Source organism: Rissa tridactyla, chromosome 2 (genome assembly GCF_028500815.1).
Source record: "Rissa tridactyla isolate bRisTri1 chromosome 2, bRisTri1.patW.cur.20221130, whole genome shotgun sequence".
In the NCBI taxonomy this organism is placed as follows: Eukaryota; Metazoa; Chordata; class Aves; order Charadriiformes; family Laridae; genus Rissa; species Rissa tridactyla.
Window position 1 is genome coordinate 164236123 of NC_071467.1, and position 144179 is coordinate 164380301.

Genomic DNA, 144179 nt, shown 5'->3' on the forward strand with positions numbered 1-144179 from the left:
ATGGAAATACATTTCACAGTTTGTTTAGGGAACGTGGTGCTATTACTTTATTTAAATAAAGTCACAAACTGGAAAACAGAACAGATGCACTGTATTGGGTTTGGAGAGAAAGCTAAAAGGGGAACATAACCCCAAGGGCACAGAGGAGTAAATCCAGCCTTCAGCGAACTGCCACATGAATCAGCTTTTAAATTTTGTCCTTCCAGACACTACTGTTAATAGTCTTTGTATTTTCAATTGCCAGGGGCAGAGAAGCAAAAAATACGGGACAGGAAACACCCCAGTTGCTTTTATTTACTGCTACTATTAGTCTTCACCAAAATTTTGTATATTCATATATTATCCCAAGCAATGTCCAGAAAAATAAGCCATTTTATGATGGGTGCCTCAGCTCAGATGTTAATTATCTTTAAGAAGAGGGTTAAATAATGGAAATGAGATAAGGCAGCCACAGACAAGGTGCACGAGCCCAAGACAGTGATGACTGAAATAACTCTGCTGCTACTGATGTGAAGAGGAATTAGATCTTGAATAGTTTGTTGAATTGTGCATGACTCAGATGAGAAAAAAAAAAAAGCCTCCTAATCTGCTACATCAATCTATTAGTGAAGAGCCTGTTCAGCACCAAGCAGCCACTAGCCTCCCAACCTCACAGCTCAGTCCTGAAGAGTCATAAAATCTGTCGCAGAGGTATGTCAAATGGAAACACAGCGGGGCGAGTGCCAACCTCCCAGCAGCACATCAAAATGGCAGCTGAACTTCAGCGTAGTTTAGTGGAAAGTGAAGCTAATGAGCAAAATCTCCCACAACATATCCCACAGATTTATACAGAGATAGGCTCAAAACAGAACCATCCTTTGGGGGAAATACATCTTGGCATTGTAATACATCAGTAAGTCAACTTAATACTTAGAAATGCTCCAGTCCCCACCCACCTAAGGTAAAAAATAAACGTTTAAACTATGACCATCATTTTCCGTGGTTTAAACCGTGACCATCGCAATTTTTTTCACCCTGTAAAACCACAGTGCACCAACATTTTGAATCCTTCTGGCTTCCATCTTTGTCTCAGATAGGAGACAGAGGGTCAAGAACAGGTACAGAAGAGGGCAAAAAGGATGCCAAAGGTATGGCCCAGGCTCCAGGCAAGAGAGCGTGGGCTCTGCAAAAGGGGGATGGATCCAGTATCTTAAGCCACATGGAGAAGGAGAATGCGCTGTCACTGGCAGTGTGAAATTTGGAGGCATGGGATGAAATGAGCAGGAGGTGGGTTCAAATCAAACAAAAAGGCTGCTCCCAGCACCGTGGAGTTCACTTGATCCCTACAGGACATTGGGCTACCTGGACCTCCACCCAATACAGTCTGTGGGTCAAAATGTACCGTTCAAAAGTGGTTAAGGCTTTTTCTGTAGAATCACTGCCACAAGACACAAAACCTTCAGATTCGCTCTCTGTAAAGAAACTAAAGTGCAACATCTGCCAATACCTTCGCCTCTTCCTGCCCTCCCCCCCACCCCCCCGGGAAATCTGTCCTTAACAGGCTACTTGAAAGCATTCAGGCTGCATGAATAAATGAAATAAGCAAACATAAAGTGACTATTATTAGCTGTGAGAGGCAGTGACCGGCTAATCGGCCATTCCCCTGTCATTTACGATCCAAACTGAGCTTTATATAGCTTTGTTGCGTGTTCAAATCGTTCTACAACTAATTGATGTAATTAACATCTTGTCCCTCTTTTTTCACTGGCAATTAGAAGCCACCATTAGGCCTACAATGAGAAACAAGAGATAGGACTGTGATTTTTCGTGTCAAATGCAAAAGGGGGGGAAAAAAGTCCTTCATATACGCACAAAAGCACAGGTCTTTCCATAAAGGGAGAAAAAAGATACTAAACTGTTTTTTCTTATCCTTTGCACATTATCTTTAAAAAGTGAATGTTTCAGCAATTTGTTAAAGAGAGCTAGAGACTGGATATAACTTTAGGATTTTAACCTCTTAAGCTCTTTCCTAAAAATGCCAGGTTTACTGGTCGTGTCAGTAAATTGAACAACCTGGAATTAGGGAGGTGTCCAAAGGGCCTCCCAAACACGAGGATTTTCTTTCTCTTCTTGGCAGGTGGTTTAAAAGACAACAAATCTGTCCATCTTTTTAAGCCTGGAAATCTAGTAGGATTGGGGAGAAAAGAACAGCAAGGAGGATATTATTTTTCTTATTGTTAGCTTTATTTATGGGACTTGGTTGGGTTTTTGCACTAAAGCAAGCCTGTGGTTTCTCTTGAGTTGAAAAGAGCATTGCCCTTAATATGAAGTGAAATGCTTCACATCATGCTGGAGAGGGGAGGGATTGCCACATTTGCATCAAAAATGCAGGTCAAGCTGGTCTTGAGTTGTTCTTCCAAAATGAGAAATCCCAAAATGTCACATCGTTGACCTGCACCTTGGAACTTTTCTGTCTTTTTCTGGGGAGAAGGACAGGGAGAGGACATACAGATTCACTGGATCGGGTTGTGATTTGCAAACTTTGGTCCACCTAACCTCTTCCAATCAAGCAGCCCCTTCAGAGGAAGGCTAATGCCCCAACCAACAGTTCCTCCCCTTTCCCAGCATCACCGGGTCTCTTTCCCAGCATTTCTCAACCCACTTGTAGAGCTCAGGGCAATATTGGGACATCTCCTGTGCCTCTAACTACTACCCCTACTAACAAGACCACTTCCTATCACCCTCCTCAGTGTCTCTCAGGGCTGAACACAGCAGAAAGCCCCAGGCTCTGCAAAAAGATGAGATGCTTTTGCGTCTCTGCGGCTCTGCAAAATTCTCACTCTGGAGCTGGAGGAATCCCATAGTGACTGCATGGGTTTGTGGGTGAAAATGGAAAATCAAGCTTTGCTCCTTTCCTCACCCTTGGCTTCTTTCCAGCCCATTGCAATGATTTAAAGAAATTAAATACAAGGAAAAAAAAAAAAAGAGAGAAAAAAAAGAAAAGGAAGGTGAAAAAGAGACAAATTAACAAAGGACGTAACAAGGAAAGGAAAGGAAAGAAAAGAAAAAGGGAGAATAAAAAGGGGGAGGGGGAAGCAGAAAAGGAAGTGGAAGGGTGAAAAGGGGAAAATGGTGAAAATGTGAGGAAAAAAGGAGACGGGAGAAAAAATAAAAAGTGGAGGAAGGAATAGAAAGGAAGAAGAAAAAAGAAAGGTGGAAAAAGAGAAACAAAGAAAAAAGGGAAGAGAGGAGAAAAGAGGGAAACAGTGAAAAGGAAAAAAATAGAAAATAGAGAAAGGTAGAAGAAAGGGGAAGAGAGGGAAAAGAGGAAAATCAAAAGAAAGAAAAGGAAAGAATAGGAAAAAAGGCAGGAAAAATGAAAAGGGGAAAAAAGGCAGGGAGGGAAAAGGGAAAGAGGGAATAAAGGAAAAAGGAAAGGGGAAAGAGGGGAAAAAGGAGAAAGAAAAGGCGAAAGAAGGAAAAACAGGAGAAAAAGAGAGGAGAAAAAAGGAGGAAGTGGCAAAAGAAGGGCAAGGAAATAAAAGGGAAAAGAAGAAGGGAGAAAAGAAAGGGGAGGGAGAAAACGCGGAAGGAGGGGAGAGAGAGAACGGGGGGCCGGCGATGGAAGGAGGGGAGGCCCCGGGACGCGCAGGCTCCCCGCGGGCCCGGCGGCACCTGGGGCGGGGGGCGGGCGGGGGGCGGTGCCGGGCCCGCCTCGCGCAGGGAGGCGGCCGGGGGCAGTGGCACGGCCGGCTCCGGCGGAGCGGAGCGGAGAGGCGCGGAGCGGGGGGCGGTGGTGTCCCTGCCCTTCCTCCCTCCCTCCTCCCTCCCTCTCTCCCTTTTCGGATGTGCTCAAGCCGGCGCCGGGAGCGGAGCTCCGCGCTGCCCGCAGCCGCGCCGGGAGTTTGGGGTACGGGGTGTCCTCTGCTCCGGTGCGGGCAGCATGGAGTACGCGGTCCTGGCTGTCGTGGTGCCTTTGCTCGGCTGCCTCCTCTCCGCGGTGAGTGCTCCCGGCGGGACGTTGCGCGGCTGAGCCCCGCACCCGCCGTGCCGGCTCGCCCCCGGCGCCCGCTCCTTCGGTTTATCGCTTCAGCCTCGGGCAAACTTTGGGCAACTTTCATAGTGCTGTTGGTTTAAGGCAGGTGTATCTCTGTTGGCTTTCCTTTCCCTCGATAATATGCAAAATAGCAGTGGCTTAAATGTCTTTTTGTTCAAGGTATGGTTCCTCTTCAAGAGCGAGAGGATCTCTTGAGCTAGATGAATTCATTTTAGGGTTTTAGCGCTTTATTTCAAGACTGGCGCTTGGTTTCGTTGTCATTTCAGGTTTGCAGCCTGGCTTTCGGTTTGCTTTGGTTTCTGTTCAGGAGCTTGATTGTTTCCTGCAAAGCTCCCCACTCTCCCCAAAACTGGGGATAACGGGATGACATTTCCCGGCGACGATTCATTGGTAGGGTAGGGGGCTCTCAGACGCGACCTTGCTCTGGTTGAAGAACAGCCACCCGTGAGAAGTTCAGCAAAGTGCTGCTCTCTGACACTGAGACCTCACGTGGATGCGCTGTTTGGGGGAAGAGCAGAAGCTGGGAGCAAAGCATGTGTTTTCTGGCTGTTGTGTCCCTTCTGCTTATGATTTCCATGCTTGCAGGTCCCTGATTGGGGCAGTGCTGTTTCCTCCCCCCGCCGCAGATGGCTCGTAGTACAGTGTAGAATTAGCAAACGGGATTGTTTCTCCTGGCGATGTGTCTGTGCGCACACACACACTTGTGCACGCAAAAGCTAATTCTCTGTGCAAACAGTGCGGACACGGTGCTTCTGCACATTTCACTGAAGCTTTGTTCTTGCAGTTTGTTTCCTTACACCGTATGATTTCTGCTGAGACCTCTCATTTTTATTTATCAGGCTGGGGTGGGGAGGAGATTGGGTGCTGGCTGGGGCTGAGTTTCTCTCTTCTAATCTTCTCCCACAGTGGTTTTCTCTCTTTGGAAGGTGAGATAGCCCCACCAGCATCCTCTTGGGTTGGTTGAGGTTGCCCACAAGAACTGGCCCATCAGTACTTGGTTGCAGGTGGCTTCTGATGCTCTGCTTGGCTGGTGACAGTGGTTCAATCAATGCCACTCCAGCCCCCAGCAAGCAGAATCAGATTAACTGAGCTGAGCTTCAGAGAGTGGAAGCTAACCCAGATCTGGCACTGCATCACTTATCTCTCCTTTCCTCTCCCCTTGTCCCTTAAGAAATGAGACAAATAGCCTTATTTCAATTTTTTGTCTATCTATCTCCTTGAGCTAGCCAGCCATCTGCATCACCAGAGACTTTCTTTGAGGAAGAACAGGCTGGGAAAATGGTTTAAAGTATTAAAAAAATGACCAGGCAATTAGTTCCTGGAATTCTACAGGCTTTGCTTTAGGGAAGATCCAAAATAGCTTGTGTCCGGGGCTGGAGCTGGGGAAATGAGAAGGGGGCAGCACTCCCATCCGCTGCTGGAGCTGCTCCAACTCTCACTTCCACTGAAGTCCATGGCAAAAATCCCATTTCTTTAAACATTGTTGGCATGAAGAGGTCCTCTGGGGCCAGATCCTGCAGAGAGTTGAGTCATGTAGTCTACTGAAGTTCAACGTGTAAGTGGTGGCAGGATCGGGCCCTTATGCTCGTGCTCTTGGGTTCAGCATTCCTCTCAGTAAACACAAATCCCTAAAGCTTTGGGACAACCACAAGGCACAGCCTAGGTGCAATCCTCTACTGGTTCCTTTTCAACCCTTTTATTATCTTGTTGTTTTATACTTTGTCTCACTTCCTTGCCCTTGGTTTCATGGAACCCTTGGTTGTTTTCTCATTCTTTCCCTGTGTTGATGTTCCCAGGACCTGGTTCATACCAGTGGGTTAATAGATTCACATGCTCCTTATCAGTGCGGATCTGCAAGTGACTAATACTGAAGTGCCTCAACGCTAGAGAAAATCCCTGCTGGTTTTGTTGCTCGGTTTAAACCTAGAATTTGGTGCTCATTTTTAAAGTAAAAGTAACTCTGGGATTGTAACAACCTGGGTCTGGGACCTACAATGGCTCAGCAGAGTTTGGTGGTTTTTTTCTTATAACTTACTGTGATAATTTTTATTGGTATGTCCTTGGAAAAACTTTGAACAAGAACGATTGGCTGATTGAGAAGTTCAGCGCTGTAAAACTGTTGCAGCCATGTGGTATCTAATTGCTGTTATAAACTTTCACCTCAGCCTCTCGTGATCTACAAATGTGGGGAAAAAAGGGAACTGAGGAAATCTCATTTGCTGTCATTCATCGGCCCATGCTCACCCGAGACCTGCCTCCTGCCGCCGTCAGCTTTTAACATTTTGAAGAAAAGTGCTGAAGCTGTTGGTGGTGGGGACATAGTGTAAAACCGGAATAATCCCTTTTAGGCAGTAGTGGGTCAATTCACCTTTTCAAGGGTGTAACTAAGATAATCTGGCCTGGAGAGGTAGAAGTTGGACTATTTCTTTTCAGTGTGTGTCTCGTAAATGAGATGTGGATAAGTCGACGCAGTTGGTGGATTCCTTCAGACTGCAAGCCCGTTGAATTATCCAAATCTGTCCAACTGGTGTAATTTGTGCTTTTCTTCAGAGTTTTATTTTGCCCCAGCTATGAAGTAGACACATGATGAAAAGGAATAAAAAAACTCAGATCAGATCCTTTAGCAATCCAAGTACAAATGCTGAAAACGGGATCATTGAGAAAAACCAGTTAAATTTAAGCTTATGGAACAACCACTTCAGCCGTATCTGCATCTCTTTCACCCTGTCATTGACTGAGAATTTGAGAAGTGAGATAAATACATTTAAAACAAAATAATCGATGTTTTTTGGCAAAGAGGCAAGGTACTCACTAGAATCCCTTAGCCGAATTCTTGTATCCAACACAAAGCTCTTCTAGCAATGACAACTTGTGTTTAACAAAGGCTTTGCCACAAAACCTCATTGTATTACCAGGTGTACAATTTATTAAATTTATACATGTATAAATGCATGACTGACTTTATTTAAAGCCATCTAGGAGAACCAGTTGCCCAACCCCATATCTGGGTAGCTCTGAAAGTCTCATTACCTCTCTATAATGCTGAAAGTTTCCAGAGTGTGTGTTTTTTAGCAGTACACACATTTTAGAAACACTTATTCAGGGCATAACAAGGTAAAAGAGCAAAACAGGCAAAAAGACAGTTATCTGAGGAAAAAAATCCTATGTGGAATATTTAAGGCCGCTTCCAACAGCGTGTTGCTCCAGCCCACCAGTATGTATGTCAGCAGGGGGATTCACACCGTAATTATCACACCCTCCCCGCAGAATGAGAGGTCTGCCTCCTGTAGGAAAAACTCCAGAGGACCAGACAGGAAGGGGAATCGTGATGTATCGTAAAAGGACCTGAGCCCACCAGGGTGTTTTTTTTAAAAAAAGAGGGCTAGTTGCCAAAAATTCAGCATCGGGAGGCAGATGGGACCATGGACAGGGAAAGCTGCCTGCTTTGTGAATTTGGATGTATGTATTCATTATTTCTTTTTCCTCCTTTGTACACTGATTTAAATGTATTCTGCTTCAAATTCCTTCCTGTTGTAACATCAGCAGTGGTGTGACAGCCAGAGGGCTGTACCGGATAAAAATGCGAAGTAGGGTGTGCTGGGTTTTGTGCTAAGTCCTACCAGTGCTGACTTGTGAGGCTGCTGGTACGCTTTGTTCTGGTTTTCATTGTTTCCTAGTGGCATGGCTTTTCTGAGTGGTATTTGTCTCTTCTCACTTGAATATCCAAGGAGGGGTCGCGGTAGTTGGTGGATGCAAAGTAGGGAGGTGCTCTGCATGTTTTGCAAATGGGCAACTGGGGCGTGAGTAAGTGATGGGACGGGTGTCATGAAGAGGTGTTTTAGCTCTCCCAAGGCACCAACTGCAAGGTTGCCTTGGAAATGGCAAACATACAGAGTTTCTGTTATTTTTCTGTGGGGAAAACCCAAAAAGGATAGCTTTTTCCCTTTACCAGATGGTCTCCAGCAGAAACAACTGGGAGGACTGGTATCTTGTTGAAATCAGCCTTCCACTTGCCTCATCATATGCTGGCTTAGAGTCTGGTAGGACTGGGAAGTCACCTGTTGTTTGGGCTAGCTTGTAGATACAAATCTTTGTTGGAGATAGAGAAGAGAGGGAAGAGAGACAGGAAGAATATCTCCCTGTTCAGCATCAAGTGTCCCATTTATTGGCAGTCTGAGGAAGGGCACCAGACACTCTGTAGATCAATGAGACCCAAGATGAGATGATTTATATTTTTTTTTTAAGTCAGACCTTAGCAGACTCGGAGGAGATTTGTCACACTCTGCATGGCATCTGTGGCTCAAATTCAGGAAAGGAATCAAATTATCTGTGAGGAATAAAAAAATGTTACTCAGGTTTTGATGAGAAGCAGGACTTTGCTTGGTTCCATGAACATGGTAGGTCACGTCCTGCACTCAGACCAAGTCAGCACAAGTGTGGTAGTGTCATTTCCCTGCTGCGAATGGGATTGTTGCTGCATCATGCTGGCTCAGTGGAAATGGATATGTGGTTTTCCAATACCTGGGAAAGCTTGTGTGATTAAATATAACTGCATTCTCTGGTCTCATCAACTTTCTCTTTTCCGCATTGGAAAGAATAGGAAAGTCCTTGTAAAAAACAAAATGTAAGAAATGTAGCCAAGAAAAAAATCCTCAGCCCTGGGCCAAAAACAGATAAAATGGGTTAGAGATGTCTGGAGACCCCAGAGCAGGTGGGGCTGGAGTTCTGGCCCAGCAGTTGGGATGGAGAGCAAGGATGGACAGACAGACAAGCAGGTTAGAAGTTCCTGCTCCCTCCATGATGCTTGCTGAGCCTGCCTGTGCCGTGGCACTGTTTCATCCGCCAGCCCCATGCAGCCAGGCAGGGTTTCCCTCAGTGAGTGCTGAGCACTTGCCATTTCACTGCTCCCTCCCTTCCACGCTCCCAGATGTTTTCCAGAAGTCACAGCTTCGTTTGGGTGGGAACCGAGCCAAGAGGGTCTTTGCTTCTGAAAGTGAGATCCCAGAGGATTGCAGTGGAAGAAAAATCAGACCTCAAAACAGGTACAAGAGGTGCAGGGAAGTGTTGCCAACCATCAGACTGGCCTCCATGCAGAGCTAACACAGCTAACACCACGGCAGGGAGGTCCTGTGCATGTCTGGGGAAGGCTGTTCACCAGCTGAGCAGTTTTCTTGTCACCATTCCCTTTTGGAGCAACTTGCAGCTTGCTTTGGCTTCATGCCTGACCACCAGGGATTTCTCTGGGATGATTCATGTCTCCAGGCATGAGCTTCACCTTTCACATTACAAGACCAGTAACGCAGGGAGAGTTCATTCATTAGTACTCAAAGGGCCTTGGTGAAGGTTTAAGAAAAAGATGGGCTCCACTGCTTGCTGGATGCTCCTTGCATCGTTATACAGCCCTTTTATTTGTTGAATGGAGTGATACAAGACTTCTTCAGCACTGGGTTTTTAGAAAACATAAAGGTTTCTGGAGATGTAAATAAAGGTGTAAAGTTTCTTTCTGATATGGTTGTTGTTAATAAAGTACCAAGATGTTATACCCCTTCCATGGAAATGTTCAAGATCAGACTGGATGGGGCTTTGAGACCAGACTGGATGAGGCTTAAGCAACTGGTCTAGTGGGAGGTATCCCTGCCCATGGCAGGGGGGCTGGAACTAGATGATCTTTAAGGTCCCTTCCAACCCAAACCATTCCATGATTTTCTGTCCTGAAATTTCAGCTTTATTAGAAGCATCTACTGGCTGTTAGCTTTGCTACAAATCACTTCTAAACTGCTTAGCCTCATGCATAAACCCTTATGAGGGAAGAGCTATAATAGCAAAAGCACCTATGTTTAATAATTGCCAATCTGCACCAATATAAATAGCCGTTGTGAACACGGCTTGACCTGCTGGAAGGAAGCAGGTAAGGTTAACAGGCGGAAGCAGGTGTGATATTTCTTTGCTGTTACAGTCCTTGCCTCTGATATTCTTTCCCCCGCTCATCCATCAGTCTAGCGGATGCAAGGCAGACGCGGTGCCCTGGAGTCAGTGCAGCCCTGGTATGAAGTTAGCGTAGGTGACATCAGAACTCAGTCCGGTAATTTTTAAATGGTTGGTTTATAAAGTGAATTTAGGGACATTTTTGTGAGAAAGGAATATGTGTTGTGGGTTGCTTAAGGCTGGAAGACACACATTAGTGCTGCTTTAGTGGCGGTTTATCGTGTCAGATTTTATATACAGCACTAACTTATGTATATATAGTAATTCCGGGACTTAAGGACCTATTTTAGCTTCTGAGCTGTCCATGAATTTTAAAGACCTTGATGTACTTTACATTAACAAAGTCGCTTTTCCAGTCAACTGAAACAGTGTTTGCTAACAGCCTTAAACTCCTCCATTAGTCACGTTAGGTAGGTTTCTCACCCCCAGGGCAGTCACTAACCATCCGTTTCACTGTTTGCACTGCTGGGAGATGGAGACTTACACTTCTGTCATTTGCATTTAAATTCAAGTGTTAGAAATGAATTGTGATTATTTTCTACTTCAGAACCAAATCGGGATTATTTTCTAATGCATTTCACTAGTGGGCTGGACAACACACTTGGTGATGTTGTTTGGATAAACTCTTATGGATGTCATGCCTTGGCTTCATTGATTTGCATTGATTTTTAAAGTTGAGAAGAGACCAAAGGAATGGAATATGGAGACCCCATCTCTGTTTGCTGAGCCACCATCCCTATGATCCCCTTCTTGCTTTTGCAGCAGGCTCAGGGATGTTCCTGCTCCTGACAGTTGGGAAGCTGAGTATGAGCTCCATGGTTTTTTTTAATCTCCATCCCTGGGAAATTGCATCTCATCAAGAGGGAAAAGGGGAAAAAAAAAATCTATTTAAATACAATTCTTGTCAGGAGGGAAAAATATCAATACTTTGTGTCTCCTTTGTAAAGCTGAAATCTATTGTGTGTCTTTTAAAAAAATGTTTCTTCGAGGCTTCAACCTTGATTCTGTGTTTAACAGATGTTTCAATTAATACCGGGTGATCTGTAACATCACAACCAACATCTGAGCAGCGAGTATCTCCAGGGCCCTTATAAATGTCATTGTCTATCACAGCTAATCAGTCTGTGAGCTTCCCTGCAGGTGACCTTGGTGTGGGATTCACCGTACAGATTAGGACACCTACGTTTCGGTGTTTCTGTGTAGGTGTCTACGTGTGACCCAGCTGGTCTGAACTCCTGCTGTGGCCAGCAGTGTTGTCAGGCTCATGTCAGCTGCCTGCTCTCAGGCCATGTGAGATGCAGGAAAAGATCCCGTTGTCCCACATCATCCCTTCTTGGAGAGCAAAGCCCCCGTAGGTGCTGTGTTACCTGCCCAGCCCCATGTGGATGCTATCAACACAGAAAAAAAAGTTCTCTCAGATGGCACCACATGCACCTTTTTGAACCCTCATTGACTCCAGCAGCAGTTCAGTCACCCTCAGATAGACACCTACATTTAGAGATCTTACGCTGCAAGCTGAATCCCTCCCCATATTTCTCTTGTGTTGGGGAAGAATGAAAAAAAGAAGAAAACCCGCTCACGCTGAGCTTTTCCCTGCAGCCTGCTTTATTCATTACTGAAAAGCAGCTTTGATTTCATCTTTCCCCAGTGGCCAGAGTGCTGCAGATCGAACTTTAAGAAAGGTATCCCTTTGCCAGGCAAAAAGGAAACAAAATTAAATATGCTGAATGTGATGCCCATTCCCCCATTTAAAAAAACAAAAAAAAAACCCTAAAAACAACAACAAAACAAAAACAAAAAAACCCACCACCCTGTAACGATTCTGTTTCAATAAAATTAAAAGCTGCTTCAACACTGACACTCAGCATTTTTATGCACTCAGCTTGGAAACAGCCAGAATCCAAATCCTGCTGGAGATTATACCTCTCCCACCTTTATTTTGCTGTAGACAAATTCAACTCTTATTTTAAGTGAACGCAGTGATTATTTTTTATGGGTTCTTTCCCATTACAGACCCTTAGCTGTTTGTCAGGGGAGGGGTGAACCCCTTTAGAAAGTTCATCCCATTCATGGCTGTGTGGGATGTACGTACTTGGGGGTTTTTGTTGTTGTTTTTTCTTTTCTTTTAAGTCACTTTTCACAGCCCTCAGGATTTTGCTCAGCAGAGATTAAACCCCACTGCCCTGGCAGATGTCCTTTCTTGGGGAGGAAGGGAGCAAACGAGATATTCCCCGGGACCATTCAGCCCTCGCTGGAAGGAAAACTGCTCAGGTGTGGAGCTGCAGCAGCGTTGGCTGATGCGGTTGTACGTGTCCTGCTGCTAAAGCCACTCCATCCTCCTCACCATCAGTGACTGGGCTCAATCCTGAGCCATGCCCAGTATTTCCTGGCTGTTTTTTCCCCTGTAATTTGGGACGATTCAGCAAGGAATGCAAAGGGACATGGTGGTTTCCTGCCCCTTGCTGAGTCCTGCCATGTGCTGGGAGCTTCCCAGAGGGGTGATGGAGCCCCTCTGCCAGCCTGGCGCTGGCTGGGGACCCCTTTGGGACTCCCTCCCTGGGGAGGTGACAGGGCTTTCCTATTGCCCCAGGGCCATTTCAAAGCAAGGTGCAAGCATGAAAGAGCCTGCATTGAAACAAGCCACTTGTTTCCTGCAACGTCTGCATCCATTTATTTGCTTATTTTTCATTTGCACCCCTGGCTCTTAAACATAAATAGGCTTTTCCAGCTTTTTTCCACAACAGAACCAGGTTTTCTTTTTGCTTGACACACTCAAAGGGAGAGAAAAATGCTGCTGCTGAGATGGTTCCCAGCTTCACAGGGCAGCGAAAGGAGGCCAAACACTACATGAAGAATTACTGACATGCTCAAGTATCGACTGCTAGGCTGCTTGCATTTTTTTGGGAGGGGGGGAATGACATTAAACACAGCTACAGAGCCGTGTGGGTCTCAGCTATGCCATGCACTTAATTCCAGTGCGGCAACGATTCATCTCAAAGAATTTTCCTGCCCCTTCTGCTTTGCTCCACTTTCTGAGCCTTGTACAGTTCCCTTTTTTTGCATGGTTTCTCATTGCAAAGCTTTTTTTTTTTTTTCAACTTCTGAAGCTGGTGCTTTACAGTTGGGGCATGGGTTGTTGGGTTTTGGATGCAGGAATTTGTGCTCTTTCATCCTCTCCACTAAATTTTCTTTTGCAGCACCGTTTGTAGCAAAATGAACCTTTGTTCCTCCTTGTCCCACTCTCTCCTCCCTCCCTTGGGAAGTCATACACATTTCGGCAAACCATGTGTCAAGGGTTTGTCTTCAGGCTGTTTGTGCACAACGTAGATGAGGCAAGGTTTGTCAAGAGAAATAACGGCGTATATTGGAAAAACTGAAATATGTATTTTTTATATATGTATGTAAAAATATGAATATAAGATAAAAATACTTTCAGGCATGGCAATGCTTCCTGAGGTCTGAAGGAGAAACAAAACTGAGTAGTAATTGCTCTGCGTTTAGTCTGAAGGTATTTATGAGCGGGACAACACGAAAGGAAAGTGTGCTGATGGAGAGAGTGGCTTATTGCAAAACAATCTCTGCCATCCTTCTGTGTTATAGACCGACAACGTACCTCTGAAAGCCAAGCCCACAAATTAACCTTCAAGGTTCTGCTGGGCACTAAAAACCTTGAACTCAGTGGAGACACTGATTTTTTTGACATGCCGCAGTTTTCTTCATGTTTCACCACCTGCCTATTCCTTGCCGTTGCAGATGTGGTAACTCTCACCACCCCTGCGGTCCTACAAGGGCTGATGGTCTTACCATCTCCTCCCTGGCTAAGTGATTCATCTGCTGTGCAGGTGCTAATTGCACTTTTTTTTTTTTTCCTGTAATTAATTAACTTGACTAAACTCAGAACAATTATTTCAGACCTATGCGTATCCTGAAATTTCCTGAGTGTGGTTGAGAGTTAAAGAGCTACAAAACCTTTTTTTTTTTTTCTCTAGCTGTACTAGTTGGTCTAATAAAAAAAAAATAAATATGTCCCATATGTTAGTAGTCAATCATGGCTATAATAACAATAGAACTGTGGTGTGAGATGTTACCTTTAGAGATCCATTTGTCTTGGTACCTAGTTCTTTTGGAGGTTCAATGACTGTCAGTGGCTGAAGTTGTGCTGGAAGTGCATCATCTGCACTATAATTAAGTTTACACACTGTGAGGAAGAGACTCATAATATTGGTGTGTGTATTTGTGCCTTCCACTTTGGCTGTTGTTTTCATTTGGATCTTAAAAGCTTGTGGATATGAGGCAGGAACAACCTTTATGTCTCCTTGAGGCCTCTGACAACATAGGGCTCCTATTGTATTCGTAGGGTTATTTACCTTTCACTTCTTAAAGTTCACTTTTTTCGCTGTGCTCCTTTGACTGGGAAGCTGTTCCCAGAGCCAGACAGCTCTGATGGTTAAACTGTGTTAGCCAAGCCCTGACAGTTTTGTAGATGGAGAAGAAATTAAAAATTGGAGCTTGCTGCCTTGGGTCTACTTGACCTGAGCCTCAGAAATGTCTTAAGGGACCAATAAGCATCTGGAAATATTTTTAAACCTAGCTATAAAGCTGAAGCTTTGGTTGTCTGTTCAATTTTTTTTTTAATTTTTTTTTTTTTGCTATGTATTGTTGTCACAGGGAGATAAAACAAAGCCAGGATTTATTGAAGGAGCATCTTCCAGAAACAGAAAACTCAGTTGCGGAAGAATAGCTAAGTAAAGGGCTGAGGTTTTCGGAAGGAAAAGCATCTAATTTCTCAACAGCACTGCATTTACTCTTTGCAAAAAGAGATGCAGAAGGGAAAAGAGTCCAAGGGGCTGTTGCAAGCTGTGATGGAGGCCTCAGGGACCCGGTGGGATCTGTGATCCCAGCATGGTGTTTGCTTGGGGATATGGTGAGGACTGGGATAAGGGAAAGGAGAAGGTTAGAGTGTGGAGCAATAGGCAAGAGAAACATGAGGGCAGCAGTCATGAACTCCAGCTACAAAGAGGTTAGGAGCCGCAGTCTTTAGGTGGATCAGTTGGGGAACAATTCCACATTTGAGCTGAACCTGTTGCACAGGTTGATCACCAGATCTGCTGATGCCACTTGGATCTCTGCCCAGGAGCATCCCAGAGCCGTAGCACTCTCAGGGACAGCCTGTGCTGGGAACACTGAGCAGCCTAGGTGCAGTTGTCTCTCCTGTACTGCCTTTTCCCAGTACATTTTTTCACTGCATATTGCTCTAATAGTGTATTTCTGCTCCTGTTCCTCTCTCCTGCAGATCTGACAGGATTTGTTATTGCAGAGTTGAAATCATCATCATAATAAAACAGCAACTGTGCCTTTGATTCGGGCTCGCTGTCTTCCCCACTACGGGACTGCTGAAAAGTCAAGTGTCTGTTTCTAGGAGGGGTATTAAAATGCTTGCCAGGTTGATGCCCCTCTACTTCATAATTCTTTCTTCTCTTCCAATTCCCCACTCAAGCTTCCTTGTCTGTCAGCTGTGGAAACGAGTATTAAATATATATTGCAGTCCTGGGAGCAGAGCCCAGCCAGTCAGAGTACAATGCACCTAAAAATAAATGCTAATTTCCCTTGCAGAGTAGCCTGGGGAGAAGTACAGGCAAGGAACAGCGTCCACTGGGGTAGCCATGAGTAGAAGGAGATGAAACAATAAATTCAGCTGCAGCTGGAAAGGGCCAACAGTTCAGGCACAGGATGAAGCTAAGAAGCTCTTAGGTCAGTTCCAGGCTCTGTAGATGAACCTTCTGCTAGCGGTGGTCTGAATGCATAAAATCCAATGGGAATGAGAAAAATAGACTTCCTTTACTTGTCCTTCACTTATTTCTTTCCACTGTTGCCTGCCTAAACCACAGTTAGTGTTTGGTTAGGTTAACCTTACAAATCGATGTCATGGGGATGATGTGGTCACCCCCTACATGCGCACTCACGATAATACTGGGGAATGGAAGTGTCTTGTAAAGGGCTAGTGCTGGTGCAGGAGCGTTTGTATCCTTGATGGGATTGGATTTGGCTGGGTATGGGAAGGTTTGTAGCAGTGAGGGGAGTGAGATGCGAGAACAGCCTGTCAAGAGCAGCACTGCGAGCCAGAAAGCTGACTTCTTTTGTGGTAGAGGTTGGCCCATTTCCAGATGGGCAGACAACACATCCTGTTGTCTGTCACAGGAACTGCCTCAGAAGGAGCCTGCCTATATCACAGAATCATACAGAATGATAGGAGTTGCAAGGGACCTCTGGAGATCATCTAGTCCGACCCCCTGCCAGAGCAGGGTCACCTAGAGCAGGTTGCACAGGAACGCATCCAGGCAGGTTTTGAATGTCTCCAGAGATGGAGACTCCACCATCTCTCTGGGCAGCCTGTGCCAGGGCTCTGCCACCCTCAAAGTAAAGAAGTTCCTCCTCATGTTTAGATGGAACTTCCTATGTTCAAGTTTGTGCCCGTTACCTCTTGTCCTGTTGCTGGGCACCACTGAAAAGAGCCTGGCCCCATCCTCCTGACACCCACCCTTTAAGTATTTATAAGCATTGATAAGATGCCCCTCAGTCGTCTTTTTTCCAGACTGAAAAGACCCAAGTCCCTCAGTCTTTCTTCATAAGAGAGGTGTTCCAGTCCCCTAATCATCTTGGTAACCCTTTGCTGTCCCCTCTCCAGCACTTCCCTGTCGTTCTTGAACTGGGGAGCCCAGAACTGGACACAGTACTCCAGGTGCAGCCTCACGAGGGCAGAGTAGAGGGGGAAGATAACCTCCCTCGATCTGCTTGTCACACTCTTCTTGATGCACCCCTATATGATGTGTACGCTATTCAGCTGCTCCGCAGGGAGAACAATTGGTGTGATACTGTTCACAATGCAGCGCTCGCCCTCCTGCTTAAGGAAAACTTAGCAAGGCAAAACCACCTTTAGCAGGAGCAAAGCATTACCACAGTATGGATCTACCCGTCAGTGCAGGAATGGGAGGCTGGCTGGGCTTGGGGTCGCATCCATGCTTGTCTTTGATACTGAGTAGGAGATGGAAACATATTGTCTTCGAAAGCTACTGGTTTGTTGAGACATAGGCAGGATGTCTCTAGGGTTTCATATAGTCCCCCCAGTACTGCAGCTTTGCCAGTTCTCCAGTGGGAAGGTCCCACCAATGATGCCTTTCATGGCAATCTTCCCCTTGGTCTCCTGGTTACTGAAGGTATGTGTGAGCACATTTGGGTGTGCTCTTGTTGCAGGACACTCAAAGCCAACCAGAGGGCTTCACTCTGTGTGTGACAGGAGTCACTGCTCTCTCCCACTCTTACCCCTTGTTTTGAAGGATGGACTCAGGCCTTCCTGTCCCAGCCAACAGTGTCATCATTCAGGCTGTCATTGAGGTCATGGCCATGAAGGGAAAGAGGTGTTTTGTTAGGGAGCAGAGGCAGGGATAGTTTTTCATCAGGATGACCCGGGCCATAGCTGGGGGTTGGGTTGACAGTCCCAGCATGGTATTTCACAGAGCAGACGCAGTCTGTTTCTTGTAAATCTTTTGTTTCAGAGGCAAGGGAGAGGGGGATTAATATTTTTTGATCTCTCTCACACGAGCAAGAGGGAGTTCCCAGATCCTTCACACCATGCTAAAATTACACCGGCAAGTTTAAAAATGGTGCCTCTCTCCGGAAAAGATGCGGTCAGCCATCTCCAACTTCACATGGCCATGAGCTGCTTACAAAAGGTGAGCAAAAGACAAGTTTAAAATTGACATTGTACACGAGCAGTGAGGTCTACAGTGGGGAAACCATTGTGCACAGCTCACCCAATTAGTGGCTGCAGCCGACCTCTGATTGTGGGGTGCATGGTCCCTGTGAAATGAGATTTAATTAATCTTAAGGACAAGATATAAAGAACTTTGACTGATCTCTTCACATTAGACCTTGCTGACTATTTGTCTTCCAAATGTATTTTCTTTAACAAAAAAGCTAACCTTTCACTTCAGGAATATTTTCAGGAAGGTGGGATTTTTTTGCTTGTAAAGTTGCAGGGGTGAGGGAGATATTCAGCCTTGGGGATTTTAATTCTTGATTGATGGGGGAGAACAAATAGAGTAGCTTTTTCCTTTTTGTCTTCCCATCAAGAAACTGGAAAAGTTAACACGTTGTGAGTTATTTTTATTGACAGAAGAGTGAATAAAGAAAGAAACCTTGCTTTTTATGGATCATTTTTAAACTTTCATTTTCTGGACAGAAAATGGGCCAGAATATGCCACATCTTTAAATGATGACACAGCTGTTTCTGGGAAGGAGGCAAATAGCACTTTTTGCAGGTTGGAAGGCTGACACAGTCAGAGAAGGGATAATGACCTGTATTTAATTTAATGACCTGTATTTTTTTAGATCATATATCAGATAGTGGAAGAGTTTCAATTTTGAGAGCTGCTCGGTCACAACAATTAGTTGGAAGCATATTCAGTCTTAGAGTCTGGGGATCTCTAACTCACTTCAACAGCATCAGATTTAATGGGGGAAGAAAATTTCCAGGTCTGCAAGGATAATATTGGGCCAAGTCTAGAATTTAAAGGTATTTAAGAATCTAAGAAAATCCTGACCGGTGTCATCAGGGTTTTGGTGTCTCCTGTGGAGTATATCAGGGGTACCCCCAGCTTATGTTTTCCTGCAAAAGGGTGACATTTAAATGGTGTGATTGAAAACAGCACATCTGAATTTCAGGAGAGGGAGGGCAAGAGGGGTTACATGAGTAAAATTGCATTTTCTTCGTTATGTGGGAGACATTTGGAGAACAACGTGTCTGTTCTTGGATTTGTTTGGGAGATGGTTATTTCAGCCTCTGGAACTCAGCACCTTATGGCTGCAATGGGCTTACTGGAACTAAAAATAGAGTAACTTTCCCAATTGAAGTCATATCTGATCTCATTTCTGTCTGTAAGGAAAATGCAGCTGAGTTCCTGTGACAGTGCTATTCTGATGGAAGGTCCCATAGGATTGTTGCAAACAGCATGGGTTCAAGACCTCAGTTCTAGCATCTGCCTCAACATCCCTTTCCCTGGCAGGACCTGGCACTGAAAACAGAAAGATAAAAGCATGCAGGCACTCAGTCACATATTCATTCAGGCCTAGGAATTTAACTAATAGTTGCGCTTGGGAAAATCCTACCCTGCAGTCACCATCCTCAGCCAGAATAAATCAACTTGGCTTCACTGACGTTAACATTGCTGTACTGTGCTGTCTGAGAATCTGACTGTGAGTTTAATGCTCATGAAAATTGTTACGGGAGCAACCCTGGAAGGTTGAAACCTAAAGGTAACACAGGCAGCAGCAGTCCTCCCTGTGTCCCAGAGCCTGTGGCACGTGAGATGTTCCTCAGGGAACACCTCAAGGTGTGTGGGTGGCATAGCTTGTGTGACCCAGCCTTGCCTGTATCATGACCCATGAATTTTGTTGTCACCATATGGGAAGGCCTCCAGCAAAATAAGCTGACTCTGGCAACAAGCCTGGATGATGGTGCTTGTGGAAAAAAAAGGTCCTTAACTATTGGAGTGGGATTCTGGGGTGTATCTGCTCGGAACAGGTGAGGTGTATGGCTCAGCCTTTGGCCTGAGGGCACTTTCAAGACAGTAGGAAACCCTTCAGTTGCCTATGAAGTTAAATAACAGCACAGCCAAGGAGTTGAAATTAAATGCGTAGAGATTCTTTGCTTCCTTAGGGAAGTGCCAGGAGCCAGCAAATTAAAACAAGAGTGAACTTCAGCAGGTTCAGCCAGAGAGAGCGAACTTTTGTATATACCTTTTTATAGAGACTCTGTATGTTCTATATGACTTTTTCTAGTCCATAAATGGGGTGAGGAGAGCTTATGTAGGGCAGTCTCCAAAGGGTTTCACGTGGTTTAGCAGAGTGAGTTTGCTGCACAGCCTGGCTGGAGAACAGGGAACAGGATGCCAGAGGTTTCCACGTTTCTTTTGTAATCAGTTAAGTGTTCTCACTCTGATAAGCAAAGTATGATTTTAATTAAAAAGCCATTCCAGCTGGATTTAATTTTTATGCCACTGAAGAGGCAAATTACTGTGGATATAAAGTGAAAAAAAATATGATCGTCTTCTCATTCCAAAGAGTTTTAATCCACAGTGGATTGGATCCCAGGTCAGGATAATTTCCCTACTCCTTGGAAGAAGTGTTGGCATTTTTTTCCTCACATCTCCTTGGCCGAAGAATCACTAAGATATCCCTGGCTTTGACTCCACATTTTAAGGAGTTAATTGTGCCATCCCAGGGGCTGCTGCACTCAGGGAGCCAATCTTGACCTTTGTTGCATTTTAAACGATGACTTCTCAGAGAAGATCTGTACATTTCGGTGTACCCTGATGCTGATGAAAGCACTTTCCTCTATTTTCTATCCCTTTCATATGCTGCATTTAATTTTGTGGAGCAAATCCTGGAGCTGGGCTAAATCTAGGGGACATTTAACTACGTTTATAGAAAGTGGGTGCACACTTAGAAGAAAATAAAGATGTTTTCCTGTTCACTTACATTGTTCGGTCTTATCTGCTCATGCTGTTTAGCTGTGGCTGAGATGCTTCTGTCAAATAACTCTAGTAACAGCTGTCTGATAGCAACTTGTATCAATGAGGATATGAATGACAAGTGTCTTTCCCAAAAACTGAGGTACAAAAAGAGCAGCTGGACTAGAAAAGCAGTAAAGTGATAAAGACCATCCAGAACTCTCAAAGGTCTTGCAGATTTATTTTTTTTTAAGGTGTTATTTTATTTTATTTCATTTCTTCACCCACACGAATATTTCCAGACCGTATAATCACAATTATAGTCTGGAGTGTCGCTGTAAATAGATGGGGCAGGATCTCTGAGTTTCATTTTCCTTAAGCACTTCGGGGGGCTGGGTTTTGGCTGTGTAGCTGGACAGGCATGCTGGGAGTGCGCACCAGCGGATGGCTCCTTGCCCAGGTTGGGAAAGCTGTGGAGGAAGAGAGTTCCCTCCTCGCCTGCGGTCTTCTGAGCATGTAAAGCACATCAATTACAACTGGCAGTAAATGCAGCTATGATTATTGAAATAATAGGCTTTATATCACTCTCTTCAACTACCTGAAAGGAGGGTGTAGAAGTGGGGGTCGGTCTCTTCTCCCAAGTAACAGGCAATAGGACAAGAGGAAATGGCCTCAAGTTGTGCCAGGGGAGATTTAGACTGGGTATTAGGAAAAATTTCTTCCCTGAAAGGGTTATTAAGTATTGGAACAGGCTGCCCAGGGAAGTGGTTGAATCACCATCCCTGGAGGTTTTAAAAAGACAGGTAGACATAGTGCTTAGAGATACGGTTTAGTGATGGTTCTTGTCGGAGTTAGGTTGATGGTTGGACTAGAAGATCTGAAAGGTCCCTTCCAACCTAGGCAATTCTATGATTCTATATGCCTCTTAATAAGGTACTGAGATTTGATTTTAGGCTTTGTCGCTTCTTTTTCTTCCTCACCCTGTGCCACTGCTCTGTCTCCTGTGTGATACCCTTGATCCTAACTGCGGGAATTTAAGGATGACATGAAGAGACAAAGCTGCATTTCCACACGTAGAGAAGCCGCTTTTTGTCAGAAATAACCATAGCTTGATAAACCTATGAGGGATGCACAAGGGCCACGTGTACCCCAGTGCCAGTTTCATTGTGATTTAAAAGCATTCCAGTCTCGTTGTATGTCAAAGTGCCATAAATTCTCTTCTACAAATAGCAGTCCTCGGTAATGTGTGCAGGGCTGAGAATGGGATGTTTTGGGCAGGAAGAAACCCCTTGAGGCAGGAAACCCAGTTAAGGGAAGTTAATGGCAAGAACCAGATGACGGTGAACACAATTTTTCATTGTGGTGGGCAGGCACAGGCTTCTGAACGGTATGTTCTCATTTTTCACTTGTCTAGCTGGTAGGGTGTGGAGCTGGGAAGAGCTTCTTAAGGACTCCTCAAATATGATGCTTGTTGGCAATAGGCTGCACTACCTTGTCTGGAAGATCTTCCCTAGCTGGAGCAATCTCTGCCATGGCAGTATGAGCTTGTGCCACTGAGATGCATTTTCAGCTCTGAACGTAGGTGAGCCTCAGGGAAAAGGTTAAATTCTTCACAGGAAGAATAAAGAAATTGGGTTGTGAAATCCCAGCACTGCAGATATGTTCTGAGTCCATGTTCCCAGATTAACACCCAGATGAGTCTGATAAGCCACGTACAGCATAACCTTCTTTTATACGGATGGGGCATCTAAGATAGCAAGTGGGTTGAAACGCTGTCTCTCGGCACATCTGCTGTCACAGAAATTGCACAATCCATTTGTTTTCATTAGGTGAAGTACATCCAAATAGTTCGTAATTGTCGTAGGCAGCCAGAGTTCACTGTGTCCCCAGTTCAGTACTGCAAGCCTGGGCTTGTAGGGTCCAGTAAACCCAGAACTGACGACATGGATGTTCTTGCTTTGAAGACCAGAAGATAGCAAAAAAAGTGAGAATGGTGTCTCTTCCCTGGAACAGCAGGACAGCTCCTTCGTTTGAGATGGATTTCTTTCAGCTGTACGCTGGGGCAGGGGAAGAGGTTGTGCAAAGGACTGATAGGCTCCCAGCATCCTTCATTCTATCTATCCTATCTTCCTTTTCTGTGCAATCAAGATGACTAGTTTCCTGATGAAACCTTGGGGATAGGCAGCACCCAGTGGCTCCAGAATTGTCAATATGGCTTTATCTCTTCTTGATTCATGATGTGAATATTTAGACCTTGATCAGGCCTTTTGTATCAAAAATGCATTAATCAAACACGAGTGCCCCTAAAGTGGAGTTTGTAAGGACTTCTGTGCAACATTTCCTCTTCTTGAAGTTCAGAACACTATTGAGACTTAATTATTTGAATGTGTTTTTTTCCAAACGTACACCAGCAAGAGCAAGTGGGCTTCCATGATTATAGGCCAGCAGATATTTCAGAAAATCCAAGTGGAATGTAACGTCTCAGTGCCTGGGCCAAGGTCTGACATCAGAAACCCAGGAAATTTGTGCAGTTGTAGCTATATTAAGATTAGAGTAATCCCTGATGGGAAGGGTAGATTATTTTGTTTGGCTGGTTATTGAGAGCAACTAATTTTCACCAGTTACCTTCAGCAAGTTGAGTCCAACAACCTGTTTCTGATAAAGCATAACTCAATTGAACACTTCTTTTCAGGAGCTGATATGGACAAATCAGCACATCTGTTTCCCCTTGCCCTAGCTATTAATCGAGACACCTTGGAGAGAGTTATGAATTTGCATAGATTTCCACTTTGCATCCCATTTTGCCTTTCTCTGCTAGATTGAATTGCCTTTCAGTAGAGTATCTCTGAAGACATTCAACACCAGATTGAGTTGCCTAAACATAGGTGTGCAGTGTCTACTGAGATAACGTTATAGTGAAGGCATCCAGGTCTTGCTCCAGAAGAATGTGGACCTCCTCTAATTGCTTTTATGTTTCCTTTCTGCACTCTCCCTTGGTCTTTATTGCCCTTTTAAAATGCCTGACCTTAGTGTCACAGCACAGGTCTTTCCAATACCATATAGAAAAGGAATATTATCTTCTTGTACTTCCTTGCGGTTCAGTTTATAAAGCAAACAGTTGTGTTAGCCTGTTCTCAGCAGCACGTACTGGGAGTTCACAATGAACTATTTATCTTTTTTCAATCCTCAAATCTTCCACCACATTACTTCTTTACAGAATTCAGGCTACCATACTGGAGGTCTGTGCTGAATTTGCTCTTGAGTGCAGTTTTTGCACTTGGCTGTATTCAAACAGACCTTCTCAGCCAACTATTATAAGTGCTCTTAGGTGAAAGTTATCCAGGCCTGCTGATTTTAAATGTTTATCTCTCGTAGATGTTAACATCTGCTTTTGTTACTAATGGACTGGAAAAAACTTCTTCATCATCATCAGAAACACGCACGTTGCCCTGCTACTTTCCAAATACAGATCAAAATCACACGTTGAACTTTCCTCTACTGGCCTGTAAGATTTTGTTTGTTGTAATGCTTTTACAACAAACAACAAAAAAGCTCCCAAAACCCAACAAATCAAAAGTCCAAAACAACCAACCAAACTAAAAACCCCTGAAAATAATAATTTCTCATTAATGTCTTATTCTTACCAGCTGCAGGTTGTTCCTGATGTCTTGAGGTTCCCATGTAATGCCTCTGAGCTTCATGCCCTTCCGGTTAGTAAATATTACTGGGTTTGGGTTGTTGGTTTACTTCTTTATTTCCACTTCTGATCCCTCCTTTTCATTCATAGTTGAACTGAGATTAGGTTTTACTCAAAGTTAATCATTTGGATTGGGAAACCATGCTTGGCTTAGTTGGTTATCTTTTTGGCCACTTGGCCCGTCCTTCCAGAAGAGCTGTGACCCGTCTCGCAGCACTGTGTGCAAATAGGGCAACCAAGGACAAGTGGTGAAAGAGGTACCCAATCATCAGGCTGGTGCCTGGCCATCAGGAGGAGAAGGTTATGTGCCAGGTCGAACACACAGATCACAAGAAGAGTGAAGACAGTTTTTATTACAGAAGCATAATTTGGGGGACAGTGGGGATATTGTAATAAGGTACCACAATGCACTGGAGTTGCTTTCTGGAAGATAGATCAGAAGTTGGAGGTGGGAAAAGATGATATTATCTCAATGACACAATTCTGAAATTGTAGGCATACATTCCCTGAAAAGGTATGAAGGATCCACAGAGAAGTGCACCTAAGTGCAGCAATTAATTTGCTACAACAATTGTTTACTCAAAAATCAACTTTTAATAAACATTGTGATCAGTGCAGTGAAATTTCCCACAGTTCACAGAGAGGATCTGAGAGGGGAACTTCATTCATTTCACGGGGAGAGAGTTTTAACATTGTTATGAACAATTTAAGTGCTGTTTCATTAACAGTTTTATGGTTAGTACAATTAATAATACTAGAGAAGAAAAAGAAACGTGCAAATGGGGATCTCCTGTTTGGTATTATTGTTTCTAGAGATATGTCTGTGTTTATGGAATATATTCCTATTCATGTGACTTGGATGGCAAGCTGCAAAACTTGGCTGGGTTTTGTCAGCTAATGTTTTTAGAAAATTCCTGGACTATGTTTGTTGTGTGTCCATGCTTGAATTGTTACTGTGGTGAATGCCTCTGAGGGAAACCTGTGACTTCCAGGGGTTTGTAATGTGGCCAAGAAACCTCTGCTCAAGGTAAAACTTTGGAGGGAAGAGGCACTGTATTTTTTTCAATTATTATTTTTATTTTTTTTTATGATGCGCCTTAAGTGGTTTAAGATGCCTTGGGTTTTGTGGTCATTTCCCCTAAGTATTTTGTGTCTAGAAACTTTGACAGCAGCTTGAACTATTGCAGAGGGATGTTTAACAGGGTTTTAAATCTGCTTGTAGTTTCATCTCTACATACATCCAGAGTTTCTTAAAGCCGTGACATTTATCCTCCTTGGATGGACACACTTGGCTGGACTTGTTGTTAGAGAAACAGAAAGTGCATATGAATGGCTTAGCAGGTGATGTCTTATTTCCCGTTGCATCCTGAATTAATACTCTAACGAGACAGTGGTGTTGGCTGGGGATTGCAGGTGAAGATCTTACACTGGTTGCTGTTAAACTACTAGGTAAGACTTCGCTTACATGGGAAGTTGTTGTAGGCAAAAAGGTGAAGGAATATCACAAATATTGTGATATATCACACAAATGAACTAAAAGGGCCCAGGCATCTGGGCAGGAGGGACAGCATGAGGAGCTACAGCCACCTCAGATGAAGTCAGATGCTTGGAGAAGCTTTCAGCAACCTGGGAAGAAGAGCAAACGTTGCAGCTGGGCGACTGTTGGCCAGAGCTGACACCTACCCAGAGAGAGTGTGTGTTTGAACAGGGAGTTCAATGTCTTGGGGCTGCAGGTGCACCACGGCCACTCCAAGGAGATCTTGCACACCTTTGCCCACAGCTCCTTGGAGACTTGCGCTGCTCACATCAATGCTTAGCACTGTTGAAATCTCAAAGACAGGTCAGAGTGGAAAACAGCCTTTTCAAGAGCAGTAATGTATTGTGTTAACAGTGTCCCCCTCCGACAGATGCTGTGTTCAGGTCTGCTCACCCCAAGGGACAGAGAGGGTCAGATGTTGAGGATGACTCTGTTTAGAGGATGATGTCAAGGTCTGTTGGTTGACTGGTCCCGGTCGGCTGTACAAACCCTGGGGAAAAAAGTAAAACCACAGCAGAGATACCTCCTCTGCAGAATAATTTCCCTGGTTACCTCCATTCCTTCAACGTTCATTTAAACCTCCTGATGTTTGATGGCAATTCAATCCTTATTTATAATAAGGAAAGTCCCAAGTACGCTGTGAAGCCCACCTGTCTGGGAGGCTCTCAGTGAGGTTCACACATTAGAGCTGCTGGGCTTTATAAATGGAGATGAACTAAACCGAGGAAATACTGGGTTTTTTTTAATAAATTTTTTTATCAATTACCATTATTTTTGCAGGGTAAAGCTGTATTTTTACCTTTCTATTTCAAAGTGAACTTTTAAGTCCAGGAGATATTGGAACCTGTTGTGGCACTTAGGGAGCTGGAAGGTACAAAGGGGGATGCCCTTTTCAGATAGCTTTTCTGCTCCTCCTCTGGAATGGAGGACATTATTCCCTGTTGTTATTCCCCGCGGTTTATTTGTCCTGTTCAGCTGTAAGTGACGGTGCAACACAAAGTTCATTGGAGTGTGGCATTCACCTACTGCACTGATATTACCGAAATTTGCTGAAAGGTGATTTTGTTCCTAAGACTTAGATAAAGGATCTGGAAGAATTACCCTTTGTTCCTACTTCTGATGAAACTTCTTGCCGTCCTTGACTTTGTGAGCTTCTCTTCTCTGTCTGCAAAATCAGGATTTCTTAGTCTTTTTTTCCTCTTTTAGTTTTTTTTTTTTTCTTTTTCCCCCACGTCAAGGGTTCAGAGGAGGGGCTGAACATGTAGGCAACCCCTTTTATGTTTGGCTGCTGATTATGTCAGGCTGCAAGTAACATAAACAATAAACTGGAACCAAACTTTTGTTTGGGTTAAAGGAAAAGAGACAAGTGATCCCTGGTAGACTTTCAGCTGGAGCAGATGTGTCTATTTTGGGGTAAAAGCCCTTGAAGAAGCCAGAGAGAGTCCAGGCAGGGCCAGAAGAATGACGAAATGTCTAAAAAATGCTGTCGGAGAAAAAACTGAAAAAACTGGGGATGTTTATTCTGAAAAAAAAAAACAAAACAAAACCAAAAACACAGAAAGGAGAAATCCCAACTTGTCTTTAAGTATGTGAAAAGACTACTGCAAGTAAGAAGCTGGGGCAGGGGGCGGGGGTGGGGGTGGGGGCAGGAAATCTGTTCTCCAGAACCAGTCTGGGTAGAACTAGAAATTTGTGCCTTAAATTGAAGGCACAGAAATTTTGTGTTTCACAAAACAGACAAAATCTTTCTGATGGTGAGCAGAGAGAAGCCTAGGAATTGATTAGGGACTGTAAGGACACTGTGGAGTCTTTGTCACTGGGGACATTTGAGAAAGAATGGGACAGAAGCATGTTATAAACCATTACTGGGACTTCTTACATATCAAGCGGGGATAGAATAGTTGGTTCCTTATGGACCCTCCTAATCTTTGTTGGTTTTTCTTTGCCCTCAATCTGTGAATGTGATAGCTAGATTGATAAGACTCCCAGGAATCGCACCTGCTCCCTTTTCTCTTGGCCAGCTTGAAATCATTTTCACCCAGTATCACAGACTGGGTGAGGGGTAAGGGACACCCGGAGGTCATCTGTTGGACTGTGTTAGACTGACCATCTGCATAGCCCCAAACATTAGTTTCTGCTTTGGACCGGAATGATTTGAAGACACTCTTCCAGTAAGTCACGCCAGTCAGTGTTAAACCATTCCCAAGCAGTGCTTTACTTCTAATCCACATTTGTCTCATTAGAGAATTCAGTCACGGGAATTTGTTAAGCCTTTTTTTTCCCATTAAATAGTTATCCTTGGTAGGAAATCTTCTTATGGTTTAGGCACTTGCTGGTTGTGATTGATTAGACTTCTCTCTTTCTCTCTCTCTCTCTCTCAGTTTAGACGGGATGTTTTGTTTTGGCACTAGCAAGTTTTCCAGACCTTTAATCATTCTTTTAATGCCATTCTTAATGTTTGCTGACTCAGTTAGCCAAGGTGTATGTTGTGCCAGCTACCTGGAAATTAGGTGAAATCCTGGCTGTTTCCAAGTCAATATAAATCTCTTTGACTGAAGTTTGTGTCTTACAATTTACTCTGCAAAAATGCTACTACCTCCCAATGCAAATTTACTGGTTATTATTTTTAAAGGTGAAAAAGTGGACAACTAACTATGTGGATGACCTTTTGCTGCATAAGACATAGTGATATGACTGTTCTTTGAGCTCAAGTTGCATTGTCCTCAAGGCTATATTCAAAAGGTACTTGAAGAGTACTTGCCAATAAGACAGATTTCTACACTACGATAACTCACACCTATGTTACTTGGCTATAATGTTGGATGAACTTCCACCAGTTTACGAGTGGAGACAATTTGTTATTAAGGCCATGGTTATGTTATTAGCTGGAGGCATTATACCAATGTCACTAATAGAGGATTCAGTTTTTCTGGGGCTCAGGCTCTTGCGTTCAGCTTGCCAGAGCATCTGACTGTCTCAGGTTTTGTTCTGTCAAACCCAGAAATCATCACTCAGTACCACTGAGAGATTATCAGTAGATTCCTAGGCTATATTAGGAAAAATGACCGCTCTTGTTACTGGCTTTGTGCAGAACCATGTTTCTTTATGTATGCACTGGAGGGCTGAGCATCAGTCTGAAATCACCCCATTTCATAAGGTTATTTGAGAACTGAAATCCCAGCGAAATCAAAGGGACACCTGAAAGCCTCCTCTTCTGTTATTCCATATTATATTCAGTGTTTGAAAGTCATACAAGACAAAGGAGGCATAAGCAACAGGTAGGATTGATTTCTTAACAGTAGTTTCCCTTTCCTCCCCTCTTTCACCCTTCTGGAAGTGAATGCAGGGGAAGTAGAAGTTCCCTGTGCTTCTCACTGATACACTTGCTGCTCAGCATGCTACTGCTTGTCTCTCAACTAGTTCAGTTTACATATTTGAAGGAGTTTTGGGGAGTCAGCAATATTTTTTTTGCCTTGATTTCATACTTTCTTCCCCAGAACCAAAGTTGGGTTTAGTTGCTATATTTCCCCCCCCCCCCCCACTTTTTCCCCCCCCCACTTTTTCCCCCCCCCACTTTTCCCCCCCCCTTTTTTCCCCCCCCCTTTTTCCCCCCCCCCTTTTTTCCCCCCCCCTTTTTTCCCCCCCCCTTTTTTCCCCCCCCCTTTTTTCCCCCCCCCTTTTTTCCCCCCCCCTTTTTTCCCCCCCCCTTTTTTCCCCCCCCCTTTTTTCCCCCCCCCTTTTTTCCCCCCCTTTTTTCCCCCCCCCTTTTTCCCCCCCCCTTTTCCCCCCCCCCTTTTTTCCCCCCCCCTTTTCCCCCCCCCCTTTTCCCCCCCCCTTTTCCCCCCCCCCTTTTCCCCCCCCCCTTTTCCCCCCCCCACTTTTCCCCCCCCCACTTCCCCCCCCCTTTTTCCCCCCCCCTTTTTCCCCCCCCCTTTTTCCCCCCCCCTTTTTCCCCCCCCTTTTTTCCCCCCCCCTTTCCCCCCCCCCTTTTCCCCCCCCCTTTTTTCCCCCCCCCTTTTTTCCCCCCCCCTTTTTTCCCCCCCCCCTTTTTTCCCCCCCCCTTTTTTCCCCCCCCCCTTTTTTCCCCCCCCCTTTTCCCCCCCCCCTTTTTTCCCCCCCCTTTTTTCCCCCCCCTTTTTTCCCCCCCCTTTTTTCCCCCCCCCTTTTTTCCCCCCCCCCTTTTTTCCCCCCCCCTTTTTTCCCCCCCTTTTTTCCCCCCCTTTTTTCCCCCCCCCCTTTTTTCCCCCCCCCCTTTTTCCCCCCCCCCCTTTTTTCCCCCCCCCTTTTTTCCCCCCCCCCTTTTTTCCCCCCCCCCCTTTTTTCCCCCCCCTTTTTTCCCCCCCCCTTCCCTTTTCATCCCTTTTCATCCCTTTTCATCCCATTTTTTTTCCCATTTTTTCCCCTCCCTCCTCCTGGCTTTCCAGCATTAATGTAGCTAACACACAGGACTGCAGTTTCTGGGGCAGCCGTCTGGTATCATTGCTGTCTCTTGATTTGATATGACCAAGCATTCAGCGTCAAGGGATGCTGGAGAGGAACCAGGAAAGATCAGGCTCTGGATGACAAGTTGCAGCACAGGTGGGGTCTGCAAAAGCATGGAGGAGGTGGCTGTGAAGGGCTAATTAATCCTGATTAATACAGAGGGACCAGCATCATCCTTTAAATTACCCCTCTCTGTCCCTTTTTAAGGGCTCTTGCCCCCAGCTTCCATTGTAGGCAGATCTGCATTGGACATTGGCAGGCGTGTGAGAAGACACGTATACCACCCTGCTCACCAAGAGTATTGTCCTCTATGGGGATGTTCAGAAAATGCCCCAAGAGGGGTTTGCTAGAAATAGAGACCAAGGGGAGAAGAGTATGTTGCCTATAAGAGTATGTTGCTGGTCAGCTTTGTTCTATGTGGTCCAGCATCCTTCAAGTTCAGTCACCTAACAGGTCCTTCTGCCCTGTCATTTCCAGCAGAGGTTTTAGATTCTCATGGACCTTTTTGTTGGTAGTTCCCTCTTTCCTCATCTTTCTGTCACTGCATTTCATTCCATCCTTTATACTGTAAAGCCTGATACTGTAAAAGATTCTTAACTAATACCACTGCAGACTTCCCTGTGGTTCTGTGTTTCTGCCTTCATCCCAGCCACAGTCTTCATGCTTACCCACTTCCTTAGTATCCTTCCAGTTGTATTAATCCCCATATCTATCGTTAAGGCAGTCATTTCCTTTTGGCATGCCATCAGACTATTTACTGAAGTTAGGAAAGATTAGATCCACTGATTTTCCTCTCTCCAAAAAAAAAAAAAAAAAAACAACCCAAACCACCCCAGGAATCTTATCAAAAAAAGCTATCAGTTACAATCCCATGATTTACTTTTGATAAACCACATTTTGTATTTTATCCAAATCCGTTTGCTACCATGCTTTCAATTACTCCGTCCTTCAAGTGGTGTTCAAAAGTCCTGTGTACTTTTGTGCTCGGATTAACTTGCCGATAGCTGTCTGGATCTTTTTTTTTCCCCTTCTTCTTATATATAAAAAAGCATTACATTTGTTGACTTTCAGCCAGATGGTACCACTCCCACCACCCAATCTGAGCATGTTGTTCTCTTTTGAGTAGCTTTCACCTCATGTATAACAGTTTCCTTACCCTTGTTTGCCTTCCCAGTCAGCCTTGTTGTTGTTCTCAATTATTCAAGCAATGTCATTTTCACCACATGTAACTTTTTCACTTTTTTATTACTAAAATTATATTTTTAACTCTGATTCTTTGGAAAAGCCAGTGAACAGAAGTGGGGGGGGTGGGGCTGCATGTGAGTTCTCGTTTTCTGGGGCTATGTTTAGTTTTGTCTTGAATTTCAGCATTTTGCATAGCAATCTCACTTTTTTTTTTTCCTTTTGTTGTTCTCTTTTTATTCGTATCACTGAAAGACATTTTCTGCCTAGCTGAGTTGGTTTTGACACTGAAGGCAAGACTTCTAGCAGTGCTCAGAGGTTTGATGCTCCTTGTACTGCTCTGATCATCCTTTTCTTCCCAGAGCCATCAGCCACTCTGTCTGGGTGTTCTGATCACTCCTAATGTCCAGCTCAGGTTTTATCTTCCTAATTATCTAATCTATTATTTTCCTTATATTTGATATTCCTCATATGAGACTTGGAGTCTTTTCCTTGTCCCACGGAACAAGAGCCAGCTCCTTTCTCACTCTTGTTTCCATCCAAATTCTTCTTTTCTCTGCTGGCTCTTTGCTGGCTGACCAGCATATTATGAGGAGAACATTTAAATATTTCATATCAAGCAGGACACCTCTGACAGAGTTGGACATCAGCATAAACTAGCACATGGAAAGGTCTTTTAGACCTGAAGCTAACAGCCAAGCTGGGATGGTGAAGCCATGCAGGAAGCGAGGGTGAGATCCTTGCTTCCTTAAAGCCATAGGTGAACTCTTTCCTGGCCAAGTCTTGCCATGTTCAACCCATGGAAATTGCCACTGGGTTGCTTTGATTTGTAATACAGGTATTTCTAGCATCTGACACTTTGCTTTGTTCATTTGTTTCCCTTGACACTCAGCTGTGTACTCAACAGGAGTGACAGTAGTTGAGATGTAGCCCTGTCACAGCATCCTTGCATTCTGGAATCTTGAGTCTATTCTGAGCATTATTAAGAGGAAGGTGGTTGGCATTGTCAGAAATACTAGATGTGACCCTCATGCTCCTGGGAAAACATCAATGCTCTCTTCAGGTGGAAGTGTTGCATGCATTCCTGGTTTAGACAGTGTATGTGAGCGTGTGTCATGTCATATTTGTTAAATTTTTGTGTGTGTCTAAGGCTCTTAGGCTCACGTTACAATCTCTTTAACCTGTAGCTTTTAGTCCTTTTCAGCCAGGAGGAGTGAAACCATATTTTGATTTATTCCCATGTTTTCATACTGATCCTTCACACAAACCACTCAAAATTGTGCAGGGTGAATGCTGGTAGTTTCAGCTCTCTTTTACTGTCCCCTTCAGGAATCTAAGTCCCTCCTAAAATCTCCATCTTCAGTCAGCCCACCAAGTCCTGATGATAATATGTTCCTTTTTATCAATTGGTCACGTTTTCTATGTAGACTAGCCATTGGGCACAGTGAGGGTTACCAAAAACAATCTCTGCATCCAAAGCTACCAAACATAAACATAATTAACAGCTTTCCTCTAGGAGAGCTCTGGACAACCAGACAGTGGTTTCCGCCATGTTCTGTTCTTCTCAATCAAAGCTGTGTCCGTGTGCAGGTCCAACCTGGGCTCTCTTAGGAAAGGATCTCTTCTGTTGCTCTCTGCATTTTCTCCATTCTTGTGAATCTTCGTTCTTCATGGCAGTGATGCTCCCTCGCTCTCTGTCACACCTTTTAGTGAGTCACTTGCCCTTTTGCTTCCTTCCATACTCAACCAAAGAAGGGAAGAATGGCCTTGTCCTCATTTTGTTGAAGATGGTGGCTCTTGTGCTTGGAGTGGCTCCAAATCACTGCGGTAGTTTTGACTCCCTCATTATTAAGAACAATGACTTGATCCTTTGTTCTGAAACACAGCCTAGGCAGGGAGCTCATCCCAGTAGGCTCTTCTTCCTGGAAAACACGCCTGGATGCTTCAGACTGTCCGTGAAGAATCTTTCTATAGAGAGCTCTGATTCTTTACAATGGATGCTTTATAAATCCATAAGTAACTTCCTCAAACAGAGCCTTGTTGACTGAATCACTTCTGCTTCATTTGAAAGAGGGAAGACTCGTTTCTTCCTGATCTCTGAATGAAACAAACTCATCTTTTGCGAATATCTTTGTATTTTTTGTACGCTGCCTTGTAGGTAATGAGTCTTTTTGAAGTGAACTCTTTGAAATTAGATGCACTTACAGATTGTTGCAGGCACATACCTGGATTTCAATAGAAAGCTTTGAATAGTGGCACACATAAGCCCTGTTAGGGGCACTTTTTCACTATGGGGAGTGATGTATGAGTAGTAAAATCATCTTGGAGTTGGTCCTAATCTAATAAAAGATGTTGAAGGTATCGATAGCCAAGAAGGTTAAAACCTTATCACCAACTGAATTATAGAAAGGCACTGTGGTGACTGCAGGAAGACATGCGCTATAGGAAGGATTATAATATGTGTGTCTTGTTTCTTGTGTTTTCTGTTTCTTGTTCCTTTATCTCCTCCTGGTTGCTCTTGGGGAAGTGGTATGACCTTGATAAACCTGTGCTCTGACCCAATTTCCTTTTTCTTATGGTTGCTGTGCCACAAGATTGGAAGATCCATGTCCTACAGTCATTTACTGTTTATTTTGCTCAGGAAAGTTTCAAGCACCGGGTGCTCCAAATGCTGAATGTGTCCAGTTTTGACTGCTCACCTGGAGATGCTTCAGCTGCTACACTTAAGCGAGGAGAGGGCACCCAGTAAATGCCAAACCCCCCTTTCATCCATATTGCTAGTGCCACTGAGCTTCAGAGTGCCTGCGCTGCCAAGGAAAAGCATACCTGGGACACTGGCTGCTGTAACTTTGCCACTTTGCTGTTCAGTCCTTCCCTGACTGCCTGAAAACAAACAAACAAACAAAAAAAACCAGCCACAAAATCCTAAGCTTGCAATGAGAAGCTGGGCACAGGAAACACATCGTCTCCAGAGAGCCCTTGAGCTACGGGTGAAGTTGCTGCTTATTGCAGCTGTGAGGATTTCCAGCATGAATGGTGGGCAAGCCTGGTGTCCATCATTCTAGCCCTTGCTTTACTGATGGTGCAGTAATGCTGGATTAACGCTGGGTTTCTAGACATTCTCAGAGTTTTCAGTTCCCCTAAAAGTTAAAAGGAGCTGCCCACGCCGCTAACCAAAACTATTGTTCCTCAAACCAGACCACTGCAGTATTTCTGAGAACTGGAGAATATCCAGCTTGCTTTATCCAGCTCCCTGGTCATAAATTATATCCAATAGCCAGCTTTGCAGGAGGCTGTTGGGGTCCTGTTTGCCAAAGGTTCTGTGTACGTGATGCGTGTACACAGCTCCCAGGCAGTGGGAGAGGCCTAGGGGATGACTGAGAACATGAAGTGCAGGGAAGAAACCACAGGGATTTCACTGTGGTTTTGATCTTATTTTGTCACAGCCTCCTGTGACACTGAACTGCCCACTTACATGCTTGGATTCCCCCAGGGTGTTGCTATAACTGCTGGTCTCCATTGCTCTGGATTTGGGAATCCCTTCTGCTCTACACCCAACCCAGAGCCTTACAACTTTCTGGGGCCATCTGAGTAGATCTGAGTTCAGTGGCAGGTCTTCAATATTGTGGCAGGTGGACCTGGTGGCTAGTAACCCCTGGGTTGGTTTTGGGAGGAAAAAGGTCAAAGGCCAGCAGTTCAAGGAAAACTGCAAGTTACTTTGCTGGCCTCCAATTTCTATGGAAGTCAGATAGTGGAGTCCTCTCCTTTCCTTTCATTCCTGCCCCTGTCTACACTTGGGATAATCACTATTGTTCCTTGCTTATTTTTTTTAAATCACAGCAGAGATATTATAACTTTTTGCTCTGAATTGTAGCTCTAAACACCATAGATTTCAGTGTTGCAGTATCCCTCTGTTTCTGCAATAGCCTTAACTGAAATTCTGCATCTGATCTTCCTGGAAAGGAAATTCATACTTACGCACTCCAGCTGATAATTTAAAGTAAGGAGCTAAATGTGCTTACCCAGCCACCGGAGTTGTCTCCTATTCAGTTTTGGGCATTTACTTAAGTGCTGCCTCTCTTTTAATCGCTATGTGTCATTACACCGGTGCCAGGGTGTCTCACTTCTTCCTTAAGACCCTAATTCAGCTCTGCTTTTGAAAAGAGGCATATACAAGCTTGTCACTAAGGAGTTAAGCAACACAGCTGCTCAGCTTCCCTTTCCTTCTTGTTCTCCAGGCTCTTTGCAAAACACTCAGCACATGTTTCCTTGATCTTCCAACCCCTCACACAGAAAGGGGACAATCAGTCTAAATGAAGGCCTCCAAGCTGCTGGATTGATTTGGCCGAGTTGCCTTTGTTTAACAGGGCCTGTTTAGATGAGTCGGAAAAGAACATCTGCTTTCCTTGTCAAATGATAGATCTGTTATTGGCATGATTATATTTGGCAGGAGCATAAAATGGAGTGATTTGAACAGTGAAGTGAAAGTCAGGATACTTGGGTATTTGCCTGGACCTCTTTTATTTGGAAAAGTCTCCTAGGGACACATGCTGCTACCCGTGCTCTGAGAGTCCTTTACTCATGGCTGGGCGCAGAGTAATGTATTTACAACATGAGTAGAGGTCACAGCAGAATATAGGTTGCCTCTGCTTAAAAAGATTGGTTTTGCAAGTTTCTTTATTGATCCTACAAAGGCCACATGGGGTGTTCAGTATGTTTTGAACTTGGTCTTATCTCTCAGTTTACGTCTGTGTTACTGATGTCTAACATTTACTTGGTCTTGCTGTCATGACATATTTATAACATGGTTTGGATTCTTAGACAAAGGTCCATTAGAAAAGTAAAAAATTGTAATACTCCATAAATACTTTTTTTTTCCCCCCTCTCAAGACCACCGGAGCTTTTGCAGCTTTTGTTTGACAGTGTTATTGTTGGAAATTGTGTTACCCGCCAGTGTAGATAAAAATCCTGTGTTGGTGTCTGTCTTTGGTCCACTCCCCTTGCTCATTCTTGCACTTGTACACAGTATTTTTAGGAATAGGGTTTTTAGGAATAAACCTGTATTTTCCTGAGGGCGTTCAAAAGGAAGAAACTAAAAAGAAACCAAAAATCTAGTTTTAAGACAGAGGTGAATGTAGTTATGAAAGAAATCAAAGCTGAAGTTGTTGCATGTGAAGTTCCTTCAGTCCCGTGTTCCTGCAAATAATGAACATAAATGAAAAGCCCCTGGACTTAAATTAATGGTCGAATTCTTCTGGCAATTAGCCAGAAGTAGTTCCTTCTGGTTATGCTACTGAGGCTTGAAATAAGACCTACGTGCTAAAAGCTTTCATTTCCTTTTCTGTCCACATGAAAAAGGCTTGAGAAACTTCATCTCCACCTCCAGCAGCGACTGAAGTCGTGTTATAGAGACTGTAGGAAGGTGACTGATGCTCTTGTCTTATACCATTACTACCTCCACAGGAGCTTTGGGGGGTTGGACTAGATGACCTTTAAAGGTCCCTTCCAACCCAACACATTCTATGATTCTATGATAGTAATGGTATAAGAGATCTTTGTTCAGGTAACTCAAAGTGTACCCATGTGTCACTGTTGTGTAGGCTGTGGGAGCTGAACAGAAATGGGTGAGGTATGTGATTTCATCATCTGTAGGCTTTTCAATTATATTCCTTCCTTGTTTGACTCCAAATCCTATTATCACTTTGGTCACCCTAGTCCTTGTCTCTTCTGGAGTCTCCGTATGGTGAGCTCCAGGTGAGCCCGGGAATACGCTGGAATCAGGAGAAAAGAAGGTGCTGAGGTTCACATCACTTCTTGTTAGCTCATACTCCTGCTTACCCACAGCTGTGGCTTCCCTGTGAATCCCACCTGCCTTTGAGGAGTTGCCATGTGAGCAAATGATTGGTCCGTGTTTAGCCAACAGCATAGATGAGAGTAAAAATTTCCGCGGCACCTTCAGTCTGTGACAATCCTTTGAAATGTGCTTAATTAAAGTGCGTCCACAATGGCTTTCTTTGCAGTAGCAGACTGCAGTAATCCTCTAACAATTGTAGGGATCCAGCAGGAAGGAAAACTCTCATTAAGAAAGACTTTGGGGATAAATCCACATGAGAGTTGCTGCAGAATTCAGAGCTGCAGGAAATAGCATCCAGAAAAACATTCCCTTCATCCTTCTGCTCAGGGCTTCAGAGTGTATGCAGGAAAAATTACCTCTGATGAACCCACTGCAATTTTTACGTGGTATCTTGGGCATGCCAGGAGGGCTTAGTGAAGGAGGGTTTACTGAGTTTCGATTTCAGCCACAACGGATATGCCCAGGAAAGTGGATTGCTGTTCACTAGTTGATGTTAATGTGAGCCAACCAAAGCTGGTCATGCTTTCCCTTTATCTACATTTTTTGGACAGGAAATTGTGAATTAGTGTAGTCCTCAGTCGCATGTCTGCTTGGCCAGTCACTGGCTGCAGTGAAAGATGCCAAAGCCCAAAATCTCTGCCTTTTTCACAGGAAGAAACAAACAAAACAAAACTACACAACAAAAAAACAGAGCTGGGGAAGAAGTAAAGTGAGTTTGTATCAAGCTGTCCGTAAAGTCTACTTCAAGCTTTTCTAGGAGGAATACACCAAGGAAGGAGAGTTATTTAGCCTCTCATCCCAGGGAAGATCCCCCTTGGCAGGCAAGGCTCGAAGATCTTGAGTGGTCTCGTCAGCCATGAGCATTTTCTAAACTGGGAGGTGAATTAAGGCAGCTGAACTTGTTGCTTTGCTCACCATCATGCCAGCTGAACTGTTGACCTACCAATAAAAAATGACTTTTCTGTCAAAATCACACCTGTCTGTTTCCCAGTAATGCCCCAAACCGTGATTTTTTTATTTTTTATTTTTTTCAATTTCAGCTGCCTTTGTTAGTCTATAGCAACGATGGTTGTGATATGTGAGGGTTATTACTGTCATCACTAAGAAGGCAGAAGGAGGGTTGCTGTGATTCTTTGGGTTATTTATTTACTTGTTTAGTTAATGTGGAAAATGAGCCATAAACTAGAAGGCCTCCAATGTGAGACTGTTTGTTGACCTTGATGATTCAGTTAAAGGTCTTTAGACATTAAATTCACACATCACTGACCTTCTCCAGCTGAATAGTAGGTATTTTAGTTTGAACTGGTCCAACTACAGTCGGTGAAGTGGGATGAAAGCCTTCAGGGCTGTTGCTCGCTAGCTCTCTGTGGACTAGAAGGAATGGTAAAAAACAGTTCAGACTATATATAGAGCTTTTACACAGCTAAAATGATGGAAGATGTGTCCCACTGAGAGCAAAGGTGAGATACATCTCACTCTTTCTTTCTTTCTTTCTTTGTTTATAAATAATAGAATTATTTATGTTGGAAAGGACCATTAAGATCATTCAGTCCAACTCTTAACCTAACAATGCCAAGTCCACCACTAAACTATTTCCCTTAGCACCACGTCTACCCATTTTTAAATACCTCCAGGGATGGTGACTCCACCACTTCCCTGGGCAGCCTGACAACCCTTTCAGGGAAGAAATTTTTCCTAATACCCAATCTAAACCTCGCCTGGTGCAACTTGAGGCCATTTCCTCTTGTCCTATCACTTGTTATTTGGGAGAAGAGATTGACCCCCACCTCTATACACCCTCCTTTCAGGTAGTTGTAGAGAGCGAGAAGGTCTCCCCTCAGCCTCCTTTTCTCCAGGATAAACAACCCCATCTCCCTCAGCTGCACCTCGTAAGACTTGTTCTCCAGACCCCTCACCAGCTTCATTGCCCTTCTCTGGGCTCGCTTTAGCTCCTCAATGTCTTTCTTCTAGTGAGGGGCCCAAAACTGAACACAGTACTCGAGGTGGGGCCTCACTAGTGCTGAGTACACTTCCCTAGTCTTTCTGGCCACACCATTCCTGATACAGGCCAGGATACTGTTGACCTTCATGGCCACCTGGACACACTTCTGACTCATATTGCATTGGGCAGCTCTCCAGCCACTCTTCCCCAAACCTGTAGCACTGCATGGGGTTGTTGTGACCCAAGTGCAGGACCCAGCACTTGGCCTTGTTGAACGTCGTACCATTGACCTCAGCCCATCGATCCAGCCTGTCCAGATCCCTTTGTAAAGCCTTCCCACCCTCAAGCAGATCAATACTCTTGCCCAACTTGGCGTCATCTGCAAATTTACTGTTTGTTTGCTTTTAAGTATCTAGTACTGTTCTAGAGAACTTAGTAAATATGAGGTTGCTGGTTTGGAGTTGGCCTATCCAACATACAATTTACGCAATCCTCTGCCCCCTGGAGTAAAATGTTGGCCACAAGGGATGCCCTAGGACATCTCAACTGAGGTTAGATAGGTCTATTCAGGAGACTAAATCCCACCTCAGCATCTGGCTCTGCTTGAAATCAGTGCGGATCAGGGTTCCTGATCAGTCAGGAACCTGATCCTATTCCTTCAGTCAATGGAGCCACCAATTGCTTAAAAGCTCACAGTAAGTCAGCACCAGCACTACAAAAGCCAAGATCACGTGTATTCTGGTGTTTAAACTGTTGGACACTTTTTCCGGTGGTTTGCCTAACATAGACATCTTTCTTCTTGGACTGGATGAAAAAAAGATGAGATTTTTAAAATTCTATCTATAATTAAGTTTACTTGAATCTATTGTGAGCCCGCTTTTCAGAATATTAACGATGAATCAGCCTCTTTTTTAGTTTTGTTTTTTTTTTGAAAGGTGATAAAATATTTACACAAAAGTAAATATTGGGCCATTAAGGTAAATGTGCAATCAACCAATTTAGATGTGTATTTTTAGTGAAGAGAAGGTGCAGCAGTTAAGTACTTGCTAATGGGCTTGGTAGAAAATTTACTGCATAAAAAAAATATATTAAAATATGTTGTAGAAGTACACAGTGCTTTGCCAACCCTGATCAAAGTTGGAGCTGTATGAATTAATTTATAAAGTGAAAACTTGAGTTATTTATAGATGTGAGATGAATTTGGCAATAGTTTAAGTCCAGAGAGTTAAAATTTTCCTTTGAAAAAATCAGAATGTTTTGAAAACATTTCAATCTTTACTTTTACAGTAACTGTTCCACAAATCTCTCACGCTTCCCCTCATGCTTTTTTAAGGTTAAAATAAAAAGGCAAGAAGCAATGTAAATCAAACCAAAATGAATTTATGGTATTTTAGATAAGCCAAGATAAAATTTCCTAAGATTTGTTTCCAAGACAACTCCAAATAATTCCCCCCCTTCTCATATTTGTTTTTTTTTTTATTATTATTTTTGACTAGAAGACCACATAATTAATTGTTTATACACTACTAATCAAGGCCAATTCCCAACCTAAAGGAAATTACAGTCTGAACAAGACATGGAGTGAAACAGGGAAGAGAGCAGGCTGGGTTAATAAGAAATGCTGAGAATAAATTTAATGTGCTAAATTATTTCATAATTTTAATCCAAAGGGCAATTTACATCAAACAATTGTTCCTTCAAAGGATTTCTGGGCCTTCTGTCTTACAAACTTGTCTGGCAAATATATGGACAGAGAAATAGCTCACACATTTTGCAATGAGACATGAAAAGATCTTTTCTTCCTTTTCCTTTCCCTTTCCTTTCTCTGCCTGTTTCAGGTGAAAATATATGCTTTTTTTCAAAGTCCATCAAGAGCGAACACTGAATCAATCACTTCTTACAGGCAAAAGCTCATCCCATGTCCTCAAAATCTGACCCTGAAGCTCACTCGTCTCATGTTTTTTTCTGCATCAAAATTTAACAGTGGTGGTATAAACTCAAACCAAGACTTCTGCTCCTTCACATCATTCCCTTCTTGCCATCTTGTTGCAGCTGAGCTTCTGCATAGGTTTCTCCTGCTGAATGCTGTTTCCAATCTCTTTGAAAGAGATGGGGGTTTCTGCAGCACCGTTCATAATAGGACCTCAAGTTCTGCTTGCAGTTGCTAGATCACGAAGCAAGGTGTTCCCTCTGAGCTGAGAGTGTGTTGTTGACAAGGGGACGCTGTTATGTGACCCGTTGTCCAGCTTCTGCTTCTTTTTGGGAGTGCAAATCGTTACTTGCATATTTTATGATTGAGGCAGTTTATGAATTACATGTTGTAAGGAGTCCACGATTAATTACCTGAACATTTAAAGCCAATGTTGTGTTGTTACAAACACAATGTAATTATGTCTGACTGAGGAGAAACCACTTGGGGGAGAAAGTCTTGTCATTGGGAATTTCCTGCTTTTTAGCTCCTTGATCTCCTAATCTGCATCAGAGATTTCATTCTTATTTGATTTGGGTTTTGTTTTGCTTTGAATTAGCATGAGCCAGGAGGCAGGCCATGTGAGAACGGGGAGAATAAACCATGTAAGCACAGATCCCACTGCTCTTGGCATGAATATTAAAACTGCTATCTTCCTGCCCTAGATAGCTGTTGGTGTTAGGTTAGTCAGGCAGGGTTCTGAGAGCATAAAGAAGAAGAATTGCTCCTGATCTTCAGAAAAAAATAGGTGGGTTTTTGTTTTTTTTAAGGAAGGCATGGAGGAAAATACTGTTTTTTCAGTAGGCTCTCGGTTACAGTCACTTCTCTCAAGCAAACAAAAAATAAGGTTGCATGCGTATCCCCATTGTGCGGTGGCCCAGGAAAGCTTAGATGGCCATGAATCCCCAGGAATGCATCCCTGAGGATAGATGGGTTTTCTCACTCTCTTCTTCTCTACCCTTTCTGCAGGCATCCAGCACACGTCCGGAGTGCAGTATCATGCAGGAGATTGAAGAGGAGCGCAGCCAATGCTTGGCAGAGATTGTTGGGGATAATCAGACTTCAGGTATGGGGTCACTTCTTCCCTCCCTGGCCTGCAAGCCAACATCACCCAGCCTCACATCTGCCTTGTCCATGTCATTTCTCACCCCTTCTGCTGCTGGAGCAGGGCAGTCGCCCTAGATGATGTTGATCTCTTACGTTAGGAGGGAGAGAAAAAGGTACTTCCAAAGTACAATCCAATCAACCGAGAGTTTAAATAGCTCGCTGGGGATCACTTGCTGCCTCCCAGCTGGGTAAGCCTAGCTTAGGTGTCTCAGTCTGTTTAATCACAGTCAGTTATCCGTCTCTCTCAACTGGAAATGCCTTAACCAATTTTTCCCTGGATCTAAAAGCTTGAAGTTCTCATATCCTTCGTTTGCTTTTCAATGGAAGTCATGGCAATCTTCTTCTTCTGTTGAACTGCCCTCCCAACCCCAGGCCAAAACTGTTCCTGTCCTGGTGGTGAAGAAGAGGAAGGAAGGGTGTGCTCCAAAGCTGCAAGGTATCTACAAAGTTGGGTGAGGTGGCTGAGATCCTCTCCTTGCTCATGTGACATGGAGCACACACCACACTGGGCAGTCCTCCTGGAAGGCTGTCCAGTTGCCTTAACCCACTCCGTGCTTCAGTGATCAGGAGAGGAGGAGCAGGTCAACGATGCCATGTTTGCCCTCCAGCCTCCCAAGGTTTCTCCATCCTGGCCTCAGGCAGCAGCCATGGCCCTGTGCCACCCTCAAAGAGCAGGCATGGCACACCATGCATTGGGCACAGCACACCACGCGTTGGGCACATGGGGTTTCAGAGCAGGAGAGAGGCTGCAGGATGTTGCTGTGAGCAGAGGAGCTGCAGAGCAACCTGCGAGACAGGACACGGGTGGGTGATGTTGATGGGTCTACACTAACACAATTGCCCAGTGGGCAGCCTGCAGAGAGCTTGAGAAATTTTAACACAGCCACCCATGCTCAGTCTTAAATTGTAGATAAGTGTAGCAGAGAAAACAAGCTTTTGGTTTTGATGCTGTCCCTTCCCATCCTGTCCCATCCCATCCAGCAGCAGTGCTGTCAAAGCCTCAGGTTGAGGCATCAAGTTGGATCTCTTCCCCTCCAAGTGCCTCCCTCAAGTTACAGGTCCTGGTTTTGTGAGCAAAGGAGGTGTAGGCACCAGTGGTAGGCTGTCAGGCTCCGAAAACAAGGGATGCCATTGCTGGGGGAAGGGGTGGAAAGACACTTATCCTGCTTGATATTTGTATCTCATCTCCTGGAAGAAGATGTCTTCTCATCCTCTTTCACTTGGCATTGCTTGCAGTTAGGCTACAGACTGAAGGACTCTTCTGCACAATGCTTCTTAATGATAGAATAGCATCCTGGGGACAAGCTGATCCCTGGAGGAGTTTTACTGCATGCAAGGATGGCTTTTGGCCCCTGCTTTTATCTACTAAGATAAGCTTTTCTTTGATTCAGAAACTATTTCAAGTGTCCCTGCACAGTTAAGTGGAGTGGTTTGAAGAAACGTTCTCCTGGAATCCAGTAAAGAGAAAAGTCAGGATAGTTTAAAACACTCATCTGAAAGCCAACTAAATGCTTCGTTTAATTTTCATGGACATTTAAAGAAATTCTATTAAATACAGTGCATTCAAAATAGAAGAATAAATGCTTGAAGTGTTAATATATTTTTCTGCTTTTTCAGAATTATTTTTCTCATGGGAAAGTTTAATCCAAAACAGCTTTCTTTTCTCTCTATTGAATTAAACTGTTGAAAATATTTTTCCCAATTATGATGTAAAAACTCAGTCATGTTGCAAGCCCTTAATGCTCAAGCATTAGCAAGTATATAAAAATCCTTTGGAGTTTGTTTTTCATAATGGAATGCTGAAATATTGGACTGGGATAATTCTGCATTTCCACCAGTCACTACCCATAGTCATTAAATGGGACTGATTCAGACATTGCAGTTGTGAGCAGCATAAAATTTGTTTTGTTCATGGAGATGGTACCTGCTACTGCGGAGTTAATGTCAGATGTCATTTATGTATGTCTGCATATTCTGTGTAGAAATGGTCATTGGTGACATCCATGTGGAAAAAGCGTGGACACAGCATGTGTCCAAACAAATTTTACCATGCAAACTGTGTGGAAAGCAGTTGGCATCCATTTGCCTCAAAACATCAGCAGGTATTTTAGAGCTCAATACCTGACTTTTATGTAGACATTCGTGGCTGCCCTTGGAATCAACAGAAAAAAATCAGCATCTCTAAAGTGTTGGCTCTCAAATGGGTGACTACGGGTACATCATCTTATAAAGAAGTCTGCTTTGAAAGTGGTGTGGGCAGGTAACTTCAAAGTGCCTACATGGGATGTGTTTCCCTCTGGAGTGTTCAAGGTACAGCATGTGACCACAAGTAGGTCGAAAAAGATGTTTTTCTGGAGTGGGGCTCCATAACTCGCTAAATGTAGCTGAGCATGGCTGCAAAATAGAACTTTGAACTTTGACAGCTGGGGGTGAGGGGAGGGTTTGGGGAAAAATCTTATGAAGGCGATATGAGGTCATATGAAGGTGATGACTCTTTAGTCCAAGTGTTGCTGGAAAGAAAAAAATCCTAGTAAAACTCCCAGGAAAAATGCAATTTTAACACAGTTCAGTCCCCCAGAGAAGGGGAATGGAAAGCAGTTGAGATGCCCTGCCATCCGTAATGTAATACCTTGATTTATGACCAGGTAGGTGTGTTGCCTTCTGCACATTCCACATCCTTTCAGCAAAAAGAAAATCACTTGAGGTTTAACAACCGATTTGTTATCCTTTCTAATTAAATGAGTGGAAATAAGGAAACACACCATTTCAGTCCAGTCGGGAAATAAAGCTTTGTTTAGAAGCCATTATCAATTTTATTGATCGGAGGGGCTTAATCACAGATGTAATTTGATGTGTCATATAGATTAGTCACTTATTAAGAACACCTGATGGTAGTGCTGAGATTGCTCACTGGCTTAGGATAAGCAGGTAGATTTCCACTGATAACAATCACATCTGTCTTACTGCTATTTTGTGTTTGAACACACATTCCTCATAGTGGGTGTATATGCATGGGTGAAACCAATGGTTTCTTTTCAAATTAAATCCCTGAGTTTTCAGTGCAGGTAGTAGGTGCCAATTGCTGTTCCTGGTATCAGCAGTCCTGGACTACAGGACAGCTGTTTATTACTAGCAGGATGGGAGTCTCTCTATTCCCTATTAGGAGCATGATTCAGTATCCGTGAAGTTACCCACGTTTGAAGAAGCTTTAGCAGGGACGCAAAAGAGACACAGGGGTCACAAAAGCGTAACCACCTCTGATGAGAAGAGGTTATCTTCTCAGCACAGGAAGGGCAGCAGAAGGTGCAGTCGGGGAGAAAGCAGCCAGGAAGACTTAAGCCAGCAGTGTGTACACAGGAGAATAAAAAGGCTGTTAGATCAAAGTCTGGACTTTAAAGGAAGTTTGTAACCATCAGAGGATACTGAACAGCCTTTCTGGAGGTCTTCAGGAAGGAGTGTTTTATTGATTTCGTGGCAGAGCTTGCCCATTTTATGAAAGGGTGTGTAGGATGCAGTTGCGTATTGCAGCACAGGATTGATTCCATGAGCTGGGCTGCCCTTGCAGTCCTCTGCCCTCTTATCCTTTTACCTCTATCCTGAAATATCCAGTAAAGATGTAAAGTGACAATTGTGATTCAATGGAGAAGTGGATTCTTTACCATTAAAATCAAGACTAAGTAGACTGAGAGCAGTTTGGTCCACACAGGTAAATAGCCATTCTATGGGAATGACTTTTGGCGAAGGATTTCTTTCACTTGATTTTAGGTAGCTCCAGCGTTTTCTGGCCAAGTGTAGGCACCTCTTTTAGGATGTGATGATTCATGTTCAGATTGTCTTGCCTGTTGACGAGATCTTCCTTTACTTATAAGGGCATTCTTAGTAAGCAGCTCAGCTGTGTTGGAAATAACTACACTTTGCAGATGATTCCTGGTCCTGGCATTCACTGTCTTGGAGGGCATTTGGACAAATGAGGTGAAGTCCCAATTACATCATTAGGAGTGATGAGTCCGTTTGTTCACATGCAGAATTGCATTTCAGGGAGGTAAACTTTCACTTGGGTATTTGTTAGATGATCTTTCCAGCCCTTTGGCCCCCAAAGGGTGCTCACAATGTAATTTGAGGCTTTATTAAAAAAAATCTTTTGAAAAACCTGTTAGTGTGCAAGTGGCAGGATTTTTTCCCTGCTCAAGGCAGGAGACGATGTACAAAATGCCTCGTCTCAATCTCAGAGCAGACTGTGTTCCTAAAGGACCTAAAACTCAGCTCAGTGAGATTGACGGCACCATTTCTATCAGATCATATAGCAGACTTTTTTGCTAGGTTTTGACATGTTGGAAAAGGAGTTTTGTTTATTCCTTCCCTTATGACACAGCTAAGGAGAAAGTGCTGCTGGTCTGCAGCACACACAGACATACCTGGGTGTTGGACTCATGAAATTTATAGTTTTGTTATGTGTGGGATGTCTGGCTTTCCTTGCCAGAAATGGGCCATTCTCATGGCAGGCACGGCTGGGACGTACTAGATAAAATACTGTGAGTGACACAGATGATGTCTGCTTGTAATGATCTCATGCAAATATGAACCATTATCTGTGAGTGCCTTAATTTCCCACACTAAGCATGTCTTATTTCCACTCCATGCTAGTTTTACAGTTGGTCTCCCTGCAAACTTTGCCTTGCTTGATATCCATAGATCCTTGCAACTGCAGCAGCACCATTTCTGCGGTTAAGGTGACTCCTGGGTGCCTTGCCCTTAGTTTTCCTCCTTTAAAATAGAAATATTAATATTTTCCTCTCCAGCAGAGGTAAGGTAAGGACAAACAAATTGAAAAATGTCCAGCTATTTTATGACTGGGACTTATAAAGGATACTGTGCGTTGACAGAGGAATAGAAAATGCAGTATTTTGCAGCACCCGCAATTTAAATTCACAGGAAGCTACTATGTATCTGACGAGAAATAACATCCCAAAAGAGAAAATTCATGTCATCCAGGTTAGGTAGCCTCTTCTCTTTCTCCACCTCTCTTGTTCCAAACAAATCTTTGCATAGTAGCATACATCAGTCTGCGGGTGTAGATTTTTGTGGATGATATTTTCCCAGCAGCTGCTTAGGGAGTTCCTTGGGAATGCTCAAGTTATATCTAACACATAGAAAGCCACATTGCCCTATATTCCAGTGTCAAGCAATGCAGTGCTGAAATGGGTACACAGAGGCAGGACCTAAAGTCCTGACAGTGCTCCATTATCCAGAAGAACAGGGACATTCAGCTCAGCAGCATATTGATGCAGCTACACCACCAGAGACCCTGCAGCCCTGCTTTCTGCAAGATCAGTGTGCTGCAAGGTCAGTTCTGGGGTTCAGTTGCATCATTCAAAAGGCTCCCAGGTCATCCCAAATTTTCAGCAGCCAATGGCTGTAGGAGTCCTGCCTGGGCAACTGCAGGACCAGTTCAGCCAAGTCCGTCCCAGGGTTCTAATGCCTTCAGTGAGAGCTCTCTCTGCTGCCCTGCTGGGCAAACGTGATGAGAAGTTCTTGAGAATTGCTTTGCGGAAAAGAGTTTGCAGGCTGCCAGCAGCTGCGATGATACCAGCAGCCTGGGCTGTCTTCTTTCCCCCTCTTTCTCTCCCTTCTCTTTGCTCTCTGAGTGTACAGGGCTGCTTCTCTGGTGGCACGAAAAGTCTACCGCCGCTGCAATGTAAAACAAATAAATGAGTGTTCAGTTTTGGGCCCTTCACTACAAGGAAGACATTGAGGTGATGCAGCATGTCCAGAGAAGGGTAACGAAGCTGATGAGGGGTCTGGAGCACAAGTCTTGTGAGGAGCGGCTGAGGGAGCTGGGGTTGTTCAGCCTGGAGAAAAGGAGGCTGAGGGGAGACCTTCTCACTCTCTACAACTACCTGAAAAGGTGTTGTAGTCAGGTGGGTGTCGATCTCTTCTCCTAAGTAACAGGTGATGGGACAAGAGGAAATGGCCTCCAGTTCTGCCAGGGAAGGTTTAGGATGGATATTAGGAAAAAGTTCTTAACCAAAAGGGTGGTCAAGCATTGGAACAGGCTGCCCAGGGAAGTGGTAGAATCACCATCCCTGGAGGTATTTAAAGGACATGTAGACATGATTCAGTGGTGGACTTGGCAGTGTTTGGTTGACAGTTGGACTTGAAGATCTTAGAGGTCTATTCCAACCAAAACGATTCTATGATTCTAGTGCAGTTCCACAGCCTGGGCTTCCCCATGACACGTAGTAGTTTTAGGAGCTTATAAGAAATAGAGGTCCTCAGTCCTCTGCATTACTTTAACAATGCTTACAAACATATTTCAAAAGTGAGGAATGCAATCCCATCCTCACTGAAAACCAGGCTTTTACTCCAGATATTTTTTCAGCCAAGACATCTGTATGCAGTACAGTGGGTGCTTAGCTGATAATACAGTTAGCAGCAGTAGGGAAGCTCTCCCAAGGGTTAGGAGGAGAGGGTGGCTGAAGGGGGTTTTGCTTTCTAGGCCCACAGATGGTGGCAAATTTCTCTCTATGTGAAGTGTGTCTGAGGTCCTAAAGGTTTGCTGCAAGGCAGGTCTCACCACTGCAGTGCTTCTTGCTGACTTCCACTTACTTTTTTGTGTACTTTTTTTTCCCTCTTCATGGCTGCAGTTTACAAACAGTTCAATTTAACCTAAAACACTCAAATAAAAATTAAAAAAAAAAAAGTAACCCTCTCTTTTTTTAAAAAAGGGAATAAAAGAAATCAGGTCTAGTCTGATTGGCCCAGCTCATTATCTGCTTATCCCATTATTGCTAATCAATTTCCCCTGCAATCAGATATTTTTTCAGAAGCAGCAGAGACATTTAGGGATGGTAGTTGAACAAGGTACAGTGACTTGTGTTAGGGTGGGATGAGCAGCTCTGGAGACCATGCCACTGCGCAGGAAGCATGGCATCGCATGGTAAACAGCCTTTGTGGAAAGCAGTGGGAATATCAGGCAGCAATTAAGCACAGGAATTCTGGCCCAGATTTGGAGATAACTTCAATGACATGGAAGTTTGGGTATGAAGGAAAATATTTAAGAACATAGAGAAGACCTATAAACCACAGAAGACTTTTAACACTAGAGCCTGATGACCTGAGCAGATGGGATGTGGTTTTCTGCATTAACATAGTTCCTTGGCTTTGTATCACAAAGTCACTGAGGTTGGCAGGGACCTCCTGATATCACCTAGTCCAAACCCCTGATTAAAGCACAGCCAACCAAATCAGGTTGCTCGGGGCCATGGCCAGTTGGGTTTTAAATATGTCCAAGGACAGAGACTCCACAACCTCTCTAGACAACCTGTTCCAGTGTTTAAGTACGTTAACAGGTGAAAAAAATAGAATCATAGAATTGTCTGTGTTGGAAGGGACCCTTTAGATCATCCAGTCCAACCATCAACCTAATCTTATGTTTAAATTGAATTTCCTGGCTTTCAGTTTATGCCTGTTGCCACTCTGGTTTTTTTTTTTTTTGCTTTCCCCTGAATGCCATCGCATTAATAAGACCCCACCTGAGCTTTCTCTTCTCTAGGCCAAACAGTCACAGCTCTCTCAGCCTTTCCTCATATGTGAAATGCTCCAGTCCCTTAATCTTCTTTGCATCCCTTTGCTGGACTCTCCCCAGTATGTCCACGGAGCCCAGACTTGGACCCAGCACCCCAGATGAGTCTCAGAAGCACTGAGTAAAGGGTAAGGATCACTTCCCTCAATGTACTGACAAAACTCCTCCTAATTCAGCCCAGGATACCACTCACCTTCTTTGTGGCAAGGACACATTACTGGCTCATGTTCAACTTGGTGTCCACCAGGACCACCAGGTCTTTCTCTGCAAAGCTACTCTCCACCACGTATGTGTGCACAGCATTATTGCTTCACAAGTTTAGGACTTTGCATTTCCCTTTGTTGAACTTCTGTCACTTTATGTTTTTTTCAGGACTTTTTTTTTTTTCCCCTCCAAACCAGAATAATTTTCATTTGATTTGGATCCTAAATTCTTGCAAAAGTTAAGTGCAAGTGAAACGAGCTCAGAACTTCACAGCTGGAGTCTGTCAGCATCTCACAGAGTCAGACTAGCATTTAGTCTATCTGTTCCCCACAGTTCAGCATCGTGGAGATAGCTGAGATGATTTTCTAAGCATCAGTGAAAATTGCCAGTAGCCATCAAGGGGCTGCTACAGTCGAGCGGCTTCTGATACCTAAAGTACTTCAGCACTGCACTTTATATTTGCAATGTAGACCTGTCTATCTTGCAAGCAGGATTTGAAACCTGATCAAAAAGTCAGAAAAGTCAGAAAAGTGGAAAACATGAAAAAAAAATAGTGCCAATCCCCGCCCCCCCCCCCCCCCCCCCCCCCCCCGCAATGCCTGTTCATATTGGCTTAACTTGTAAATGCATCACATTTCTTGTGGGTAATAGAGCTGAGTCCCGCAAGCTCATCACCAGTATTGTCACATGCAAAGAAATCCAGGTGGGAAATGGCCCATGTTGTTTATTCCCTGTAAACTGCTTTTGCTATTCCACAGGCCTAGAGTGGAGGCTGGCTTGAAAAGCCAAATTTGGAGCTTAGAGTTCTTTGTCAGTCTCCCTTGAAGAAGTCAAGGCGTGTTTGATGGGAGAAGAAGCAGTGAACATATGGAAATTAAAAGTCAAGCTGGAAAAACGTTAATGAAGTTTAAATTAGGAGGCTGTTTATTCATCACCATCTGTTTATAGTGCAGTAAGATAAGAAATAATTAATAGTTCCTTGCTTGCAAAAGTTCAAGTGAATTCTCACCTTCCAGTTGCATAAGACCTCCTGGGATAGATGATGTGTTGGTTGGATTTGTGTGTTATCAGAAGGTCTCCAGGTGCTTCATCGTTAGAGCAGAGACCACATGGCTGATGGCAGCTGAAGCGCTCAAGGTTGTGCACACAGCAGGGTGGAGAAGTGGGTGGATGGACCACTTACCCTAGGCTGGAGAGATGATGTGTTTTCCGGCTGCGTCAGGTTGGTGGTACATCCCTGAGACCTGCCTAAGTGCTCACATGAATGCTCCTTACACCTTCACATACACGAGGATGGATGGTTTTGTTAGCAAAACGCCACTGTTTTAAACTCGGTAGCGGAGGGAGCATTCAGACGGGCCACTCAGCTGGCAGATTTGAAGGGTGGTAGCTTCCAGGAGAAATATACATCTTGGCAGTACCCAGGGGGACCCTGGGTAATAATGTTAGGTGGCACTGGTGCAGTTGGAGGAGAGACCTGTACCCAGGCTGAGAAGGTCTGCAGGGGGGCTTTGCTTGCAGGGGAAGCAGGCAGGTTTGTACCCATGGTTCATAACAGTCGAAGAAAAAAGTCAAGAAAAATAGTCAGACGGGCTGACTCTTGTGAGCCCTTAGCCGTATGTCAAAGTTCTTAACAGGTGCTCTTGGATAACCAGTGTGACTCCATTTGTCATTTCAGAATTGTGTAGGGCTGTCATAAGCCTTGTAGGATATCCACCAGCCCCTCCAAAAATCTTCTGTATCCTGGGACATCAGGAACGGCATTAAATGACTACTGCTGGTCAGCTAAATCAAGCCCTGAGGATCTAGTCAACATATTCAATGAACCCTGGAGAACAATTTAGTTCAGTCTGAAATAGATACCTACATTTGATCTTAATGTTCTCTTTAAAGGCAAAGAGACCTGCAGGGCTTCTTTCTGTGTTGTCTTTCTTTAGTTTTTCTTTTACTGTACTTTATTACGCTGGTCTGGGTGATACAAAGGCTGTGTTGGCTTCAGTCTTGCTATGACCAACAGCATCAGGCAGCTTCCAGATATGACATCAGTCCTCTTCATTCCTGCACAATGTGGCCTCTCCTACAACAGCAGAAAATTCAGCCATGTAACATCAAGGCCTTAAACCCCAGACTCTCGTTTATCTCTCTTAGAGGACCAGTACCGGAGTCGAGGTGCCTTTTATTTTACAGAAAGTTTTCTTCCAGTTATTGGACAGTCGCCATGATACTCAGTTGGGCAAGCCACTGCATGGTATGTTCAAATGGTCTTCCTTTGTTAATGCTTTCATCATCTGCTCTGGGACACTTCCCAGCCACCAACACCTCATGCTGCAGCTCTTACAGAGGTGGAATCACCTCTCTGGAAATTCAAATGAAAGAAATTTGCCCTGTGTTTTTCAGAAGATAACCTTCCCTTGACCACGCTAGGAAACCTGGCATGTGAAACATGAGAAGGAAGCACGTGTTGCCGTGGTGGTAAACCCAGCTTCAACCCTTAGATGTGAGCAGCCCCCGGGCTTTTGTGTTGGTTGCTCCAATCTGCTCTGAAGCTGATGGCTATTCTTCCAGGCCATGAGTCTCTTTCTGTGGAAATAGTACCCAAAGGTGTTTCACCTACAAAGCTGTTATCTGACTGTCTGTCCTTGCTTGGTAACCTGCTGCTCAAGGAGGGTCCACCTCTCCGCTCAGGACTGCTCATTCCCAGTTGAATAGTGGGTACCTCCTCAGTCGCTTGTCACTGTCTGAGCCCACCCTATCACCCAAAGTCGAGGCACCTACCAGCGACAGCATGAAATTGAAACACAGATCTACACAGCACCTCATCGTTCTTCCTTGTAGAGCTAAGGAGCTGATTTTTGCCTTGACCTCACCTTTCTACAGACACAATCATGAGATAAGATGTTACAACATCTGTTTTCTGCCTTAATACGCATTAGGGGTGGAGGTTGCTTTTGTTTTGCCTGCTGTTGACAAGTCCTGGCTGCAAGCTTTCTAACAAACAGCAGCGTTTATTTGACTTGGGAACAGCTGTTTTGTGGCTTGTCAGGATTAACAGCCATTTAGTGGACATAAGTCTTGAACTGAAAAAGACGTTTTCGTTTGGAGAATACGTAACATTTTTAAATGCCATTAGACTTTCTGGTTGCTTTTTTTTACCATGGGATAATATATAAATGCACACAGCCTTAGTTATGCAAAGGTTATAAAAATAAGGGGAAAATGCCACTGCTACAGATCGATGGAAAGCAAATTCAAAATATTTTCGAAGCTCTGGATAATTGCTGAGATGAAATCTATCTATGCGGAGATTTTGTTTCTGACAATGGCTTGTATTTGTCCCCCTCACACCCCGTCAGATTTCTGGTTAGGAAATCTCTCCTTCCTCATATTTTTTATTTTTCGTTTCCTGCTGGCTGTATCAGAGCACTTTCATGATGGTATCCACCCTTTTTACATAGGGTAGGTACATTGTAAAATGTTGCATATGCCATAAATTATGTCAAACTCCGGTTATAATATATGGCCAAGATCCAAAACCTGCTGCAGCTGCTGGAGATTTTTCAACTGATTTTACTATGCGTTGGGCTTTCTGTAATCTAGGTGCCTTTATTTCTTGATATCCAAACCTTTTAACATATGAAAGCAAAACTGTGGAGAATATGAGAAGGTGAGGTCAGAGGTACCATGCTTTACATCCACCAGGCTGGGGTAGGGTTCCTATTATGGAAAGCTTTTAAATTATCAGTGTCTTACAAATTTAGCTTTTCTTTTTTCTTACCTTCTAACCATTGAATATGCCTCCATGTGAAACGAAAGCTTTCTGGTCCCTCTTTTCCCTAAGGTACATGGCTTCCACACAACCTTTCCTGCTTCTGCAGATGTCCCTGTATATTTATGGGCGAGAAACACATTTCAGCACAAACTTCATCTCATTTAATAAGCAAGAGCCAGGTCATGAAGATTTTACATGGTGAAGGTCTCTCAAGGTTTGCATAAGGACCACAGTATATTTCTAGTAGCAGGAGAAGCAGCCTGTGACTTACAGTTTGTAGAGGAAGCTTCCATTTTGACCTTCCTTTTTTCAGTGGGGTGTCATATCTTAGTCCAATATTTACCGTGAAGAGGCGCAACACAGCATTGTCTGAAAATCTCCTCCATTGCAAAGCACGTCATTTGGTCTTGAAGGTACAGGATGATCCTTTAAAGCAGCAACAGGGTAAGATTCCTCTTAATCATGCCATAATTGCTATAGGAGAGACCTCTCCTCTCCACGGTTTATTCCACATTGGTAAACCATGAGCACATTGTCACTTGCCCGTTTGCCTTCAATGAGCAAGTCAAGCTGAGTTGGTCAGTGGGAGAATTTAAACTTCATTAGCGTGGCCAGGTCTCCTGAGCTCTCATCTTGATGCTACCATTCAAGTTGCCATATACATTTAAGCAAGTCAAGGAATTGATGCAGATTGGACTAAGTGTAGGAAAGTTGAGGAAAAGTCTCCTGACCCTCACAGCACTTGAACCACCAGCGAGAGCTGCTGCACTCATGTCCTGGCCTTGCTTGGCCTGTTTTATTAGGAAGACCCACAAAATCTCTAATACTTTCCTCCTTGCAGCATCCCTGTCTCCTTCTGGTAGGCAAGACAGTGAGGTACAGAGGAGCTACAGCCTGGGTGAGTCCTATTTTAGATCTTACATTGTCAGGCTAGTCACTCTTGCCTCCCCAACAGTCAAAAAAACATTGCTAGGGGTTGAGCATAGTCATCTTGACTATGAATTGCTGTCTGGATGTGCTAACATGGGAAAAGCCCTATTGGAAGAGTAGGTACCTAAATTCAAAGTCTGTTTCTTTATGAATCCAGTCCTCTACAACTTCTGGAAGAGCAGGGGAATTTAAGTGAGGAATGAGGAAACACTGGAATAATCCTCTACGCATGCTCCATGTCTCTAGAGATCTATCTCTTGTTTAGATGCTGGTGAGGAGATAAATTGTGTTTTTGGCAACCCACTTTGTAAATCTTTGCCTTAAATCTTGGATCTTTTGTTTCATTATACATGTTCTGGAATTAGGCAGAAGGGCTCAGCTCACAAAATTGATTTATAAAAAGAGAGATCTAGAGGGATGAAAAAAGTTAAGCATTTGTGTAGTTTGATGGTTAAAGAAAGGATGAAATATTAGAAACTTTTTATTTTTTTTAACTTTTTTCCTAGTAGATGTTGATGATGGAAAAACACATAGGATTTTCGTGCTTAAAAATAATCCTCCAGAAATAGTCTCTGGTGATTTCTTCCATGCTGTTAAGAATGACTCAGTCTGGGGGCTTAAGGTGAGGTTCCTTCTGTCTTTGAGTCAAATTTCTGCAAACATTTAGGAAGAAAGATATATTTTAACATTTCCTGTTGAGTGCTTGGAGAGCTTCTGCTGGAAGCCACTGTGAAGTGCGAACCAGTTTTTATAGCAAGTAACGGAGTTCTTGTTACTCTCCAGTTTGTACACAGAGTAGGAAAAATGAAATCAATATCTGTCTTGCAACAGATATTGAGGCAAAGTCCAGGGTAAACTCTTTTCAGTAACCTTAAATCTGGGAATCCTTTTTGCTTTCTGTGATTGCCTGAGTCCATTTTCTGCTGAAATGGGACTGCAAATCCCTCACTGAGGAAAGAATAAAGGAGCATAAGTGCACCACGAAGAGCACAGCAGTGGTGGGAAGGAAATGCTACAGTGTCAGGGTTTTGCGTGCCCTGGCAGGATTGTGGTTTTCCTTCGGTTAAGTGGTTTCTCTGTCATATCCTGCCCGCAGTGCTGGAGTGATAGCAGGCAGCACAGCAGGCAAAAAATATCCAAATTAAATGCAAAGCCATGGAAAGTTGAAAGGGGAGCTCTGAAGGGGTGGGTTTGCTTCAGAGCAGACTGTCAGCAATGATAAAAACAAAAAGGCGATGAGATGGAGCTGCGGGAGGAGAGATGCCCGCAGGATGCTTGAGTGGGGCTGGGGCGGAGGAGGGCACAGCAGTGAATACAGAGGGAAAGGGTTGAATTTTAGAGGGAAGTGGGGGAGGATTCATTTAGTGAAACCTTGGAGGCAAGTTAGCCCCAGTCAAACCCAATCTGTCACAGAAAAATAAGGTAAAACCCTATTCTGCAAGTCCAGGGCAGGGCAGGATGGGGTAGAGTTAAAAACACAAAAGACACAAGGGAGAAATGATCGGGAACTGTTTCCATGCTAGAAGCAACTAAAAGGGCTAGGACACTTCAGCTTGAAAAAGGGATGCCTGAGGAGCGATATGAAAGAGGACTTTATGTTTTTTCTCCCCAGGGATTTTCTGTCTTTGTAAAAGAACTAGGCAATTCCTAATGAAACCAGCAATGAGCAGGTTCAAAGTGAATTCAGAAAAGGATGTATTTTTTCTTTCAGTGGACACTTAAACTGTGCAACTCCTTGGCCCAGGAGGTTGTGAATTTTAAAAATTTCCATGGGTTCAGAAGCAAAATCAAATTGCATTTAATTTCAAAGATTCATGGAAGAAAAAGAATCTATCTAAGGTATTTTTTCTTATTACATACAACTTTGAAGAGATAAATAGAAGATTATCTGTGATTCAGGAAGTCTCTGCGCATTGGAGTTTGGGGCAGTGGTAGTAACCCAAGGCTCACGATGGATTTTCCTAGCCTCTATTGCAACTGGATTCAAGTTGTCCATCTGGAACCAAGTCAGTAGATTGTTGCAGGGACCATCTTTTAGGGTTTGTTTTCTTTAGTCAAACAAAAGCTGAGTTCTTGACTGGGACAAGAAGGTTGATACAGTGATAATTGGTTGTAATGAGACCAAACTGCAACCCACGGTTGAGCACCTGAGCTGCACTTCTGCATGAGCTTGTCAGTGGGAGAATAAAAATCACCCAATAGCTATTTACAGTCCTGACTCCAGAGAGGCTGGAAGCTGCCTGCTGATATCAAATTGGAGTGAAAATGAGTTTCCATTGCAAGCACACCAGCCTGTGATGGTACCCAGTGGTACGTCAGCCTGGCTTAATCAAGCTTAATCAACCTTTGCCTTGCTGTTATCTACCTGTGGGTAGTGAGAGGTATGCAGAGAACCCGAGATATGCCAGGCATCAAATGGGTATATTTGCATCTGAACATAGATTAAAAGAACAAAAGTCTTGTATGTGAACATCCTTCAGAAGAGACGAGCAGTGACCCCATTCATTAGGGAGAATTGGTGCGAATGAGAGATGTGCTAAAAGGGCTTTTTTCTGGATTGGGAGTTCATCTGGGTTAAAAGAGTGCCTGGTACCAGCCTACTGCCATTCATTTCTCTCCTCAGCCAAACCTATTTACATCTCAGAGCCGTGCCAGTGCTCTGGAAGTCATGTTTATTCATGAAGGGAAGTTATTCTCTGCTGCTTCCTAGATAAGCTTTGACCACATATTTACTGTAAGTGTAGATATGACTCAACTAAATGTTTTTTGTGCTCTAGTCTGCTGGTTCTCCAAACCACTGTATACCTGCGCCTTGTGATGATTGACCTGTTTTCTATTTATTAACCTTTTAAAGTGAGAGGAAATGAGGGCTTGAGCTTTGATTCACATTTAGCATAGACAGTGGAAAAGGTTATCACCTTCTACAGCTGTGATGGGATTTCCTAACCCACGGCAGCCAGGACTGTCAGTGGTATTCGGCCACTTCTTCTGAGTCAGAGCCTCTTAGAGGAGGGCTCTGCAAAGCCCAGCTAAGGCTGGTGCAACCCTTGGCTTGCACTTGGGGCATTTGGCTTGTAAAGAGGTGATCTGTTGGATGTAAAGATCTGAGCTCCGGTATGTGGCCAACAACCTCCAGCCCGTTGGTTGATGGACCTCCTTGAGCAAGACTTCCGGAGGCTGCTTCAAGAGGGAGAGAGGTGGCTGCAAATAATTACACTAATTGTGTGCCTTACAGTGTAGCGAGGAGCAGTTTGATCTGCTTATCTGAAGCAAGGTTAAAAGGCAGCTTCATTAGAATAGTGAAGGATTTCTCCCTGCAGCCCTCCAGAAGATGATGTTTGGCTCCAGAGAGCACTTCATGATCTACCAGGCAACAGCAGGACAAAACTGAGTGTCTAGAAGTCACAGTTAAAATAATTGAAAAGGAAAAGCTTCTCTTATATAGAGATATATATATATGAGAGAGGCTTTTCCTGTATATATATATATATATATATATTTAATGACAAGAGTTTAAAACGTATACCTGATTAGCCAGGGACATGGTAAATGCTACTGTCTTGAAAAAGTCACATGCTTGTTTTTACGCTGCTTCTCCAGTCTCACTTATGATCCTTTTCAAAGCAAAACACAGCCCTTGGCAGTGTGTTTTCCTTGGCTTTCAGTAACAAGCAAATGAGCAGAGGAGTTCTTTAAATTGAAATGGAGTGGAACAGTAGGTGTATTCATGGCTTATCTCTACCTGCTGCCTTGGGTAGGGCTTAATAAATACCTTTGCATCCTTCCTGCAGATACTGAGTGCAAGGGAGAAGGCAACATTTATAATTAACTAACGGAGAAGCACTTAGCAATCACCAAATATGATCGGATCAGGCAAAACAAATTGTCATTTTTATTACATCCGTGAAGGCCAAGTGATGCCACGGGGAAGACAGGGATTTGGCTTTCCCCTTTCCAAGGCACATTGCCGCTGTTTCTGCCCTCAAATAGTTTTCTCAGGTATTGGTCTGTCATGGTGACGTGACTTGAGGCTGCCCCTTGAGTACTGTGTTCAGTTTTGGGCCCCTCACTACAAGAAAGACATTGAGGTGCTGAAGTGTGACCAGAGAAGGGCAACGAAGCTGGTGAGGGGTCTGGAGCACAAGTCTTGTGAGGAGCAGCTGAGAGAGCTGGGGTTGTTCAGCCTGGAGAAAAGGAGGCTGAGGGGAGACCTTCTCGCTCTCTACAACTACCTGAAAGGAGGGTGTAGCCAGGCGGGCGTCGGTCTCTTCTCCCAAGTAACAGGTGATGGGACGAGAGGAAACGGCCTCAAGTTGCACCAGGGGAGGTTTAGGATGGATATTAGGAAAAAATTCTTAACCGAAAGGGTTGTCAAGCATTGGAACAATCTGCCCAGGGAAGTGGTGGAGTCACCATCCCTGGAGGTATTTAAAAGCCAGGTAGACATCGTGCTGAGCATCATGGTTTAGTGGTGGACTTGGCATTGTTAGGTTAATGGTTGGACTTGATGGTCTTAAAGGTCTCTTCCAATGTAGACAATTGTATGATTCTGTGACTGAATATTGCTGACCAAGCCCCTGTTCCCAGCAGTTTGCCAGAGTAAGGTCTATCAGTTTTGGAGAAAGAAAACCATTTTCTGGAAGCCTATTTGGTAAAGGTTGTCTGTGTCCTCGTTTGGATGGACAGGCACAAATTTTTGCCCGATGTTGCAATGGGCTGATGACAGGGCGAGTGGCAAGTGTTGGACTGCAAATGCAAACCAGGTATCAATCTTTGTATTGTTCCAGTTCATTAAACTCGAGTTACTCATGCAGGCCCTCTTCTAGTCATTGGAGAGAAGACAACACCTCCAAAGAATGATTCATTTGCTGATTGTTAGATAACCATCCTACAGTGACATGAAGTGTCAGCCAGGGCTCTGGTTTCCATTGACATCTTCAGGTTTACACGTCTGACTTTTAGATGCATAAATTTAGGGATATGACTCACACCTTTAAAACCTGGACCCTTGCAGGCAGCTGCACAAATAGTGTCAGCTCATCTAGGGAGAGCAGTAAGGAAGGATGGTGTTGGAAGAGCTCACAGGCAGATATGAGAGGTCTTCACAGAGGCAATAATTTTAAAGATCCACTTTGTGTATTTTTCAAGGCCAGTCTTGTGTATCTTCACTTTATTTTAATCAGAAACAGCTTTTTTACAAAAATGAGCCCTTAATAGCTTTTTTCATGCATCACAGGTGGTGGTGAAAAATTCTAACACAGGAAAAGATACAGATCACAAAAATTCTCGAAGTATGCAATTCAGGACATTTAAAAAGCCATCTGATACTATCACCTGGTATTTCATTTTGCATTACAACCTGTCCTCAGGTAATGGGTGCACTATAATTTATTGAGGTTGATGGAAGTAAAGATTGTAAAACATGAAAGATCCTGTCATGAAAGCATCTATTTTCCATGGGCAGAATATCTAATATCTTAATACTTTTGGAGCTGCTGGCTGTTTGGCAGCAGATAAGTATGACGCTGTGGAAACTGAGCTTTGCACCTGATGTTAGAAACCTGAAAACTGAATTTTAATGAACGCTACAGAAAAGCGTGCACGAAGAAGATACCATCAGTTATTCGTTTTTTCAGGCTCTGATAAACTCACCTCAGGACTTCATTTGAAAAGTTCTGTTTGCTCATGAAAGAAGGAAGGTAAAACCTCTAAAATAACTTTGAAAGAGAGCTGAGGGTTTTTTTTTTCATCTTCAAAGCATTTTTGTGTGCTCTCTTTATCAATCTGAGACAGCATGCTGCCACAGTCTGAACAGACTGATGATGACACCAGACTTTTTCTTAGCTCAAGTAGTAAAAGATGATTTAAAGGAGGAATTTCAGACCGGGATATAATTACTGAGCAATGCAGCTTGACGGTGGTTTTCATAGTTCCCTTTGCTTGCGTGTAAAAAGTATTTTCTCAAAGCTTTCTTCTTCATATTCTAGTTTCTCTTGTTAGGCTGTTGACCTTAACAGCAACATGTTAGTCACATTTGGGGAAGTGTTGCAATCTAATGGGGCATGACAAGTAACTGAGAACAGAGGTGCTATAAAAAAGTGAGGTCTGTTGACAACCCATCTATCTAATCCAGGCAGCGATTGAAGTGCCTGTCTGTTGGAAATTTAAAGGGTAAAAAAAAAAAAAAAAAAGTTTTCAAAATTCCAGTAAGAACTGTAATATACGTCACATGTTGAGGCAAAACGATGTCTGATTTTTTTTTTAATTCAGGTCTGCCAACTCCTTTTGGCGTCAGTGCTAATGTTACATTATTCAACAGTGCAGGGTGTATGTGATACCTTTTGGGAAAGCAGAAATCAAAGGACAAAATCATATTATAACTCTGTAGGAAGGACACGCTTGATGATTTTTTTTTCTCTAAGAAAGTTTTTGTTCTATTTAAAGCATCTTCAGAACTGCTTAATTTTAACAAAATCCTAAGTTTTCTCCCTGAAGTTAGCTCCATTAGTTATACCTTCATTCCTAGCTTGGATAGCTGGGAGCGTACTACCTTGCACCGCCCTTCCATAAAGAGCATCTCTTGGAGACAGCACTGTCCCTCCTCAGCCTCCAGGAGTGTTTTGTGCCTTCTCCCTTTTTAAGGTGCAAAACTGCTTCTTGAGAAGGGATTTGGCTTCTGATCTCTTGATTGTCATCAGTGTCCCCTTCCTGCTGAGCACATCCCTGGCACAATCATCTCATTTCAAAGGGAAGAAAAAGCTGGTGACAGAAGTTTGAGGGAAGCAGAGGAAGGAGGGGAACATGTCTCACGTGTTCACACGAGGTGTTCTAATGCAACAGGGAGGGATAAGGGCAAGGAAGAGAGATATTTAATTAGGCATTTTTACCTTTTTCATCTCAAAAAGGGCACCTTTCTCTATTAACTCTGATTTGCCTGGTTCTTGCACGGATCTGCTGTTCTTTCTGTGCTGATTTCTGGAAAATTACAGACATCACCAGTGCTGAGTTTCAGGACTGGGGAAGCTGAAAACTACATGTTTAAGGAAAATATTTCTATGTCTTTCATTCCAAAAGGTGCCTGCACCAAAGTGGTAGGCTCCACATGCCTTTGCACAGCTGCTCTGCTCTGCCCCCGGTTCCTCTGCTCCCTCCAGCAGATACCACTCATGCTTGCTCTACCATCTGCTTTTCTCTTTTCCCCAGGTTGCAGAAGGCAATGGGACAACATCACATGCTGGCCTGAAGCGGAGGTGGGAGAAGTTGTGGTACGGCCGTGCCCGAAGTACTTCAGATTCCTCACCACTTTTCTCAGTAAGCAAAACCAGACACCTCATCTCAGTGAAATGGTTTTGTGGTTTTTCTGCCTCTGGGGTTTCACATCACATCACTGGGGAAGCTTCTTGATATAATCAGAGGGAGAAACAAGACCTTTGCACTAAGTAAAGGACGTTTCCAAGCCATACATGAATGTCCAAACCATTAGAGCATCCTCCCTATCCTTCTTGCAGCACCTCGTGCTACTTTGGATCACAGGGATGCAAAAATGACTCCTGGTGCAATCCAATAATATGGATGTTATGCAGTGAAAAATTGAATCAACCTGTTTAACAGGATGTTTGTTGTACAAAATGAACAGTTTAGCACTGTAACTAATTAAGTCTCTGACATAAAATAAAAAAGCTGCAACTGTATGCAGTAAAGTATTTTTCTGCTGAGATGACAAATTTGGCCACAGGCCAAGAAATTAACCTGACAAATAGCGGCCTGGGTAGTTTAATGGAGAAAGTAGCTTAACTCACTGTTCGGCATGTTCTGGGAAGCTTTAATTTAAAACTCAGGTCTCAAGGGCCATGCAGCGACAGGAGTCTTTGTCATCTGGTAGTTCATAGTCATTATTTACTATTTTTATTATAGTAGCCCTGCAGACCTCCACAGAGAATTAAGCTCTTTTGCACTGCAGATTATGAACCAAGTCTCCACTTTTACAGCCTTGCAGTCCAAACACACATGATAGATTATGAATGGGAGTAAGGATACAATATCATCCCTGTTTAACAGACCAGGACGCTACACTGATTAACCAGCACACGCTGATTCCATGACTTGCCCAAGACCCCACCAAAAGTCCTTGCAGACTCAGAAGGGAAATTAAAAATCCTTAGAGTCCTGTCCTAGCGCTGTAACTTCCCCATTTCCAAAACTTCCCAGTAGTTCATCACTGCAGCATCAACACCCAGGGAAAGCAGGCAGAAGCTGCTGTAATATCCCATCTTGCAGGATAGGACCCTTGCATGTTGGTCATGCCATGTGGAGTAATTGCCTGCTGTTGAGGTTTTGTGCCCTCTCCTCTCCTGAGTACAACATTTTCTCACTGGGTTTTAGAGACCCAGCAGAGTCAGTTAAACAGGAAATAAAAGAAAAACTGTCTAAGAAGATTTTCTAATACTTTCTAATCCCAACAAAGCAGAACTATGACAGAAATATAATATATATATTATAGTGTGTGTATATATACGATCATATATATATCTCTCTCTCGTTGTGTCTATGTTGAACTTAAGCTAATGAAAGTGGGATGCCTTAATTGCGCTCTAGGATAGACTTATGAGACTCAATAAAGTTGCCCACTCAGGGGCATCTACTGCTCTCTTAGATATCGTAGGACATCTCAGGTGGTCTCCAGGTTTCCCTGCAGAAAGGTGCAGTTCTCCCATAGTTCACATGTCATGTGATGTCGCAGGTACTTCAGGGTATCTCAAAAAAACTACGCTTAGGCAAGAGAATGTTTCTATTCTGGAAAAAGTCCAGACTCCACTGAGAGGCTCTCTGTGCACTTATCTCAATGTGCCATGCCAAGAAAGAGCCTCAAACACAAGCCAGCCCGTGACCCTTCCCTGCATACCCATGTTGTAGCGTGGCTGCTGGCATTTGTGTTATTCTGTGATCAGTGAGCCCCACAAATGTCATCTAGTCATGCAGCTGGCAATGTCAGCAGCCTTCCAGGGGGATTTCACATTGCTTTGGTTGAGTTTCCTCTGGTTAAATGTGGTTTTCTGCATCTGACTCTCATCCAGGATTTCCAGTTGCTGGAGATCTGGCTGGTTTGGTCAGTGGTGGATAGGACATGATTCTGCTCTTCATAGATTAGTCACTCTAATCATAGATTAGAGATCAGATGATTAGCACCGTGAAAATATCTGTTTCTCCTCATTTCGTATGGTAAAGCACCGAGTGACTTGCTTTGCTGGAGAAAGCGGATTCATCACTCTTAATTTCTGCTGTTTCTAATGCAGATGTTTCTGTACAAGATAGATGTCTGGGATACCATCAACATCAACAGTAATCTAGACAGTGCAATCAGCAGACAACTGGATAGTAGGAACCTGAACAGGTCTTTAGATGTCATTTGTTGTATTGATAAATTTTCTGTTGAGTGTAGTAGAAGTGCAGACACTAAGGTCACAGGTAGGCACCTACACTGTAGACACTGAGGTCTCTATTGAGCATCCTAAACAAGCATCTGGTGCCATTTGAGATACTTTGGGGTTTCTAAGAAATCCATGAGGATGCTTCAACTGGTACTAAGATAGCTGTCTTTACGGAACTGATTTCTAAACTGGAGTGACATCCATGTCAACTGATTTTAGAGTTTCCCATATGTAAACCTATCTCTGATTTACAGTCAGTGGTGAGAAATAGACCCTTTAGAGGTGCAGTTCAGCTGACTTTCAGACTTCGACTTCAAGATGAGTTGAACAAAAATTGATAAACCACATATTTCTCCCCATTTACAAGCAAATGATTGTAGAGCGGCTCTGGCAGATGTGAATGTCTTAAAATACAGGTGAATCCCACCTTTGCAGAGTATATGTGCTAGCATCTCCTTCTGTAAACAGAGAAACTGATGCCATTTCCAGAGCAGAAACTACTTTGATTTTCTTTGAGCTATGCACTTTGTACAATCATATACAAATGTGGAAAGCAGATATGGTCTTAAATAAAGGGAGGGTAAGATTGCCTCTTGTTTTATAGGATTTGTTGCAAAATTAATGCCATTAAAGTTTGTGAAGCGGTTCTTCCTTTGTAGTAGTGAGTATCATTGAATAGCTTTCAAGGAAATCAATCATCTGGTTAATGTTTATGTCTTACTCTTTGATCCTTTTGCAAGAACATGAAAGCTTATACCAAAGTTGCAAGCAAGAGAAAATCTTTTTTATATTTATAGCAGGAAAAGGGTGAAAACAAAGAGTTTGGGAAACAAAGAGTTAATGTGATTTTCCTGCCTAATGAGGACTATGCTCTTCAAATGACTAATATCCCGTCTCATGGTAAATAAAGGATAAAATATCTCGTGGCATTTGGAAACCTTAAATGCCTAGCATAGTCCTGATGTCATTTGACATTAAATTTTTATGTCATTCACAAATTCAGAAGATTTTCATTATTTCATGGCATTCGTCAGTACCGTATGAAGGAGATGGATGAAAATATTTCTGGCACCTTTCATTATTAAAGTGCATTACTTGCTATCCCTTGACCAGAGCATTCCAGTTTTCTCTCAATAAATAGAAGATGTCATTTATAATAGGGATTTGTTACCCACAGTTTCTCCAAAAGCAAATTGTCCATTGTGCACAAGTTAAACAGTAAAAATTAGCACTAACAGTTTTTAAGCTTCAACTATGAGATTAATTGACATAAGGGGGCGGGGATGGAAAAAAACAAGTTCTGGAATCCCACTCGACTAGGGTGAGATCCTTCTGAGTTTCAGGGTTGCCAAACTCCTTTTTCCCTCTGGTGCTCTAGATTTATTTCTGCTCTCCTTTCCCCTTCCTCATGAACACATTTAACTTCTTTTTCCTGCTCTACTTCTCTTCCTTGTCCTTAGTGGGCCTACTGTTTGCAAGGACTGACCATTAATTCTGGTGTATACCCATCTTCAAGCCATCTAGAACAGAGCTGTCTGGATCCTGCCTCTCTGCAGGCAGATATTGCTGCTTCTAGAGTTACCCAGGCATGGCAGCTCCCCTGTGTGAAGCTGAGCACCTTCACATACAGGCACTTGTGTAGTTCAACTCAAAATCCTTCAATGTTGGTCAAGTGCTTTGAAATAATCCCAGCAGTGTTATCAGACATCACTGCAGCTTCAGCCATATCTGCCCTCTCCTGGTCCCTGAGTTCCTGATTTCCTTCCATTCTCCAATGCATAATGTCTTCATCCCCTTACTTGTTTTCTTCATTTTCGTCTTTTTTGCACCAAACACCAACTCTTTCCCGGTGTTAGAAATACACTGCCAAGCACTGAGCATGAGTGATTCTGGGAAATAGAACTTGTCGTCATTGACGGATCCCACACCATGAATTTATACTTTTGCCAGAATAGTGGAGAGTGCATAATCTCAGAGGTGTAGCTAAACAGTGACAGTGCCGTCTGGAACAATGTTGTCACCAGTGCATTTTTATGTGGGTAGGAAGACATCAGAGATCCTCTTTGGCATTGCCAGACAGCACTGGTTCATGCCCTGCCATCCTCCTATTGCATTTAGATATAACCTGCTCCAGCACACTGAAATTCTAAAACCGTATCACAAGAAGACAACAGAAGTTCCCAGAGAACTATTGTGATATTCATGCACAAATAAAGAAAAAGAGATAATTCAAGGAAGCAGTCAGGAAACTGATAATGGAAATTTGCCCAATATATCATAGACCACGCATTATGAAAATAACACTTTCATTGACCACCTGAAGCATTTATTAAATTTCCACATGTCCTCTTGAATAATGGACACCATCATTCCTCAATCCTTGGGCCAGGGTTAGTACTTGGAAGGCTCCTGAGAGAAACTGTGAGCCACTGGCGTAGGGTGACTTCTTCATGGCTACCCTTGTTCCTCTGGAGTACCAAGAGGGTAGGAGATGATTTTTGTCATTCCACAGTGGTTTACAAAAATGCTGCCACTGCTTTTTAGTCTCACGCTGTTGCATATAAATGACAAAGATAAGCTAAAGTTGTGGAAGATAAATATTCTGGTAAATAAAAAAATCCATCATACTAGAAGAGTCTGGAAAAGTGTGACTTAGTGACACTGGCTTCATTTATGAAAACAAAAGGTAAGAGTCCCCGTTGTAAGAGTAAAATCAAGGAAGAGAAAGAGCAGTTTAAGCCAAAATCCAACAAAAGCAGAATATGCAAATTGTGATGAATAGAATCACAGTAGAAACTGGAGGAAGGTTCCAGTGGGGGTTTATGTGGGAAGTAAAGATTAATTTTGGACATAGTTTTGATCAGCTTTTAAAGTGATTAGATGATGTTAAGGGTCCAGAACATCTCCAGGGCTGCTTCTGTGAGTTCTTCTGATGTACTCACAGCATTTCACATACAGTGAGCCAAAGATAGAGAGAGGGAAAGAGACCGGACCATGTCACTCACTGAGGGTGAGGGACTCAGTTCTGCACCTGTTCACTGACTAGTCAGGTATGATTTATGCATTATGAGCTATAAAGGCAAGCCAGGACTGTAAGTATTGGTCTCAGGTGAATTGTCTCAGCAAAATTATCTCCCCTCCTTTGAATGTCATTGCTAAGAATGCTGTCCATCTGGCTCAGGACATTTCCTGGCTTCAAGCTGCTGCTTTTTGTCCTGTGTAGCAGTCCCAAATCCTCCATGCTGGGAAGCAAATCCTCCAAGTCATATCTGGCTTTGGATCTCCATGGAAATGATGCTTTTACTGGCTACCTGGAGTCTTAGGACAAGCATAAAGATGTCTGTCCTTATTGTTGAGAGCTTTTAGGTGCACTCACAGTTTGTTAGGCTGGTTTCCCTGATGCTCATTCAGAAAGCTTCGTGCAATTCTTCAGAGAAGAACTAGGGTGGGATAAGAGTCGTGTAACCAGACTCCCGTGGGTAACAAAGCTACAAAAGTTGGCAGTTGTATTCTGTGTCGCTTCTAAGGTACATGTTTGTGCAGAGCAACACTAAGTGTTTAAGTTTGCAATCTTTTCTCTTAAATAGGAATTTTGAAATGACATTAATATATATCAGCATTGTTTCATGAAAACAGCAAGCTTTTCTTCTACATGGTGATTGGGATCTAAGAGGTCTAAGCCACATGAGAAAGTTGATTTTTACTTATTTATTTGGTTTACATCCTCATCATTTTGAACTTGTGCACTCATACACTTCTGTTATAGCTCTTTCATTTGAATCTAAAAGATATATTTTTCTCTGTGGTACATTTAAATTCAATAAATATAAATCAAGAGCTATTTTGTTGTCTTTTTTTCATTCTCTTTTTTGTTACTGTGCCCAAAGTTATTTTAACTATCATTTGATCCTATGTGCAACTCAGGTATTGTGATTGCTTATAAACCAAACTTATAAACCAAAAATGATACCGTGGTTGGTATCATTCCCGGCCTCTGACTGATGGCCTTTCGGCAAATTCAGTACGATGGGCAGCAAAGGTCTAATTCTGTCATCTCATTTTTTTTCCTGATTCATCAACAGAGAGTTTTGGAAATGACACCCTCTCTCCACTCTAGGCCTTCACTTTGAACTACATTGACTAATCCTTTGTAGCATTAACTTCATTAAGACAGAGGCAATCAAGTCAAGTTCATTGGGTGTATGTCATTTGCTGTTAATATACAGATCTTAATGTTTCAGACTGAAGGAATACCCCATTATCACTAATCCCAGCCCCTTCCAGTTCTGGCACACGCACAAAACTCTGCACAACTGCACAGAGCAAAGTGAAGAGCTCCCCATGAAATAACATGAGAACGAGCTCCTCATTGAAGCAGGTGATTAAACAGACTACTGCAGGTAGCTCCACTGATGCCACCTGCAAGCTTGCAGGGTCCTCACGTGCTCTGTATGGAGACATCCAAAGACTCTTTAGTCCCTGTTGGCCCAGAGTGAGTCTTGGAGCAGAGTATAGCTGTGTCCTGGGGTAGTCAAATGAGATTCATAAGTAGGACATGGATAGAGACTCCAGGGAGCTGGTATTCTGCCAGCTATCTTTTTGATTAATTAAACATATGGATAACTCTCCTTCCACTGAACTGTGGGTACCTAACATTAATCATCTAATCTAAACTCCTTGTCTAATTTCTGCCTCCAGCAATTTCAGGACATGGGTTATCCCATGACATTTCTTAGAAAGGGATGATTATGACCTTTGGATGTTTTCTATGGCGTCTACAGGGAACCTGATAGTCTCCTTCAGAGTAGACTCCCTACATTTCCATGTCAAAAGTTAGGTGAGATAAATCCCAACCTTTTGCAAAGGAGAGCAATAATGATTAGACGAAAACAAACAAAAATGCAGAATCACTTAATTTTGCACCCTCCAAAAATTATTCTCTTTCATTAACTTGAAAACCATCTTAATCTCTCTCTCTTGAGCCAACATGATTTTCCTCAATTTCTTTTCTCCTTTTTTCTATGTTGCTTTTGAAACTGGAACAAAAACAGAATAAAATGAGGAAAGGGATAAGCAGATGGCAGCAGATAAGCAGAAGACATTATCACTACCATCAAGAACCCCAAAATGAACCAGACCTGCTATTTATTTACTACAATGCTCATTTAAAAGGAAACAAGTAGTTGAGCCCATCTGCTGTAGCGGTTTGTTCACTGAGGGCCTTTGACCTGCTCGGATGTTCAGTGCAAATGTGTCTTTTTTTCACAAAGGGAGAATTTCCAGGAAACCTTCTCATTTACATGGAATTGTGCCAATTATTTGCAACAGCCCACTCTGAAGTCAGAGAAAAGGGGAGAGGTGAGCCAACGGTCCTGCTCCCTGTGCCCATCAAGGCAGCCTCCAGCCCTATTTGATGCTCATTTTCCCTCGTTTGTCTTGGACAGCAGAAGGTCCAAAGCAGAAACTAGTGATAGTTTATCCCATTTCCACAGATCAGTGTTGATTTTACATTAGCATTTAAGAGTGCACCCTTCCTGTTAGCTGGCTCCAGCAACATGCAGGGATATAATTAACTGAAGACATTGGTGGCTTTATGGATATATGGCTTATTTACAGCTTGGTTTTCCTTTAGACCTTTGAGATTTGATTGCAGCTGAGGTGTCGTGTTTGCTCTGCTGCTCTGAAGGATTGGCGCTGAGATGTTTTGTAAGCAGTAGCTGAACCTCCCCGCCACACTGTGGGGCACCCCAAGTCATGTATGTCCAGTGAGAGCAATACACACTGTGTTGAGGTCCTTAGGTTGAAAGCCCACTGCCAGCCCATGGCTTGTGGAGTTGCTCTACCTCCACCTACCCAGGAATGTGCATCTTTTTCTTGTAAATATTTTCTAGTATACTGTGATTCCAATATCAAAAGCTCTATTGAGAAATTTGTCCTAGAGTTTGACAGCCCTGCTTTCAGTGTGAGAAAACAGAGTTTACAAAAGGTGCCTAATTAAGGGGATTATTTGATGTTAAGAAGGGAGGAATTATCTGTATTTATTAAGGATCGTGATCTTCACACTTAGAAATGTAATGTACAGGAAGGGGGAAGGAAGAGAAGGGAAAATTAGCATTTCCCAAAATCCAGGGTGCCGTAAGCTTCAGGGCACTGGAGATGTGGCAGGAATAACTACAGGCCAAGTGGTGTGAAAAAGAACAAATGAAGAAACTGAAGGTTTTGTCTATTGTGTGATATGCTGACCCCATGCCACAGGTTGTACTATGGCACGAAATTATGAAATACTGAAAATATGAAATAGTATGAAACGCTAAGCAGAAATTGTACTGAAAGAATGGTCTTGTGAGATCATGGCTGAGGCAGATCAAGCAAGTTTGGAAAATATCTTGTCATGACTTCCCCACAAGTTTCTCACAGATCTAACCGCTTTCACATCCAGTTTAGTGCAAGCTATAGGTGTCTGAAAGTCTCAGGTGTTTCCCAGTGACAGTAAAGCAGATCAATAATAAAAATGGAACTAGACGTGTTCCAGTGGACTCAGCAGCATCTCAAGAAGAGTAAATGCTATGAACTGCTATTGCTTTAATAGCTTCTCCTTGAAAAAATCGATTTCTGACCATAGAATGCGATGACAGAGAAGCAGGACAGATTGCTACTCAGAGCAGACCTTCCTCTCTCCTTTAGAAGCTATTAGAGGAAAGGGTAGAGAAGCAAGAGGGAGACAAAAGCGAACATCCCTTAGAAATGACTGACCTTATGTCTCTTTGTATGAATTCAGGCTCCAGTTAAAAGCCAATAAGAGGTTTTCTTCCACTGAGATCAAAGAGCTAAAACCTTCACCTATGACAAAAACTTTCAGACGTATTTCTGAGTCCAAAGTGTGCATTTGAAACAGATGAGAGGCAAAAAGAAATTAAGAAAGAGAAAAACCTTACAAGATCTAGATATAGGGGACAAATTACTTGGAATACAGTTATCTCTCTGCATTTATTCAGTTCACCTGTTCAGTGTTTAACTCCTACCCAGATCAAACACCTTTTATAAAGAAAATGTTCTGTTTTTATCTTGGTTCCACTAACTCTTCATTTCTCTTCGTCAATGCCATGAATAATTCATGTCATTCCGCAACCCGGCCCTTCACTGGTTGGTATAACACAATCTACAAAGCGGTTTTGATTCACAGTCTCTTCCACATCATTCCCAAATACTTTTATAAATCAGGAAATTTAATTAGAAGTTTTGCATGTGTTAGTTACTGTTACAGAAAAATCTATCCCAATTCATAAATTGTGCGTGCAGTGTTCTACTGTAGAAGAACGTCTGTCTTTTTTCCCCTGGGACCAGTGATGAACATAAATAAATATTCACTGCAGAGCAGAGTTAGACCCCTTGTATAGGGCTATGAGGATCCTGGAGGCAGAGGAAGAAGGCTTGGAGTCACCCCTCTGGGCTCTTTGTGTGGGCAGTGGAGGGACTAAGTTCAAGCCCAGAAGACCTTATGGAAGGTGGAGCTGAGCAGGTCTGTTGAGTGGTAGTGAGAGGTTCATGCCCAAAGGAGAATAGGGCCACCATCATTGGAACAACGTATGAATAAAAGTATGGACAGACACTGGGCAAGTAGAATAACTAGATTAATGCTCTTCCATCTGGAAAAATGTGCATTGAAAGGGTGCAAGTCAGAGGTAAATACAGTCATGAATGTGTGGGGAACTTAGGTGGGCAATGATTGTTCCATGGTATATGAGAGAAGGGATTCCAAATGAAATTATCTATCAGCAGGTCTAAAACAAACATATGGGGGTATGTTTTCACACAGCATATAAAGAAATGGTAGGGGTGATAGACCTGGAAGATACAAGTGAAAGCCAAAAGTATAAAGAGCTATCAGAATTATTAGAAAGAGGTAAGAAAAATTCAGGGTATAGGAATAAGATGAATTCAGTGGTTAGGTATGTGCAACACTGGCTCATATGTAACCTCCATTTGAAGGAGCTGAGAAGATAGATTTGGCACTTCAGGGCATGCTCTAGTGGCAGAGATTGTAGGTTGGTTGGGTTTTTTGGTTTGTTTTGGGGGGGGGGGGTTGTGTGTGTACGGTTGGACTCGATGATCTCAAAGGTCCTTTCCAACCATGAAGATTCTATGATTCTATGATTCTATTTCCACCACCATCAAGATATACAATGCCATAAAGTCATTTAACTGCTTAACCTGCCATGCTTCCTAGGAAGCTACAACAGCTCTTCACCCAACTGGGAGAAAAAAAAGGCAGGGGATAAAGACAAAAAGTCCCCTGTCTCCTGATCAGTATCAGTACTTTCAATTCGTTGTTTTTTGTCAATCCAACTGAAAAAGATAAGAGTGGTTTGGGAGAGGAAGAGAGGAGGAGAATCACGGAATCACGGAACCTTCAGAGTTGGAAGGGACCTCTAGAGATCATCTAGTCCAACTCCCCTACTAGAGCAGGATTGTCTAAAGCACATCCCTCAAGAATGCTTCTTTCCTCATAGGAAACTAAATTAAAACAATTAGAAAAATCTGAATATACAAAAACTGAATTAAAAACAGGAATACTTGGACATTTCCATTATGAGTTTACAGGTTTGGGGTTTGTTGTTTTGGTTTGTTTGTTAATTATCGGGGGGGGGGGGGAGAGGGGGAAGTGTTAATGCTAAAAAGAAACTTGTGGAGTTTCTTAACCAAAAATTGTCTTTAGGCATTTCTACTTGTTTTCATTGAGAGGGATTTCCTTCCCTCCGTCTTTGCTACCCAGAGCAGAGAGTTTCTGAATCACCCTGCGAGCGAGAAAAAGCCACTTGGGATAGGTGTGAGCCATGTACCAGATTTTGAACAACTACACGAGCTAATCAGAAGGAAAGATGGGAGCATTCAGCTAATTGCTTACAACTCTCAATTCTATTTTCATAATAGGCATGCCATCAAACCATGCAGATTAGGAAATTAGAGAGAGCTTTGTGAACTCTAAAGAAGCATTTACTTAAACCAGGAGCAGCTGCTGGGCCAGATGGCGAAGTCCTGTCCTACAGCAGACATGATGCTAGAAAGATGCAAAAGCATGTGGAGGAAGTGCGATCTTTCCTCCTGCTTCATATGGATGATCATTAATTGCCATGGACATTGCAAGCCGGTTTTCAAGGAGTAAAGGCAGAGGTAGCGCATGAGGAAGAGCCGTGCTTTATTATACATACATATATTGGTCTCTTCTTACAAGTAAAAAGTGATAGGACAAGAGGAAATGGCCTCAAGTTGCACCAGAGAAGGTTTCAGATAGATATTAGGAAAAATTTCTTCACAAAAAGGGTTATCAAACACTGGAGCAGGCTGCCTGGGGAAAGGGTGGAATTACCATCCCTGGAGGTGAAGACGTGTAGACGTGGTGCTGAGTGACATGGTTTAGTGTCAGTGTTAAGTTGATAGTTGGACTTGATGATCTTAAATGTCCCTTCCAACTTAGACAATTCTGCGATTCTATGATTCTATATATTATATATACAGCAGTTTGCGTTGACTTGGATGGACAGGCCCATCCTGTCTGCCTAACTTTGCAGTTGGGTAGCGTTTAGTGTGCTGCAGACCAGCCGGGGTTGAGCTCGGGAAAGACCCTTCTGATCGTGCTGGGACTTGACCTGAAGCCACTCACACGTTTGCACTTCTGTGGTCAGTACATCTGCAAAGAGGCAGAGCTCATATCTTGGGTTGGAACAAGAAATGTGGGATTTTGATTAAACAATTATGACCCCTCATGCTACTCAGAACCTTTAAGACACTGTTGCAGTGAAACTTACTGAAACCTGGTTATTCAGGCCAGCTGCTTCACCCCTTGCCTTTCAATAGTGTTTTATGCCTTCGCTGTCATAAACACTGATATAAATGAGTCAAAGGTCTAGCCTCATATTTACACTTCTAATTCCCTTCTGTAAGCAGTGCCTTTTATACCACAGCATACTTTTGGAAAGCTGAATGCATAGTTTCCCATCCTAGTTCTCTGGCAGTAGCTATAGTTTCTTTAGCTTGTCTAAGGATTATGTCTGCACACGATATTTGCCACCTCTAGAGAACTAACATCTTTTTTTTCCTTTCATTTCTGCACTGTTGTATTGCTCCCTTTGTACATCCATCCCCTCCTACCTGGCAGGGAGCCTTATGAAAAGGTCATCACCTTGTTCCCTTTAAAACCTCGTCTTTAAACTCCTTTGTCCTGACATCTGCAAAGAGAGAAGACAGCAGTGAAAGAGCTGGGCTGCTGAGATCCCTCTAATTGTCTCCCTGTGATGCTTTGCTCAAGACTCAGATACACAATCGAGTTACTGCACCTTAGCAATTATTGTGTGTCTGCCGAGCCAGGATAGCTCCCAACATGCAAGATTTACACCTTTGGCAGCCCTAGAGAGATTTCACTTAATTTACACTACAATGAAAACAGTTTAGCCTAGTTGCCTTACCTCCTCTTTGACACACACAGAGTCTCTGTGGATGAGCTGGAGAGCTGTATATCACTGCAGCATCAGCAGCAGCATCTCATAAGCAATATCCCATCCTCCTAGGACCATATGCCTAGTGCTTCTGCAGACATTGGTCACCCCTGAAACGGCAACCAGGGATTTTGTTCTGGCAACGCAGAAAAGGACTTCTGGGACACATAAGGCTCCCATTCACAAATGCCCTTCTGAAGTAATGAGACCCTCTTGCACTTTCTAATTACCTTTGCATTTTCTAACCATGGTCAAACTGAAACACAGGAGGCTCCATCTGAACATGTGGAAACACTTTTTTACTGTGTGGGTGACGAAGAACTGGAGTGGGTTGCCCAGAGAGGTTGTGCCCAGAGACCTCCAAATCTCCATCCTTGGAGCTTTCCAAGGATATCCAAAAGCCATCTGGACATGCTCCCAAGCAACTAGCTCTAGGTGGCCCTGCTTGAGCAGGAGGGTTGGATCAGATGACCTCTAGAGGTCTTTTCCAACCTCAATCATTCTGTGATTCTGTGAAAGCAGGAAGGTGCGTTCTGGTGAGACATGCTGTGAGGTTATTGTTGTCATAGGTGAGAGTTAGCTGTGGCTTATCAAATGAAACTTTTGTTTTCTTTTTTTTTTTTAAGTGGAAAATCTCATCTTATTGAAATGGATGTGGTTTTTAGGAGCAGATGTACCAGTTTGACAGTTGCATCATTTCTGATCAAAATGAAATACAAACCCCACAAAAGGCAGATTATTTCATGGCTGTTAACCAATACCACCCCATCGAAGGGACTCTGTTCACACCAGGGACTTGAACCTCCTTTTTCCACAAGGTAGAGGAGAGCCTAGAGCAGAAACCTACAGGCAGTGGGATGCTTTCCAGCTCTTATTGTGAAACTCCTCCACTGTGCACTGCTAATTGTGTGTTACCAACTTATAAACCCCTGGTCTCCTTTCTGATTAATTCTCCAGGAATGCATTTGAAAAGGTTTAGTTTCAGTCTGATAGGAAATAGGAAAGCTTTGGAAACCTTGTGAACTTTCAAAGGCTGGAGATACCATTTCCAAGCCAGAAACTGTGTCTTTCCTGATACTGACGCTTAACGTTTTGCAGCTTCAGTGTACTTCATTAGTGCATCATTCTAGGGAGAATTTGTGTTACACAGAGGAGTGAGAAACACAAGTTAATGGGAAACTGTTCTGGAAAACAGCATATAAAATTTCTAGTGCTTTGAACACTTTTCCTTCCCATTGACAGAAGATCAGACTTTATTACCAAAGCTCTACTATTGTTGAGGAAACGGAGACCCAGGGAGATCACAAGAACTGGCTGCTGTTTCAGTGGGGGTCTGTGACAGAGCTGGGGTTTGACCCTGTAACATAAAAATTTCAGTTTAATACTTCAGTCTAAAGTTTGCTGCCTGTCCACTAGTTAATCTCAGAGTAAGAACTAAGCTTGTGAGGTGCTTTTCCAAGTGCTTTTGTGTTCATGTTCAGTACAGAAAGTAGTCTGGTAAGAAGTAGTAGCAATTAGAACAGTTGTTTTCTCTGGGGGTAGACATCATCCATCACTACAGTCAAAATTGTGGTGTGGTAAAATCTATATCTTCTAACCTTGAACTTTTTGCACCTCCCAGGCATCTAATAAAGAACATGAGCATTATTAGAAAGGTTTGTTGACCATGTGTGTGAAATTGCACATCACAAAGCGACATGAGCAGAAAAGGGTAGTAGAAAAACATCTCTGGGAAGTAAGTTTCCCTAAAATCAGGGAATTTTTATTTATTTATTTATTTATTTTAAATCTCAGTGATGCTGTATCATTGTGCTTCCCTCTACCTGAGTTTCCACTTCAGTTAAAGCATTAATACTATTTTGAAAAGTATTCTTGAGAGCAGTGAGGAGAGGAATTACAAAATAATCAAACAATAGTGGGGCAGTGCACTTAAAAAGAAGAAACAGGAGAAATATGAGGAAATTAAGCTGAAACAAGCAGCCCTTAGTTCACTGAGAATTAGAAGCAAAGAATCAAAACCACTGTGAAAGCTAAAGGCATCCCCAAACAGAGGGGAGGAGTCTTGAGCAGGAAAGAGGAAGCAGAAAAGTGCAGATAATGGAATCCATTGTAAAGAAGAAGAAATAATAGAAATTACACAACACCTCCAAAAAAAAACCCCAAGCTACTGAACAGTCATGTCCTTGATTTGTTTGCACAAGATCTCTTATGATCCTGATATGAACCCTGGTAAAAAGAAATGCAAATAATGACCGTGCAGAAAAAGCCTGGGGAACAGGAACCCACCAAACTGTTCTAAAGTTAACTACTTTTGGAGCAGCTGTTAAAATGAAGAAAAGCTCCAGAAGATTAAATCTGTGGTAAAGACACATGAGAAGGGCAAGTTTTAGCGTCAAAATCTACCTGTCATGGGGATTTGGGAAGTGAATTCATCCAGGGGACAAGTTGCCGCTGATTTCAGTGCTAGACATGTTTATGGTTAGGAAGATGTTCAGATGACTCAACTGTCAGAAACTCCTGGAGGTGATGCTTGAATATTTTCATGATTCGTAGCTGCATAATTGATTTGCTCCTGTTTGCAGAAGTTTTATTATTCCTGTGTGCAAAGAACCCCATTGTTGGAAACAGGTGACCCTGCTCTGGCAGGTGGGTTGGACTAGATGATCTCTAGAGGTCCCTTCCAAACCCTACCATTCTGTGTGATTCTGTGTGATAAATGACACCAAAGGATGTGGTGTCATTGTGCCACAGTAATGTGATTCGCAGGAGATCGGCAGGATAGGGACTGGTGAGGGTTCGGAACAGGTGTTGGGGGAATTTGCAATGTACTGTTGGATGTATTGCTTCTTCATTATTTCTGTCTGAAAAACATCTATCTTGGCCTTTTAGACTACAGAACTTTTAGGGTAAGGCCTATCCTGGTCAGATTGCTGGTCTTTTCTTCTTTTGCTTGATTAATGTCTGCACAGTCCCTAACCAATGTGGGTTTGGGGTCCAGAAAGCAGAGATGTCTTACAAAGTGAGAAATGCTTTGCACTGCACAACCCCTTACAATCCCAGATGGGCCAGGAAGTGCAGAGTACCAGAGGGGGATACAAACTTCATAGTTTTGTCAGTTTTGGCTGAAGGAGAGAGATGTCCTTATGTTAATTAAGGCTCTTTTTAGCTGGTTGGAGGCCCTAGGCATTCAACTTTCTTGAGTCCAAGAAATTTTCTTGCCTTTGAGTATACATGTTAAAACAGGAAATGCAGGTTGCCAGTATCTGTTTTTTCTCCCCTCATAGCCAAATTTCGAAGTGTTTGGTTCTCAAACAAGAATGCAGTATATTTCCCAGGAATCACATTTGATCAGGGCTCATCTTGTAGGCAAGGTCTGGCTTTTGAGGGCTGCATTCAGTTCCCAGACCTCCAACCTTACCTGCCTAATGTGAAATGACCACTTTATCTAGCCATGTCTTGGCTTCTCACAAGTGAAGTGAAAGATGTAAATACTTCACTGTTCTGTTTAGATGAAAAATTTTCCAGGAACAAAGGCAATATGTCAATAACAGTCTCAAACAATATTGGTGCAGTGCCAGCAACCAAAGGTCTGGGTACAACTGGCATTATGGTACTATTAGAAGAGATGTTTTGTGGGCACCTCAGTATTAAAATGTACTTGGTTTTGAGGTCTGAACTGTACAACCCAATGGGTCCCTCACATTTATGTGGCTGTGTGATATGAACACTTGGTAGCAGAGAAGTATGAGAATTTTACTCTAATTGTTTCAAGAAATGTGCCTTGGCATTTGAATCAACAAAAGACAGGTATTTGTTTTACAGCAAGCTGAACATTTCTTTTTAAATCATCCTTTTCTTTTTTCTTCCAGGGAACGTGACCAGGAACTGTACAAGCCAGGGCTGGACGGATGTGTACCCTGCACCGTATGACCTAGCTTGTGGATATGATTCCAACAGCACTCCAGAGGAAGAGGTTTGTAAACCTGGATGGGTAGACATCAAGATTTACCAGGGATTGATATGAGAATCACATGATCTTCCCATGCCGGTTTTTTCCATTCCCACTCTGATTCCTCAAGAAGTAAGCATCATCCTGGGGATCCTTGGAAGCAGAGATCAAGTGTCTGGCCAAAGAGGTTATCCTCCCTTTAATTTCCAGGGGTGTGGCAGGAAATCAGCACCTGAGAAGATCAGACCAGTGTCTCTATGATGTGCACGCATAACTTCAGGTGCTTGATTTCCCATGTTCAACTTCGGAACAAGCCCTACGTGTTTATATTTATCCTTAAATAGATAAGTTGATTCCGGTATTTCTAGGCCAACATAAGCATCAAAACATCAAAAGGCATAAAAGGATATAACTCATTTGCCATCAGTGCTGCTCTGCTGATCTCAATCAGCTAAAGATCTAGAAAACTGTAGGGAACACACAAATTTTCATGCAATGTTACTGAATTTTGTAAGGAAACCCGCAAGCCCTCTGGGAGAATGCTTGTATGTAAATTAGTAACGACTGAGCTAGGTATAATTAGCTTTATAGAATATTGTCATTACACAAGAAGCAGTTTGTTATTGGTTTGCTGCATGCTGAGTCATGAAGGGTAAAGTCTAAGAGGATAACAAATGATTTTAGAAGCAAGATTCACCTCACCTAACTAAAAGTGCAACATCTGATCTAAACTAGTCACCTATAACTGTCCCATGGTCAACAAGAAAAAGCTTATGCTAGAAGAGAATTATATTTCACTGCAACCATGTGTTTCTATTAAACCTATGGCCATGTTTTATTTTTTTTTTTCTGTTGTATGACATATGTCAGTGTTTGTGAATGTTGGACATAGGAATCCCAATAATGAATGAATATATATGGTGAGACGTCTTTGTGTTTGGTCACATATTACCAAGGCACTCAAAGTGTTAACGGAGAATCTGAACAGAACTGAGACAGCCTTAGCAGTGAAAGAATACAGAAAACAGCAAAGGGAAAGTTGCACAAAGAACATCAGGGCTCTACTGAAGAGAGCTTTAGTCTGCCTTCGAGGTCAGCCACCACTTCACATCCTCAAGTGTCCCGTTTCTCAGATCGAGCTGTGTGGCACCAGTTGCACATTGCAAAAGTCATTGTTACAGGAATGCTCTGGGAAGGTCCTTCACCGAAAGCTCTGGTTTATGTTCCAGCTGCCAAGGGGATTTGGGAATTCCTGGGACATGCTTTGGCGACCCAATGGATTGCAGCGTTGCCAGAGCGCTGCGTTACCAAGAGAACATGTATTGTGTTCTTTTAATTCTTTCTTAATTATTTTCTCTCTATTTCCGCAGTTTTGTCATGCTGTTTAAGTCTAATTTGTGTGAAAGGTGGCTGAGGGGGGTGAACACGCAGTACTAGCCTGTGAAGAAGAATAGATTTTTGTTGTTGTTGAGTTGGCTGTCGATTTGTGGACAAAGAAGTAAAGGGAATAGAATAAAAGGAGAACAGCAGGCTGTATGGGACATGAGGTCCAAAACAGACTGATAACCTTCCATACTTAAAACACTTCATGCACTTTTAAAACCTACCAGATTCAAGTCAGAAACAAGAAAAATACGAAAAATAACTAAGGGCTGTGTGTAAGATTTTAATTGTGATTTCTGGTAGTCCAGATCATGCAAAGTAGTGCACTTATGATCTTTGCAGTCATAATGATTCCTTCTCCAGCCTTACATTTAAAAACCACATATTAGCAAATGGGGGGGTTGTTTTGCTCTCTTGTTGTCACATGTGATGCACAACTTCTCCCTTGTGTGCCTTTGTCAGAGGCTTTGTGTGTCTCTGTCAGAGAGAGGCCACCCCAGGTGTCCCCATAAGCTCTATCTGAAGCTGGTGAAGAAAATAGACGTCTCCAGAAGTCGGTTCACCCCACGTTTCTCTCCAAACAGACCTCTGTGCATTTACTCTAGAGGCAGCCCAGATGACTTTAGGCTAGGTGACATGAACCCAAAACATGAAAGCCTTGATGTCATTATTTCTCTTCTTTTTCTCTCACTAATGTAAATGTTTCACATTCTAATCTCTGTTATCAAGGGACAGAAACCAAATAAGATAATTCTTAGTTAATTTCTGTTTAGCATCTACCTTAACTAATTCTTATCATGTTCCTGTGAAATTAAGCAGAGGCTTTTAGAAGTCAGAGAGAGAATGATGAAATTGCCTGGTTTCATTCTGTAAATCAGTCTAGGTCTACAGCTAGAACCCAGGCATCCTGGCATGCTTTTACTTCACTTCTTTAAATCCCCATTTTTTCTAATAAGAATATTTTAGTAAACCAAGTACTGAGTGAAATTCCAATTTCATTTATGATCTCAGGTCAAATTCTCTGCTTTGATATCTGTAAAATAGGAAGTGGTTGTCATTAGCAAGTTCAAATGAAGAGTGAGAAATCATTATGTGCTGTTTCCAGAGCAGAGATGACCCCACATGCTACATTAAATCTGAATGCAGAGCTATTTCTCTGTACACAAGAAGAACTGGTCATGGTAAAATATAAGGGCAAAATAACCTTGTTGAATAACACTGAGGCTTTCTGTGCACAGATTGCTTCTATGAAAAACTCTAAGAAGCAAAAGGCCAATACTTGTATTCACACTGGAGAGTTTCCATCCAAAGCCACACTACTGGCATCTCCTGTGATATCTCTTAATTTTATTTCCCCCATTTCTCTGCTCTCCTAAATACAGTGTGGGACATCCTCTTTTTCAAACTCAGTCCCCTACCACAAGCTCCTTCCTTCTGCTGGCCAGGTCTTTCCTGGAGCATTTCTGTTCTGGTGACATCAAGAAGGGAAGTAGGTAAAGAGAGAAAGACAAAATCATGGTGAAGGAAGTTGACTGCTTTTATTGGAAAAGTCTCAGCTTCCTTTGGGAGCCCAAACTCAAACAAGACTGGAAAAAAGACTATATTTAGTTAGCTTTGGGTGGAATCTGCAAGACAGTGGGGTAGATAGGTGGAACCTTCACTGTTCCTTACTGCAGTGCAAGTTGCTCCATGCAGTGCGGATGACCAAGGCTTAGGAGTCACCATAACATTCTGTGTGACTCCTTCCCCACAGTAGCCTTCTGGCATCATATGGACAAGATCAGGTAGATAAATTGGCCTGAAACCCTTGCTATGAATCATGTATTCAGAGTTACTGACCCAAAGCAATGTGGATTCAGTGAATGGGGCTGTAAAGACACCATGTTTTTAGCCATCTCTGAGATCTGTGGTCTAAGAAGACATATAGATATGACCAATTTAGCCTTTGCACTCTCTGAAAGCTCTGTCTTAACACCTCTCCAAGCTGGCTTGTGCAAATGCTAGAGGATTACTGCTCATCTCAGCCTCACTGGTTCTGTAAAGTACCTAGTACTTGTCAAGGTCTATGAAAATGGCATATAAAAATGTCAATCCTGCTGTTATTAAAGAGTGTTTTCCCAAACAAGGTTGGGTTTACATTTTCTGTCTAAATTGCTCCTTGTGGTTTTGGTTTTTGGTTGGTCTGTTTTTTGGGGTTTTTTTGTTCTTTTTTTTTTTGTAGAAAATAGCGGCAAGGAAGGCAGAGGAGGGTCAATCAAAGGCTGGAAAAATAAGATTTTCTACAAACTGAGTTAGATTTTCATAAAAACTTGCCTTTTTCGTTGATAAAACAAATGTCCAAATACCAACTGGTCTTTTGTCATTTTTTTAACCTGAAAATCAAAATATATTGATTTAGATATGGTGTTGCTGGAGAGCCTTAGGAGAGCTGCATTTTGTTGCCTTACTTCCCCATTTTATTTAGACCAGGATTCCCTGTTGAATTTAATTCCTGTGCTCAGAGATTTCCTCTGTGTGCTTTCAAAGCCAAAAATCATGACCTGATTTCCAACTTAACATATATTTCTGAATTAACATACCTGTGATTTTAGTGAGAACATTTTAAGTTTTTACTTGCTGAAACACAATATATAGCTTCCACAAAATCAAACCAATTTCCAGACCAGTTCTGTCTTCAATCTTCCTCAATAAGATGAAGCTCATCGTACTCACCACCTCAGAGCCAATATGTCAGTGTGCTGTTTAGCTGAAGATTAGTCATTCTTGTTCCACAAGATTATGACCATGTAGCTGTCTCTGCAAGTGTCAAATCAGACTCATTCCTGCATGAACTTTTCCCCTGTGTAACTGTAACCTGGTTTTGGAGCGATCCAGGCTCTACTGCAACTGGACACATTCTCCTTACTCACACTGATGGTATTTGAGTCATGTACTCTACTGGATGTGATTTTTAAGGGTGAAGGAGTTGGAGATTTTTTGATAAAATCGTAGAATCATAGAATGGTTAGAGTTGTAAGAGACCTTAAAGATCATCTAGTTCCATGGGCATCTAGTTCCATACGCAGGGGACACTTTCCACTAGATCAAGTTGCTCGAAGCCCCATCCAACCTCTCCCTGAACAAGTCCAGGGTTGGGGCATCCACAACTTGTCTGGGCAACGTGCTCCAGTGCCTCACCACCCCCACAGGAAAGAATTTCTTCCTAATATCCAATCTAAATCTCCCCTCTTTCAGTTTAAAACCATTACTCCTCATCCTATCACTACACTCCCTGATCAAGAGTCCCTCCCCATCTTTCCTGTAGGCCCCCTTTAGGTACTGGAAGGGGCTACAAGGTCTCCCTGGACTCTTTTATCCAGCTAAACAACCCCAACTCTCTCAGCTTGTCCTCATAAGAGAGGTTTTCCATCCCTCTGGTCATCTTCATGGCATCCCCTGGACCCACTCTAATAGGTCCATGTCCTTCCTGTGTTGGGGGCTCCAGAGCTGGACACAGTACTCCAAGTGGAGTTTCACAAGAGCAGAGAATCGCTTCCCTCAACCTGCTGGACAAGCTTTTTTTAATGCGTGGATGTAGTAGGATGATGTCCTTGATGATGATTGTTTGATGCATCTAATGGAGTAGGATGATTTCCATGTCTCACCAAGAAAGTCAGTAAAAGCTCAGTGACGGTCTTTTTAGGAACACATGTTGTTAGCTCTTTGACAGACCTGTTTTGTTTCTTTCCTTCACATTAGCAAACAGTGTTCTATGGAACAGTCAAGACCTGCTACACCATTGGACATACCTTATCACTCATTGCTCTCACGGCTGCTATGATCATTTTATGCCTCTTCAGGTAAGACCATGAGCAAAAAAGACATAGGTAAGGGGATGACTCAAAGGACATAGTGGCTGTTTAAGTTATAGGCTATGGGTGTTACAGATGGATGCAAAAGACTTCTGTCAAGGCTCATTTGGACAGGGGAGGAAAGTTCCTTCATCTTTCGGTACCACTGTTTTCTGGTATGTGATTTGTGGCCTTTGTGTGAGAATTATAACCCAAATCCATTTATTTAAGTGGGATCCATCTCCCTAAATGTAGGTTGTTACATGATGTATCTCTGTATTAGAGGCCTTTATCTCATAATCTTGTTATAGTCCACAGAGACCTAGTCAGTATGGTATATATCGATCTATGGAATGATGCATTTCCACTGAAGTAGGTATTCAAAGTGGGACACGTGAATCACACCTCAAAACTATCTCCCAAAGCCTATTTCTGAAGCACCTCCTGCTATAGCTCTGTGGCAAGACGTAGACACAAGAGCCATTTTAGACAAGCTAGAGCCTCTGAGATGTGCAGGACCTTCAGGAGACCCAGGCCTTTATGGATCGATGGGCAGATACTCTACAGCATATCAAATGACATTAGATGCCTAGATTGCAGCAAATTAATTAATCCTCAGTCTCCATTTGTAATAAATTCAGGCATCTAAATTTGTGTGCCTCCAATGAAGTCTGCATATAAGGTAATCTCCTATTGTAATGTTATTTATGTGTAGGGAGAACAGCAAAAAGGAAACTTCCATGAGATGGAAGAACCTTCTAGATGTGATTCCATCTCCTCCTGCCACTCTCCAGTGGCTTCCCTGAAGTGGCATTATATGGTTGTCCAATTTATGATGGTCTGGTCCAGACATCACCCCCAAAGAAAGCTATAAGAAACAGCATATTTTCTAGGGTAACTAACTCTCATGCTTACATAAGATTGGCCTCTCCTTTCAAGATCTTTGCACTTCTCAGCACACGAGCTCTCACAAGGCAAGAGTGAATCAGACACACGTGCAAATTATCTCATCTCAACAAGGTACAAGGTGCCAGCCAAGCTGGTGAAACTGCTGGGGTTCAGGCTCTTCATTTGTGGGAAACAACATAATTTGACTTGCCTTCACCTGCAAGTACAGAGGACTCAGCTCAGTCACACTATCTTGCCGTCACCAGAGATTAAGTGCATAAACTCTACCAATGCACAGTGACTCATTAAGAGGTGGCAATTTAATCATGTTGCTGAGTGAGGTCTGTTGTGGTTCTGATGACTGTACAAAGTACCCATTTCCAGAGTATTAGGCCTTTCGCTTTAGCTGATATGAAGTCTTGCTTGAAAAAAAGACCTTCTTGATCAAAATTCACCTTCAAAATATTAGTGGGCAAGGGACAGAAAAAAACCTGGTGGTGTTCTCAATATCATTAATAACTAGTCATTTTGAAGTGAAAATGTAGTTCGTATTGCTCCAGAAAGCCTGTAATGTGTGTTAATTTTTGGCAGCAGTTGCTAGGAATTTATTTCTCTTCCTGAAGAAATATTGCATTTTGAAAAGAATTATTGAAGTACAAACATTCTGCAGAAAACAGACCTTTATCGTGAGCACAGTTTTCACAGTCAAAAGCATTTATTTTCCAGTGGAGACCAGTGTGATGGACCTGTTTTCTGTCATTCTGTATTTTGACCCTTTTTCCTAAAAATTGGAAATGTAGCAACACTGCTGCAGATGTATGGATTGCCACATCTTTGGTGGCTTTAAAAAGGTTTATGTGGATTTGCAGTGATTTACGTCAGAACATAGTCTGTCTCAGGGTTTCTAATGTTTATTGTGAGTCTGTATCTTGGCAGAAGAAACATATAAATAGATAAATAACGCTTTTGAGAAGCCTTGCTATTCAGAAATGTTGTTTCATCTCTTTCCAACAGAAAACTACACTGTACTCGAAATTATATTCATATGCATCTCTTCATGTCCTTCATAATGAGAGCCATCGCAGTCTTCATAAAAGATGTCATCCTATTTGAAAGTGGAGAATCTGAACACTGCTTTGTGAGTTCAGTAAGTAGCCGTGAACATTGAAGTTTCGACCTTATTCTGTTGCCCCTCTTAATGCACCAAAAATTACCTTGCAAATGCATGTGAGAGAGTGGGAAGATTTCAATTTTTTTCTCATTTGAAAGTAAGAAGAACAGGTTTGCTGCAGTTTAATTTGTATTCAAAAGGCACAAAGTAAATTATCAGGGTTAAAAGTTTTTAGGCGTCTGGTCCCTTCTGAGATCAAACCCACAACTGGACCTCTACAAAATTTTAGGGCTCCTGTCAGTCCTATCTCCATCTCCCAGTCCCGTGCTAATTTCTTGGATATCCTGGGCTAAGGAGACTTGCATTCCTGTGTTTAGAGATTCAATTAAACCTTTCCCTTGGTGAGGGTGGGAGTCAGATCTAGATTCACATAACTAAATATAGGTATCTATGGGGTAAGTACCTATAATGAGCTACGAGTGTAAAGTGCAACCATAGTCAGTCAAGCTCCAATTAATATACTCACTGGAGTCTGGAGAGCTTTTCACCTTGCTTTGAAGAAGGCACCTGCATTTGGATGGCTCTCTGGTCTCCACTGATTGCAGTGACCACATCTCTGCAGGAGTTTCAGCAGGAAAACCATGTGTAGACATCATTGTCTATTTTTCATCTGGATCTGTATCCCATGCTAGCTGTCTGCAACTGGGAGATTTCCCCACTGGGAAGATAAATGAGGGGAATAAAGGAGTTGGGATGTTTTTTTCACTTTCAAATTTGGTGCTATCAGGTGGAGCAAACATTAAGGAGGGAGAAGAGCTGTTTATCTAAAGGCCATATAGACGTTAAGAGGACACTGGTCATGAATAAATTTAGGCAGCAAACTGAAATCACCAAAATAGAGATGTGATCAGAAATCACCAAAAAAAAAGAAAAAGAAATCCTTCATAATAAATTGATAATGTTAGATGAGCTGCTTGCTGGTAACAGCAGGGGACTGGGCACAGTGCTCCAGCAGATCCCTTCAGGACCTGTTTTTTTATGTCATACAGCACCAGAAAAAGATTCTCTTTTCTCTTTCCAACTTCTTCCTTGCCTTCTGACTTTTCTGTATCCTTACCCTGAGTCCTGTCCCTGCTGTTAGAATGACCTTTCTGCTTGAGCACCTCTCAGTTGATACCAAAGAGCAGCCTGCTCCCAGCATTTCCCTGAGAACTGTCTGCAACACAACGTGTTCCCGTTGCGCTGACCCTCTGTGGGTTTTTTTCCCCTCTGTGGCTCACTGGAATCTGCATTCTGTAGCAATGGGGGTTTATTGTGAAGGTCCATGAATGGTTAGAATGACATGTAAACTGGAAGAAAAAATGGCCCGGCGTCTGCTGCCACAGATAACTGCCAGTGCTAATTGGCAGAGGAGCCAAGAACCCAATAAGCCATGGAGTTTGAACTAACCTCTCGCCCCTGTGGGACTTCGCACTGGGTCATGACTGAGGTACAACTGCAGAAAGCTGTGTGAAAAGTGTTTGCTTCAACCATCCGTCCAGAAACACTTCTGTATATAAATGAAAGACTTTGTCCTGCAGAATCCACAGCTCCTGGAAGCCAGCGTGCTTTCAGGCAGACCCATGGCTACCACCACTCTGTGTGTTTCTCCCCATCAGAAGATTTTCGTGTTAAATGCCAGGTCAGGGTGAATAGCTGGATGATACTCAAGGCTTATAAAAGTATGTGGAACAAATCTGTCTCCACCACTCCAGGCTGAGCGCACACCTTGCAAAATCCGTGCCTGTCTTGACCCAACATTTTGGAAAATCTTTTAGGTCATAGGGAAAAAATACCTACATGAAATTCGGTCAAAATGCTTCTCCTGATATTCATCTGTTTGCAGAAATAGTTATAAAATCCATTGTATTTATGTGGGTTTGGTTGGGTTGGTTGGCTGGAGTTAGATTAAATAATTGGTTTGTTTGTGCTTTGAACTTGCAGGATAAAGTTTTGACTTGGGAGACGTGGGACTAGGACCCAGGGTCTAATACACAATTTTCTGGAGGTTTTGTGTATAATGGTTAGATATGGCCTTGAGCTCATTCAGTCTGAGATTTGAACAACTTCAATTTACTGAATGCTCTCACCACTGTGCTGTTTTAGTAGAGGGCAAAACCAAAGTAATAACAGTGTTTTATTACAAGAGGAAGTACTGCTCTTAGTTCCTTTAAGGAAAAAAGAATAAAGGTATCCCCCTTCCAGAACAGATTCAGGGCTATAAAATCCAAATTACCTTTCCCAGCATTTCTGATGAAGGGACCGAATTCCTGAATTTGGCATTTTCTGTTACAGTAAGAAGACTTAAAATTATGTTTTCTGCACCAGCCACACAAAAATATTTCAAACTCTCCACCAAAAAAATGTGTCAATGCTCCGATCAAGTAGGGACTCTGCTACATGTAGGTGTATATGTTACCAAAAGAAAACCCTCATTCATAGGCTTTGCCGCAAAAGCAATTTCACTTCATTTACCTAGTGTGGGAAACCTCAGTTACAGTGTTAACTCTATGACATTTTAAACTCAAATAGTTTTGGATTACCATTGAATTCAACATGAACACCCTGAAAAATTAAGTTCCTTGGGCATTTCTATGGGTCTGAGAATGTGGCAGTAAGCGTTTCAGGCCCAATGCAGCCAAAACACACACGATAAGCATCACCAAGCCATCACGTGAGCCAGAACATGCACCATGCGCTGGGGAATGTTTACGGAGGGATGTGTGGCACCTGTAGGCTCCTCAAATTCCTTGGTCCTTCTTTCTTGATAAACAAAAGTCTTGCTGCTTGGGTGAAAAACTCAGCCTGTTTTCATGGGGCAAAAACTCTGAGTTGGCAAGCAAGGCTTGTTTACATAACTAAATGTAGCAGGCTTAAAAGATCATTGACCCCAGGACCCGTGAAAAGTGGCCCAGGCCCTCTGTCCCACACCAAGGAAACTCCGCAACAGTAGCTTTACAAATGTCCCTCCCGCCTTCTCCTCTCCCCAGCTGCCCAAATCAATTAAGCTTTTTTTTAGGCACCATGGGGATCCTTTGACTCATGTAGAAGCATTTTGACTGACCATCAGAGACGGCTGGTCCTCCAAAAGCCCACTGTGGGATTTTCCAGTGGGAAACAAAGCACTGCAGTGACCTTGAATTTTCTAGGGGGGTAGAAACAGCAGAGGAGTCTGATGGCCACGTATACACACAGTGTATTGCCCAAGGTGCTACCAGTCATTAGTAGAACAAAACCAATTTCTCTCTGTCATACGTTAAGTCATAATGTATATCTGTAATTATGTGTAACTAAATAATCCTGTTGGTTTATATTGCTTAAAAATAGGCATATACTCAAGTGTGTTAGTCAATCTGGGCTTTAAGCACTGAGATGTAGAGATGATCAGGCTAGGAGAGCTCTGTGAAATCACCCATTCCGACTTCTTCAATAACTAGTTGTTTCAATTAGCTCAGAACATGTTCTGTCCCAGTAATCGGTCATTTTGGATAGAAAACTCACCGCACGTGGCTTCATTGCATCCAACGATTACTCACACTGCATGAAAAATCGTGACACTTTCCAGCCTGTATTCGCCTGCATTCTTCTGGGTTTTTTTCACTGCCAGACTCAAGAGACCTCCTTACTAATTTTATTTTTTCACATTCGTTTTTTTAGGCCTGGTGACCTTCTGCCATGGCATTCCCACGCTTTGTCTTCCCCTTTCCTTCTCTCCCTGGAGAACACCCTGTGAAACACAGTAGCCAAAGCAGAAAACCTGGTAGAAAGATTGAACTGAACCCTTAAATTGTCATTTCATTTGATTTTTTTTGTTTTTATGGATAGGTTTCGATACAGTTTCATTACCGTAATATCTTGATAGCATAATGATGAACTATTTATATTTCCAGACTAGCTGAAGATAAAGAAGCCGACCGTTTGATATAAAGAAAGATCAAGTTCTACAGATTAAATTCAGGCTGACTTTTTCTGCGCTCTGCAAATTTGCCTTTGCTGAAGATTCAGCCAAGGGGGACTAGATCATTTATCTTTTTCCTTTTGTAATCCAGTAAAACAATCAAATTCTAACAAAAAAACCTTCTTTGAAAAGGAGGGTGGGATTGTGAACATATACACATATCTCATATTTTCAGTGTGAAAAATTGGGGTTTTCACACGAGCTTGCTCAGGTCAAATTGATAACAGCTGCAGGCCCCTACATGGATTTTATATGCAGAAGTTGAAGACAGATACATTTTCTTTTCCAGTGCACCACCATCTGAGGCTACTCAGATACGTATTCTCTCCCTCATGTGAGAGTGCCCCGATATGCAGGCGGTTGGAGAGATGGAAGAGTGTAAGCCTTTTTATTCACTTGTGTAAAAATGAATATTAGACAATCAGCTCCTTCTTTGTGTTATATTCTCTGGGGAAAACATCTATTCCCACCTACAGAGAGGAGGGTGAGCTCTTCTTAGCAGCACAGACAGGCATCTGCTGAACTTTGGCTGACTGACTTGGGAGAAAAGCCTGGCAGAACTCTGTCTGAAGACAAAGTGAATCTTTCCCTTGCCTTTAATTGTTGGGTCTGACGATATCTGTTGATATCTCCGTATTTGCTGATCACTTCTACAATCTAAGTTTTACAGCAGAACAAATGACAGAAGGGAAGGGGAAAAAAACACCCTAGAGAAAGTTCCTGTAAATTCAACAAAGAAGTAAAAAGCAACAGAAATAAAGCGGGAGAAGGAATGGAGGCATAGCATGTTTGCCAATTCTCTTTCAAGTCTCACACCTGCACTTTAAATTTCACTTCACCAAAAGTATTAAGACACTTCTAGAAAGGACCACAAAATAGAGACAAGGTGGGGAGAGAAGAGACAAAGAGAAAACAGCTACATTCCCTAATTAGCAGAGGCCCCAGTGGTGAAAATATTACCCAAAAGTAAAAAACAAAAATAAAAAATGCCTCAAATATGCTTTCAAAAATCAGTGCCAGAATTAAATTAGAATATATCAAGAAGTTCAGTGAATGAAAAGTGTATGAAGAAACGAGAAGCTATAAGAGATTTTGAATGTTAACTGCCTATGGTCAGTAGCAGCCACGAACATGGGAGATGGACTAATCATCCACCTTGACTGTTTTAATGTTCTCGTTTGAATGTTGAAATTGTCCAGAGATACCCCATCCAGGAACGTGTTATCTCATCATCTCTTCTAGAACACAAGAGGTCCCTACCTGTCTAAGCTCTCACTGACATTTATGAAGTAGGCCTAAGTCATCTCATACGTGCCATAGGGAGGGGGCCTGAACACAGGTAATTGCTATGGAGCTGATGACAAAGAGTAACTTCCTTCTGTATTGGTGAGACAGCAATTTATGGCTGCCACACTTGAAGCCTTGGTTGCTACACCATACCCCTCACAGGGGCTCAACCACAGGGCTGGCAGCAGCAAATGAAGAATAAAAGAGGTTGGGAGTTGGTTGTGGTGTTTGGAGCTGAAGGTCTCCTAAAAGAATGTAGCAGAAGAATGAAACATGGGCTTCAGCTTTGAGTTTGGAAGAAAGGAATGTGCAGTGATGGAGAGTGAAGGGAAACTTGAGTGTCAGAGAAACTAAAGGTGAAACCTCATCATTTTGAGACAGGGAGGCAATGAAAGGCAGTGGAGGATGAAGCTTGACACTTGGCGTGTGGTTCTGGAGGCATGCCAGGCTAGGAAGTGAGGAAGGCCTGTGCCATGGGATTGGGATTCTGCTTTAGAAAGATGGGGTTTGCAGTAAAAGGTTGGAGAAGCAGTGGGAAAAGGCTGGATTTCAGCTATAAATTGCCCAACATAGGCATCCCTACACAGAAGATAAACAGGATATTCACCAACTAGTCCCACAACAGGATCAATGGGAAGTGACAGAGGGAGAGCTTGATGGGAGCTTTTGCTGGGCTCCCTCCCTAAGAGTTGGCCACAGGCCCACAGAAAATGGATAAAGTGATCCATTTCTCCAAGGAGAAAGTATCAGATTCTGGGTTATGCCCCTTCTGCTCCTTGGGCTGTTCATATCAGGCAGCCTTTGAGAGGATCTGGACCATGGAGACCAAGCTCTAGCATGACTTTACAGTTTTGCTTGGATGAGTTATCCTCATCTTCTTTGCTCCTGGAAATAACCCAGGAGTGAAGGCAGAAAGTTAGACCTTGGAGGAGCTCTGGAGCAGGAACTTTTCTTGCATAAGTGAGCCTATTGTGCCTGACACAGCCATGCCCCAGTCATGGGCTGACAACTTAAAGCAATGCAGTATTGCCAATAATGAGAGAAAATGTGGCAAGTGCAGAGAAGGGCATTATTAAAACTCTGATCACCTTCTCCATTTAGTTGCTGCCTTGTGGTTGACTTGCCTTATTACTGAAGATGTGTTCGGAAGTGTCATTACTCTGCAACTGATGAGGACAAAATCAGGACAGTTACCCCATTTACTGAGATAATTCTATTTTTACGTCTAAACTCAGCTCTGAGTCATCTGACGCAGAGGCTAGACCAGCTAGAGCTAATCACCATCTTAGAAATAGTCACAAGACTGCCCCCAAAAATCAAACAAGTATTCCAAAGAGACAAAATAGAACGGCCGAGTCCTTCAAAGACTGACAGTTACATAACCCCTGTTAAAATCAGCAGAAGAAAAATGCTTAAATCGCCTTGAGGATCACAGTCGCGGGGCTTAAACTTGCTTCTTATGTGAGGAAAGGCAGACATTAGAGCTTCCTACTGAACTCAAGAGTGTTGTATTTGAGGAAGTCTGCGTGGGAAGTGGGCAAGGCATAAAGTGCAGTCATGTGGACTGCATTTTTTGTTGATGTAAACTGGTACAGCTCCATTTATTTTACTGGAGTTCACAAGGTTTCTGCGAGTGCAGGAGCTGACCCTGACATGCTTTGCTGTGTTGCAAGCAAGTAAAATAGAGGTTGTCTTATGTAACTTCCATAATAGCAGAGAGAGACTTTTAAGTGCCCTGCCATTTTCAACTGGCTTTCGGCTGGCATTAAAGAGGTGAAAGCACAAAGAAAGGCCAAGGCTATCTCATGGGGCTTTGGGGTCCATATGAGTTGAACTATTGCTAGAGAAATGATACTCTAATGAGAGAAATAATACTCTATTATTGATACTCTCACTCTTATTAATACTCTTTTCTCTATCTGAGAAAAGGAGGCTGAGGGGAGACCTTATCATTAGGTGGTGGAGTCTCCAACTCTGGAGACATTCAAAACTCGCCTGGACGCGTTCCTGTGTAACCTGCTCTAGGTGACCCAGCTCTGGAAGGGGGGTTGGACTAGATGATCTCCAGAGGTCCCTTCCAACCCTATGATTCTATGATTCTATGATTCTATGATTCTTTACAACTACCTGAAAGGAGGTCGTAGAGATGTGGGGATCAGTCTCTTCTCCCAAGTAACAAGCGATAGGACAAGAAGAAACAGCCTCAAATTGCACCAGGGGAGGTTTAGGTAGGCTATTAGGAAAAATTTCTTCACCCAAAGGGTTGTCAGGCATCGGAACAGGCTGCCCAGGGAAGTGGTGGATTTGCTATCCCTGGAGGTATTTAAAAGATGCAGATGTGGTGCTGAGGGACATAGTTTACTGGTAACTTAGTGCTAGGTTAACAGTTGGACTTGATCTTAAATGTCTCTTCCAAAAAAAAAAAAAGATTCTGTGATTCTAGGATTCTATGCGGGTTTGGTAGTAGCCCAGCCTTGGTGCAAGTGGAAGTGGTAGCACAGGAAAGAGACATGGAGATTGAGCTCAATATCTTCTTCCTAATGTCTCCATCCTTCCACGGTCTTGATGGAAGCAGGCCAGACTTAGCTTAATGAAGTAGTGTGTGTACGTGCATGTGTATAGCTGTACAGCAGTGGTCATCAAGGGTAGAAATAGCATTTCTTCTTCATGAAAGTGGTAACAAATCAACAAGCTCAGACACAAATCCAGGTTATAATGGTTTAATAAATTGCCCAGTGACAGCTGACATGGAGTAAGTATTCCAGTGTGTGCTCTTAGGCACTGATGGGCGCATGAAAATTTAATGCATTGTGACCTAGAGGAAAGCAGGTTAAGATAAATTGAATTAATTTGCTATTGCCAAGGCTTAAGAGCACTCTTGCATAACGTTTCTGGGGCACCAGTGATGCAGAGCAGCATGTTAACAGGGAAAATGTGTGTATGAGGTCTCTCATCCCTCTGCCTGAGATAGATGGTGACCATGAATTCAGTTACGTTGATCCACCTGCCAGGACTGAGTTGCAGTTGAAGCCACTAAGGGCAGCAGGAGCTGAAGGGTCCATCACCAAAACATAAGATTATTATTCCCATGAAGGTCTTTAAAGACTTTTTTTCTTTCTCATAATTCCTGATAGATGAGAAATTTCTTTATGCAAGGCTTTGAACTTGACGACTTAGGCCCTCACAAACTGAAGGCTACGTGCCTCAATCAGAAGCTACCTTGTTTCTATCAAGATGGCGTTTTAAGAATTTCTTTAGTCAAGTTTCTTCATGCATAGATAGTGTTAAATCCTCAGCACCCAAAATTTCTGTTCATCTCCCAGGAAAAATTTAAGAATCATAGAAGAGCTAAGCACCAGTGTAGCGATTTATCATTTAAAATTACCTGCTTTTCAGACTCCATGATAGGGAAGGAAAGAAGGAAAGGAGGAGTCAAAGGCACCCAACTGATTTAGGAGGTGATTTCTTGTTTGAATAGGCTTTGATTCCCTTTCATGGTAGAACATAAACCTTGTGGGTCTTTTTCCTTGCTAACCAGTTGGAATCTAGTCTACAACTGCAATTAAAATGAGGGAAGAAATAAAGGTGATGGCTTTTTGCCAGGCAGTCTTGTTTGTTTGTTTTTAATTTGGTTTTTTTTTTGTTGTTACACAAAAGGTTGAGTGCACTAAGGGTAAGTTAACACTTTTTCTTTTCCTTTTCTTTTTCTTTTTTTTTTTTTTCCATGGCTCAGCAAATTGGTTTGACCTAAGGGCTCATTTTTGGAGGAACCGAATAGCCCAGTAAGAAGCTGTTTTATTTCTGTCAACAGTTTCCATTGACATCATGCTGAATTTCTGCAAATTAGGCCTCCAGCCCTGTTGAAGTCAGCGGCGGCTTTGCCACTGACCTCTGTAGGTTCAAACCATTACCCTCTGTAGCCACATTGTCTCTGTAGAAGACTAGGTACAGTAGCAGAAGGCTGAGATAACAAATTAATATTCACATTTTCAGTTTGCCAAGTCCACTTCTGGAAGTGTTTTCTCTACTGTAGTTTCTCTTCCAGGAGAGTGGCTTGCTTTTCCACTCTTCTGTCAAAGCCAACTAAGTAGTGAAAAAATAATATGTAATAGTCAATATTCTTGAGCATGGGAACGAGATGAGAAATAGCCTGGAGCTATGAAGATACAATATCATATCTTAGCCACCTCCTCCGGAAAGGTCCAAGCCAAAATCAACAGTCACTAGTGAAAAAAAACACCTCTGATCCTCTGGGAAGGTGACTTGTAAAAGAAGGTTACTCTACACTCCAGAGGGAAGAAAAATACCCGCTTTAGTGGGCAAGAGAAGTTTTCTTTTTGTTTCCAGTAAACTGGCTTGGGCAACATCATCCTAAGCGAAGCTCATTGAACATCCTCACCCTTCCTTTCTTAACAGAGGCAGTAATATCTAGGCCAGTATAGTATATCCACTCCTCCCATCAACTTCTTTTTCTCTCAGAGAGTAACCAACCTTATAAAAGTAAAGCTAAAAGCAGAGAGAAGTACCCCATGAAAAACAAAAACATGTATCTGGAAACTAAGTCTACCCTGCCATCTCCATGCAACGTGCACAGAAATTAATGGACAATGCAGAGCTATGGACAGTGCTGTACAATGTTTAGGTTATAAAATGTTTGGGAATTTGTCAGTTGTATGAATTTCAGTGCTAACATAGTGAGATGGGGCATTAATTACACTGTCTAATCTTACAAGCAGAGCAATTATTTGGTTATTGCATCCTCATTACAGATTACCTCATACCTTGGCTGAGGTGGACATCTCAACAGAAGAAGAACTAGGATGGGATTCAACCTGATTTAGGCATGTGGGATGGGAATCAGCTCAAGACTGAGACTCCTGAATTTAGTTATGATTATGAAATGAGTGTCTAAAATAGTATGATAGTTATGGAGATGTAGGGTTAGGTCAGTCCCTGTGCCTGAAGACCCTAATTTCAGCATTTCCAAAGCAGGTGGTACTTGCTCGGTGCTACCCCATCTTCCAGGTACAGGATCATGAGTGAGATCTATAAAAAGCTTTTAAATAAGATCAAGGAAGCCTACTTGATAAGGCTGGGGGAAGAGCGGATGTTGCTGTGGGTAAATTCAGCATGAGTCACTCAGCAACTATCCCTTCAGATAGGTCGTGTCTTCTGGGCAACATAAAAGAAAAGTGCTGGATAAATCTGTCAATGAGAAAATGAGTTTTCATCTGTCTTCTGATGAAAAGGCCTGCAGAAATCTGCGGAAATCTCTTCCTCCTGCAGCAGTAGTGGGGAGCCCAGGTAAAAGGACCTAACAAGGAGATTTTGAGGCCTGCAGGTTTCATGATTGTTGAGGTGAAACTGAGCCCACTCTTTTCCCTAAGGCACTGGAGACTGGGCTGAAGGTGCTGTTCCAGCTTAATAAATCATGCCAGGAGCTGCAGTATTGCCCAAGATTACATATGATGTCTTAAATATACCCTTAAGCTGACTTAAATATGTCTTGGTGCCCTGTGACAAACCTTCCAAACTGCACGGGGGTCACACCCATGTACAGGAGAGGGAGGGACAGGTCAGGTCTCCTGATGGGGATACACATGATTGGGGTGATGAGCCTCAAGCAAAATTTTTGCACTTAATGTATTCCCAGGCCAGCGATGGTGGGGTGGGTGGGAGTATAATAAATCATTCAAGTGCCCCTTTATACTTCTCTGGTCTAAATCCTTCTTTGACCCAAGTCCTAAAGCTGTAACGCACCATGTCCTCAGTGAAGGGAGACTTTTGTTGGTGCAGTGCTGCTCTGTGATGCACTGCAGCATTTCCGTGGAGTTGAGTGACCTTTTTTTGTAGAGTTTTGTTGCATTCACAGGGGGCCGATGCATGCACGTGTGTTGCGTGTGTGTGTGTGTACCTCCCCTCAAAAACCCAGACCAACTCCTGTCTAACCAAGCTGCCTATATTGAGCTAGAGAAATTGAGCAGCTGGTCAAGACTGACAGTCCTTAGCAGTTATTAATGAGCAGGGATACCTCGAGCAGAGTTATTATCACTGAGGAGTAAGACATATGTGTATTTAATGCAATGACAGATTCAGCTCTGAGTTAATTACTGCCTCCGGCGTCTGAGCTGCGTTTTTCTAGATGGATCAGCTGGTCGCTACTTCAGTTTTATGAGAAAGATGTTTTTCTCAGGACTAACGTTATTTGAAAGTATAAAATGGTACTAGGCACAGGGCAGAAGCCTGGTAGGGTCATTGCTCAGTCTTGGTTTTCCCACCCTTATGTCCCTTCTCTTCACTTCTTTCTCAGAATGTCTGGCTGCATCTTGAGTGCATTCTTCCTAAGACCTGACAAAGTAGCCTGTGTTTTTCACAGCAGCACGTGTATGCCGTGCTGCATGTTAGCTGTGGGTAGCTCTGTTGCTTTTCCCACCATTCCATATAGCTCTGATCTCGTCTCATTATTGACACCCTAAAATTTTTGCCCAGTTTCTCAACTAAGCACATTTCAATGTCATACTAGCTTTCTAACGAGCTATGTGCTTCGTCCCACTCACCCATCTCATTTTTGAAAGAAGACCATACATTCCAGAGTATCAATGGCTCATTAAATATTTGCCCTAAAATGACTGCAAGAAGTCCCCTTCTCTTTCAAAGCAAATGTGGTATCTTCTGCCTTCTCTATCACCTTGTTAGGCAATAAATTGGTGTAGGCTCAGGGCAGCTCTGTCTCAGAGGGCAATAAATGCCCCATTTTGAAATGAAGTCATTTGTTTGAGAGCCATGGTCCTGGTAGACATTCACACCCATGTTCAGGGAACACTAAACACTCCATAAGCAACAAGACAGTGTTTTACATCCACTTCATACAGGTGTGAATATCCATCTAAAGTACAAAATAATAGAAATTACTTCAAAGAGTTGTCTACATTTGAGGAAACCAGCCCTTCGGGACAGCAGTACAGTGCAATATGTACATTTTTTCCCTGTCTTGCTAGCTCAGCAAGGATTCTCCATAAAGGGCAGACTTCTGCCATCTGACCATGGGCATCTCATAACCCTTAAAATACCTGTGAATATCCCAAAGGTCCACAGAGGAAATCCCCATCCTATGAAGCAACAGCTGGAAGCTCAACACGATACCTAACAGTGACTAAAATGACACTAGCGATCTACTTTTAAGCAAATGAATCTTGCGTAGTCTCTTCTTTTGAGATTCAACAGTCCTAAATGTAGATGCTTACAGCAGAGATGTTTGGGCACACTGAGGCAGGGGAGGGTTGACCCACAGAGTAGGTCTAAGACATGCCTCATCTCATCTTCAAGTAACCATCTACAATAATCAAGACTATATTTTCTTATTGGCTATAAGAAATTTGAAGAGAAGCACAAAAGTGCTTGATTGGGTCAAAGAGGTTTCCATCTCTCTCCGGCTGGAGGCAGACTCCATCTCAGTTAGTCACCAGCAGCACGTGCGGAAAGGGAGGAAACTTTCATGGGAAAAGCAAATGGCCCGTGTCTAATGCAGTCCCAAAGAGGGGAAGCAGAGAGGAGCCACTTGGGTAGATGAGCCATCTGCAAAGCCAAGGAAGACAATCTCACTGCAACATCTTGTGTGAACATGAGCAGGGCAAGGTCCCTAAAGAAAGACAGGGAAATAAGTGGTTGTAAATGAGATAGTGGAAAGGCAGACAGTAAAAAAAAAATGTGCTGTAATGCTGCTTTTCCTGCTGAAAATGTCTTTTCTAAACATAGCCTGTATTAGTCTTTCAACACTGACACATCATGAGGTGTGCTCTTTATGAAAAAAAGTCTTCTGTGAGATGTAATAGCTCATCTCTGCCTAGCGTCTGTCATCTAAAGGGTAAAGCAACTTATATAAATGTGGATTTTGTTTCCCGGCATTATAACAGCCATTCTGAGGCTGAATCGGATCGATCAGGAAGGTAGAGATCCATTACCAAGCGCTGCATGTAATAAGGTCTCTCAAAAGCCAGAAAGAGCTGTTTTCCAAATGTGTCGCTGAGTTGGCTGACAAAGAGGATTCAATGGAAGAATGACACTGCAGTCAACAGTGAAACTGCATCTCTCTGAGAAATATCTGGTCTGGTTTAAACTTACCCGGCATGGACAACAGTAGCAAGAAGACCAGGCGGCGAAAAAATGCCATGACTTAATTTGCCAGACATGACAGTGCATCCAAATCTGTTCCAGTGCAGGACATCCCTGTGTCACAGGGGATCCCTGGCTACAATACGTTATTGCTGTATGCTCACAATGATGCATAAAAATATCTTTTCTCCAGGTAAAACAAAAAATGCCTGGGGTGGCAAGAACTGCTCAAATAGCCAAACATCCCTCAGCATGGAGCAAAGAATTGATCTTCTACATGTCCCCCAGAGAAGAAGTTGCCAAAACCCAACTGCTGCCCATGTTCGTGATCCACCTCAGGCTCGTAAGAAGCCACCACCATGTTAGGGAAGGAGGTAGGGTCAGAGAGTACCACAAAAGCAATAGTTGCCACTACTGGGAGAAAAGGTGATGGAGCCAGATCTGGCACTCCTGCTGCCACAGCCTTAGCTCAACACGGCTTCCTCTCTGTGACAGCAGTAATTCTGCAAACTCAGACTGGAGAACCCTGCCTGAGACTCTCTGTTAGGCAGAAGTCACACTCAATTTTTGTGAGGAGCCTTTCCTGGTCCTGTGAAGTATTGCAGTTTCTTGTGACATGCTCCAGCCTCATGCCTCTGCCATAGTTTCGACTCAACCATCCAGAAAGGATTCGCCAATGTTCAATCCCCAAAGCAAATCCATGTGGTTGAGCTGCATCATAACTGCCCCCTTAAACCTCATGTTTCACCCGTGAGCTGCTGAATTAGGGACAAATACTGGTAGAGTGAAACCATAAACGAATTCAGTAGCCCCAGTAGTGTTGAGTATGCTCACACCACCAAATCCCCACTGGCTGCAGACACACCAAGCGGGCTCTCAGGCTTTGGGCAACAGAAATGAGGTGTGTTGATGTCACACAGCCATATGCACACAATAGCAGGGAGAAACAAAGAGCACAGGGATGCCATAGGGAGGACGCTGCCACATCCCCAGCCCTTGTCAGCTCAGCTCTGTGTCACCTTCCCTCCCTGGGAGTTGACTGCCTCCTCTGCCTCCACCTTCCCCCATCACCACCCTGCGGCAAGTATCTGCTTATTCCATCTGCCTCACAGGAGGGAGCTGATGTGCATATAAATTGATCAGCAGGAACCCATGAGGGTTCCCAGAGTGACATACTGGCATGTGCTAGGGGAGGGTTGAATTAATTTTGAGTAATCAGTGGGGACAAGTCCCTCTCCAAAACATGCGGCATCGAGAAAATGCTTTCCACACTTCCCTTTTTAACCAGTGTGTTTCATAGCAACTGTTTTCAGCAGGAGAGGGGAGCAGGGGGGAAGTGTGAGCTTGTCACTGGTGCAAATCAATTATTGCTCTAAATTCAACATATTGCACAGGCAGAGCACCAGGGAAGAGCAACTAACCAAAGAGTGCTAGCAGCCAGATTCTACTGCCCTTGCCCCAGTAAGTGTGCGGTATTATCCAAGCAGACTCGCTGAAGGCAACAAGACTATTGCCTGAATCAGCATCTCAAGGATGCTTAGACAGCGTGGATATGTGTAATGATGCCACCAATGATCTCCTGTAAAGCTCCTGCTACATCCCGTGCTGGGAAAATGGCTGACATACTTCTTTGGGAAGCTGATTTCTACCTTCAGGTGTTTTCCAGTGGGCTTGGCCCCTGAGTTTCAGAAAGAAATTTCCCTTCTTTTTTTCCTTTGTAAGCTGACTGTTCTCATTACCTGCACTGCAATGAAATCTTCACACAGCAAGTTACCGTGTTTAATTATTCATTTCCTGAAGAAAAACAATCCTCTTTCCTTTTTCAAATGTCTCCCCTTCCAATGCAATCAAATCTGTCCATGATCGCTAGTGTTTACCCTGCTTGTCCTCCTTATCCTTTTCTTTATTTTAAAAATATGGATCCCACTCCTTCTTTTCTTAACTGAGTATTCATAATCATTTGTAGACTTGACTTTCTTCAAAATCCTGTCTCAAATCTCCTTCGTTTTTGCAATACTTACCAGGCCATGAAGTGATTACAATTGGACTTTGCTTTCAGGGGTTAATTCACACAGATTTTTTTTTTATTTTTTTTTTTTTACCCTGTGGATTCAGTTTGTTCAAGTCAGAGGCTTCATTTCTTTGGGTTCAGGGAGCCAGATCATTCTAGCAGACAGCCCCATGGAGAATTACAGAATCATAGAAATGTCTAGGTTGGAAAGGACCTTTAAGATCATTGAGCCCCACACTGCCAAAACCACCACTAAAGAATGATGGGGGGACCATGATGCTCAAGTCACTCAGGGTGTTTGTTGTTCATCAAGACACTGACGTTAGTGACAAAAATAGCGTAAGAAATTCTCACTCAATCCTCATTTACTCTCTGGTGCAGATCACTTTCACCATGCTGAACCAAGGGTTTGTGGGCTGCGCCGTAAACCAGTCACTGAGCTGGTCTCAGGTCAAAGTAACGCCTTTTTGGAGGGTTCTTCTGAAGCAGTGCGATTGTTTGCTTCACAGCTCAGCCCCACGAACACTCCCTGGTAGAGCAGAGAGGCTGGTGGGTGCACATCAGGGCAGGACCTTCGGGCATCCTCTCTGCCACTAAGCCAGCTTCCCAAAGATGTACATCCAAAACCCACAGAGAGCAGCACCATGCTGGTAGGGATCATGGTCCAGCGTATCAGCCTCTCACTGCCCAGCAGGGTTTCCAAGCTTGAGTGCATGAAAGCTCATGCACCATGGAGCTATTTACCATGGAGCTCATTCCATACGGGCTTCAGGTGCTGCAAAAATCAATCCCAAAGTTCCACACAGAGCAAGGTTGACTGCTAATTTTGTGTGTTTACTATGGAAACATGCTGCACTTCACTGTTCTTTTCTTCTCTTCCAGGTAGGCTGCAAAGCCATGATGGTTTTCTTCCAGTACTGCGTCATGGCCAACTTCTTCTGGCTCCTGGTGGAGGGGTTGTATCTTCACACCCTGTTGGTCATCTCCTTCTTTTCAGAGAGGAAGTACTTTTGGTGGTACATCTTGATTGGCTGGGGTATGCATCTTCTCAAAACTGAATGCCAAGGTGTGATCCTGGCAGGCATTTTTAACAGCCATTTAATACGCAAACCAGGGGGCTCGGACAGGGCAGAGATGTAGCATACATGCCAAGAAGTGCAACCAGAAGCAAGATCAAGTGATGGCCAGAGGAGTTTAACAGCATTAGCCTAAATCTTCAAAGGTATTTAAGAACTTCGATTGTGCTGGGTTCATTGATAGTTGAGCAACTCAATGTCTTTAAGGACTGAGGGCCTGAAACTCCACATCACCTTTGTAGTCACTTAGTCATTTGATCTGGAGTGGGATCCCAAAGTTGACATCATACATTGACTTTAACATGTAAAGATGGATCCCAGCAAAGCAGGGCTCTTGGACTGAACCAGACACTGCAGTCCATCACTCTCAACTTGGCCTGCTGAATTCAGGCCAGGTAACTGTCCTGAGATTCCATTGCCTGCATGCTAATGCTGATAACCTTCTGATTACTGCATTCGTGATTTCTCCAGCTTTAATGTGAACCTAGTCTTAAACACATAAAGTAAAAAAAAGTAACATAACATAAAATAAAATGAGAAAATGCCAAGGAAGACAAAATTAAACTCTTCACAAAGTAACTCAGAGCTGAATTGCTAACTTATGCAAGTTAATCCTGCCAGATCAACTTCTCTTCTTTCTCCAAAGAGGTAACAGAGATCTCTTTTCCCCTTTAAGCCATTTAGCTGAAAATTTATGTTTAAGTAAGCAAAATGGTTTTCTATGCATGCTTTTCATAGCTGAAACTGAGAAATAATTAGAGCAGGGAAAAACCTTGAAAAGAAATAATAAAATAGTGTCATGTACAGGCGTAAGCCTGGGCTCAGGATTTGACCAGTTAGCCACAGAGTAAATTGTATCGAAAGTGACAGGAGTTACACTTGGGTTCACACTGCGGAAGAGAGACAATTCTCCGTGCTATAAGCATAAGAAGTGATGATGTTAGCAGACCTTGTTTCAGATGCAGTTAATCAGGCCAGACCTTATTTAAACCTGCTTTGTGCACAGATACTCTTTCTTTCAGCACAGTAGAGCTGGCAGATTTTAAAGAAAAAAGTATGAAGTTAATGATTTTAGATCAAAGGAAATCCCTTGCACTGGTAATATATTCTGCAGTTCCTTGGGTGAGGAAAGACAATTCAAGAAAATAACAGGTGCTTGAAGGATCTTTTGGCCTTTCAGTCATCCATCATTTGCAAGAGCATCAGTGATGGATCTCAAACGGATCATGCAGAAATTAATAATTTGGACACACTCATTGTAGTTCTGACAGTTTGTATTACCATTGCACTCAGAAATCACTGGTAATAAACAATACACAATACTGTGACTAATCCAGAACTAAGTGACATGTCCTTCCTGAAGTATTTCCAAGCTAAATCTAATCAAAGACATGAGACAAAGGAAAGAGGCACCACAAGGATGGAACAAGACCACCCTAGTCAGATCATGGACTGAGGAGCAGAAGCAGGTTCATCTGGCCCACAACAGACATCTACATGTGAACTTGTCACTCCAGGCTCCCTTTATAGTCAGTGAAGATCCAGGTAGTACAGTCAGGGCAGTCCAAGGGCATATTTCTTGTCCTAAAGCAAACATCTAAAGTAGCTCAGGTGACCTGTGTGTTAGGAGTACCTATTTCTCCTTGTTGATGCTAGAGACCTGTGGTGACAAGTGTCCACACTGGAGATGTCTAAAGTGATTCCTATTCCTTGCATTTCACCATCAGTAGGTTTTTTGGTAGGCATTGCAACAGGAGGATAAGTCTGCTAGTGAGGAGCTACAGGAAACTCATCTTACATGGCCAGTGCAAGAGAAATTTCGGCAAGATGTTTCTTGTTTGGCATGGGAGCATTGAAAACATGAAGCATTTGCCCACTTTTGAAGGAAGACATCACCTCAGTCACTCAGGAGGGATGGGCAGTCGGAGACAACAGCCCTGAAAGCATTGATAATGATTTCTGATGGTAACACCATCTCTTCTCTTGTCAGGTGCCCCCTCCTTGTTCATCACTGCTTGGACTATTGTCAGGATTTACTTTTTCGATGTTGGGTAAGCCGATGGACTCAATTCTTTTTCCTTTATAATTCTTCCTTCCTTTATTGCCAAGGAAAGCCAGGGAAATCCCTGAAGTTTTAGTGACCCAGCCATCCTGCCCTGACCCTTACGGCAGTCAGAGCAGAGCAGAGGCTTTCCTCTGCCACCATGGACCGGGAAATGCTTCAAGGTCTCCCTGAAGACACACGGTTTACGCCAACTTAGGCCGGTCACTCACCCTCTTTGTTTCCCAACACCTTGGTCAGGCTATTTGCAGGGAATTTGTGAACAGATCCTGATTGTTGCATTTGGCCCTGTGATCCTCTGTATAACAAAGATACGAGCTGAGCAGCTGCACCGTGCATAGAGCTTTGCATCCTGCAGAATTGGCCTTAAATATGATGGTGTAACAGATACTTAATAAACATACCCATTAGCCTTCTCGCAGGAAAAATCTGAAAGCCCTTTTTTTTCCCTGAGGCAGATCTTAAGATCTGTTTTTCATCCTCTTTAACCTCACAGCTGCCTTTGATACCTTGTATAAGCAGCAGATAGAATACAGCTAAATAAATGAGGCAGATATTGGAGCTATCCAAGGATATATGCAAGTAAATAGGATCCGATCCTGCAATGCTCCTTCGTGCTTTTACTCAAACACTCAAACTATAGTAATTGTGAAAACTTTTATGAGAAACCACTCCAGAGAGTTACAGAATCAGGTGCTGATTGTGTACTCACGGTGCGTGTCCTCACTTCTTGCATTTACAGCATATGGTTAACTCCATTTTCTCCCATCATCGTCTCTCTCCAAATGTGTCCTGGTTTGTCCTTATTCCGCTAAGAGAAGCAGCTCATATTTCTCATTGTGTTTTTGATTTATAGTCATGCTAACACATTTCCGGAGGGCTACTGACTTCTTGTATGGTTTTACTCTATCTGCATAAAACTGACCTTATTTACTCTGTTAATAAATAGCCCTTACAATAAGATAGAGACCAAAGGATTTAACCAGTCTGGCTACCAATTCTTCTTCCTATATATTCCCACAAAGCTTCAGCAATTCTTAATAAAAATACAGATGACTTTGCATTTTCTGGAAGCTTTAAAGCTCTACATTTTTGTGCCAAGTAAAACAGAGTGTGAACTTACAAGATATGTTAATACCTAACAGATTTTTTTTTGCATACTAAAATTACCTACAGAGAAAAATTACAGGAAATTAATCCAGATTAAATAAAACCTAATTATGTAAGATTGGTTAAACAACATTAAGCCTCTATTTAAACATTCTAACTCCAAATTAAAGTGACCTTCATTCAGACCGCCTGAATTTATTTTAAAAATGAAGTGCACTCAACATAATTAGGGCCACTTTAATTCTAACTGAAAGGGCAGCATGCACCTGACTAAGTATAAGCATCTCTATGTGAGCAATTTACTCTCATCTCCTTTTGTAGCTAGTGGAGGTTTAGTCAGCGTAGTCCATGGAGTGCCATTCTTTTCGCCTTAAAGTTGATGCCTAAAATAGGTCTCAGGAACTGTGCCTTAGAAGTGCCTCTCTTCATCTACCATTACTTGCACTGTCAATGTTTTGAATTAGATGAGCCGAATCGGGGTGAAATTGTCTACGATGGGTTCCACTAATCTATTTCAAACACAAATGCAGGCCAATTTTCATTAACGCTCTCCTAAAAATACACCTTTGATCACCCGAGTGTTGTGAAGTCGACAGATAAATTGGTCCTGAACAGTATTAGTCGTTTCCATGTCATTCCAATTCTGTCATTTCCTTGCAACTGAGGTGAGTGGTGTGGTCTGCAGACAGTTCTGACTTCAGGATGAAATAAATCACACCCTGGACCCTACAGACCCCACCAGACCCTCACTAGACCCATAAATCAGATGCAGCTAGTTAGATTTGGTCAGACTAATCCCACACAGGCTGTCCATCATCTTTTTCAGAAGGGCATGTTAGTTTTTTTCTGATGGTGCCAATTGCTCTGTGCATAACCCCCATCCATGATGGTTGATAGCATTGGAGACCTCATGAATCTGATATTTTGATAGCATTTCCTTGTAGCAGACCTCAGCATAGGAGAAATTAAGCAAATCACCATCCTCCCCCACATTCACGCTGACATAACATCCTCCAGCCCATTCTGTAACAAAGGGGAAAAGAGCTCACCACATTATATCTGGGGCAGCTGGTGCCTACCAGTGCTCAAAGCCACTGTAAAGCAAGTCTTCAGCCCTTCCTAGTTCATACACACCATGTTTAGTGCCCTTCACATAACCTGGCACAGCTATCTTTAGCATTTAGGGAAACCAGGTACCTGAGAAGGTGACATAGCTGCTTGCTTGCTTTGCTTGATGGTTTAAGTCTGGTTTTGTTTCTTTTTAGGTGCTGGGAGGAAGTAGTGGAATCCCCATTCTGGTGGATCATTAAAACTCCTATCTTGGTGTCTATTTTGGTAAAGTATCAGCACATTCTGCTGGCTGCAAAGCCATCTTTAACACAAAGTCTGGGGGGTGAAGGGGTGTTGAGAAGTGTTCTGTAAATGTCCATGGAAAATCATTGACAGATAAAGTCCCACTATGTACTGACTGTCTGTCTTAGGATAAGGAAGTCCACCCTCCAGATAAACATTTAACATAAACATTTAAACATTGACCGTGGGAAGAGTTTGAGTGACTAGGCAACCAAGGTGGAGCTCATTTGATTTAACTTTGACCACCTCCATCTCAGCTACTCACCCTGGGCACTCTAGTGCAGTAGCCATATGTGTGTGTAGCCAGAGGAGGTTGAGGAACGTGGTTAGAGATCCAGGAAAGGTTCATCTTGTCTAATTCATTGTTGGATATCTAAATTAGGTCAGATGAATTGTGCCGTGCATGTTTTTGTTTCTCTGAGCTGACCATATGCAGAGCCCAGGATGACTTCTTCAATTGTAGATGTCAACACTACAAAGTAAAATGCAAGGAGTCCTACCATAAATTTCTACCTACATAAAAAGAGGTTAGATGGATTCCCCCAGATATTTGCCTCTTGTTATAGCTTCCAGTACAAAGTTGGATTCCATCTATGTGTTTTTTAAGTAAGTTCTTGAGAAGCTTGCATAATTTCCAGATAAATCATCAGAAGTGCTTGACTTCTTCCCTCTCTGGACACGATCCATTCTCACCACAGAAACCATGACACTTCTGAGGAACTCTTGAGTCTTTCCATCCTTGTTGAATATTACGTGTTTTCCTCTGTCAGGTATCAAGCCAAAACTTAAAATCAAATGGACTTGAGATAAACTTAGCTTTGAGTTTTCTTAAATGAAGGCAAGTATGTGGGAAAGAAAGAAAAAGAATGCAACAGAAATCAACTCAAATAGATCTCTTTTAAACAGAAATCTTTTCTTAGACATACATTCTTCTTATTCCACTTACATTATGACCTTTACAAGAAGACTTCTTTTCTGTAGCATTTGTCATACAGGGATTCCAAACTGAAACACTTTGGATAATTGCACCTTACTCTGTTCACCTCACTGAATAGAAATACAATACTTAGATGGCACATCTCACAATGTTTATATTATCACAGAAAGCTATAGATAGTGTTTCCCCTTTCCCAAGATAACCTTTTGGTCAAGAAATACACTTGTTCTCTTCAGATTAATGAGTCTGTATTTTCTTTTGGCCAGTAAACCACTTCCTCATTGACAACAGAAATTTACCCAGCAATTTCTGATTTTCCTTCTGCAGGTATCATATAAATCTCAAATCGCAAAAGAAGGGCATGATAACCAGTCTCTGATAAACAGCAGGTTTCTTCAGGGAGGAACGCAACATTTTCTCCATATCCGTGGGAATAAAGCATAGATCTCAATGGAAGGAAGAAATACATATATCTTATATATAAGATGTACAAGACATATAAGATATTAAGCGCTGGGAACAGATCTAGTGCCTTTGATTATGCTCTAGGTTGAAAAATAAACTGAACAGCTTCACCAGTAGCCTAATAGCCATATCTTCTACCATGAAATGCTAAGGCTGTACTAAGCTCCGAACCTACCTTCAGCGCTGCAGCTTGTGTGCTATCAATGCTCATTAGAGTAATTGAGTTAGATAATACTGGTTTGAACTGATAAATTTTACTTGCCACCAAGTCAGACACAAACCATTTTTATAAGAAATAAATATGAACAGAAACTATGATAAATGGCATGGGATAGATAAAAAGTGATTAAGCAATGCATCATAACCAAGAAATACAATTAATTTCCAATCACTCATAGTCTTTGAAAAAAGAGTGAGCATCTAAATGAGAGATGTGCTTCAGTCTATTTTATTCACCTGTCATTGAGATAAATATAGGAATTGCTGGAGGAAATTTTACAACCCGTTTTTGCAGGAAATCAGATCAGCTGGTTAACACAATCCTTTCCAGCCTTTAAGCCTCTAACAATCAGAATCATTTGTGCATTCGTTAACCATGAAAGGATAAAGGAAGAGATTGTGTGCCAAATTAAAACTAAACTAAGTCGACAGAAATCTGTCATCAATTTTCTATCGTATATGTTGCATGCATAACAGCGTGATTCAATGGATAGGACCTTAAGAGCAAGCAGATCTGTATTTAATTCATGCCATCTATTACTTGCCATTAGAAAACTGCCATTCCTAGCTCTTCACCTTTACTATTAAATAAGGTCAACATTGTTTAAGTATGTTGGTAGAGCACTTTGAGGTTTTTTGAGTGAAAAGCACCATCTAAAATCTAGGTATCAGCTAGAGTCCTCTGGTATAACCTTGCAGGAGATAATGTTTTCCGCTGTATCGGTGAGGTCTATCCCTTGCTAGACAAGGTCTCCAGCTTCTCTCCAGAGAAAACATGCCCCATAGCATTAAATAGAGGCCCGCTGAAGTGGATACTGCTTTGTGTTTTGTTTTGGTTTCCTTGGCTCACCGCCTCAGTCTTTGACATGCTCAGCAGCTGGTCCCATGTCACCGTCTCCCGAGGGCTATGACGTCCATCGCTCCGCTAACTCCCAAGGCTCTTTTCCCGCCCTGTCGTCGGCGCTCCCCCGCGCAGCAGGACGTCGTGCATAGCTGTGCTCTATGGGTTTGACATCATCATACTTGGGATGTATGACACAAAGTCCCAAGCAGGCTGATGTCAGGCCCAAGATGGCTGCCATCCTGTGTCGGTTTACTATGTGCTCCCAGAGTGGGGTTCTCTGCTCATGGCTTTTTAAGAACAGCTTGCTCCATGTCAAAAATACTGCAGTGAAAGGAACTGCCCTCTAATGATCACTTCTTCTTTTTACTGGACAAAAATACTAATTTTTTTCATTTCTCTCTGTGTTTCCTTTCTCCCCCTCCCGACAGGTGAACTTTATTCTCTTCATTTGCATTATCCGTATCTTAGTCCAGAAGTTGCATTCCCCAGATGTTGGACACAATGAAACCAGCCAATATTCGTAAGTCCTAGACTTTTTCAACCGTATTGTTTGGGTTTTGGGAAACCTGTTTGGCTGGTAGCTCAGTATGGCATCTATCTGCACTGATCAGAATCAAGGATTTGTTAATTGATTAAAGCTGATCAGAAATCTGGAAGTGGGGCATTTGGTAAAATGGCTGGGCATGTTGTATGTCAGTTTGAGCAGACAGGAGAGAAGGTTTTGTCCTGGGATTGACAATGAGGAAGTGCGAGCAACAGTGATCATGAAACAAAATAGGCTTTTTCTCTGTATATTCAATATTTATTGGATTCTGAAGGCAGAGGGACTCTGATGGAGGACAAGGAGTTGCTGCCCAGAGCATATGGGCTTTTTTTTCTGAACTAGTAACCCTCAGCTCCCTTTCTCAAAGAAGGAGAGGTCTAGAAAATTAGTACATTCAGTAGAATCTATGGCAAATTTTTCTTATCCTAAAGCAGACTCCTAAACTAGATTGAATTAATTCAATACATTTCTCTTCACTGTTGAGAAGTAGGACTGTCTCAGACATTTTGTTTGACATAATGCTTTTATTCCAGGGATATAAGGTTGACCTTAACAAGGCTTTTTATAATGAACAACATGCAAGTGAGATCAACATCTGTCTCAGTGGCCAAGACCGGTCTTAGTTGCAGTATTCTAAGAGTGCGAGAAATCTGTCTATCTGCATGGATTTATTCTTGCTTCAATGCAAATGAAATAAAAGTTCAAAAACTGGCTTATTTTTTAATTTTGCCACTGTCTTGTTTGACTATCCTTGATATTTATTATATAATTCCTGGAAAAGAAATGAAAAGGAAAAAGTCCAGCGTCTACATGGTCACTGCCCATCAGTCTTTGTCTTTGGAGGGAACTGTGCACTTAGGTACCCTGGAGAATCTGAGCTCAGTTCATCTTTCTGCAAGATGGCAGAGAATATCAATATGGTCCTTAAATACTGACCATCCATGACACTGAGTCTTTCTCTCTTGTGATGGTAAATTATGCATTTCATCTGCTTCAAGAGTTTCTCAAATTTATGAAAGGAAATTCCAGTATTTGACCTTAGCTTCTCCCTGCAGCAGCCAAAGCCAATTACCTCTTTTTCTGTCATCTTAAAACACCAACATTATCAGACCCTGTGCTTTCTATCACCTCCCTTTATGTATTTCCAATTGGGCATTGTATCTTTGTACCCCCAGGATTGCAACAGCTTTGGCCAGGTACATAGATTAAATCAGCATATTGAAATATGTTCTAGTACTAAGCAGCAGCCTGGAGCAATTGGCTCCTTTTCATCTCAGTGGAAGTGTTGCCAACACACGTCGGAAAGGTTATGCCTAGATTACCTTGGAGGTCATGCTGAGCTTTGGGTTCAGGGCTTTTTACTTCACATTTTCCAATGAAGTAGGAGCAGCCAGTAAAGCTCTCATTGCCTTGTGAACAAAGGTAGCACAGCAGGGCAGTAACACGGACTTCCCCACACTGGCCTGCCAAACAAGAGATGTTGCTGAAGTACAAATGGTCTTCACATCTACAGTTCCTCACGTTCCTTCTGCACCTGGAGAAACATCCAGTTCCATTAGGGCATGAATCAGTTGCTCACTTATAGGTGTCCAAGCCATACGAGATGCTCTAGGACATTTGAGATACTTGCCTGAACCTGGAATACGGGACCCAGGACCTATGGGAGACTTGTACCCTAATACAGTAGCAGCTGGCCACCAGCCAGATTCTCTGGGGCATCTGGAAGTCTCTGTTGACTGTACTGATTGCAGTGGGACATGAGACACCCCACTTTCCTATGGAAATGAATATAAGTGTCCCAAAGTAAAGGCTAGATCCCACCAAGGGGATTTCTCAGTGTGGTCCTAAGTTTTTAATGTTCAGACAGCTGTCTGTAGAGACATCTGGGGTCCAGACACTTTTATAAATGCCATTGTAGGTATCTGCAATTGTGGGTACCTGGATCCTTTAACTTGTCATTCCCTTATTACCTGAAATGCTGCTGCTGGCTTCAGGGGTCTGGCCTGCAGGACCCAAGAGATCTTAGCGAAAAACTTCTACTAACAGGTTCCTCCTCCCAAATCTGAAATAATTATGTTTAAAACTAATGGCATAATGGATATTTCATTTGCATTTCTCCCTCTTTCTCTTGTTTATTTTATATTGTTTATTTTATAAAAAGGAAAAATAACATGCTGACATGTTGACAGTATTGTTCAATTCAAACCGGTTTCAGTTTAGCTGCAGGCTGGAAGTTCAGGTGCACTGCTGACTCACTCATTAATGCCACAGACAGTGAACTGGGCTTTAATGTGTTGGAAACTGTGAATACAAGTCTCTCAAAACAGTTTTCTGGAAATGACAGAAACATGCGCAAGAATGGGACAGCAATATTTCAGGCAAATAGAAGTTGTTTTCTGCAACAGAAATCTTCAGGAAAATGAATCTCTTTCTATTCTGTACATGTTCATAGATCAATATTATCATCAAAGTTTTCTGGGTAACTTTTCCGTTATGCATTTGAGGAGGATGACTAAAATATTGGTTCACTCTTATCCACTCCCAAAGAGAGGAGTAGGTTCAGTGCAGGCTAGTGGAGACGTGTTTTCCCTAAATTACCTGTCACCGTGTATATCTGTCAGAGAGAATAGTTCTCAGCAGTGCATCCTGTGCTGGGAGTGGAAGTAATGAGGTTTTTTGAGAAGCCATGGCTTCCAGCAGGCAGCTTTAACCAGCTTTGGACAATATCCCAAGCAGTTCTGCCTCCTGTACAGCCAGGCTTTAGATTCTGGAAGAAATTACACCATGACTGGGGAAGACGATTTTCCTCATTGCAGTGTTCAAGGGGAAAGTCTTTTAAATATCACAAGGCTAGATCATAGAGCTCTTGCCTTGAAGCCAAACTGAGATCTAAAGCATCACTCAATGTTCTGGGGAAGATCAGTGCTGGGAGCAAGACATTGGTTTGGAGTGTTATACAAACTGCAGGAGGGAGTTCCTAAGGTTTGGCATTTGTGCCCTGTTCATTGCCACAGTCCAGCCAGGAGGGAAAAAGTTATAATTGAGGGGATGTTTTCTCGATGTTGTCTGGAAGAATAAAATAAAATTTTCTAATCCATTTGAGGTTGCAAACAGTGTCTCTATGAATACGGTACATGGAGGTAGCATCACATCAAATTCCTCTAGATCGAGTGTTCCTGAAAGACTGGGGAGAGAGGAGACATCTCTGAAAAGCCAGTATTGATATTCAATGAAGTGTGGTCTGCTTAGAAAATGAGTTGCTTTTTTGTATGTTGGGGGCTGAGAGAATTAGGGCTGGGTCATACTATTGTGGGTCACACCAGCCAGAGCTGCTTCTGACAGGGAGAAACATGTTACTTTGATGGTCACCAATGACAGTGACAGTACTCTGGCAGAGGAAGACATCCAAGAGGACTCATATTTTGGATCTATTCACTATGAGCAAGGATGTGTCTGCTAGCAAGGGATGTGATGGGAAAGGCAAATTCCTGGAAGGTTCCTTGGCTTCCTACAGGCTGTCGTTTTGCCTGGAATGAGTTGCAGCCAGCTGCTTTTCAGCCATCAGGTGTTTCCTGGAGAACCACAGCCTCCAACAACAGACAATGTCTTTGGGCCAGGCCCAGGGAAAGCTGGAAAGGTCTGCTGGGAGATACAGTGATGAGCGTCATCTACATAAAGCTGGCACATCAGCTTTCCCAATGGGCTTATGCAGATAGCAAGTAAATGAAGATGGTCTGATGCAAATGAGCCTGATGAGACTTTGGAGGTGAAGGGTTTGCAGATGGAAGAACAAGTGTTTTCAACACCCCAGCCGTAGCTTCAATTCCTCCAGAAGCCTCTGGGAGAGGGGGATATGGGAGGATGTGGGTGACCAAGGGAGTCAAAACCCCCATGAGCGTCCTTTGGGCCTTGATTTCTTTTTATTTCCGTCAGCTATATTTTAATAATTATTATATTTAATAAATTATCATCTCTTCCTAATTAGACCTCTGATTACCCAGCCTGATGCCATTAAGTACTAATACTGTTCGTCTCCCTCCTTTGGAGACATTCATTGTGCAATAGCCTGTCATTATTCTGAGCTAAACATACCATTTCTTTCCCAGAAGCTGTAATTTTCAGAAATCCCAAGCAAACAAAGACAGTGTTAGATGATGATTTAGCTCGTACAGATGAAAAAAGATCTCTGGTGGGAGGGGAAGAAGAGAGAGGAGAGAAAGAAATAGCTCCATTGAAGTTGCTGAGAATAAAGATGTCACATTTTATGTTGACACCACATCTGAAAATCACCAGCCATCTGCGGTCTGCAGGCCAAGGAGAAATAATCTAGGGCTGATCACTCCATCTCAGCTGGAGGCACATGCATGTTTTTATGAGAGCTGTTAACAAGGAGGAAAGCGAGACTGTGGAAATGATCCCAGCACTGTCCTTGGTTAGTGTGAACTGACTGTGCCCAGCCAAGGATCTGGCTCCACATGTCATTGCGTCCCAGCCCAGGTCATCAGAGGCATCCTGGGGAGGTTAGGCTGTGAGGAGCTATCTCAACTCCCTCCCTTTCCCTGTACTCAGAGAAGTCTTCCCTCTGGGCGAAGGCAGCCTCCTGAAGCTGTCTCACTCAAGGCTGCTGTTGAAAGGCTGGATGTTCCCAGGGCCTCAGGGTAAATGGCCCATATTACATTTCCTAAGGGCAAACAGAGGCACTTAACATGCATGATACAGGCTACACCATCATGATCCAGGTAATCAGCAAATATGTACTCCAGCAAATTAAAGTTTCGGGATTGCGCAGGACTCAGCTGCAGGATTTCTCATCATTTTACCCTTTAGCTCCTCTTCCCTCTCCCCTTCTGACTCATGTTTGTCTTTCCGACAGGAGGCTGGCCAAGTCCACCTTGCTGCTGATCCCTCTCTTTGGCATTCACTACATCATGTTTGCTTTCTTCCCTGACAATTTCAAAGCAGAAGTTAAGCTGGTCTTTGAGCTCGTTGTCGGGTCATTCCAGGTAAGCCACCCTTTGGTCCATCAGTCAATCACCAGGTCTATTGGCAGGGAGAAGTGTAACAAGCTTGACAAGGGAATAAGCAAACATGTGAGCTGGGTTTTTTCCTGGATATGCCCAATACTGCTGTTATACCTTGGGGGAAAAGCTACTCACTCCAGCTTGACCAGGATGGAAGATAATTTTATATTTTGCCTCCTAGAAATCCAGAAGGAGATTCTCTCTCTTCATTTTAGGCACGCGAAAAGAAAATGTACCTCTATAAGTTTGTCACCCCGGGGGTTTTTTGTACTTAAGGGAGAAAAATGAGCACCTCATTTTGGTTTATACATTATGGGCATGGTGTAAGATAAGATAAATCACCTTTGGGAGGAGTGCCTTACTGTCCATTAACAGGAGCCTAGTCTGTCTTCAACCGGTTGACTTGCATGAACTTTCTTCTCTGTTAATAAGCCAAGTTCTGCCTGTAGATCCTGCTCAAGCAGGATTCCAGTTCGTTGGCATAGGAGGCAGGTTCCCCACAAGGATGGATAACGGGGCTGTCCTCTGCATTAATCTTTAGGAAGCCCTGATGAAGTTTGCTTCTTACACCCTCCCACACACTTCAGTCAATTCCCATGTTGGGCTCTTAACCTTGGCCCTGCTGTTGCATGAAAAGAAGCATTTTTTAATGTATTTCACCCCATTGCATCCATCCATTATCAGGTCTAGCCACTTTGTCTTCTCAGAGCCCGCAAGCAGGGTCTGTCACCAGGTACCATACTTGTGTCAGTAGCATGCTTTGTTCAGTGGTGAATGAGTTAATGTCCCTGTCTACATCGTCATCACTTCACATCTGGCATCTCTCCTTTGAGAGCTAAATGGATCTACACCCACTCCTTTTCATTAGTGTTTGCCACCATAAGGGCTAGACATAAGTTTGTTTAATTTTTTTCAGTGAAAGCTGAGATTCTCAAAAATGAGGTGTCACTGCAGGCAAGATGGGAAAGGAACAATTTAGGCCTATACCATGCCTAAGATCATTCTGACCTTGATGACGTACTAGGGAACATGTTTAGTTCTCCCCAGTTTCAGCTGACAAGACCAAGCAGGAAAGTTGGGTCTAGTATCCCATCCAGTTGCCTCTAGTGTCCCAGTTTGAATGCCCAAGTACCCCTCTTAGAGCTGAGCTGACTGTTGATGGCTTTAAACACCAGTCTGGAGCAATCTTTGAACTCACACCCATACACCTGCTGCAAGGTACCTCAACTGATCTTCCTCCGCTCCTATGATAGGGAAAATGTGATCAAGTGGTTTCTAAGGGGCACCTCAGCAGTCCCCCAGCAGTGTGACCTTTCTCAAAGGCCGCAGTGAGCCTGGTTTGTGATCTAGGGGAATATCAGCTATGAGGTGCTAAAAGCCTGTTCTCTCCTTTTCCCTAGGGATTTGTGGTGGCTGTTCTGTACTGTTTTCTCAATGGGGAGGTAAGATCCACAATGTTGTTTGGTTAATGTTTGCAGCTCAGGCAAATTGAATGCTTGTGGAGAGTGGATTGAGAAGTGTCCCATTCCTGATGTTACCATAATGGGGGGAAGCTTCCAAATCAAATCTCTCACTCTAGAATAACTCCTGACAGTTTCCAGCACAATTAATAAACCTATTAGGACTTTTGTATGCACTGTAGTGTTACTGCTGTTGAGTCTGCCCTTTACTCATGAGACAGCATCAGGAGAACTCCCATATGGCCTTGGATAAACCCTGATCTGAAGGGACCACCTTTAGCAGGGAAGGATAAAGCCCATCTTCTAAGCCCTAGTCATGCTTAGCGTCTCAATGAATCCTCCATGGAATCAGGCCCACTGCCAAGATGGAGGCTCGTTACTGCAGTGATATTTTTGTACCACGCTCCATCTGCCCGCAAGAAATTCAGCAGAGACTGATTAAACCCATATTGCGAAGGCTAACAAGTAGGTGTGAGCAGCTAAAAACTTGGAGCTGCTGTCAGCTGGAGCACTTTCAGCTCGATAAACTGAGCACTGGGCAAGAAAGAAGCAGCTGTGATCTGGGTTTGTGTTCCAGCTTCCTAGGGAGAGGTAGAGTGTCCAGAATCACAATTTCCCCTCTTACAGCTTCGATGCTGCTTTCAGCCAGGCTGATGCCATGTGTACCTCACGCAGTGGTGTGCAGGGCAGATAGCCCAGCTCCAGGCAGAGACCTTTGCCAGTAAGCCTGCACAGAGCAGGGGAGAAGCACACAAACTTATTAATGATCCAAAACTGATAGAGGCATTGACATGACTTGTTAGACACAATCCAGTGCCAGGTAAACATGTTTCCGCCTTACAGACATCGATCTTGCCTTTCCCACGTTTCCAGTCCTGGGGTTTGCATCCTGGATTTGTTCTGTTCCTGTGCTTGCTGATCCCAGAGACCCACAGACACAGCTGTTTTATCTAATTCATAGCTAAAAATTTGCCCTGGAAGGCTGCAGGAAAGGACAGGGACGACGGCCAGATCTGTTCAGGATTTGAATCTGGACAACGTAAACCGGATGATGTCTGTAAACTCCCTGAGCAGGAACAAGTAGCTCCTATCAAAAAAAGTACAGCTGTATTGACAGCTTTGCAAACAAGTGATAGTTAAATCATTTTTATTTGGGCAAAAACAGGGCAGTGAAAAAAAAAAAAGCTTACACTCACAAAGCGTAGAATATGTTGCCATTAAAGTTAAGTAGTCTGGCACCTTCACTGTATCAGATAAGCAATTCCCTGTGCTCACCTTTCTGCTGAAGCTCAGGGATTTCTGCTCTGGTAGTTTACTGGCTGGAGTGTGACATCTCTTCCATGAGGTTAAAAGTCCTGGCCAGGTTAAGTCTAGTGGCCTTTACAATATAAATCTTGGCCCCTTGATGAGTAGGTTACCCATTGCTGCTCACACAATCAAGGCAGAGCAATGGAAAATGCTCTGCTCTGCTGATTTGCTTGTCTTTCTACTTCCTAGGTCCAAGCTGAGCTCAAGAGAAAGTGGCGGAGATGGCATCTGGAGCGGTTCCTGGGCTCAGACATGAAGTATCACCACCCTTCCTTAGGCAGCAATGGCACCAACTTCAGCACCCAGATCTCCATGCTGACCAAGTGCTCACCAAAGACACGCCGGTGCTCTGGCTTCCAGGCTGAATTCTCTCTGGTGTGATGAGGAGAGGGTCTCCAAGCACTGAGCATCCAAGAGAAAAACTGAGAGACAGAAGGATCCCCAGGAATCAGTCATATGATGACAAATCCTTGAGAAATGACATGCTCCGCATGAGCCAAGAGAGGACACAAAACTGGAAAAGCCGCTGGCATCCAGAACAAGATCAGACAAGCCAAGAGGCAGAGAAATGCTTTTGCTCTGCGTCTTTTCAGACCTTTCACTCTTAAGTTTCAAGCCCTCGGGGGTTGATAGCTATGAGTAAAGGTCCCAGTTACTTGAGAAGAGCCTCGGAAATCCTGATGTGTCATAAATAATGAAGTACGGGGGGTAAGGGAGGGGAGAGCCTGAGTCCCTGGTGGTTTTACCAGAACCGGCATCTCTGAAAAAGATAAATTGCACTTTTCAAAAAATGAGCCAGTAAAGGAGAGAAGGAGGCAAGAAGCAGGAAAAAGAAATGCCAAATATATGAATGTGCTAAAAGTCCTGTTGGTAAGAGGTGGTGATAAGGCACCGGAGACAGAGTCGGGGACATGGGGAGAAGGGACAGGAGGGACATGAGCAGGGGGAGGCCAGCGCACGAGCCCTGCCTCTGCCTTTTACACGTGTGAAGACAAAGCTGCAGCACAAGGAAAACCACTCAGAGGATGCCCCAGTGCTGCAGTGTGTTCTGCTAATTGCCTGTCATCCTTGTTAGCAGAAGCTTTCCAAGCACCCTTGGGTGCCCTCTGGAAAAGCAGGTTGCTGAGAAGGAACAGCGTGAATGCCCTTCTCTGCACAATGTTCATGACATTGCGTTTTGTTTGGTTGTTTTCCATGAAGAGAAAACTCGATTTGCATGTATAAAAACCAGGTACAGATGCCAAAAGCAGAGCCTGGCTGTGTTTTTCATTCTTTTTAAGTTCGCTCATAGATCTTGGTGCATTAACGCACCCAGGATCATTAGGGATCAGGGGAAAACAATTGGTCTGTAATTCGTTTGCACTTGCTTAGCACACACTGCCAGGAAAGGGAGATGTAGAACCTGTAATCCTTAATTGAATCAGACCCGCCATAAGGAGCCACTCTCCAGATGAAAAAAATTAGTGTCACAGCAGCAGGCGAAATTGCTTTCATCAGAACAAGGTTGTCTCAGCACGTAACTGGCACTCCAGGAGTCAGGAAGGAGTGAAGGAGCTATTAAATTGATTTCTTCTTTGGCTTTTGCTGGGAGCTTTCATCCTATGATGAAGGCATTGTTAGATCTTTAAGATGTGTTGTGTATTTTACCTTTTTTCTGAAGGCCTATTAGCTTCCATATAGGGGCAATCCCTATGTAAAGAACATACATAGATCGTGTGAAAACCAAGGGAATAGTTTTTTTTTCTTTCCTTTTCTTGGTGGAGGGGCAAAGGAGAGGGGTGAAACCAAATCCTGCTCAGACATGCCAGGCCGGCAGCTCTCAGGGCATCACATGCAGCTCGCACACTCAGGCACTGCATGTGAGACAACCCCCGCAATCTCAGACTCTGTCAGAAGACAGACAACGCGACGATACAGATGCTCATGTTCGTGTCCCACCCAATTGCATTGAATGAGGTTGCACCAGTTTTATGCTGGGCGTGGGAAAGCCCTGCCCAGCTCAGGTGTACGCTTAGTAATTGGGCTGCCATCATCACAACATGACATAGCACTGTCCTCGTGAAGGAGAGTCTGGGTCCCCAATGCATGTAGATGGAAAGGAAGGTGGGCTCCTCTTTCAGAGTTCAGAGATCTCAACTTACCACGTACAAAGAGCACCTGGACTTCTTTTTCTTTGTAATGAAATGTAGTTCATTGAAGGGAAACATCTTTAATGTGGGGGCTCTGGGGGTTGTTTTGCTTGCTTGTTTCTTGCTTTAAACGTCTGTGATTCACTGCCAACAAACCACACTGAGCCCAGGAGGAGAGTTGCAAATCTGGACATCCAGTTCCTTTCTCAGTTCTGAGAGAGCAGTTGTTCTATGCCGTAACCCTCCCCAGAGCTATACCTGGTATCGTTTGAGATCGATGCTTCCAAAGTATTTCTCCATATGGGGGACTAAGAACAGCACACAGGGCTGAAGGCATTAAGGGGCATGAGACGCTCTGATGCAACCGCTGTGAAGGGTAGACATGCAGTCATGAGTTTTCAGTGAGCTAGCTGAGATGCTTTCACAGCCTGCAAAACCTAAGAGGATAGGCAGATGTTGTGAAGATAGACATAATCAGCTCCATGGTCCTGGAATTAAAGTGCTGATGAGACCCCAGGCTGGCCAGGTGCAAGCCATCTATGTTATGGCTACATTGCACTGAAACCATATCGTTAGCACTTAGAATCCAACACTGACATGCCATAAGATCATCAAAATCCCCTCTTAGCAGCTCTCTAATTCCTAAAATCCAGAGAAACCAAGAGGATGCTTAAAATTTCCCCATGTTGCTTGCACTGAAGCCCTTATGCCCTGATACCACAGGAACAAGGTCCCCATTGAAATCTCCATGAGGTTCTCAGAGGCAAGCACCTTCTTTATTGCTGGTGCTGCTCTGGTGAGTGCTTTCAGACCTGGATTAGGACTCACACAGAAGATACCAGAGAATTCCCACCAGTGCCACTAATTCTACTCCTGTGCCTGGTTCAAAGCAAGGATTTGACCTAGCTTGCATTTCACCAGGTGAATGGCTAACTAGCAAGAAGGCCCAGAACAAGCAAGGAAAGGCGCGCTCTCAGCTTCTAAGATGTTCCACCTAGTGTAAAATGCTTCCTCTCACTTGTTCAGAGTTTGGAAGCGGCGTCAGTCTGGGAAAGTTTTGGTTGATCAGGCTGCAAGGTCATTCACTCTCTTTATCTGAGGTGTGAGACACTGAAGTGCCTGAGGTGTGAACTTGAATCCCAGGTCCCAGACAAGCAGAGGAGTTTGAGCACAGAGCTGTTGAGTATAAGTAAGTGGCACACCATTACCAGCAAGCTCTCTTCTGGGATGTGAGGGGAACCCTTCCCATCCATCTGTTTTAGGCAGCCTTGCTGGGGTAGAAGGTCCGTGTCTGTGAGCCATGAGCAGTGAGAGACATTGTGGGTTTTCCCTGTGTTCTTCACCTTCTTTTTCCTCTCCCTGTGCTTCTAACTCCATTTGCAGGAAGACCCTTGGCTTTGTATTTCCAGCATCTCTTCAGCCCTGTGCTAACCTGTGCCAGCATCAGCCCTGTGCCAAAGGCAGCGAGAATGAGCTTGCCTTTGAGAGACACGACAGGGAAAAATTCCGCTGGTTATTTACCCATGCCACAGGGCCTTCTGCGGCCCATGAGATTCACCACCAGCCTATTCTGCGCGGGAACCTGAAGATAGGATGTGACCTAAACTGAGATGCTCCTTCAAAAAATGTTGACTATGTTAGCATGCCAGGAACGGTGCCCCAGGCATCTGATTTGCAATTATTTCATCACTGAACATCCAGCCACATCGCCATTATGCTGTCAAGGATGTTTGAGAGATTAAATGAATGTGCTGAATATACCTGCTGTGACAGGCATGGCAATATTAGTGATGGAGGCAGCACAGAGCTGCCAGCCCAGCTGTGTTGGCCTCATATTTCAGGAGAACAGAGGATTCAGTGGTGAAATCAGAGCTTTTCACTCTGGGGATATGAGCAATCAAGTGAACGATGACATTCGGATCAGGCCCTTGTTTAAGCGGCTTAGTGCAGGAATTTGGCCCCATAACTTGGCCTCCTCTACTCTGCTTTTCATTCAACTCCTCAATAAAATGGAGTTCAAGGACTTCACTGCAACCCCAAATGACAACCCAAACCCATGCAGAGCACACAAGGCAGTGCCCAGGGCAGCACCAGTCTGACCCCCTTAACGCCGGTATAAGACAGGAAAGTCTCCAGTGAAGGCATCTTAATTAATTTGCTGCAAAATAAGATACCTGGATGTGATGTGACAAGCCTTTAGATATGTTTGAGGATCATGAATTTGGACTCCAAAACTCTTTACAGAACTCAGGCCAAATTCTGATCCCACTTGCACCCATCAGTTCACTTCAGTGACTCCTGAATTACACCAGCATTAAACTGGAATTTGCCTTTAGAATAATTCCTTTATGTTCAGCCTGGAACTGTTTACTCCCTTTTTACACCAGTGAGAGATCAAACCCCTCCTGTTAATTAGTCATTCTATATTTCAGTGATTAAACTATAAAAAAAAATTATTAATAAGTATGGAACAATTAAAATATAAAACCTAAATTCTCGTCTCAAGGTCTAGAGGAACAAGGTTCAATATTAACATTAGACTGTAGATATTTCTATTCATCTGGGACCTATATTGCTCTGTGGCCCTCTCATAGGCAGCAAGAAATGAGAATGTGACCATGTTTAGGGTTAAAAAAGAGCACTAAAGAAATTCTAGGCTGTTTCAGGATTTCAGGGCATTACCTTGAAACCAGTTTTTAAAACAAGAAGTATACATGCAGCATCATCATTACAGCAGTTATGGTATGAAAAAGTGATCCCAAGAAAGCCCAGGAGACAAAACAGAACTGAATGTTCTATTTATTTTATTTTATTTTATTTTATTTTATTTTATTTTATTTTATTTTATTTTATTTTTAATTATTTTTTTTTGCCTCTGAAGCAGTTATATTTTTTTCAAGAAAGGTGCTAGTGGGGAAAAAAAATGTTTTGTACATTAACTAATCCACAGATTTACTTCTTTCTCAATGTCCCGTTTGGTTCCCGTTCAGCTCAGAAGCCGTGGGGCATGGTGGTGTCTGTGTCACAGGGCTATGCAAGCCAAGGGATTAAACCCAAATCTCTGCTCCAATCTGATGGAAATACTTTCAGAGAGAGATGCACCTGCTGATTAATGAAAGACTGCCAGTGGTATTTAAAAAGCACAATGAAGTTCCAAAGAAAGCTCAGGAGTGAACATCACTTGGCTCCATGGCAGGGTATTAAAGGGGTTTGGTGGAATTACTTTTAGTCCATTCCTTCCACTGTCATCACAGTGTTTAAATAAGGCAAAACCCAGTGGGTTTCTGCAGGAAATATGAAATATTTTCAGATTAAAAGGGAATGTCTCAAACTTGCAAATGCCAATATGTGTCTTTGTGAAGCTTGTTTTCTTCTGTCCACACAAATTCAGCTTGGGTTGATAAATGGCCTGTGGAAATCCATGTGGTATCAGAAGCCAGGAGACCAAGAAGCAAGGTTTCTTCGCCAGAAGATGCATCTGGGTTTAACACCAAAGCCCCTGTAAAATATGCATCCTCCCTGCAGTGTCCCTGCTTTGGGTTAGGGCTTTTAGCTGAAGAAAGGATCTCAACTGGGGTGGTGGCACAGCCCCATGCTTCTTCCCAAGGCATCTCCGCACCAGTGAATGTGCCAAACTCTCAGAGACACGGACTGCAGTCCTGAGCTCCCTGACTCACAATGCAACTTTGCACTTTTCACAACCCCGATGCTTATGATGGCAAGGACCGTAATGTTCCTTGCTTGTAGATGAACCTCAAAGAGCAGGAGGCCAAGCTCTTGGCCTCGTTTATACTCATATCAATCTGGAATGACTCTGCTGGTATCATTCTGGAAATAAACCGGTGTAATAGGGAAAAGAATTATCTCCTAGACTGGTGCGTGGAGTCAGATGTCCCAAAATCCAGAACAGCATAGACTTCAATCCGTTTTCTTTCAGTCAGTCAACTTTTCACCCTGCCTCCAATCCCACTATTTACATACCAGTCTGATGAGGTATAATGACAATGACTGATCTTGTTATTTCCCCTGGAGATCTGTGCAGTTGTAAACTTTTAGAAATTAGGAGTTTCCTGGGCCCATGGACCATCTCTTCCACCTCCAACTATCTGAAAGTCCTAACTCCTTGTTTGCTTGCATGGTGTTGTGCTATATACTGAAGAGCCCTGGGTTTGAAACCCTGGTTATTTCTAGCATTCTGTGAAATCACAGGGAAGAAGACAAACGTTGGGACTGGAAACTCCGTAACAGGTCTGTAAGGGAAATAATGCCCGTTTGGGTTCTGAGGGCCAGGCCTACAGGACATATAAATTGGCATCAGAAGAACACCAGTGTTTTATACCCCAGTTTTGTGGATATTGTAAACTTGTACATAGAGGAAAACCGAATAGCACATTAAAAAATAAAAGATAAAAAAAACAGAAAAAACCCACAATTTTGGTACTCTGATAATGATAAATTAAGCCCAAAAAAGCACTTTTGAATTCAAAAGTGCGTTTTTTATACTCTGTTTCAAACACCTCAAACTGTTGTTCGGTACCTCCTGCCAACTGACTCTTTTCTTCTCACTCAAACTGTAAACACCTCTGCTCTGCCCTCCTGTAAATAGGCTTTGACAGCAAAGAGTGAAGAAAACTGGCAGCGTACAGAGAATTGCCCTCTCTGTGGACTTTTATGTACCTAGGTGCTTGTGATGTATTCTTCATGCCAGTGGGAACAGGCCTGCTTGCTCAGCACAGTTGAAATCCCTGCCTTGTTTCATGGCCTTTTGCCCAATGTTATTTATTTTGTTCTGACTCTGTACATATGCAATGAATTGGCTATTTTTTTTTCCTTTGTACTTGGTTCATCTCCTTGCTTCAGAGGAGGTTCTTCTCTGTGGTTGACACTGCTGAAAACAAGCAATAAAACCATCGTGAAGACATTGTGTCTAAGATGTTCCACCTGATACTTTAATGTATTTCTCTCAGTCCTGAAGAAGACACAGACAGAGGAGGAAGGACTAAGAAGGAGGCAGTGAGCTGGTAAGATGGTTGCCTAGAGTTAAGCATAACGTTCTTATACTTTGTAAGGTTTGTGCCAGATAGACCAAATCACTCTCAAAATGGGAGACCTTCCTTGAGAACATCTGTGCCAGCTGAAGAGCTAGTGCCAGCCCCAGCATGAGTGATCCCAAAACCACCACGAGGAAGGCAACACCACTGCATGAGCTAGGTGGCTAGATGCAATGTCTTTTGGAGGTAGGACTCATGCATGGAGGTAATAATCATGCAATTACAAACACACTAGGGTTCTTTTGCCACAATCAAGAGATGTTAAATGATTCTTGTATTTGTAGATACGTGCACCCATGAACACACATATACATGGATTGATTGTTACAAGTGTAGGGTTGGATGCTGGAATATCCTCCAACTGTCTCGCTATACTGTGCCATTCAAATTCATCCCCCTGAGAATCCTCCCAGCACTCTGGATGGACAGACTGAAACTAAGGTCTGGCTTTTACATCACAGACTGTCAAAGTCCACATCCACCCTACAAGAATAGGAAAAAACCCAAAATATGTGAAAAACCATTTTTTTCTCATTCCCTTCAGGACTGAACACACTCAAACTGCCAGTCATCCGGGACATGTGGTATGAGAAGCTGTGAGCAGCTTTTCGAGAGCAGACACGATGTGTCCATTTCACCTGCAGAAAACCCGCTTTGCTGTGAGAAACCAAAATGCGTCACCCATAAGATGCACTAGAGAGCTGCCATCCAGTGCCCTCGACAATATTTGGCATATATAATGACCAAGGGCATCTTACAATGCAGTTTCCAGCTCAAGACGGTGGTTTGACTTGGGCTTGTCATGAACAGATGACTCCACAGCACTTGGGGTGTAAATTCATAATCTGAGCATCATGAGAGCATCCTGCCTGCAGCTCTTGCAATTAGACCCTTTGACCAATCCACCATCATCACTGTATGTGCACACACAAACACAATACGTCTGAGTGTAGCAATAATTATATGAGTGGCTAATTAACAACTTGCAGGTGTGAAAGGAAGCACAACAGCTGGGTCTGGGGTTAAGCATCCTGCAGCTTGGTTATTACCGTAGTCTGCCTTTGGGACGTGTTTAAGTTAGTCCTCTGAATGTGTTGTTTATCGACCTCAAAAGAAATGCTTTGATTTTTGGAAGTGCGGAGTTCATTGGATCTTTTCAATGTGGAGTGCAAATTTGTCTACTTAAATCCCTTCACATACTCTGGGCTGAAAGTAGCTGTCTCCATGGAAAGAAATGGACTGGTGTTTGAACACAGATTTTGCAAAGCCTCCAAATCTCTGCTAGTTGATTCCAGATCATTAGCAAGCCATTTAAATTAACACTTCTTTCAGGCAGAGAATTGCCCAGTAGGGCTAATGAAACTTAACACTTTTCCTCTCCATTTCCACTGCCCCTGCATGGCGCTGGTGGTACTGCAAAGCTGGCGTCTGCCTTTACCTCTTCCACACACTGTGTGTGCCAAATGCTGGCACCTTATACACTGGTCCCTGGAGAAGCAGACACGGCAGCATTGCTCAGCCCACGGAGACCATGTGTTCATCCCTGGCAACTTTCCCACCCTGCCAGGTGAACGGATACCTCCTGAGCATCGTATGGTGACCTTAGCTTTGCAACTTCCCTCCAGCTTTCCCAAGGGTGCCGCATCTGCCCCTGCATGATGTTTGTCTTTCATCCTTGCTGTGTGCCCAGTTCAGTAGCGCTGTCTTTTCAGGTCTTTATTGCTCAGAACAAAGCATGAGCCTTCCTCTGTGTTGAAGAAATGCCTAGCAGGCAACTACAAGTGAACAGTAATTATTCGTCTAAAAGACACATTATTTAATGCACATGAATATCAGGCAGTGAAAATCGGTCGCAGTAAGAGGTCAATGAGCTTTTCCTTGTCTGTAGGGCCAGTTCCACAGCTCACCCCCTTTTTAAGCTGATTTACACCCACTGTTCACACGACTGATAAAGGCCAAATCTACAACTAGGGATGACAAGTCTTCGCTATATGCGTCCCTCCTTTCTGCATGGATTAACCATTTTCATTTAAAAGCAAAGGGTCTAATACTCTGGGCCATTCTAAGAAGCAAAGCTGTTGCAAACTGACTTTCACTGGATCCCATTGTGGATTAAATCAGAAATCAGAAAAACAGGTTACAAAGGCCAGGGAAAGGGAAGATCAGCCAATTGCTTTTATTCTGTGTCTATAGAGGTGACAGTAATCATAAACTGCTAAAAAATGTCTTCCGTATAAGGAACTCCAGCAACTGCTTAGAAATTAATTAGGGTAAGTGGCTTTGGTGAAGATCGCCTAAGAAATCTGAGGCAAAAATTAACCCAACCATCTTTGATCCATTCTTTGTGTCCTCTGTGCAAGACCCATCCTTCCTGGCTTACAATGAGCACAGCATTGCTTTTCTTAGACACGCACCATTATTCTGAATTTGATAGAACATGCGATCACATAGATCTGGAAATCTTTGAGCTTGGCTTTTAGAGCTTCTTTGTGTAAGTTCAGTGGTGAAATGGCTTTTCATGACTGCAAAAACATCATTCTCTGTAAGAAAGAGCCAGGATTAAAGATGGCCAATGGCATCCTTTTCCTTTGATCCCCTGTAGTTTCCATGGCAAAATGCCAGGATGAGGACTTTTGTGATCTCCATGACATTAAAGTAATTTACCGTGTAGTGAATCAATTTTAGCGGTTAAATTATCTTCACTCCCCATGCAGCCAGTTATTCCCTCCCTCCCACTGGGGATATAAAGTTTGAACTGTGATTCAACGCAATCCACTGAAAGAGTCTGGCTGCCCTCAGAGAAGTTCAGAAAGACTCTGGATTGTCCAGGGATCACAAAGGGGTGTGACACAAGGAGCCTAGGCACTGTGTCACTGCGGTAATATCATACACTTTGAACGCCTTACAACCTCTTCCAATGCTGACACATGCTCACAGAGGAATCGTTCCTACTGGTATAACTCCCTATGTATTTAATGTTTTGTTGGATCATATGAACAAAGCCAGGTAAATTGAAATGTCATCTCAAAATAGCCATTTCCCAGATAGTGGTCTTCTCAGAACTAAATTGGCCTTGCAGACAAAGACCAGAGAAGGCAAGAGTTTTGTGCATATGGCATTAGTTTCCCCCTTATGGTCAGTGATGAACCCCCTCCTAGAGTCCATCCCTACCCCATCACACTAACGGAAACATCTCGGAAATATCCACCCCACTACTTGGAAATATCTCCACTGTAAGCTGCAAGAGCACATTGCCAGCTCATGTTGAGCTTCTCATCAACCAGCTCTCCCAAGTCCTTCTCCTCTGGGCTGCTCTCAAGCACCCAGCCTGTATTTGTCCTTGGGATTGCCCCGACCCATGTGCAGGACCTTGCATCTGGCCTGGTTGAACTTCATGAAGTCTGCATGGGCCCACCTCAAGCATGTCCATATGCTTCTGGATGGCATCCCTTCCCTCCAGCATGTCAACCACACCACACAGCTTGGTGTCATCGGCAAACTTGCTGAGGGTGCACTCGATCCCAGTGTCACATTCTGCTTTTGGTTTTCAGAGCAACTCTGCATAATTTTTGCACGTTGCCTGGGACAGAGGGAGGGAAAAAAAAGGAAAACAACATCTGACTTGTAAGCCTGAGGGTCGCTGTGCTTGTTGGGGAACCAAGACCAAGGCACTCTAAAAAAGCACTTCGTTGTCCAAACATTAAAAGGGCAATTACTTCAAATCAAAACTTTAATACCTTGATAGTTAGACGTCCTGGGTGACAAACAGGAGTCCTGTCGCTTAATATCAGCTCCAAATTGAGGAGAAAGGAGATTCAAAACAGGGTCTCTAGCCAAGATGTCTCATGAGTGAGCACCGCAAGCACGTCATTAGCTCTGGAGAATTCAGCACTTTTCCAGCAGGTGACACAAAATTCCTCAGAAACTGAGAGGTGTGGGTGGGAGCTGGGCAGTGGCTTTTAAACTGCAGTGATGCCAAAATGTGATGTGAAGAAAGAACCATGTCATACCAGCACGCACATGTTTGGATCTTTCCCTTCCTTCTGGGAGGTCCTGACAAATGGTTGCACCCTGTTGTCACTTTTAACCTGAATTTGCATGTAAATCTTATTTTACAGTGGAAGGAAACTACCAACAGCAAGACCGATACTGAGTTGGCCACTGCTGCCAAGAATCTGCCTCCCCCAACGCTTAAAGATTTATTTCACTGGGATGCTTAATCAATGGCTGTTTCTTATCAACCACTTAACTCTGAGCTCTTTGGCATAAAGCAGTTAGAAGCCACAATATTTCATTACATCCTATCTGCTCCCAGCTAAAAAATATGGGTATCTGATAGAAACATGGCTTTAATCTGCAGTGAAGAAGGAATTTATTACGTGTAATAAATTCATGTGGGTAATGTGATTTCTGGTTTGGACTGGGTGCAGCTTTTTATTGCATCCCATCATGTATTTCCCACCCAGTGCCTGTGTGATCTAGTTCTCTGCTCAGCTCCAGCCTTGGCAGGTATACCAGTAAGGCTCTTTGGCTTTTGAGAAAAAGCCAAACATTGGTCTATGACAGGAAAAGGTCTACACACATCTCACAGCTCACAGAGCTCTCCCTGAGACAGCTGTAAGCACGGGTGTAAGTTACTCAGCATGGTCCTCCCGCTGACAACGCCTGTCTGGCCTTGTCCTCTTGACTGAGTCTGAACTCACTCCTTTCTTGGTTCATGACAGTCACGTTTCCAAGGATCTGTTTGTAAATTAGAAGGTTATTTTTAATCACAGTCATTTATCTGATCTGGGGAAGAAGACTGGATGGTTTTCTTCTTCCCTGCTTCCATTACTGGCCAGGCAACAGAAGTTTCTGAGACGATTACTGTCATTTTGGCCAGAGCTGGACAAGGATAAAGCTTAGAATCAAAATTATAGGGTACATCTCACTTCTGGTTTCTCACCAGGTCCCCCTTCTCAGAGGAAAGCTTGGGCTTTCATCAGCTGGATTGCTTATTAGCAGTTGTGTGAATAACTGATTGCATTTTTTGGCTGCTGAGGAGTGAAGAGAAGGAAAAAAATATCCACAGTTTATTTTGAAACAAAACAAAACAAAACAAAAAAACCTCACACCAGAAAACCTATGGTTTGTTTTGAACAAAATGTTAAAACAGACATGTTATGGGTTTTTTCCCCTGAAAGGAGAAACATAACAATACCATTCGAAAAAAAAAACAAACCAAACCAAAACCAAAAACAAAAAATAGTGTATGGAGTGGAACATTTAACTTCTGCCATTTGAAATTATTGAAAAAAAAATTAAGATAAATTCAAATGCACTCCCAAGAAAAGAAGAAAATACAACACTGCCTCCCTTCCACTAATTCACCTTACAGCCAGAGCAACTGAGTAGGGTGAGAGCAACAACCTGGATCTTCAGGATTGTGTCCTTTTACATTGTGCATAGTTGAATGAGACTAATTTATTTACTAGGGTATTAAATAGAAGAATTTTAAATACTTCAGCTCTTTCCAGTTGCACTGTTATGACTTTCTCGAACTGGAAGAAACTGAGGCTCACGTGCTCATTCTCTCCCATCCCTTTCCCAGCCTGGGCAGTTCTAATCACCAGCCTGGGGAGTTCTGCTCTGTTGCACTAGATTTTGCAACTGATGCATCTTTTAGATGAACAGTCTTCTTTCCTGGAGTGGGACATTACAGGTTTGTCTCGTTCACAGCTGAAATTAGACATTTATTCAAGCTAGGAAAGACTTAAGATACTGAAACAAAGCATAACATTATACAAAACAGCACAACCGAAAGACCTGGAGTCTTGGCTACTACTGTCTAAGGTGGCAACTTGTAAGTAAAATTAAACTTATTGGAAGGCTTAGCAGAGTTAGTTTATCTACAATAATCTTTCTACTTGGGTAATGTTTCCAAAGTGGTAATCAAAATTAATTCTGGTTGCTGCAATATCCTACTACTTCAGCTTACTTCTACGTACATGATGATTAATTTGTATATAGTTTACAATACACAGATTAGAAGCACAAGGGTTGCATCTGTGGAGCTAAACAGTGATATGAGTCAATGGGCACCTTTCCTAACGTCAACAAAAGATATAATTTGGCAACTCTCACTATTCAAATGTCAATCTAATTATACCGTAGAATGTAAATTAATGGAACATTCTTTTGAGAGCTGCTCAGATCCACAGTAATATTCCAGTTCTGGAAGTTGCCCAAGCCTTGAACAAGAGTGAAATTCTTCAGATTCAATATTATCTTAAGTGCTATGTCCTGATCACAGAGAAAAAGCTTTTTAGGTGTTATTAAGTCAAAGAGCAAAGTAGTAATTACCCCGGCAAGGGACAAATTTCTAGGGAGCATTTGAGACAAGTTCCAAGTGGATCACACACACTCAGATGGAACATATGTCTTGTCAGAAGAAAAACAAGTACTTGAAAAAGCAAAGGATTTGCAAAGTGCTGGTGAAGTGTAGGATGACACACCAGTATGAAGCACTTCAGCAATGAAGATAAACGACAGAGTCCTCACTATTGTACAGAGAATCTGGCTGCAGAAACTCATAACGAAAGTTTTTTTCTTTTTGTGAACCAAAACAAAAGCAAATTAAAAATAATACAGTGCAACTTGGTGAGGTGGGCCATGCAGATTCCCATTATTCTGAACTCTCATTTAAACCTGTTCTGACCTCCTGAGATGTAAGCACTTCAGTTAAATAGGTTTGCTTTCTTCATATAATCTTAACAGGTCAGGTAACAAATTCCCAGCATCATCCAGGAGAATGCATCTGATAGACCCCACTCAACCACAGGTTGAATTTAGCCACCGAGTGTGAAAAAACCTTCTACCCAGCACCTCTCTGCACAAAGCTGTTGTCTCTCTGTGGAGACAAGAAGTTGAAAAACTGCATTTCATTGCACACAGAGGTTCACTGTTCCCTCTGTTAAGTGGGCCAGAGTGTGAAAAACTATTGTCAGCTTTGTAAACAGAAAGCAAAGAGCAATTGTTATTGTAGTATTGACTTTCTGGGTGAAATACCTCTCACCCGGTTTTATGTATCTATTATGTAGTAGTTAACATCAGAGCCATTCATTTGAACTCCTTTCTAGGGAGCTCTTGTCAATGTAGTAAATTCATTTTAGGGGGAAATTCATCTTTCCAGGTGCATCAAGTGAATTGAGGCAACTGAGAGACATAATACACTCGGATAACCCCAGACTGTCTGATTTAAGGCTTTGGAAACTAAGAGGAGGCACAGAAATTATTGATTCTCCTGTTTGAAAGGGGTAAAATGTCCACCATACAAAGACCTCCTCTCCCAGAATGCATTGCAAACAGTAAAGAAGGGATTTAGAGATGCCCAATGGATGGGAATGGCTCTTCAAAGGTCTAAGGTGAAGAATACACAGGTGTCGCCAAGGGGAACCTGGATGTTTAATGAATGGATGAATCACCAGCATCCAAAGCTGTCCTTGACCTTCTGAGACATAGCTGCTCTGGTTCCTGTCCAATCAATGAACACAAAAATTAGTAACAAACTCTTGTGAACAAATATGTGTATTGTGGGAGGAAACGCCAATAAAAAGACATGATGATGAAGAGGAAGATGCTACACAAACTCATTTTAGTTCAAATCTGGAGAAGAAAAGTAACAATGGTAGTTTTGCTTGAAACACACTCCTGCACGCCTCAGAGTATGTTCAATATTAATTCCTTAAAAATATATATATAATTGTTGTTTGCTTCTGTTCTATATTACTATTGAATACAAATATTTGTAATAAGAATCTTCTGGTGACCACTGTGTATAGAAATCTTGAGTATTATAATATAAAAATATACTTATGACCAGAAAGGACATTGCTGTTGTTAAGAACATGATTACCCTTACTACATTAGCACTTAGTGAAGGTTACCATTTGTAAGTAAAATATAAATCCAGAGTTTTAAAAAATGTAGAGGAAACATTTGCTACCTCCAGTAATCCAGTAATATACTTAAAACTTTTGACCTTGGCTTATTGATGGTACTCTTTAGAACAATTTTTTGGGCAACATGGGTTCAGCAGAGAGTCAGTTTGACTATGGCTCCAGTAAAGAGATGTTAGCTGGGATAGAACACCCACTAGATGATCATTAACTCAGCAATTTTCCTCATAGGTCATAAAAAGTTCTTTCTCTCCCCAAAGATCAAATGAGAACAAACTCACACTTAGATATATTCAGTTTCTTTTCTAATGGAGTATTAATTTTTGGTTTTCACATGGCTGTTTGGGAGGTTTTGGTTTAATATATTGAAGTTGCAGCTGCATATATTTAAATTATTTATGCACCCAGACGTGTAGACTGTGATTAAGTTTCTTATTTAGTTGTAACACAAGGTTCATTTCTTTTGCTGGTTGATTTAGCATGAAGAAGTCTTCCCTGCGGGTCTGCTTCACAATAAATTGCTATTGGCAGATAGAAATGTCAGGTTTACCCTCCAGATGGGAGCAACAACAAATCAAACCTTTGCTTGCTCCATTTTTCCTTCTGCGCATGTGACAATAGTTGTTTCTCTCTGCTTACTCTCAAATGCAGTTATACTGGGGCATTTTTTCACATATGAATTTCATGGCCACCAAAAACTGAAGCAATGTAGCTCAGGGTCTGTGAAACTGGCTAAGAATGGCAAATTTGCCAGGTCAAACTTCAACTTTACTATTAATCTGTTGAAGCTGAAATAATGTTGTTTTGATTTCCTGGACTGCATTTTTGTCGTGAAGCTCTATAGTCACCGGAGATTTGGTCAATACAAGCAATGCACCAGAGCTATAATAATTTCATCTCAAGTAGACAGCTAAATTACATCAGATTAATTACATATTAGTAGGACTCCATCGTGTCTAATGCCACAAGGAGACCCCTGAGGTGTTGTAGAAATTTACATGGGAACAGAAGATGTAACACAGGACTTAGAGCAAATACATATCACTTTGTAAGGACAATTGTACTCCTGGAAGAATATCCTCCAGCATCTACAACGACTCTTCAAACCTGTGTTTAAGCAGCTGAAAATCTCACCCAAAGTGCCTATTTCTTGCCTTGAATACAAAGGGTTTACTGGGACTATCTCAGCTGGAGATGTCAGCAGTGACGATGTCTAATGCTAGGTCAGGGCAATTCATCCACCGTTGCATATCTTGATTTATTGCGACTGTAGGCACTACATAACAAGGAGTCTTTTTTCTGTGAGTACAGAATATATTGATCTGAATCATAATTTACTGGTAGCTACGAGGGACAAGTCAGTACAGTCCAAGGGCAGCACTATGGTTTCTAAGCTCCCAAACAGAAAAACCTTACCTCAAGCTCTGGGTAAAGATGGCACTGTGGGAGAAACAGGACGATAACTGAAGATGCTATGGCTATATGCCATATGGCTATATGGCTTTTAGGATGTTCACACACCTGATTTCCTCCACTTTCTCCGTTGCCTCCATCTTCTGGACACAAAGGTACTGCCTTTAGTTTCTTCACTAAGGCTCAAACCATCTGTTCCTGCACCTTCTAAATGACTGTCTGGAAAAGGCAACTCATAACAAGTTTCTCTTGCTCTTGATGGGGCAGGAAATGGTTAGCCATTACCACCTCCATTTTCAATATGGTTTTCAGATCCCCTCTCTTCCCCCCCAGTTCAAGTTAAAATGCAGCTGGTGGATAACCTGGGAATATACTAATTTTATTTCCTTGCTTGCTGTTATCAAAGAACTTAAGTGACAGTGCTAGAATTGCATTTTTTCCCATGTTTTATTTTCAGTAGACTGTTACTCTTAAGGAGCATGTAAACAGTCTTGCATATTACGTCACTAGCCATAACCGCAAGAGACGGCACGAGGGGGAGGAAAGTGGCTGCTCTCAGAGATGATGACCTTGCATAGTCGAGTCATCGCACTCAAAACACCGAAGCCAGATGAGGACTTCATGCAACAGAAGAAGAATTTGTTGCTGGGAGTTTTTCTCCTGGCTCAGTTCCTCATACTATCTAGGAACATAGTATGCAAAAGGATCAGCCACCTTAAGCAGCAGATGTCTTTATATAACAAAGATGGCCAATAGTCCTGCTTTGCCTTTCCCTGCTGACCCTTCTCTTAGCACCGTCATCCCAGGTCAGTGCTGATGATGCTTCTCCAAACCAGCCCTGGACTCCGAAAAAACATCACAGGGTGTAACTGCATGGTGTCCACAAAGCTATGGGATGCCAAAGAGGGAAGCACAGGCAGGGAAAGACGTTCCTGCTGAGGAAGAAGCTGACTATGGAACCTCACCAGTGGCCTCATTAGCGTGCTTATGTCTGTGTTATTAAATAGAAGGGTCAAGGACTCATTCCCCGTCCCTGAGAGAAACGGCCTAGGACTTGTGTCCTTACAGATAAAATTTCTGATTCTGCAGAAAAAAGCTAAATTCTCCACATTGCCTTCCAGGAACATTTCCACAAACATACCCCAAAAAAAGCCACCTGGAAATCAGACACTTAAGATTTAGATATTTCCCAGTTTCCCAGTGACTGGTTGCATTTGGAGGAAATTCTAAACCATGCAGAAATGATGAGTGCTGCTGGTAGTCTTGACCCAGTGGTAGCAAACAGTGGCTGAATCATGGCTGCTGGTAGTGCTAAGCTTGAAATCTAACGGAAAAAAGAATTAAAGGACACTCCAAGCACAGAGCAAGCTCACAATCACAGCTATAAAAGGCCACTTGTGTTTCACCATTCTTTTGTCCCTCTATTCTCACTCATCCCCCCCCACCACCCCCCCACTCTGCTCTGGGCTCTTGCTGCAATTATACCCCCTTTACCCCAGGGCTCCTTTTCACAGCATCTTTTGGGAATGTTAAGTATTTTTCTACCAAGTAAAAAGACAGAAACACGGGCTGTGAAGACCCATTCGCAGATCACCATTCACTTCTGAGATAACCAGGGGTTATCTGACATATCTGAGATATCACTTATCTGAGACAACGAGCTGCTGTGACTTAGACAAATGGTCTCATTTGCCCAGATGTTTCCAGCAAAAAGCTATTTTTATTTGTCCTGTTCAAGTTACCAACATAAAGGAACATTTCTGCTAACTGGCCAGACCAGCATCAGGTTTTGTGCAAACATCTGGACAAACGAGACCATTTGTCTAAGTTATGGCAGCTTGTTTAAATCTGACCTGATATGATAAAACATATCAGATAGATTTTTACAGGGCAGGTTTGGGGTGGTTTTCTTTTTTTTTTTTTTTAATTTTCATGAACTCTGTGCTATACCTGGTTCAGACTGAGAAGCGCAGTGTTCTCACTCCTGGAACAGTTGCAAAGGCACATTTGAAGGCTTTGTTACTAATTCATTTTACAGCCATTAGTAACAAAACCTTCTGATCCACTGACACTGGCATGATCTAGACACATAGAGACATGCAAAGCCATCCTTTTTTAGTTCACTGAAATGGATTAAATGAATGAGTGTTATTGAAATAAAAGCACTCATTAGTGATTTTTTCCTCTGACTGGAAGGTGAATTAAGGTGGAGAAAGAAGACCTTGACAAGCAGAGGAGGAGCTCCGTTGCAGTGAGTCCTACCATTCCAATATGATTTTATGGCACTTCATCAAAAGGAGTTTTCAGTCCAGACATGGGTATGTCAGTTGTATTACGACTCTATAAGACTGTAGCATTCATGTTAAGCAGCGCATAGACATCAACATGCTGATTCCTGACTTTCCGAAAGGTGCACAATCCATATTTACCTTCTCAGAGAAAGCAAACAGACACTCCAATTTCTTATGGGTTCCAGAAAACAGCATTAGAAGCTTACAAGTCCTGCTGTTCTTCAACATCTCAGAATACGTGTTGCCCTTCTCTGAGCACCCTTTGGGATCCAAAAAACTTTATTGTTTTAATTCTCCTGTTCCTTCTCAATGGAGGAGTCATTGTCACTCCTATCTCTGTAATTTTGCTTTTTCTCTAACTTTGAGTGATGGTAGTTGGGTTGAGATCGATCCCCTGTCCTATGAAAGGATGTCCCAGTTCTGTTTCCTTTTTAAGTCTCTTATATGTGACAGTCCTTTCTAGCTCTTCTTGACTGTCAATAGTCCTGGCAGAACCAGTTTTAGCCTTTTTTCTAGAGCAGGGAGAGGTGCCTTTCATGTTGGTACCACCCCATCAAAGTGTTATTTCTTTATTAAAATTCTAATAGAATTAGATCCATCATTCTTGTTAATTGTCCTCTTTTATCAGGTAAGTAGATACAACAGACAATAACTATTTTTGCATATTTGTTTTTTTATATTCCCATTTGTTTTTATGATGCCTCTGGCTTCTTACTAGGCTGGATAACTGTCATCCTCACCTAACCTCAAAGTTAGTCTTGGATTTCCTGACTTAAAACCCCAGCAACAATAGAAAATACAAATTAAAAAAATAAAAACAATAATAAAAAATTTATTTCCCTCTCAGGAATTTTGTCCAACCTTCAGTCACTTTGGACAAAACTCCTTGCACTGGTATTCCCTGACATCCCAGAAAGTCAAGCAGCTTTCAGCTGTAGGGAATTTATGACATTTTTTGTCCCGGAAACAAACGACAGCCCAGGCAGCAAGTGGCAGAACAAACCTACATTTTTATAATATCCTTTACAATGCATAAAATATAGCGTAGAAACTCATAACAGACAAGAAGAAAAAAAAGCTCATAATGACACGTGTGTTAGGTTGTTTAGTCTTTTGTGGTGGAAGCCTATTGAAGTCTAAGTTTTCCCCTAAAGCTAGGGAGTTTCCTCCTTTCCTAATACACGCAACAGCAAACAGATCTTTTGCACTGGCTCCTTAAGAGAAAAGGATAACAACAAAAATTTTGCCATAGGTGAAAAATCACTCCGAATCTTTCAGGCAAAATGATTTTTCTCTCCGCATCTGTTTCCCAACAGGCAGAGGGGAAGATTAAAAGAAAGTCAAGCAGACTATTAAAGCAGAGGGGGAAAGCAATAAAAAAAAAAAAAAAAAAAAGAGCAAGGTGATTGTGGAAAGTGTCCTTCCAGTACTCTGAGATGATTCTGTCCTAATTTGTTTTCTATTTCTGACAATAGATACCTCTTCTGGATTAGTGCATAGGACAGCAGTGATTCCCAAATTGCTCAGGAGTGGGCACTGATAGACCTCACTGTTCTGAACCTTTCTATTGAAGCCTCAAAATAAGCCTTAAATCATACCCAGGTCTCCACACAGGAAAAATAAAATAATAAATCTGCCTTAAAAAATGCCTCAGAAATGCTTGTTCACATCTGTGGGTTTGGACCTTTGAAAACAGAGTTGGATCAGATCTAATGAGGTCGGTTCAGCCATCCCTCTGCTGTAAGATGTAAATGACAGAAGCTAAACTCCTCCAGAAGGATGACTGATGTTTTCAGGTACACGTTTAAAAGAGACCAACCCACTGCATTTGAAGGCACCCTGACAATACGTGAGGTGTGTAACATGACACTACAGTGTGTTTTGGGGGCTGTGGACTATGGAGAAAAAAATATTTTCGGATCCTTCAGGCACCTCTCTAAACTAAAATCTAGTCATCTGTAGTTACAAGAAATAAACCTGGATGACTGTTCTGTTTATTTCCAACCCTACAACGTGCAGCAGAATCAACCTGCTCCAAATCTACAAAGCTCAGTGCTATTTCCTCATCTCCCCTCCAAGCTTTGTGAATGACAGACTGTTCATCATTAGTGCCATGACACTGGACTTCAAAGGATTTACAACCTGATACCCAAAGAAGCTCCTTCTGGCCTGGTGGGATCTTTGACTTCACACAGTATGCCTGATCTTACTAACTCTAGTGCCATATTTGATTATAAAAGTGAAATTACTTGAGAAATGACCCTTATTCATTGTTATAATTATTATTCAGTTGATACTGATAGTCTGCAGACTGAGTTAGTGGCAGAGTTCCAGTGCATTCGACTTCTGCCAATAAAACCTTTCAAGATGGACCATGGGTTGATTCTGCTGATCTGTCATTTAAATGAGCAGCCACATATTAATTGACTGCTGTCTGCTGCTTTTGTTGGGAATTTAATAGGATTGCCTTACACCCTCCAAAAACAGAAGTGACTGTAATGCGTGACCATGGATGTGCCTGAGATCTGCACTGCTTTGTCAAAAATCAGAGAGGACATTTGAGCATAGGAATTTAAAATCAGTGAAGACCACGTGGAAACTGGTGTCTAGTTCCCCATAACCGTGGACAGCCATCCCATAAACACCCTTTTCCACAAGGTCCTCACATACTGTACACTAGAGACACTTCCCAAAATCTGTCATGAACTTAAGGCTTGTAGCAAAAGATAAAAGGCTACTATAACATGCATAGGAAAACAGTAAGACTTATTTGCAATACCAGGGAAATTATTTTTAGAAACTTGCAACTGATCCTCAGAAGCTAGTCACACCTCATGCCCCAAGACACAAAAAATTCCAGTGATCTTGGCCAATCTGACCTGGGAGAAACACCTCTTCCTAACTTTTAGTTCGTAGCATGCAATTAGGAAACATCGACTATGCACATGAAAGATTTAATGAAAGTAGGTGCATCAAATGATTTGGAAATGCAGGCCCAATTTGGGGAAGAGTTTTGTCTCCAAGGACTCTGTCCAGGCTCTGATTCATGGCTGCCATGAATCTTTACACCAATACTTTCTTCGTCCTCCCTGAATCATCACAGGGCGTCAGACCCACAGTTTCACTGTAACACTTCTGTAAGTCCATAGCTGGTGGACGTTGAAAGAGCTCAATATTCTTGTCATCATTCTGGTCCCATGCACAGGTATCATGATGATCTGAGACTTACAGGGAGTGGTGAGAGATGGTTGCTCCCCAAGGGACAGGCAGCTGGAAGCCAAGCTTGATGACATATCCATGAGGATTGAAGCCACTGGTCCTGGGTGAGTTGGGTCTCTGTGTAGGAAGAGGGTAGGAGTACTACTGGTCAGGAAGGGAGAAGAAGCAATGTAGGTCAATTAAATCAAGAGATGACACTCATCAGTGTCCATTGCCGGACCGAATGTGAATACAAGGTAAGATCTACATTTGAGCAAGTCCCTCAAAGCTGCCTTTACAGAAAGTGGAGAGAAATAAGAAGTCTTAAAGAACAATTTGGCATTTTAAGGTCAATAAGCTGTGTGCTAACATGGCCTATTCCTCTCAGTGACTGTGAAGGTAGTCTGAAGTAATTAGCTCTGATGTGGTCACCAATGCTGTCAGCTCCTGACATTAAGTGAGGTGAATCTCAGTGAAAATGTCAATCCCCAAGAAGCATGATATCCTAACCTTCCGAGGTCAGCTACTGGACAAACCAAACATTTTGGGACGTGTTTCAGCATTTACTGGTGACAGCAAAAAGCAGCACATTTTCTCCTATGACTTCGGACTAGGTCCTCAACCAGCTTAGGAAGAAAGTCTTGTTATGCCTTAGAAAGCATTCTCTTGGGACAGGCCAAAGGTCACTGTTACAGATGAGTCTACAGCTGCGACTAACTCTCGTTTAGTGCTTTGTGGTTAAATCAATGAATTTCTGAGGTGATCTGTTGAAGGGAGAATTGATTTGCCAGCACTACAGGAAGAGACAGAGATTCCACAAAGATCTTTCTCCTTTTGTGCCCCACTGGTGTGAGCGTTGTCAAAATTTGTGCCAGGCTTCACCTCATGCAGCTTTCTCCACCTCTTCCTGAGGTCAAAACAAGTCTTTCCATTTATTTCCCCGGTTACTGGATTAAGCTCTTACTGTCCTAACACAAGCTTTGAGGTAAATATATGGGAGAAGTGTAGTTTCATAAAAAAAAATAATTCCTGGAGTTTGAAATAACTAGATAGTGCCATTTTAATGCTACTTCACTGTTGATTAGCGTCTAATCCACCTGAAAATCTTATCAACAGATCCAGTCACAGAGCACAGCAGTATTGAGCAGGAGTAAAGACAGTCAAGGTTGACTGGTTTTTAAAGCACAGGAGAAAAGAAGCCTTCCCAGTCTCCCTCCCTAGCCACCCAGTATGCTACATACACCATCAAGGAGTGTTATCCCATTCATCCTCCCTGACAAAAAACATTTTACTGGTAGATTTAACAGTCCAGGTCATGATCAAATTACCCTGATTCTTCAACAATCACTCTGAGCCTTTGGCCCCATCTCCTTGGCCATGAAAGTCAGGCTGAGAGCGGAGAAGGGACAGTACCAAGAAGCACCACAGAGATGCTAAATTATTCCCATTCTGAACCACTACCCGGGCATGACTCTCCCTCTCTCTCTCTTCTGAATACAGAAGGAGCTAAGAAACTTAATACCTCTAAAAGCTGCCTAAATTTAAGCCTACAAATATGTCCCAAATCTTTCAATAAAAATACAACAGGTATGACTATTTAACACTAGGCTCCCCTCGTTTTCTTCTTTCGCTCATAAATTTAACAGTTTGAGCTAGACGTTATTTTCAATCCTAGTTTTCCTCTTGAGACTAATGTTTTTAGGGGGAATGTGTTTCTAAATGGTTGGGCAAGTTCCAAGAGCGAGGACAGCTTTTTCTTCCTTAATCTTGCAATCTGTTTCTTTGAGGGATTCCTAGCCCTGCTGCAGAAGAGGGATTAGAGCCTGAAGGGTGATTGATGCCACGGGATGGTTCTGTTTTTTCCATTTCCTACTTTTTATGAGCTATGATATTACCCATCGAAATGATTGCATTTCAAAAACACTTTCCAAGTTTCAAACCTGCAAAAGTCAGGCAGTGCCAGAATATGAAGGATATCTGTCTGTGTTGGACCAATAGGCAATAAATCAGAGCAGGGGCTGCACATTTGCATGTGTGAAAAGGAGACAGGAGACGTTGCCAGGAGTGATGCTGGCAGCACAGTCTGTCCATGAACTAAACCAGGCAGGTGCAAGGAGAGGAGAAACCAGAGTTTGGAAGCTTTAAGGCCAGTATTTCCAAACTCAAGGGCCTCAAATGAGTCACCCTAAAAGATATTACTCCGAGGACATCTCTCTCTTCCAGCCTGTTTTGCTGGATTTAACCCTGAGCTAAAAAAATGGGAGTTTGACAATCCCAAGAAGAAGGATGAGGAACAAATGCTCCCACATCTGACTGCTTATGGTGCCTCCAAGGTGAAAACCAAATAAACAAGCTACAAACCAGACCAATTCATTTACATGCTTTTTCTGCCTTGAGGAGAGCCTGAAAGAAAGGAAGCATTGCAGAAGACTGGAATGAGTCACCGCACTGCCTGCAAGGCTGAACAAAGCTGGAATCCCTGGATCTGTGAACTATTTGCTGCTGAAAATAGATAAATAAATGTAAATATAAATATAAATGTAAATGTAAATGTAAATATAAATATAAATATAAATATAAATATAAATATAAATAATATAAATATAAATAATATAAATAATATAAGTATAAATAAGCTGCCCAGGGAAGTGGTTGAATCACCATCCCTGGAGATATTTAAAAGATGGGTCGAGGTGGTGTTGAGGGACATGGTTTAGTGGTGGGTTTGGCATTGTTAGGTTGATGGTTGGACTCGATGACCTTAAAGGTCCCTTCCAACCTAGATGATTCTATGTAAATATAAATAAAATATAAATAAATATATGTATGAGTAATGAAGTAAATCATATAAATATAAATAGCATTCAAAGCTGTACTAGGAGGAGGTCCAGAAGTCAATTCATCAGTCCTACATGTACCAACACATGAAGTTTGAACCTGAACATTTCTGAAAAGTTTGGGTAGAGAATAAAAATGTCTTAATCCATGGACAGCAGGAGGTGCCCCACTTCATGCCAGATTAGGCTTCTTCATCACGACTTATTCTGGTGGCACTGCAGACACTGTAAGGACAGCTCACAGATGCTGTTCATGCCATCCAGCTGTCTAAGCAATATGCTGCATACCCTTATGCCCTGCGGGGTCTGACAGTGCAAGGAGGGCTTAGAAAGTACTTGGAATAAACAGTAATGCAACAGCTATTGCAATAAGTGAAATGGGTTCAGGATCCTTCTCTGGTACTGAGGCCAGTTGGCATGGAATGGCCCACTGCTATTCTATTAAACTCTTGGTTTCCAAACTATGAGGCTCCATCCAAACTCTTTGCCAGGAATGAGCCCCACTAGCTCCCCCCAGAGACATCCCCAGAAATTCTTTGGGAAAGTGCTATTTAGCCCAGGCACAAGGCACACCAAGTAGTATCACAACAATTTCACAATATAGATGATCAATTCCAGCACCTGGGAATGTTCCCTGGCACTTTGTAGACATCATCTTGAACATTAGCGGGACTACGTAGGTGGTTAAATCCTATCTGCAAACCTGGTTTTACTGTAGTGGTGTCACAGGTCAATGTATTGATGTCGTTTTCATCTTTGCAGTGTAAATGTCCCTGGATAAATGGAGACAAAAGTCCAGAAAAATGTGTTTGGACAAAAAAGAGAGCCTTTTTTGCCAGAGTGGCAGGGTGTGCTCTGGAGAAGGAGCTGCAGAGCTTCAGTGAAAATCCTCAGTTCACACTATGTTTCTTCTCTACCAATGTTGAGATGCTCAGAGGGTTTAATACAGAGGTGGATCACAGAGCTTCCAAAGTGCACTTTGAGGGAGGTCAAGACTGCAGCCCTTTCTTTTACACATTTGGAAGCTGAGGCTTGTCCAGAGACATGGAAAAAGGCCATCTGACAAAACAGGTGAAAGAGCCCCCTTGGGTGATCTGAACCATGACCAATCCTGCTCATCGTGTTGTGTCTTCATCATCGCTCAGCAAAACATCAAGTGAAAGAGTAATTCCTGCAGTTATGAAATGCTGCTTGCTGTATAGTTCACGGGGGGTAAAAGCTTTTACTTCATTCTGTGATGCTGTGAAAATAGAGAAGGAGAGTAGGACAATGAATTAATAGGCTTTGATCTCTTCTTCCAAGTGCTTCTAGCAGCTGCCAGGTCCTCCTCCTCATTGTGGGCTCTCAGCCAACACACTGCACCTCTGCAGCTAGGAGAGAGCAGCCTCTTCTGCATATTAATGTCTTACAGCTTCTAGACGAAAAGGTTGTGGAGAGGAGATGCCTCTTGCAATGTGCTTTTAATTTCTATCACGCAGAAAGGGAGACGTGCTGCACCATCCGCCAGGAGAACACTTTGGTGGATCCCTCCCAAGCACAGAGGCGCAAAAGAAGTGGCACCACAGAAGTGTGCAGAGCTGCAGCATGCAGTAAAGCCAGTGGATGCTTTTGCTGCTTCTGCTTGGCAAAAAAATTCTCCATATGCTGCATT

General features: G+C 42.9%; 1 protein-coding gene across 2 annotated transcripts; it reads left to right on the forward strand.

Moving 5' to 3' along the window:
* Positions 1-3802: 3802 nt before the first annotated feature.
* LOC128905075 (vasoactive intestinal polypeptide receptor) lies at positions 3803-120893 on the forward strand. Of its 2 annotated transcripts, none has more exons than XM_054190540.1 (13): positions 3803-3979; positions 42162-42258; positions 61988-62095; positions 78575-78678; positions 83776-83876; positions 85770-85902; positions 102156-102309; positions 104340-104400; positions 106787-106856; positions 109768-109859; positions 114757-114886; positions 116305-116346; positions 117862-120893. In XM_054190540.1, the coding sequence occupies exons 1-13, from the start codon at positions 3923-3925 to the stop codon at positions 118051-118053; spliced, it is 1341 nt and encodes a 446-aa protein (XP_054046515.1). In that variant the 5' UTR covers positions 3803-3922; the 3' UTR covers positions 118054-120893. The 2 variants fall into 2 exon arrangements, with proteins under 2 accessions (XP_054046515.1, XP_054046514.1); XM_054190539.1 differs by lacking the exon at positions 3803-3979 and adding an exon at positions 5693-17751.
* Positions 120894-144179: the final 23286 nt, after the last annotated feature.

Excerpts from the sequence above, each read along its gene's own strand:
- LOC128905075 (XM_054190539.1), top strand. The coding sequence starts at position 17,680 with ATGGTGCCTCTCTCCGGAAAAGATGCGGTCAGCCATCTCCAACTTCAC. Across the intron at positions 42,259-61,987 it reads TGGGGATAATCAGACTTCAG|GTTGCAGAAGGCAATGGGAC; the intron begins GTATGGGGTCAC and ends TCTTTTCCCCAG. Across the intron at positions 106,857-109,767 it reads CTATCTTGGTGTCTATTTTG|GTGAACTTTATTCTCTTCAT; the intron begins GTAAAGTATCAG and ends CCCTCCCGACAG.